Genomic DNA, 144,179 nt, shown 5'->3' with positions numbered 1-144,179 from the left:
TCAGACTGGGGTGTGTGTAGGAGAGTGAGTGAGTGGGAGGAGAGAGAGAAAAGGAGAGATGGGAAAAGCGAGAGAGAAAAAGAGAGACGGGAAAAGCGAGAGAGAAAAAGAGATGGGAAAGCGAGAGAGAGAAAAAAGATTGGAAAAGAGAGGGAGGAGAGAGAGATTAGTACAAAAGGCACTAATGACAGAATGGACAATGCATCCATCAATAGGGTTGATTAATCAACAAATGCGTAGTTAGGCTGGTGGTCAATAACCAGCTTTCCAATTATTTCCAAGTTAAGGATAGGATTACTTCAACTGCCTAGTATGGAGTGGCACAACATCAGTGCGTTCTAATATGGCAGAAGTGGATGTGAGCTGTGCCAAGGGGAGACCATTGTCTAGCCATGCCAGGTAAGGCGGGAGGGCCAGGCAGAGCTGTTTACCTGAGTAGATTTGTGACAGGATGAGGAGGAGTGGAGCAGAACAGACTTCAGAGAGCTGGAGGAGGGCTCGACGGGAGCTGCTGAGCCTGTGGACGACGGACTGCCTTGCTGCACCTAATGAGATAGAAGGGGGGGGGGGGGGGGATATTTCAGACTGTTCCCATCGATCTACACTGAGAGTCATGTTAGTCGTTAAGTGAGGGAGCATAAAGAGGGCTGGTGCTCACCGCCACTGGGGGGTTAGAGTGTGAGTGTTGACAGGAGGAGCGCACCAGGGGAGGGATGCCCCGCGCCAGACTGGTGGCAGGGCAACTACCACCAGCAAACTGAGTCAAAGCATTGTGCGCGCGAGAGAAACAGAGAAATGATTGAACCATTGAAGGATGAAAGTACAAGCACAGACAAAGAGTCTGAAGAAATGCTGTATTTCAAATCAAGCGTGTTAAAGTGCTTCACATGAAGGTAATGAGATAAAGACAGCCATGTGTTAGCAAGAAAGCTACGCAGTTCAGGAATTTCTCACTCACCTCAAAATAGTCGCTAATTTTGTGACTTCTGGCGCCTCCCTTATCGTACTGCTCTCCTTTCCTCTTCCTGGTTCTCTGGTCACTGGGCTTCTTCTCTGGTGTCTAAGCAACGGGGGGGGTCACACAGTACACACCATTGGAGGAAAGACAACTACAGAATAACTTGTGTCCATCTTTTCTGGGTTACCTAATGTCCATTGATCGTGTGTGTGTGTGTGTAACTATACTTGTGGGGCCAAGAATAGTAAACAATAAAAAATTACCAACTGGGGACATTTTGTTAGTCCCCACTGTTAAGTTCATGTTTTAAGTATCCCTATATATCTGTTATTAGGGGGCTCACTCAGTCAAGAGTGGCCTGCGCAGGGAGTCTTGTTGTCGATGGACCTAGCCTTGAGTGTAATGGCTACCTTGTAGTGTGTTCATATAGTATAGTAAACTTTTTAAAACTGGAACCTTGTCGTTGTGTCATTTCGAGTTAACCATCCTCTGCTACCAATGTTAATAACTACAATGTGCCACCTCGCTTAGACGAGAAGAGGTCGTACGAAAGTTGGAAAAATAAACTTGGAATCTGGACACGGGTTACTAATCTGGACGCGAAAAAGCAAGCACTTGCGGTGGTATTATCGCTCGAGGGAAGAGCAAGAGATACAGCACTGGAAATATCCGTTGAGGATTTGAACAAGGATGACGGTATGGTGAATTTGATCAGAGCACTGGATTCTGTGTTTCTTAAAGAAGAGAAAGACCGTGCCTACGAGGCATATTCAAACTTTGACAGTGTTACGAGAGATATTTCGGTTGCAATGACGGACTAGATCATTGATTTCGAACAGAGGTACAATAGGATGCGCAAGTACGACATGGTTCTCCCGGATGCACTGTTATCTTTCAAGTTGCTAGATACTGCCGAGAAACAGTTGGCTTTGACTGCTTGTACTGTGCTGACTTTTGCATCAATGAAGTCCGCACTAAAAATAATTTTTGGTGAAAAGACGTCTGTCGCGCCAATAACAGGTGTAATGCAAGTGAGTGACGCAGCATATTACACTGAGCAGCAAAGAAAAGGCGCCAACAAGTCACGTTCTCAAGACAACCAGAAGATGGCGCCATTTCCCGGCACAAATCCATTGGACAAATATGGAAGGAGATCAAAATGTGCTATTTGTCAGAGCACTTACCATTGGGTTAAAGACTGTCCTCATAAAAATGTAAACACAGAGATAGAGCAGTGTAACATTACACTGTTTTCAAATGAATCTTCTTCTGATACTGAGATTTTTATAGTTGAATCCTTAGGCTCTGCTGTGATTGATACTGCATGTACACGGACAGTGTGTGGCGCAAAATGGCTTGATAGCTATGTCAGTGAACTAAGTATGAAAGAAGTACAAAATATGATTGACACACCAAGCAATAGAGCTTTCAAATTTGGAGATGGGAGAATGGTCCATTCTATCAAGAGAGTTAAGATACCAGCAAAAATTGGTCAGACAAAGTGTCACATTGAAACAGAGGTGGTCCCTACAGATATCCCCTTACTATTAAGCAAAGCTTCCCTCAAGAAGGCAGGTGGCTGTACTAGACATAAAAAATGACAAGGCAGTGATGTTTAAACAACCAGTGACTCTTGAACTTACTACCTCAGGCTACTATTGTGTAAACATTTTAGACAAAGCAATCGCAGAGTCCATGCAAAAATGAGATTCTGACAGTCACAGAGAACATGAACACAAAAGAAAAACAAAGTACTGAAAAACACAAAGTACTGTTAAAGCTTCAAACAGTTTGGACATGCTACAGTTGACAGACTTCAGAAGTTACTCAGCAGTTCAGGGAATAATGATGATGACAAGTACGAAACTGGAAACAAAGTGTACTACAAACAAGTTGACTGTCAAGAGTGGAAAGGACCGGGAGTAGTCATTGGTCAAGATGGTGTGGTGATATTTGTGAGGCACGGAGGCATCATTGTCAGGGTGCATCACTCAAGATTGCGGAAAGTAAATGATCCACAAGATAGAGGGGCTGTTGCTGAGAATCGGTCTCCTAATGAAAATGACAAAAAGGACACAGTAAGACACAAACCTACCAGATGTCGCATCCAATGATATGGACACTGAAACTTGACACAGGAAATGGAGCAGAGACATTCAACCATGCCACAGGTAATACTGTTGAGCGTTCAAATGAGGAAAACATTCAACAACAGCGACATGTGTTAAGAGAACATGGTTGTTCCAATCTGAAAACTGGACAAACAGTTAATTACAAGGACAGAGAAAGTGGTATTCCACATACAGCAACCATCATTGGACGAGCAGAGAAAGCAAAAGGAAAACACCAGAACTGGTACAACTTGCAGTACACTGAACCAGCTACACTTTCTGGTACAACAGGGTCAGCTGACCTGTCACTTGTAGATAATATCAGAATTGAACCAATGGAAAATCGAGAAAAACAGAATGACATTCAAAATGATTATGTACTTGAAACAAAGGACGTGTCATTTGACTCAGCTAAGCTAGATGAGCTCAGTAATTGGAGAAAAAAATTGAGTGTTTGAGGAAGTCAAAGACATTGGCCAAAAATGCGTCTCAACAAGGTGGGTGTGTACCCTTAAAGAATCCTTAACTGGAATAGTGCCTAAAGCACGTCTAGTGGCTAGAGGTTTTGAAGAGCTGGCTGCTAAAGAACTCCCAAAAGACTCACCGACATGCGCCTCAGTCACTCAGATTACTGATGACATCAAATCTGCATTATTGCAGGGAACAGAGCTGTCAAGGGACATTTACATCCGACCTCCACCTGAAGCTAAAAGCGAAGGAACACTGTGGAAACTAAAAAAGTGTGTGTATGGACTGGCAGATGCATCACTCTACTGGTACAACAAAGTCAAGGCAACAATACTGAATACAGGTGGAAAAATGTCACAGGTGGATCCTGCAGTCTTCTATTGGCTTGATCAAGACTGCAATGTGACTGGAGTACTTGCCTGCCATGTTGATGACTTTATCTGGGGTGGCTCACAGACCTTTGCTTCAACTGTGATTCCACACCTCAAAGCTGTTTTCTAGGTTGGCCGTGAGGAGCATGATCATTTTTTGTTATGTTGGCATAGAGTTTATTACAGTTGATGAAAAAATACTGATGAAACAGGAGAGCTATATCAAGAATCTTCAACCCATTCACCTGGATTCTTCAAGAGCCGTACAAAGGAATTCCCCTCTGTGGAATTGAAGCTGATCAATTGAGTTCAAAGATTGGACAAATTTTATGGGTTGCTAGACAGAGTAGACCTGATGTAATGTTTGATGGTTGCAACTTGGCATCTAACACAAAACTGTCACACAACCCATTTGTAATGGGGATCTTTAATAATACTTGGACATTTAATTATGTTGTTGATGTTTTATTTGTCTTTAAAGAAAAGGGGGAGATTGTTAAGTTCATGTTTTAAGTATCCCTATATTTCTGTTATTACGGGGCTATCAGTCAGTCAAGAGTGCGCCTGCGCAGGGAGTCTTGTTGTCGATGGACCTAGCCTTGAGTGTAATGGCTACCTTGTAGTGTGTTCATATAGTATAGTAAACTTTGTTAAACTGGAACCTTGTCGTTGTGTCATTTTGAGTTAACACCCACAAGGTCATATGCTATTTCTAGGGGGTTTAGGGTTAAGGTTAGAATTAGGTTAAGGAAAATAGTATTTTGAATGGGACTGAATTGTGTCCCCCCACAAGGTTAGTTATGCAAGACTGACTGTGTGTGTGTGTGTGTGTGTGTGTGTGTGTGTGTACGCACACACACACACAGGCCAGTGGCAGCTCCTAAGAGGAGGAAGGGGAGGACCATCCTGAGTGAATTTATATATATATTTTTTTAAAGTTACAAATTAAATAAAAAGTTTTCCTTCTTAGATTAAACTAATAAATATATTCACGTTTGCAAATAATTGAATAAAACACACTGTTCTGCAATGAAGTTCTACAGTAGCCTCAACAGCACTCTGGAGGGTAGCACCATAGTGTAGCCGGGGAACAGCTAGTTTTCGTCCCCTTCTGAGTACATTGACTTCCTTGCAACTGTTGGAATAATGATTACACCCTAGATCAGCTAGATGCAGGGAAGAGTGTGCAAGGTGGTTTTGAATGTGTCGCTGCCTGGATTACTCAAATGTTTCTCTACCTGTTGTAGCGACCTCTTGATGGGTATAGGGAACATTTGAGTATCATGTAGTAGCCTAAACTTATCGACGTTACATTGAGCTGGGCGAATGGAACATGAATGACAGTCAGCCAATATGCTGTACTAGAAATAAGGCCGCCCCTGGCACACGCATGTAGTCATACTGACCTCCAGCTCCTTGTCGCTCAGAGAGCCCACGCTGCACAGGCTCTGGTTGGACGACTCGTTTATTCCCGAACCCTGGAGGAAACAACAATACATTGGACAACAAGAAAATGAATGCTAAATGCCTCTGTCCTGCAATAGCTTCAGAAAGTATTCAGACCCCTTTACTTTTTCCACATTTTGTTGTGTTAGACTGAATTTTAAGTTTACTTATTTTAAACCCTTTTTGTCCTGAATACAAAGCATTATGTTTGGGGCAAATCCAAAACAACACTTCATTGAGTACCACTGGTCATATTTTCAAGCATGGTGTTGGCTGCATAATGTTATGGGTATGCTTGTCATCTGCAAGGAATATCGTTTTTTAGAATGAAAATAACAGAACACAGCTATAAGCACAGGCAAAATCCTACATGAAAACCTGGTTCAGTCAGCTTTCCACAAGACACTGGGAAATGAATTCACCTTTCAGCAGCACAATAACCTAAAACACAAGACCAAATCTATACTGGAGTTGCTTTACAAGAAAACAGTAAATGTTCCTGAATAGTCTAGTTACAGGTTAAACTCAAATCTACTTAAAACTATCGCAAGACCTGAAAATGGTCTTCCAGCAAAGATCAACAACCAATATGACAGCGCTTGAAGAATTTTTAGGAGAATAAATGGGCAAATATTGTATAATCCGCACAGCTCTTAGAGATTTACCTAAAAAGACAACTGTAACTGTTGCCAGGTGCTTCTACAATGTATTGACTCAGGGGTGTGAATACTTATGTAATTGAGATATTTATGAATTTCACTTTCAATACATTTGCTAAAATTTCTAAAAACACATTTTTTTACTTTCTCAATATGGGATAGTGTGTGTAAAAGGCTGAGATGTTTTTTAATTTTTTTTATATATTTCATCCATTTTGAATTCAGGCTGTAACAACAAAATGTGTTACAGGTCAAGGGATATAAATACTTTCTGAAGGCACTGTATGTAAGACAGGTTAATTCAATGAGTATCACACAATAAAGTATTTAAACCACACACACATTTACATACAGTTGAAGTTGGAAGTTTACATAGACCTTAGCCAAATACATTTAAATTCAGTTTCACAATTCCTGACATTTAATCCTAGTAAAAATTCCCTGTTTTATCTCAGTTAGGATCACCACTTTATTTTAAGAATGTGAAATGTCAGAATAATAGTAGAGAATGATTTCAGATTTTTTTCAGCTTTCATCACATTCTCAAATGGGTCAGAAGTTTACATACACTCAATTAGTATTTGGTAGCATTGCCTTTAAATTGTTTAACTTGGGTCAAACATTTCGGGTAGCCTTCCACAAGCTTCCCACAATAAGTTGGGTGAATTTTGGACCATTCTTCCTGACAGAGCTGGTGTAATCGAATCAGGTGTGTAGGCCTCCTTGCTCGCACATGCTTTTTCAGGTCTGCCCACAAATGTTCTATAGGATTGAGGTCAGGGCTTTGTGATGGCCACTCCAATACCTTGACTTCATTGTCCTTATCATTGTCCTTAAGCCATTTTGCCACAACTATAGAAGTATGCTTGGGGTCATTGTCCATTTGGAAGACCCATTTGCAACCAAGCTTTCACTTCCTGACTGATGTCTCGAGATGTTGCTTCAATATATCCACAGCATTTTCCCTCATGATGCCAACCACTTTGTGAAGTGCACCAGTCCCTCCTGCAGCAAAGCACCCCCACAACATGATGCTGCCACCCCCGTGCTTCACGGTTGGGATGGTGTTCTTCAGCTTGCAAGCATCCCCATTTTTCCTTCAAACATAACAATGGGCATTATGGCCAAACAGTTATATTCTTATTTCATCAGACCAGAGGACATTTCTCCAAAAAGTACGATCTTTGTCCCCATGTGCAGTTGCAAACCGTAGTCTGGCTTTTTTATGATTTTGGAGCAGTGGCTTCTTCCTTGCTGAGCAGCCTTTCAGGTTATGTCGATATAGGACTCGTTTTACTGTGGATATAGATACTTTTGTACCTGTTTCCTCCAGCATCTTCACAAGGTCTGTGCTGTTGTTCTGGGATTGATTTGCACTTTTCGCACCAAAGTACGTTCATCTCTAGGATACAGAACGCGTCTCCTTCCTGAGCAGTATGACGGCTGCGTGGTCCCATGGTGTTTATACTTGCGTACTATTGTTTGTACAGATGAACGTGGTACCTTCAGGCATTTGGAAATTGCTCCCAAGGATGAACCAGACTTGTGGAGGTCTACAATCTTTTTTCTGAGGTCTTGGCTGATTTCTTTAGATTTTCCCATGATGTCAAGGAAAGAGGCACTGAGTTCAAAGGTTGGCCTTGAAATACATCCAATTCACTCAAATGTTGTCAATTAGTCTATCAGAAGCTTCTAAAGTCATTACATAATTTTCTGGAATTTCCAAGCTGGTTAAAAGCACAGTCAACTTAGTGAATGTAAACGTCTGACCCACTGGAATTGTGATACAGTGAATTATAAGTGAAATAATCTGTCTGTAAACAATTGTTGGAAAAATTACTTCTGTCATGCATAAAGTAGTTGTCCTAACCGACTTACCAAAACTAAAGTTTGTGAACATGACATTTTGTGGAGTGGTTGAAAAACGAATTTTAATGACTCCAACCTAAGTGTATGTAAACTTACGATTTCAACTGTACATACATATACATTACCAGCCAAAAGTTTGGACACCTACTCATTCCAAGACTTTTCTTTATTTTTACTATTTTATACACATCAAAACTATGAAATAACACATATGGAATAATGTAGTAACCAAAAAGTGTTGAACAATTCAAAATATAATTTAGATTTGAGATTCTTCAAAGTAGCCACCCTTTGCCTTGACAGTTTTTTCCCCCCACTCTTGACATTCTCTCAAACAGCTTCATAAGGTAGTCACCTGGAATTAATTTCAATTTCAACACATCTCAACATCAACTGTTCAGAGGAGACTGCGTGAATCAGGCCTCCAAAGTCAAATTGCTGCAAAGAAACCAATACTAAAGAACACCAATAAGAAGAGGCTTGCTTGGGCCAAGAAACACGAGCAATTGACATTAAACCGGTGGAAATCTGTCCTTTGGTCGGATGAGTCCAAATTTGAGATTTGTGGTTCCAACCGCCGTGTCTTTGTGAGACGCAGAGTAGGTGAACGGATGATCTCTGCATGTGTGGCTCCCACTGTGAAGCATGGTGGTGGTGTGTTGGTGCTTTGTTGGTGACACTGTCAGTGATTTATTTAGAATTCAAGGCACACTTAACCAGCATGGTTACCACAGCATTATGCCATCCCATCTGGTTTGTGCCTAGTGGGACTATCATTTGTTTTTCAACAGAACAATGACCCAACACACCTCCAGGCTGTGTAAAGACTATTTGACCAAGAAGGAGAGTGATGGTGCTGCATCAGATGACCTCGTCTCCACAATCACCCAACCTCAACCCAATTCAGATGGTTTGGGATTAGTTGGACCGCAGAGTGAAGGAAAAGCAGGCAACAAGTGCTCAGCATATGTGGTTACATCTTTTCCACGACTGTTGGAAAAGCATTCCAGGTGAAGCTGGTTGAGAGAATGCCAAGAGTGTGCAAAGCTGTCAAGGCAAAGGGTGGCTACTTTAAAGAATCTCAAATACATTTAGGATTTGTTTAAGACTTTATTGGTTACTACATGATTCCTTGTGTTATTTCATAGTGTGGATGTCTTCAGTATTATTCTACAATGTAGAAAATAGTAAAAAACAAAAATAAATTAAAACACTGAATGAGTAGGTGTGACTTAATATGGTGCAAGTCTGTCTTCCCTATTAATTTGGGGTTGGAGTGGACTTTAATTAGCAACACTGGCCCTTGGTAACATCAAGCAGTGTGGGCACCTTGTCTTGCTGATTATTCCATTGGTGGGTGGGTGTGCATGTGTGTGGTGTGTGCCCGGTGGTGTGCCTTGCCACGGAGTGCTGCTGAGACAGATGATGACTGATAAACTGCAAACTGGATGCCAGAGCAGCACTGTCACACACACAGAATGGATGCAGACACAATTTAATGGAGACAGACCTTGGCCACTCCGACTCCTGTGAAGCGAGCCTCAAGCAGCTCCTGCCGCCGAGGGTCCAGGCTGTGCAGTTCTTCCATCATGTCTACAGAGAAGAGAGAGAGAGAATGTGTTAATTAAAGAGTTCAATCTTGGTTTCATCCGACCAGAGAATCTTGTTTTTCTCATGGTCAGAGTCCTTCAGGTGCCTTTTGGCAAACTCTAAGCGGGCTGTCATGTGCCTTTTACTGAGGAGTGGCTTTCGTCTAGCAACTACACGGTTGTCAAAACATCAAGCTAGGGAAAGCGTTCAGGAAACAGACCTTGTTGGAAATACTAAACTCCCCTATAGAAAAAATGTATTGTGAAAAAACAATTGGAACCATTTCCAAGTTTGACCGCTAGGTTTTATGTGTATATGACGAAAATACTGTGGTATCAAAGACTGTACAGTATGAAGATAGGCAGAAACTGCTTCTCCAATATAAATCCCTGATCACACTTGTAGGTGATGTCTAGGAGACATTGGCTTGCTAAGCTCATGCGCAGAAACATGTCTTCGGGTCTAATGGTCGTCTCGCACCGAACTACGCATGTGCAGGCCATCAATTTAATTGCACTCGTTTGATATGGCCTGGTGCCCCGGGTAGCGGAGTTTGTTCATTTTAGAACATTCCATTGGTCCTTAAGTGAAATCTCCAACCTCCCGGGGCACCAGGCCATGTAAAATGAACTCCACCGTCAGGGTTGCTATGTTAGCGGTTTTCCCGCAAAATTGGGCTACTTTGAAAAATGTATTGGGTTACGGGTTTTTGGGCTACTTATAAAAGTTTCACAGCGCCCACCATGGCATTTAAAGATTTTTTTTTATTAATAAATATATATATTTCACTGTGACATGCTGCTGCTGACTATCAGGCAGTGAGGCTGTTGCTGAGTGAATGGTGAGGAGGGCTACCATTTGAAACAATAAAAATGTTGACATGACGAGTCCTAGCAAATCAATTTGTGCTACTTGTGTAGCCTACCTGGAGCTAGCAAACGGATTTAATAAATAGCCTATAACTTGAGTAATATTGTTTTAGCCTTATGTTATTATGCAATTATTAACAACCATGTTTAGTTAATTAAATTAGAAGTTATCAAAGCTCTATCTGCAATTGTTAGAATGCATTAGATTGACTTAACAGTCCAAATAGGCTACAGGTAAAAAAAATTATCTAAATACTGGCTATTGTTGACAAGCATATTCAGATCAAACATATAATTAATATTTAATTCAGTGATTGAAATTACGACCCCATCCACAGCCTATTCCAGCAGGCTAGTGGGAAACAAGCATTTCTTACCTCGAAATCACCAAACTATTAATGTTGAATAAATGAGTCTTAATTTGGACTAAGCAGGCTGATAGATCATTCAGTTGACATCTTGCCTAGGTTACTGTAGACTGATGCAGGTAGCCTACAGCCCTTGATAGGCCTACATCTAAGCAAACCATGGCAAAGCTGAATTACAATCATGCACCCAGATTTTTGTCCGTAGCCTATGCCTATTGAAATGACAAGTCAATCTCGCAAAATAGGACATTTATAACTGTTTGCAGTCTCAACATCTGGCACAATTGCCAGAAAATAGCCTAACATTCTTTCTTTAAAAAAATAAGTTAATCCAGGTGTTTCTTGCTCAGAGGATTGAGATCCTCTGTACAACTTTCATCACTCAAACTCCCCTGTCAGATGTATCTAGTCATGCACATGCGCAAAAGGGATTTATTTAAGCAATAAGGCCTAGGGGGGTGTGGTATATGGCCAATATACCACGGCTAAGGGCTGTTCTTAACGCAGAGTGCCTGGATACAGGCCTTAGCCGTGGTATATTTTCCATATATCACAAAACCCTGAGGTGCCTATTATCAACTGGTTAACAACGTAATTACAGCAGTAAAAATAAGTGTTTAGGTAACCAGTTTAAAACAGGGAAAGGGGAATACCAACTGACTAGTTGTACAACTGAATGCCTTCAACTGAAATGTGTCTTCCGCATTTAACCCAACCCCTCAGATTGGTGCGGGGGACTGCCACAATTGACATCCACGTGTCACCTGCCTTGCTCAGGTGACCTTGTCAGCTCGGGGATCCGATCCGGCAACCTTTCGGTTACTGGCCCAACGCTCTAACCACTAGGCTACCTGCCACCCTGGGAGTTTGTGGTACTTGGCTAATATACCACAGCTAACGGCTGTATCCAAGCACACCACACTGCATCATTCTTAAGAACAGCCCATAGTCGTCGTATATTGGCCACATATCATACGCCCTCATGCCTTATTGCTTAATCATAGCAGTGAAACGAGTTAAACCAACAACCATTGATGGAAAATGACCTGGTGAGTTTAAACGGGGTGAATGATCTTTTCTCTTGCGATATACTCAAATTAGTATATTATGTCTTGTCAGTTCACAAGAATTATAACTTTGATGAAAACCTAATTTTGCATCTAAAGTAGGTACAAGTTACATTGGTATTCCTTAATTGGCTCAATAACGTAATGGGAAAACAATTATTGTATAAATGTGGCAATTTAGCTCGTTTTCAGCCCTTTTGGGCAGGTTTTGAATGGTCATTGGATTAGATGTGTTAGCTACAACTGGCAACCCTGTTCACCTTTGAGATTTAAACAAACATTTCTTGTGGCCCTGGTGCCCAAGATAATTTCGAGGACAAATTTCTTATGACTAATGTTTTATTGGCTAAACACTGTCTAATCTGTTATGATCCACCTGGCTAAAAATGTATCCAAGACAAATAATCCTAAAACATACAGTACCAGTCAAAAGCTGACACAATCATTCCAAGGTTTTTCTTATTTCGTAGTTTTGATATCTTCACTATTATTCTACAATGTAGAAAAAAGTAAAAAATAAAGAAAAACCCTCGAATGAGTAGGTGTCCAAACTTTTGACTGGTACTGTAGGTAGCTAGAAAACCCCTCGCCCTCTCTTTGCATCAAACATGCATACAAGTTAGGTAGTTAGTTTGATAACTATATAGTTACCTAGATGGTACTCTCAAACCCAGAACTAAAATATCGTGTTATTGCGTCAGATGCGCGATTGTGTTAGCTAAATGCTGTCCACGAGAGATTATGGTAAACTAGTCATAAGATTGACAAAGCAATGTATGACATTATCGCTACTACATTTTGTCTTCTGAGGATGCTCTGTCTGGTGTGGCACTCACATAGACTACAAAAAAAGGTAGCACTGTGGTGGTCTGCTGTGTATAACATTTGCCATGTTCTTAGTCTAATTAACTAGATCTGAGATTTCAGTTTCCAATGCACGGCTAACCTAACGAACCTCAGCCAGGTCCGTAATTTGTGGGTAAATTAATTACGTTAGCTAACAAAGTCAGTGCTAACGTTAAGTATTATAGCTAACGTTAGTACAGCCACATATTGATTGTCGGAATGGGGAAAAAAGTATTACTACTTAAACTTGGCTACTAGTAGTTATAATTACGTTACTCTGTCTAAAGCACTGCTTTAATAGCTAGCTAACTATAGTTAGTTATTGAGGAGGCTGGCTAACGTATGTAGTCAGTCGAAACAACTTTGTTTACCTGTAGCGCTGTCGTTTGCAAGGTCCGTGTGGGGGTCTTTCAGTCCCTCGAGGTCAGGCGATAGCTAAGTTAACTAGCTGCTGCTGATGTCCCGTTGTCTCTCAAAAAGACCCTACACTTAAACCCCCCAAAAAACGCTCACATCAGCATTGTCCATCTGTTGACTTCTCTTTCCCTCTGAACACCAGGAGGCCGAGAATCCTCGGGGTTTCCAAGCCCGCCTTGCAGGCTGTAGCCCATGCACATGCAACTCCGAGCTCGAGGGTTGTTGTTGTAGTTTCTTTGGAAAGGGCCTTTCTTCTTTGGTAAAAAAAAACAAAAAAAGTTTTATTATGTATTTTGTTTTGGCGAATGAATGTCGAAATCCTTCACCTGCCGCTGAAAGAATAAAACTTTAACTTGTTTCTCTTGCGATAAATTGGTTAACATTAGATTGAATTAGCTAGCATTCGCGAGTCATCGATAAAAGACCAGAGATGGGTGGATTCAATCCATCTGCGTGCTCGACAGACAGGGTGTGCTAGCTACCTCGCATCGACAGTCTGCTGCGGACATAACCCCGAACTCCCACTAAATTCAGTCAGATCAATTAGATTTTGAGACTGTTTATGCAATGTAAGCAACAAGTGTGCTACAATTTGTTCGGTCTGAATACAACAGGGGAGGGGGAGGGGGAGCCACTGACTGCGTTTACAGAGGCAGCCTATTCTGATCTTTTTTTTCACTAATTGGTATTTTGACCAATCAGATCAGCTCTGGGAAAAATCCGATTTAAACGTGTCTAATGTCGTTGCTCAAAAGACCAGTGGAAGATTAGTGGAAATTAAATAAAAATTGGGCTGTCTGTGTAAACGATGCCTAAGAGAGCGCACAACCCAAAACCATAGTAGAGTGGTTGCAGTTTGCGTTCAGAAAAATGAAGTTGTAGTGGGCCGTACATGGGCTATAGGGTGATTTAATATGCCTGAGCTCTGTCAAAGTGTTCCTGGATTACATAACCATGTCAAGAATGATGTTGCTCAATGCTCGCCTGTCCAGACAGAATGGATTATTCCCCTATTCCCACTACTGAGCGGCAACCCAGTACTAATAGCACAAACTCATGGCGCATCGAACTCCAATCAATGACACACCCCTTATGAATTCCTTAACTCGATGCTCTCTTGAGTTTGTGCTATTAGTTCAAATAAACATAACTGTGAATGTGGACGTAACTAGCTATTTTACAGTGAAAGCGAGGTAAATTATCGGATAAGAAATGACCAATTATCTAGTATTTTCTGTAATTCTAGACTTTTATTTTAATCAGTTATGTGTATTGCTTTATCATCTTATACACTGGAAGTTATCTTTATTCACTCTGGAAAACGTTGTTGTATGTAACGTTAACTTGTTGGTTCCTTGAAGCGTGTAGGTGTTTAAACTACAGTAACTGTTTAAAAATATACTCGCTGTTGATATTATTTAGGCAAAAAGACAGTTAATAATAGCAAACGTGTAAGCACATGGAAATACTTTTTAGCGAATTATTCATTTCAGATCAATGACTGGATTGGCGGGTTTTGAGTGACGGACTGTGAAACTCAAACTTCCATTTTTCCTTAGTACTGGTGTTGTGCCTATAAGCCCCCCCCCCCCCCCCCCCCCCCCCCCCCCCCCCTTCGCGTGAAAGCGCACGCACTCATTTCTTCATTGCTGCCACTTGCTTGCTAGTTGAGATTTCTGATCACGTTCGGCTGCGTTTCATTTTATTTTTGTCGGTTTGATCGTGGGGGAGGCACTAGTAATGTCTGGAGTTTTCGGTTTGGCTATTTGTTTCAAGTGTATTAGTCTATAAATAAATCTCTTAGCCAAAATTAGTTGTATCTCCCATGTCTTATTCGACTAGTAATTGTTCTGAAATGTTTATTGCTTGTGTAACAGTATAGCTTCTGTCCTTTTCCTCGCCCTAACCTGGGCTCGAACCAGGGACCCTGTGCACACATCAACCACAGTCACTCACGAAGCATCGTTACCCATCGCGCCACAAAAGCCGCGGCCCTTGCAGTAAAAGGGTAACAACTTCTAGGTCTCAGAGCGAGTGACGTCACCGATTGAAACACTATTAGAGCGCACCACCGCTATCTAGCTAGCCATTTCACATCGGCCACACTTGCCTACATTTTACTCCCTCCTCTATGTTTAATATAACACACATACATTAATTATTATTTTCGGTTGCCTATCCTGACGTGAAGTTTGTTCTATAGAAAGTATTTGACTCTGATGTGTGCCACAGAAAGTATTTGACTCTAGCCTCAAAATGAAGGAAAATTAGAAGGGGAGGAGGATTTCGGCAAGGCCTTTAGAAGTGAACAAGCAATTACCCTGTTAGTGTCTTCCTAATTATTGTCCACCTCCCCACAGAAATGGCACAGTTGGCTCAGGTCATCTAGCAAAACATAATGTCAAGTAGTCTATACATCTTTACATGTATTTTTCTGAGCAAATGGGGAACAGGGAACAAGGGAATAGTATAGGTTTCTTGTAACACAATTATTTAAATACATGTGTTTTAGTGGCCATCTAGTCAGAAGTTGGATCAAAGATAACCTTGAAAGATCCATATAAATGTTTTTTTTTAATTATCTAGAATTATATTAAATTAGAAATGTAACATACCAGTGTTTTGGAGGAGAGTGACTGCTACTACTACAATCGACTACTCCTTCAGAACAGATTCAGCAAACTGGGGAAAACATTTGATGGGCATTTCAGTTTTCCCCAACAAAACGATGTTACACTTAAGGTTCTAATTTGCAAGTATACAACGACACAGCTATAATATAATATATGACAGTTCTGTTTGGCCTTTTAGTCAGTATACTTTCAGTAGGTTAATTGTACATTACTTATACTCTCATACTTACGTTCAAGGCAGACCCCACAAGAAGTAACATCTTGTTGGCATGGGTGAGGAAGGGTACCACACGCCCATCTGGAGATATTACACCCCTTCTCTCTCAGGAATGATCTGAACATATATGTTAATACAAGTACAGCATTTTGAAACACTTTATTGATTACAATATAGAGATTAATAACAGAGGGGAATCTGAGAATGCAGGGATTCCAGCAGAGTGTGAGTTGAAGTAATACAAATCTGGAGCTGACAAGGGCTGGAATGTAAATGACATGTGATCATCTGGGATTATCTAACATCTGAGAATGGGCAGGCATTCCCTCGGATGAAGAGCATCTCCGTCTTGCTGATTATGTGCTGTCATCCAGGTGGAAATGGCACCTTCATATCTGATGTAGGAAAAGAGATAAGAGATAAGTTGAGTGTCCTGTGAATATGTTTATGTATATGTACGTGTGTGGTATACACATTTTTAAATGTAGTTTCTATTTATTATTATCATTATTGTGTTTTGTGGTTGAGGGGTGGGAAGAGGTTGATGGGGATGGTGGAGGTGCTGGGGGTGTCCTATTGGGGGTGAAGTGTCACGGATCCCTCTGGAACTTTCATTGCGCACACCTGGCCCCTAAGTTGCTAGCTAGCATTAAACGTATCTTTATAATAAACAATCAATCTTAAAATATTCACTAGTTAACTACACATGGTTGAGGATATTACTAGTTTAACTAGCTTGTCCTGCATTGCATATAATTAATGTGGTGCCTGAAATTGTGTCACTTCTCTTGCGTTCAGTGTAAGCAGAGTCAGGGTATATGCAGCAGTTTGGGTCGCCTAGCTTGTTGCGAACTGTGTGAAGACCATTTCTTCCTAATGTTGGATTCGACATGTTGAACATTGAGATATTAAATATATGATAGGAGAGAGGCATAGAATCAAAGGAGAAAGAGACTGGGCCTCTGTAGAACGACAGATAGCTGTGGAATGTGTTGGAAAGTGTTTGGGGACGGGAGCAGAGCACCATGTTGATACAGGGGAGACAGATGGACATCTGTGGATTACATGAAGGAGGGGTTGAGGTCAGGAGGTGAGGACAGATTCCCTTAAGGGAGTAATAAGGGTTTGGTATCCTGTTAACCTCTTTCTGTTGAACCATAAGATCTAAGGATTGGAGAGAAGGCGTGTCTTAAGCAGGATGTATATAACTGTGATGGCGAGACATGTTTTGGTGTCTGAATGCAGCTGTACAGAACCTTTGGGAAGAATTCAACTTGGTTAAAGCTTCTCTAGTGTCCATGAGTTATTTACTCTGAAAAATAAGAACCTAACAGATGGTGAGCTTGCCAGGAGTTCAACACGATTTGTAGTCAAACCAAAGAGTCCAGATCAGTGGAGCAGAGCTGGCAACAAACAAGGTAGGCTAGTTCCTATATCTGTTTCCACTCATTTTGACATCTTGGGGAGATGAGAATCGTTGGCTGAACTAATTATGGGATACGGACCTGGAGAGCCAAAGTTAATTCTATAGGCCCATTGTGTAACGACCGGTCGTAGCTTGTATAGTATATGGTAAATCCCGGGAAGGTAAACTCATACAGGCTGGTACCTGTAGGGTAAGTCCTAGGGGTAACTCCCTAGTAGGTTGGTTCCTGCTAGTACTATAAAGTCAATAGTAAATCCCAGTGGGTTAATACCTGTGATTACTATTAATATAGGGTGAGTCCTGGAAGGTAAGCCTGCGCAGGTTGGAACCTGCGAAGGGTAAGTCCTAGGGGTTAAATACCTGCGGGGTTGGTTCCCTGCATAAACTATAATAGGGTGACAGCCTAGTTGTAGTAGCCATATAAGTATATAGTAAGTCCCGAGCAGAATAGATCTGTGGAGGGTAAGTCTCATAAATCCCGAGCAGGATAGTTCCTGTGGAGGGTAGAATCTCTTGGATAAAGTCCCGAACATAAAGCCTGTGGAGTGTAAAATCTAATAGAGAGAGGGGAAGTCCTGAACAGGGTAATCCCGTGGAGGGTAAAACAATAGTGTAACGGTATATAGACCCGTAAGAAGGGCAAAAGGCCCAGTAACAGTGGCCGTGAGAGCGCAGGGTGTGAGTGTGTGTGTGTGAAAGATGTTGGTTTATGCCCTATGGGGAGAGTGCGCGATGAGAGATGATGTGGGTTATCAATAATAGTGATATTTGAGGAAGTACTGGAATAGGACATAAAGTCCTGTCCGTATTCTGCAGTAATCGATTCGCAGACGCTATGGTATCGGTTATAATACAAGGTGCCCTGACCAATTAATTATTATCCGGGAAGTGTATAGTGCTATCTTGGAAAATAGTGAACAGAAGGTGTGTATTATAGACGGGAGTGAAGAAATCTAAAATACCCTGAACACCGTCAGGAGTGTTCAGGGAATAATAACTATTGATATGGCGGCAAACGGACTCGTTGCTCCCTGTAATATAGAGATATCGGAATTGAATAAAGCCATGGAGGCGCTAAAAGAAGCGCACAAGCATTCTACCAATTCGGCTGGAAAATGGGAAAAATTTAGCAAATTAGATCAAATTGGACAACATTTTCCTGCTAACGGTGAATTCAAATCAAATAAAGAATTCAGGGAGGCAAGTATGACTTGGCACAAGGACATAAAACCAGAATCAAAAGCTCAATATACCAGCGTTTTGATGTCAGCATTCTATCAACAGAAATGCATAACGATAAACCCAGAAAGTGTAACACACCAGTATACTAATACAGAAGGACTGGGAACGGGAGTGTATTGATAGAATTTGCGCTTCTGCTTTGATGACGCGGTTGAACCCTGTGATCAAAACGATAATTGCGGGGGTAGTAGATTTAATTCAAGACGATGTTTTGAGAGTGGAATATGACTCCGCTCAATAGGGCCATAGAGAAAAACACTAACTATAGTTTCAAAGGCAGAGATAAGACTAAGAAACGTAGTGAAAAAACATCAAAGCGTAAGGAGACAGCTCCGTGTTTTAGATGTGGGACTATCGGACATTGGAAGAATGGGTGTAAGGTGATACTGGAACCTACTGCATTAGCAGGATATGCCGCTATACAATACTTTGCATCTCTTTCAAAAGAGCAACAAGTAATCGTTTTGAGGTTAGCGAGAATGGAACTTTCACCTAGCGGTGTATAGTTTCTGTTCGATCGATATGTGGTTCATAGAGATTACAGTTTCTATGTGATGGAAGACGTTTTAGATCACGTTTTACCCAACTTTTAGCAGAGTACCGATGGGATTTACAAATAGTCCCACTTGGTATCATTTTGCATTGAAACAATCGGTAAAAGGGTGTCTTGTAGGTTCTATGTTGGTACAATACGTGGATGATCTGTTATTAGCGTCGAAAGACAAAGACATTTATATGCGAGACCTCACCACATTGGTAGACTATTTGGCAGAACAGGGTCATATAGCATCGTATGTGAAAGCACATCTAGCAAAGCTAGAGGTAACATGTTTGGGGTTTTCGATTTTTAAGGGCAAGATTCACATTACCCAGGATCGGGTAGAAACCATGCGTCCTTTGGCACGGCCAAACACTCCTCGCACGGTCAGGAAAACTTGAGGAGTTTTCAATTTTGTTAGACATTTTATTTCGTCATTCTCTGAAATTGCTGAGCCACTTACAGAGTTGACGAAAAAGGGGAAGGGTCCCCAGGAGAGGATAGAGTGGAATCAAGAGTGTGAGGAAACGTTTGTCGAGTTAAAGAAGCAATTGGGTCAAGCGCCAGCATTGGGATTGCCAAATTTAAAATTAATTTTTGTTCATGAACAAGAGGGACATAGTAGCGTGGTGGTTACGCAAAATCATGGGGGTAGAGAGAGACCAGTAATGTACTGGAGTAAATCGCTAGACTCTGCGTTAGGGCGGTACATGCGACTGAAATGGTGTTGCATAACACGGCTTCCATTACGATGGGTAAACAAGTAGATGTGTATGTTTCACACGCAGTAGCAACCATAGTGAACAGCATGAAAGCACATGTTACTAGTGCAAGATGGACAAAATGGGAGTTAACGTTAAATAGGGGAAATCTACAATTTCATAAGATTGGTGCTGCGTCTTCACCATAGCAGCACCCACCTGTAGCACGCGCTCCAGCAGGTATATCTCTCTGGTCATCCCCAAAACCAATTCTTCCTTTGGCCGCCTCTCCTTCCAGTTCTCTGCTGCCAATGACTGGAATGAACTACAAAAATCTTTGAAGCTGGAAACACTTATCTCCCTCACTAGCTTTAAGCACCAGCTGTCAGAGCAGCTCACAGATTACTGCACCTGTACATAGCCCATCTATAATTTAGCCCAAACAACTACCTCTCCCCCTACTGTATTTATTTATTTTGCTCTTTTGCATCCCATTATTTCTATATTTACTTTGCACATTCTTCCACTGCAAATCTACCATTCCAGTGTTTTACTTGCTATATTGTATTTACTTCGCCACCATGGCCTTTTTTTGGCCTTTACCTCCCTTATCTCACCTCATTTGCTCACATTGTATATACTTATTTTTTCTACTGTATTATTGACTGTATGTTTGTTTATTCCATGTGTAACTATGTGTTGTTGTATGTGTCGAACTGCTTTGCTTTATCTTGGCCAGGTCGCAATTGTAAATGAGAACTTGTTCTCAACTTGCCTACCTGGTTAAATAAAGGTGAAATAAATAAAAAATGCCGTTGCATGGGGAGGGTGAATCGCGTACATGTGACCCAGATCAGAGTACTCCAAAACCTAGGCCTGATTTGCAAGAGACAGCATTGGAATCGTGAAAATTATTGTATACAGACGGCTCTAGTTACATGAACACAGAAGGGAATAGAGTAATGGGGTACGCTGTCTGGAGGTAGAGGTATTATTAGCAGCATGTCAATTACCCAGTACGCATTGGTGAAATGTGAAGCTTATATTAGTAATACAGATAAAATCACCGTAGGTAATCGTAAAGCAGGCGGAATGGCTAAGGCGGCTGCCTTGGGGAGAGAAAGTGTTAGAAAACGACATGTATATATTGTGGATATATTGGCTACATTTGCCACAGGAAAAAGTATTTTGGGTTGAAGATTCGAGGCGAAATGCCAGGGGAAGGGATTCTAAAGGTAACACATTTAAATGATATTGCCAAACACTCCTTGCAATTTTTTTTTAGCAGTAACATTATGTTATGCTTTTTGACATTTGTCTTAGAGATGTTATTAAGAAAAGGTTAATGTCATAATTTGTCATAAAGTTAATGTTTGTCTGGTTTCCTGAAACAGAAATGTAATGAACTTAACTGTTGTTATGATCTGTGTTTTTCTTCAGGTTATCATGGAAGGTGACGTCAGATCGTGTCTTAATGCATGGTAGAAATAATTTGACCATAAACCGTGTGTGTAAACCTCAAAACCCTCCCTAACCGGCTGAAGAAAGAGCGACGAAGGCGTGCAATGAGAGACAGTGACTTACCACTCCTATCTGAGTCCGAGCCATAAAACAGGGCCGGGGTGGTGAGAGCGCGTGTGGAGAGAGACAACAAGCTCAGGTGAGAGACTCGTGTACGTGGGAGAAACGGAAGTATCTACTTGGATATTACAATTGGGACATTATCAAGGGCCATGAAATGTGACAGGCAAAAGTTACATGTGACGTTGGGAAAATGAGCTGTAAACGATATCTGAAGAAGACACGCTAGAATGATAAGTGCCGGGTGAAGGAAACGGGGGGTGGTGGTATACGCCCTGCTAACTATTTAAACTAAGAATGCATTGAGATACTGATCTTATTTTACCAGGCCACTCATGACAGGGAAACAGGGATAAAAGGGGGCTGTAATTAGAAGAGTTATGTTGTTAAAGTTGTTTATAAATGTATGCTCTAACAGGGATGATGTGTGCGAAATTGATCAACTGGAATTTGAGCCTTAGTCACAGAGTAAGCACTGAGGTCAGTCATTCTAAATTGGGGTTGGATAATTTATCAAATGTTTTAGTTGTGATTGGGATACAGTGAGAGAGAATTGCTAAAGCACGATGAGGGGTGGGCGCGCTGCTAACATTTGTGTGGCCGAGAGAGTCTCCAGACACTTATCTCTAAGTGTCATCCTGAGGGGAGGTGGTTTGTTTGGAGGAGCACTGGGTGATAGCTTGGGACAACCATGATTTTTTTTTTGTTTTACCCTGTATTCAGAATTGTTATGTTACAGCGCATCAATGAGTGGTGCTAAGTTATTAAAAATGTACTTTGTTTCTCTTTTCTTTTCACGTCAATATGTTTTTAGGTTTCGTAGAACATGAGGGTGTTCATTGTTCCAGAGGAGGGAATGATGTATATTGACTAACTGATTTGAGAATGTGTTAGTATGTTTATAACTGTAGAAAATTCATTAGGAGTATAGTGTGTTATGGGTTAGATGTAATGATAGAGGAGTATCATTCCCTAGAGACTGTATATTGTTACAGGAGATAGCTCAGAAGAGGGAGAGCAGCTACCTGTACACAATATGGGGATTTAATTGAACATTACACATACCTAGATCATGGTGAGAGTAGAAGAGATAGTGGTGGCATTTCAGACACTATGGTAAACTTTCAGGACACCTGCGACTCATAGTTTTGTTAGGTTGGATATTATTCCCAACTCGTTTTGTTTTTCTCCAATTTCTAACAGCCGGCGAACATTTGACCAGTATGTCTTGTCTGCACAACCATTAAAATGATCAAAGAGAAGAAAAAAAAATAGAAAATCCTTTGTGCCGTAGTAGTTGCTCAGTGAAACATTGTTGACAGTATATTGAGATGTTATTCACACTACACTCAGAAAAAAAGAGTGCTTTGAGGCACCACTTGTACCTGTAGGGGAACCCTCTTTAAAAAAAACACACACATTTAAGATCAGATAAAACTCTATTTTTGAGAGTGTAGATTATTCATTGTCCCACAGCTCACTGACTAACTGTCACGATCGTTAAAATGGAAGGACCAAGGCGCAGCGTGATTTGAGTTCCACATCTTTTATTTAGTGAAACTTTAAAAAAACAATAAACAAACAATGACCTTGAAGTGAAGTAACGTAGTGCTACACCACACTAACAAAACAATATCCCACAAATGCAGGTGGGAACAGGGATACCTTAAGTATGATCCCCAATTAGAGACAACGATAATCAGCTGCCTTTAATTGGGAACCATACTCAATCCCAAACGTAGAAATAAATAGACTAGAACACCCCCTAGTCATGCCCTGACCTACAACACCAAAGAGAACCAAGGGCTCTCTATGGTCAGGGTGTGACAGTACCCGCCCCCAAAGGTGCATACTCCTTGCTACCACCTCTCTCCGGTATCTTTCATTGAATTCCTCCACCGACTCCCAAACAGGCTCTGGCACTCCCCGCTGCTCAGTCGACCACCCCATGTGCCCCCCCCCCCCCCTCAAAATCTTGGGGTTTCTGTGGCCACGGCCCCCGCCGTCGTCGCTGTCCTTCCTGATCTTTCTGCGATTCTCTCCAAGGAAGGGGTCTCGCATCCTCCCCGGATTTCCTCCCAGGTCCAACTCACTTTATCCTCCCGAGCACGCTGCTTGGTCCTTGATTGGTGGGATATTCTGTCACGATCGTTAAAATGGACGGACCAAGGCGCAGCGTGATTTGAGTTCCACATCTTTTATTTAGTGAAACTTAAACAAAACAATAAACAAACAATGACCGTGAAGTAACGTAGTGCTACACCACACTAACACAAAACAATATCCAACAAATGCAGGTGGGAACAGGAGCACCTTAAGTATGATCCCCAATTAGAGACAACGATAATCAGCTGCCTCTAATTGGGAACCATACTCAATCCCAAACGTAGAAATAAATAGACTAGAACACCCCCTAGTCATGCCCTGACCTACAACACCATAGAGAACCAAGGGCTCTCTATGGTCAGGGCGTGACACTAACCCAGTCTAAGTAGGCTACCCCTCAAGTACGGTCATATAAAAATATTTTAAAAACTGTTGCATTAGGTATAATGGACCTCCTAAATATTTCTGTTGAGCACTTTGGCATTTACAAGCCAGTTGCTAGAAGTCATTGGAAGTAGTATACAGATACTGTATCCAGTTTCTGTCTGGTTCTCTACTCAGTTATGACCTCCAGAGAGTCTGGAGTCAGGCCAATAACTAACTCCAATTACTGAATCAGCCTTCTTAATCAGTTTATTGATTTTGTTCCTGATGTGGAAAATGTAATATCCAAAATAACCCTTACTACCTCAGTCTGGAAATATGATTCACATAATATGACGGTATGAGTATGATATTAAACAATTAGCCTAGGCTTTTGTGTTCATATTGACATATTATAAAGATGCACATTATGTACAATTTCAGAAATGGCGCGATCAACAAAAAGAAACGTGTCCAAACTGTGCCCAAACCCTTGGGGTGAGGGCAAAAAAAGTAAGTTCTGTGGGGCCCCACAGCTTGAGGTTTGAAAAAATATGGGGAAAAATCAAACCAGAGGTCCAGGACTGACACTAAATTCGTCAGACTGATGATAATGCATACCTCCATGTGAGTGAAAATATTGTCGTCACAAGCATATTAGTTGATATTTTCTTTGTTGAGGCAGACTGCAAAAACTTTTTACATCCACACAAGCAAGGAGACTTGTGACTTTCCTTTGAAATTGTACAGAAATAAGGACCATTACATACTTTGTGGTTTCAGCTAGTTAGTCTAAAGGCAGCAGGGTACGTCCCCATCCTGCTTCTCGGAAAAAGAAGAAGACGGGGGCCAGGGGGGGGTTTAAAGCCCAGGTTCTCACCCCCTCTAGGAACCTGTCAGAGGAGGAGACGGTGGATCACACTGCCTTTAGATTTGTGTTTGAAAAGTTACTCTACTGTATGCATACTTGATATACGCTGAATGTACAAAACATTATGAACACCTGCTCTTTCCTTGTCATAGACTGACCAGGTGAAAGCTATGATCCCTTATTGATGTATTTGTATTTATTATGGAACCCCATTAGTTCCTTCCAAGGCAGCAGCTACTCTTCCTGGTGTCCACCAAAAATGAAGGCAGTAATGAACAATATAACAAAAAAATTGTAACATTAAAATACATTTTACAACAAACTGCACAATACATTAACTGTCAGCCCTCCAGCCACTACTCTACTACAGCACAATCCAGGTGTACGTGTGTGTATAGTGTGTTTGTATGTCACATAATAAATAAGAAGGATTATTAAACCTTGAGACAATTGAGACATGGATTGTGTATGTATGTGTGCCATTAAGGGTGAATGGGCAAGACAGAATATTTAAGTGCCTTTGAATGGGATATGGTAGTGGGTGACAGGAGCACCGGTTTGAGTGTGTCAAGAACTGCAACGCTGCTGGGTTTTTCACACTCAACAGTTTCCCATGTGTATCAAGAATGATCCACCACCCAAACGACATCCAGCCAACTTGACACAACTGTGGGAAGCATTGGCGACAACATGGGCCAGCATCCCAGTGGAACTCTTTCGACACCTTGTAGAATCCAAGTCCCGACAAATGGAGGCTGATTTGAGGGCAAAGGAGGGAGGGGTGGGGTGCTAGTGCAAGTGCAACTCAATATTAGTAAGGCGTTCTCAATGTTTTATGTGCAACTTAGTGTCATATTGCAATGAGAACATAGCATTTTACAAACATCATCATATGACTCTAAGGGAGTCAAATAAAGTCCCACAAGGGATGGATGCAGATTGACACAAATATTATTTACTTCATTTGTAACCAATGATGCTACTCTCGCCGAATAAGCAGCGCATGAGTGAAGTATTTTTATCAAGAAAAAGCATGTTTTTAAGAAAGCAAGTACCATCACGCTCAAACTCAAAATGTTGGTGTTTTAAACCAATATTACAACCGAGTCCAAAAAATGAAAGGTGGTTTGCACACAAAAATATACAAAACGTCCAAACTTCCTCTTGAGGTTTTTTGCTTTTCAGTAGGCAGGGGGAAAACTTACACAAACGTTTCAGTCTCCACCATCTTCAGTGTATGTCTGTTTCTCTGGTTTCAGGCATCAGTTATCTAGAGTGAGACACAGGTGTGAATGATAGTAATCAACAGGACCACGTTTTTGGAAGAAACACACATTTCATTAGGCGAGGTGCTGGCTAGAGGAGTTGAACAGAGATTCTGGTCCTTGGCACAGGTGGGAATGATAGTAAGCAACAGTTGATTAACAGTTGACTTGCATTCTCACATGCTTTTGGAGTGGATCATGCACTCACCTATAACAACGACACTTAAAATATATCAAATCTATAGTGAGCAAATATTGGCTGAAGTTGTATATTTTTTTGCGTGTGAACAATCCTTAAATTTGTTCAATTGCTATTCAAATTAATGAACAGTCAGTGGTGGGAAAAGTACACAATTGTCATACCTGAGTAAAAGTAAAGATACCTTAATAGAAAAGGATTCAAGTAAAAGTGAAAGTCACCCAGTAAAATAATACTTGATTTGGTTTTAGATATACTTAGGTATTAAAAGTAAATGTAATTGCTAAAATATACTTCAGTATCAAAAGTCAAAGTAAACATATCAATTATTAAACATTCCTTATATGAAGCAAACCAGACGTCACCATTTTCTTGTTTTTTTATTTATGGATTTCCAGGGGCACACTCATACATCATTTACAAGTGAAGCATTTGTGTTTAGTGAGTCGGCCAGATCAGAGACAATAGAGATGACCAGGTATGTTCTCTTGATAAGTGTGTGAATTAGACCATTTTCCTGTCCTGCTAGCATTCAAAATGTAACAAGTACTTTTGGGTGTCAGGGAAAATGTATGGAGTAAAAAGTACATTATTTTCTTTAAGAATGTAGTAAAGTAAAAGCAAAAGTTGTCAAAAATATAGTCAAGTAAAGTACAGATTCCCCCAAAAACTACTTAAAGTAGTACTTTATTTTTACTTAAGTACTTTACACCACTGTGAAAAGTTGATTCTGAAATGATGTCTTTGCTGTAATACTGTAAGCACCAGGAGAGTGCTGGAATCTCCACCTGTGTTTGTCATAATAGGCTTTTTATTTTTCCCAGAATCCCACAGTGGTATCACTAGTAATTCTAATTCCCATGATGTATGTAGATTTTCTATGATGTAGACATATAGCCAGTCAATTTGAAACCACATTATTTTACTGTAACTGGTCATACACAGACTTTTGTGGTCATATGTGATTATTGAAAATTGGTAGCCTAACAAGTCTCTACTGTCACGAATATCACCGAAGGTGGCTCCCCTTCCTGTTCGGGTGGAGCTCGGCTGTCATCTTCGCCGGTCTACTAGCTGCCACCGATCTGTAAAGGTTGTCAATGTAGTTCTCCTCCTCAGACGAGGAGGAGCATGGATCGGACCAAGATGCGGAGTAGGAGGTATTCATGATTTAATGGCAAACCAACAAAACACTACAAATTAACAAAACAACAAACGTGACTAACCTGCAACAGTCCTGTGTGGCCCAAACGCTGACACAAGAACAAACACCCACAAAACACCAGTGAAACCCTGGCTGCCTTAGTATGACTCTCAATCAGAAACAAACGATACACACCTGTCTCTAATTGAGAATCATACCAGGCCGAACACAAAACCCCACATAGAAATAGAAAACATAGACTAACCCACCCAACTCACGCCCTGACCAACTAAAACAAATACATAACAAAGGAAAACAGGTCAGGAACGTGACAGAACCCCCCCCCTTAAGGTGCGAACTCCGGGCGCACCAGCACAAAGTCTAGGGGAGGGTCTGGGTGGGCGTCTGTCCACGGTGGCGGCTCTGGCGCTGGGCGAGGTCCCCACCCCACCATAGTCACTCCCCGCTTCCGTATCCCCCGCCCAATGACCACCCTCCAACTAAACCCACCTAAATGAAGGGGCAGCATCGGGATAAGGGGCAGCACCGGGATAAGGGGCAGCAGCTCCGGGATAAGGGGCAGCAGCTCCGGGATAAGGGGCAGCAGCTCCGGGATAAGGGGCAGCTCCGGACTGAGTGGCAGCTCCGGACTGAGTGGCAGCTCCGGACTGAGTGGCAGCTCATGACTGGAGGGCAACTCATGACTGGAGGGCAACTCATGACTGGAGGGCAGCTCATGACTGGAGGGCAGCTCATGACTGGAGGGCAGCTCATGACTGGAGGGCAGCTCATGACTGGAGGGCAGCTCATGACTGGAGGGCAGCTCATGACTGGAGGGCAGCTCATGACTGGCGGGCAGCTCATGACTGGCTGGCGTCTCTGGCAGCTCCTGACTGGCGGGCGTCTCTGGCAGCTCCTGACTGGCGGGCGTCTCTGGCAGCTCCTGACTGGCGGGCGTCTCTGGCAGCTCCTGACTGGCGGGCGTCTCTGGCAGCTCCTGACTGGCGGGCGTCTCTGGCAGCTCCTGACTGGCGGGCGTCTCTGGCAGCTCCTGACTGGCGGGCGTCTCTGGCACCTCCTGACTGGCGGACGTCTCTGGCAGCTCCTGACTGGCGGACGTCTCTGGCACCTCCTGACTGACGGACGGCTCTAATGGCTCGTGGCAGACGGATGACTCAGATGGCGCTGGGCAGACGGATGACTCAGATGGCGCTGGGCAGACGGATGACTCAGACGGCGCTGGGCAGACGGATGGCTCAGACGGCGCTGGGCAGACGAATGGCTCAGACGGCGCTGGGCAGACGGATGGCTCAGATGGCGCTGGGCAGACGGATGGCTCAGATGGCGCTGGGCAGACGGATGGCTCAGGCACCGCTGGGCAGACAGCAGACTCTGGCCGGCTGAGACGCACTATAGGCCTGATGCGTGGTGCCGGAACTGGAGGTACCGGGCTGAGGGCACGCACCTCAGGGCGAGTGCGGGGAGGAGGAACAGGGCTCTGGTGATGCACTGGAAGCCTGGTGCGTGGTGTAGGCACTGGTGGTACTGGGCTGGGGCGGGAAGGTGGCGCCGGATATACCGGACCGTGAAGGAGGACACGCGCTCTTGAGCACCGAGCCTCTCCAACCTTACCAGGTTGAATGGTCCCCGTAGCCCTGCCAGTGCGGCGAGGTGGAATAGCCCGCACTGGGCTATGCAGGCGAACCGGGGACACCACCTGTAAGGCTGATGCCATGTACGCCGGCCCGAGGAGACGTACTGGAGGCCAGATACGTTGGGCCGGCTTCATGACATCCGGCTCGATGCCCAACCTAGCCCTCCCAGTGCGGCAAGGTGGAATAGCCCGCACTGGGCTAAGCACGCGTACTGGGGACACCGTGCGCTTTACCGCATAACACGGTGTCTGACCAGTACGACGCCCTCTCACTCCACGTAAGCCCGGGGAGTTGACTCAGGTATCCAACCCGGCTTCGCCACACTCCCCTTTAGCCCCCCCCCCCCCAAGAAATTTTTGGGTGAGCCTCTCGGGTTTCCAGCCACTCTGCCTTGCAAGCGCCTAATAATGCCGCCTCTCCGCTTTCGCTGCCTCCAGCTCCGCTTTGGGGCGGCGACACTCCACTGGCTGTGCCCAGGGTCCTTTACCGTCTAGGATCTCCTCCCAAGTCCATTCCTCTTCTCTCCATTGCTTTGGTTCTTGCCGTCCTTCTCCAATCCGCTTGGTCCTGGTTTGGTGGGTGTTTCTGTAAAGGTTGTCAATGTAGTTCTCCTCCTCAGACGAGGAGGAGCATGGATCGGACCAAGATGCGGAGTAGGAGGTATTCATGATTTAATGGCAAACCAACAAAACACTACAAATTAACAAAACAACAAACGTGACTAACCTACAACAGTCCTGTGTGGCCCAAACGCTGACACAAGAACAAACACCCACAAAACACCAGTGAAACCCTGGCTGCCTTAGTATGACTCTCAATCAGAGACAAACGATACACACCTGTCTCTAATTGAGAATCATACCAGGCCGAACACAAAACCCCACATAGAAATAGAAAACATAGACTAACCCACCCAACTCACACCCTGACCAACTAAAACAAATACATAACAAAGGAAAACAGGTCAGGAACGTGACACGATCCCTTTTTCCTTTTCGTTTGTTTTTGTCTAATTGGTTTCACCTGTTCCTTGTTGGGTTTTTGGGGTGGGTACTATTAAGTTTGTTTAGCCTGTTTGTGTTTGTGCGCGCTTGTTGTTATTGTACGTAGGAGGTGTATTGTTGATTTTGGGTTTTCACTGTCCGGTTTATGTAACAGTGGTCTTTGGGTTGTGTTTGCGCCTGTGTTTTGGCTTCACCCATTTTTGTACCTGTTCCTGTTTACTGTGGACATTAAAGCGTTTTTTCCCATGAAACTTCTGCTCTCTGCGCCTGACTCCACACCCACCATTCTCCTAACGTTACATCTACATGTCCTCAGTCACATTTGCAACCAAATTATTTGAACCATTGCAAATACTGTTGTATATGTCATTCGTAATGTTGTTTAAAAAACAAATTTGACACTTGTTTCCACCACAAAAGTGTATTACCTAATAGTAAGCATGGTTTTCAGTAACGGCTTGTGAGCCAGCCAACCAGGTGAACGTGGTCACCATGGAAGAGGCAGTTGAAGAGGGGCCCGTGGTCACCATGGAGGAGGGAACTGATCCCAATAAGGGCAGGTAAGCCAGAAAGTTGAGTCTTAAGCAGAAATAACACGAGGGACTCAATCAACCAAGTGCTACAGCAGTAAGCATTAATTCACATAGACAGCGTAGCGTATGCCAGCGTAATTGTCAGGAAAAGCCATTCTAAAGAGTTGTATTCTCATTCCTCAAGTTTTCCAGACATGGTCTAGGCTACATGTCCATGATCTAAATAAACAGGAGTAGTTGGTGCAGCTCAAAAAACTTGACTTAGCTAGGTATGGAAAATCATAACAATTCCTCGAATTCCCTTTCTACAAAGAACCCACTCAATCTCTACACCAGATTTGATTCATTTCAACCACTTTGTTTGAACTGTACAATCAAATTGGCTGGAAGCAACAACGGTAATAAGGTCAAGAAAACGACATTGACAATGTATATATCATTCCAAAACTCAACCCAGTTGATAAATGTAGAATAATGTTGCATTCATACATTGCTACATTGTTTTTCATAAGTACTTGTCCATACTGAAAGGATCAACGCAGGAGATGAGAAGCAGGTACAGTTAGTGAAGGTTTAATAACTGACGACACTAAACAGAACAGGAACGGCGTCTGGACAGGTACACATAAAAACGATTAATACGGACACAGGGAACACCACCGAGGAACGAAGGAGTCCAGGTGAGTCCAATGAGCGCTGCTGCGCGTAATGATGTGACAGGTGCGTGTAAAGACGGGTAGCCTGGCGCCCTCGAGCGGCAGGGAGAGGGAGCGGGAGCGGGAGCAGGCATGACATATATATGATATTGGCTATTATCGGGAGCTACCGAGAACTTATCCCAGTCTGCGTGATCAAAACAATCTTGATGTATGAATTCCGATTGTTCAGACCTGTAAAGGTTTTCTTCCAGGGGTGAAGGAGAGGACCAAAGGGCAGCGCGGCTAGTGTTAAACATGTTTAATACAAGAACAAGTGAAACACTACAAACATACAAAATAACAAATGTGCAAAACCGATACAGACCTATCTGGTGCAGAACACAAACACAGAGACAGGTAACAAACACCCACAAAATCCCAACACAAAACAAGCCTCCTATATATGATTCTCAATCAGAGACAACGACTACCATCTGCCTCTGACTGAGAACCCACACTAGGCTGACATAGAAACAGACATACTAGACACACAACATAGAATTCCCACCCAGCTCACGTCCTGACCAACTAAACACATACAAAACAACAGAAAACAGGTCAGGAACGTGACAAGATCAGTGTTGAATAGTCCTCAGCATGGGTACTTCCTGTTTGAGTTTCTGCATATATGAAGGGAGGAGCAAAATGGAGTCGTGGATCAGATTTGCCAAAAGGAGGGCGGGGGAGGGCCTTGTTTGCATCCCGGAAGTTGGAATAACAATGGTCGAGTGTTTTTCCAGCGCAAGTACTACAGTCAATATGCTGATAGAATTTAGGTATCCTTTTCCTCAAATTTGCTTTGGTAAAATCCCCAGCTACAATAAAATGCAGCCTCAGGATATATTGTTTCCAGTTTGCATAAAGTCCAGTGAAGTTCCTTGAGGGTCGTGGAAAGAAATTCCACAAATTAACTTTTAACAAGGCACACCTGTTTATTGAAATGCATTCCAGGTGACTACTTCATGAAGCTGGTTGAGAGAATGCCAAGAGTGTGCAAAGCTGTCATCAAGGCAAAGGGTGGCAAATTTGAAGAATCTAAAATCTAAAATATATTTTGATTTGTTTCACACTTTTTTGGTTACTACATGATTGCATATGTGTTATTTCATAGTTTTGATGTCTTCACTGTTATTCTACAATGTAGAAAATATAAAAAATATAGAAAACCCCTTGAATGAGTAGGTGTGTCCAAACTTTTGACTGGTACTGTATATATATATTTCCTGATCTTTCTTATATCTCCTAGATATACAGACACTTAAAAAGCTTGTTCCTTATGATTTATTTTTTTACTGTCTTTTTTTTGGTGCCATTTATGAATGTGTTATTCAATGCGTTTCTATGGGCTATGGTAGTATAAGGCCAAATTAATATTTTATCAAATTATTTTATTTTATTTTTGGGGAGGATACCTAAAGGGGTCCAAAAATTCAAAATCAAATAGCTAAATGATCCATATATTGACCATCTTAAAACAATTCAATATGTCAGCTTTAAACTGGGAACAGGAGTAGAGAAACAACATGTATTTCTTTCATCATGCTTGAGAAAATACGAATGCAGGTGTAATGTGTTATATTTGAAACTGTTATGCAAGCAGAAACTATTTCACCCACATAAAGTATGCACCCAAGATGAACCGAAGTCTTATCAGAAACGTGTTTCATCGTTTTCTCTGCTTTTAATTTCCTTAAACCTGGTCAAGCTGATGACATTTGGACATTTTGCACAGGGCCAATCTTTCCACTTTTTTTTGGAGTCATTCTCCACAGTCCCTAAACGAAACGGACAACTTTACCGGTGTAAATTAGATTAGACCTACTAAAGCATTAATTCTATCAATGTAAGACATTATTCTGGTGAGCACTACTTTATTTAGTCTTCTGGGGCAACAAGTTATGACAGAAGGGAAGCCGCATGTATCTAACTTTAGTTAAAAAACAATTGTCCTACCAAATATCATCACACAACACCCATGATATGCGAAACTGATTCTGCGCAGACCGCGAAAAACAAAAGAAAACGGGATAAGATGTTTACATGCCACAGTATCCCGTAGAAAATCTGCATATCTCAGGCATTTTGTCCCGGTTCCTGATAACCGGGATACACGCCTTTTATTGTAAACGGGGTGTTATGTTTATGTGTAAACTCAAAAACAGAATACTTGAGTAGGCCTATCCCGAATAATAATGGGATATTGTTGTGCATGTAAATGTGGTCACTAACTAATTACATCGATTCCAGGGGTTGGGACTGAGTACATCACTAATTCCAGGGTTTGGGGTGGTCATCCGTCATTGCAATTAACTGTCATGCACGACGTGTCTACCAAAAGGCCTGCAATTTGCATTCAGGCCAGAAGAGGGAAGCATTGTTCAACACAATATGAATAATATGCTAAACAAACTGGCCCTTGGCCTCCTCACTTTGGCCCCTGAAACAGAAGCCCAAAGAGGAGGAAAGGTTCTTTGACAAGCCCCTCTCACAAGTAAAAAATATTGAGGGGTTTATTTAACCAAAACTGCTAACCCACTTTCAGGGGTGAACAAGACAACAGTCTTCACACACTGCAAGAAACCATAGTCAACCTAATATACTACTTCTAATATATTAATTTAGTTTTACTCTGTAAACACTATTTTGTTGAGTATTCCAATCATGCACTCTCCATAGCGCAATATGAAAGTTGTTATTAACTTTAAAACCCAGTAGCCAATCATTTTGCATGCAGTGTTCTGCTATATTTATATTTATCTTTATGTAATACATGTGTCACTAGCCACTTTAAACTATGCCACTTTATGTTTACATACCCTACATTACTCATCTCATATGTATATACTGTACTCTATACCATCTACTGCATCTTGCCTATGCCGTTCTGTACCATCACTCATTCATATATCTTTATGTACATATTCTTTATCCCTTTACACTTGTGTGTATAAGGTAGTAGTTGTGGAATTGTTAGGTTAGATTACTTGTTGGTTATTACTGCATTGTCGGAACTAGAAGCACAAGCATTTCGCTACATTCACATTAACATCTGCTAACCATGTGTATGTGAGAAATAAAATTTGATTTGATTTATATTTAACTTTACAACAATTACATACTTAAGCAATAATGACCGAGGGGATGTGGTATATGGCCAATATACCACAGCTAAGGGCGGTTCTTCCGCATGATGCAACACTGGCTACAGCCCGTAGCCATATACCACAAACCCCCGAGGTGCCTTATTGCTATCATAAACTAGTTATAAATGTAATTAGAACAGTAAAAATAAATGTTTTGTCACACTCGTGGTATATGGTCTAATATTTTACCTTTATTTATCTAGGCAAGTCAGTTAAGAACAAATTCTTATTTTCAATGACGGCCTAGGAACAGTGGGTTAACTGCCTTGTGCAGGGGCAGAACGACAGATCTGCCCCAGCTGTACCTTTTCAGCTCGGGGATTTGATCTTGCAACCTTGTGGTTACTAGTCCAACACTCTAACCACTAGGCTACAATGCCGCCCCACCTTTCAGCCAATCAGCATTCGAGGGCTCGGACTACCCAGTGCATAATAAGAAATAGATATCAGACAAATTCAGTATCCATTATTTATTCATTTAAATGCTTCCCTTGCAAAAGTGGATATGAAAAACAATGTAAAATAATTACTTTTTTTTATTATTTTTTTTACAACGCAGACCCTGTGAATTTGATATGTAATGATGTCATCATAGTAAGAGTAAGAGCGTACTCTGTGCTTCCTTCCTTTTCTGGTAATGGGGATGTTTTGAGCAAATAAAAACAGTCAGGGAAATCTTGGCTGGAGGTCCAGTTAAAGTTAAGTCTTACAGATGATTGACAGCTTAACTGACCCATAATCAACAAGGGCAGTTGATTAAAGTAAACAAGTGCAACAATATATACAGTGAACAAATATCTTAATAACACGTCACATTTATGAATACAAGACACTGATTATGATGCTTCCACCAAAGGAGTAAATGTTTTCATGTGATTGATAGATGATTTGTGGTGTTGTGTCTGAAGAATGGTATAGCTGAACATTATATTGACAATAACTGGGAATGTAAGAAGCCAGTGCTGGTTTCACATACAAACAAAGACTCCACACCTCTTTACCAATAGGTAATTTCAGAGTTGGAGTCCTGATCTAGGATCAGATTCCCCATATCCATGTAATCTTATTCATTATGATCTGATCCTAGATCAGCAGTCCTACTCTAATACGCTATGGATATCGGGCAATGTGCGGTACATAGAATCATAATATACACCAAAGCTGCCGTAAAAACATTTAAGCATTATTTTTTGGCATATCTGAGAGATATGTTGCAAGTCAATGTCAACAGCTGAAGGAAACTGTTGATCTGTGAAATGAGAATGCGAGAGAACCCAAAGGCGTTTTTCCGTTTTAGCAAAGTGACAGATCGCTAAACCACACGTCTCAGAAATGTTATTTGGACAATGTGCTTATCATGCCAGACTCTTACAAACAGGAAATTACAACAAGCTGACGAGTAAGCGATGTCATGCGTATGCTATGAGTATCATTATCAGTCAATCAATCAAATGCATTTATAAAGCCCTTCTTACATCAGCCGTTGTCACAAAGTGCTATACAGAAACTCAGCCTAAAACCCCAAACAGCAAGCAATGCAGATGTAGAAGCACAGTGGCTAGGAAAAGCTCCTTAGAAAGGCAGGAACCTAGGAAGAAACCAAGAGAGGAACCAGGCTCTGAGGGGTGGCCAGTCCTCTTCTATTCTATTTGTCCTTCGCTTCTCCTCTGTCACTAAAGAAAGTAATGTGCCTTACTTGAGTCAAGTCTACTGTCGTACATTTATCTCTCAATGTAGCCTACTCTACTTTCATTAATGGACAGCCTAAGTTATATTTATGGATTTTGATAGAACTTGATGGTAGTTAATGTTGAAATGCCTCCGAAAAACATATTTGCTATCGTTTAAATACATATGTACAACAAACCACTACACAAATATTACATCTTCGTCTTGTGACAGTAGAGTCAGCACATGAAATTGTAACATTCCAGAGGAAAGTGAAAGAATCCAATGGGACAGTTATTTTAATGATCCTTCAAATGATGCAGTCATTTCAGTGATCCTTCAAATGATGCAGTCATTTCAGTGCTCCTGGTTTCCATCAATCCTTGTTGCCTCTGTATGTGATGTTTGTGAAGGTTGAGGTGGCTCCTTTGTACAGGGGGTTATGGCCCTACAATTCAAAACAGAGAGTTTCAGAATTAATGTTATGGGGTCAACTACAATTCAGCTCAAGTCAATTCAGTTGATGAACTGAAATTCATTTCAGGAATTTATTAACGTGCATTAGAGTTCAAGATCCACCCATTCCTGAATTGACTTGAACGTGGGTCGTAAGTTGAACGTGGGCCTCAATTCAGGAGCTCTATGACGAGTTCTGAACAGTAGCCTTACTTCAGACACATGGTACACCTACCACTCCTGTGGCTCACATGCTGCCCGGCACTCGAGTTACAACAAATTGAGCACATTTAAGCAAGGAGGATTATGGGAGATCTGGCATCCCATGCGCAGGATTAGGGACTCCAGATGAGGTCAGGACGGGACGTCTGATGGGAAGAGTGTGTGTGTGTGAGGCAGCCCCTGCCACTGCCTGTAAAAGCTAAGTAGCGTTAGCTAATTTCAGTGCCAACCAAGCCACCCCTGGGGAGTGGAGGCTGCCTTTCATTTCTGTATAGGGAGGAACATTGCAGCAAAAAAAATCATAAAAAGCATAATGAGAGAGAGAGAGTAGGAGAGAGAGAGTGAGAGAGAGACCCGACCTATGCTTCCAACCAAACAATAGAAGTTTCAACAACCCAAATGAACAAATATGTATGATATTCTTGCCTTCTTTAATACATTGCCTTGTATGGTAGGGGAGCAGTAGACACCATGGTATACCTGGTAGTTCATAGCCTTGCACTGTGACACCTTCAAATTCAAAATTAAGTATAGAAAGCTGGCTGATTAATTGAATCTCACATCCGATGAATCTACTTGTGTTCTAAATGGAAGATTGTGCCCAGTTGAATGGTTGCAGCTCCCCAGGACTGGCGTTGTTGGCCACCCATGGGCTATGGGTTGGTTTCAGCCTAGCAAGCCAAGAGTGTGTGTGTGCACAATATTGTGTAAGCATGTGCCCTCTTTTTTTTCTTTCTTTTAATTTAACCTTTATTTAACTAAGCAAGTCAGTTAAGTACAAATTCTTATTTACAATGACGGCCTACTCCGGCCAAACCCGGACGACGCTGGGCCAATTGTGCGCCGCCCTATGGGACTTATATGGGATGTGAAGCAGCCTCTTACCGTATCCCACTTGGCGCGAGCACGCTCCTCCTCGAACTTGGCGAACTCACGGCGGTCATGAATGGTGACCAGCAGCTTCCAGATGAGCAGGCCGACCAGACCCAGAACCAAGATGGCCCCGGCTACGGACAGCAGCACCACCAGGATGTCTGGACCCTTAGGGCAGTCTGGGGGAAGAGGGGCAACCAAGGGATGTACGTTTTATTTATCCTTTATTCAAGTGAAATCCACCCCACACTTTGCTATGAGACTCGAAATTGAGTTCAGGTGCATCCTGTTTCCATTGATCATCCTTGAGATGTTTCTACAACTTGATTGGAGTCAACCTGTGGTAAATTCAATTGATTGGACATGATTTGGAAAGGCATACACCTGTCTATGTAACAGTATAAATTTAGTCCGTCCCCTCGCACCGACCCGGGCGCGAACCAGGGACTCTCTGCACATATCAACAACAGTTACCCACGAAGCATCGTTACCCATCACTCCACAAAAGCCGCGGCCCTTGCAGAGCAAGGGGAACCACTACTTCAAGGTCTCAAAGCAAGTGACATCCCCGATTGAAAGGCTATTAGCGCGCACTACTGCTAACTAGATAGCCATTTCACATCCGTTACACTCACCCCCCTTCAACCTTCTCCTTTTCCGCAGAAACCAGTGATCCGGGTCAACAGCATCAATGTAACAGTATAACTTTAGTCCGTCCCCTCACGCGAACCAGGGACCCTCTGCACACATCAACAACAGTCACCCAGGAAGCATCATTACCCATCGCTCCACAAAAGCCGCGGCCCTTGCAGTGCAAGGGGAACCACTACTTCAAGGTCTCAGAGCAAGTGACGTCACCGATTGAAAGGCTATTAGCGCGCACCACCGCTAACTAGATAGCCATTTCACATCTGTTACATCTATATAAAGGTCCAACAGTTGACAGTGCACGTTAGAGCAAAAAGCAAGCCATGAGGTCGAAGGAATTGTCCGTAGAACTCTGAGACATTGTGTCGAGGCACTGATATGGGGAAGGGTACCCAAAAAATTCCTGCAAATTTAATGTCCCCAAGAACACAGTGGCCTCCATCATTCTTAAATGGAAGAAGTTTGGAACCACCAAGACTCTTCCTAGAGCTGGCCGCCCGGCCAAACTGAGCCAACGGGGGAGAAGGGCCTTGGTCAGGGAGGTTACCAAGAACCCGATGGTCACTCTGACAGAGCTCCAGAGTTCCTTTGTGGAGATGGGAGAACCTTCCAGAAGGACAACCATCTGTGCAGCACTCCACCAATCAGGCCGTTATGGTAGAGTGGCCAAAAGGAAGCCATTCTTCAGTAAAAGGCACATGACAGCCCACTTAGTTTGCCAAAAGTCACCTAGAGGAAACAAGATTCTCTGGTCTGATGAAACCAAAATTGAACTCTTTGGCCTGAATTCCAAGTATCATGCCTGGAGGAAACCTGCCACCATCCCTATGGTGAAGCATGTTGGTGCCAGCATCATGCTGTGGGAATGTTTTTCAGCAGCAGGGACTGAGAGACTAGTGAGGATCGAGGGAAAGATGAATGGAGCAAAGTACAGAAAGATCCTTTGTAAAAACCTGCTCCAGAGCACTCAGGACCTCAGACTCGGGTGAAAGTTCATCTTCCAACAGGACAACAACCCTAAGCACACAGCTAAGACAATGCAGGAGTGGCTTTGTGACAAGTCTCTGAATGTCCATGAGTGGCCCAGCCAGAGCCCGGACTTGAACCCGATCGAACATCTCCAGAGAGACCTGAAAATAGCTGCGACGCTCCCCATCCAACCTGACAGAGCTTGAGAGGATCTGCAGAGTTGAATGGGAGAAACCCCCCAAATACAAGTGTGCCAAGTTTATAGCGTCATACCCAAGAAGACCTGAGGCTGTATTCGCTGCTAAAGGTTCTTTAACATAGTAAATATTTCTATAAATGTGATATTTCCATTTTTTTTTCTTTATAAATGTGCAAACATTTCTAAAAACCTGTTTTTGCCTTATCATTATTGGGTATTGTGTGTAGATTGATGAAAAAAAACTATTTAATCAATTTTAGAATAAGGCTGTAACTTAACAAAATGTGGAAAAAGTCAAGGGATCTGAATACTTTCCGAATGCACCGTATATCATTCAAACACCAGCTTCTTAGGCATTATCACTTAAATAATGCACGGTCTAATTCAATGGCTGTGAAGTTCATTCTTTTGTTTGGCTACTTTTGAAAGCCAAAGTTGAATCGAAAACATTATGGGCATTGTTGAATTATATTTTCATAACAGTAAACTAGGATTTATGGTTTGGTTAGCTAAACTAGCAAGTCTGTTTGTTTGGTTACCAAGGCAACTACTGTATCAATCTAGTAAACTTGCAAGTTAGCTACTTCAGTGGATGTTGAACACATTTCTACCGGCAACTGAACACATTTCAAGCAGCAAATGTGTCAAATTATACCCGGGGATAATCAACTCGTGGCTCTATGCGTTCTCTGGAAAATAATGCAACTCCGTGGAAGGTTAGTGCCACTACGCTAGCGCCTCGTGGAACACACCTTCCACATCGTGCATGATTTTCCATAGAACGCATAGCCCCTCCTTGATTATCCCTTACATAGCGAAACGGCTGGTGATGAACATGAGGAAGGGATGACCTATACCAGATGAGTTATACCTACTCTCCCTCATTCTGGTCTCTCGTTTGGGTCCATCCGTGTTTGTATCTGTGCGTTTGTTTGTGGGTGTGTGTGTGTGTGTGTGTGTGTGTGCGCGCGCGTTTGTTGCGCAACATTCCCGAGGAAGCAGGCATGGGTGTACTTTTACAGCTACATCAAAGCAACTTCTTTGCTCCCACCTTTCCGATTTCCCTCCCCTCTATGCATCATTCTTCTCATTCTATACCTCCCTCGCTCTAACTTAATTTCCTGTCGCTCTACCTCTCCTACTCACTTCTCTTATCTCACTGCTCTATCCATCATCCCATCTTCATGGTCTAATAAGATGAGCCTGGACATTGTTAGCATATGATTATAGGATATGATTTTAAATATTGGACATAGTTACACTGGTTAAAAGTTATTTTTTTGTTGTGCCACGTCACGACTTAAAGAAGTAAGTCTTACCCCATTCTAGCATTTCAAGTGTCTTTGTATGGCTTTGAATGGGTGATATGATCCCCGACTCCTCATCAGAATACATTTTGATTCCACAAGTTGGTTTTATTTAGCCTGGTCTCAGATCTGTCTGTGCTGCCTAGTCAACTCCTACACTATTGACATAGGCGTTGCTACACAGCACAAGCAGATCTGGGACCAGGCTCGGGTTTCATTTGTGTCTGTTTATAAAACGTATGAGTCTGTACCGATTGTGTAAGTGTAACGGATGTGAAATGGCTAGCTAGTTAGCGGGTACGCGCTAGTAGCATTTCAACCAGTTACGTCACTTGCTCTGAGACTTAAGTAGTGTTGCCCCTTGCCCTGCAAGGGCCGCGGCTTTTGTGGAGCGATGGGTAACGACGCTTCGTGGTTGACTGTTGTTGATGTGTGCAGAGGGTCCCTGGTTCGCGCCCGTGTCGGGGCGAGGGGACGACGTAAAGTTACAACTGTTACATTGATGCTGTTGACCCGGATCACTGGTTGCTGCGGAAAGGGGGGTGAGTGTAACGGATGTGAAATGGCTAGCTAGTAGCATTTCAACCAGTTACGTCACTTGCTCTGAGACTTAAGTAGTGTTGCCCCTTGCCCTGCAAGGGCCGCGGCTTTTGTGGAGCGATGGGTAACGACGCTTCATGGGTGACTGTTGATGTGTGCAGAGGGTCCCTGGTTCGCGCCCGTGTCGGGGCGAGGGGATGGTTTAAAGTTATACTGTTACATATGGGATGATGTTTCAGATTGTAAACACGCCTTGTTTATGGCAATATATACCGTATGAGTATACAATCTTAGAAAAAAAGGGTTCCAAAAGGGTTCTTCTGCTGTCCCCATAGGAGAACCCTTTATGGTTACAGGTCAAACTGTTTTGGCTTCCATGTAGAACCCTCTGGGGAAATGGTTCTACATGGAACCCAATAGGGTTCTATCTGGAACCAAAAGGGTTCTACCGGTAACCAAAAAGGGTTCTTCAAAGGGTTCTCCTATGGGGACAGCTATAGAACCCTTTTAGGTTCTACATAGCACCTTTTTGAGTGTACACATAGAAAGTGAAGGATTTAGAAATTTTGTGCTAACCAAAGGTTTGTTTATTCTACCTCTGCTTATGTGAGTTGGACTTCAGGAATTCCAGTTCTGGCAGGCCCTACACATCAACTAAACCTAAAACAACCCAAAATACTTTTGATGACTATTTGAGGCAGGTTCAACATGGCTGTTTCTGTTTAGTATTTTGCTCTCTCTCTCTCTCTCTCTCTCTCTCTCTCTCTCTCTCCTACCACTACCCCCCACCTCTCTCTCTCTCTCTCTCTCTCTCTCTCTCTCTCTCTCTCTCTCTCTTTGTCTCTCTCTCCCCCTCCCTCCCTTCCTCTCCCCCACCACTACCCCCCCACCCCACTTCTCTCTCCCTTATCCCTCCTTCCTCCCCAGAGGATTGTGAAGCGTCAGCGAGTTCCTCGGGAGCCGGGTGCTTGTTTACGAGCGCCTTTTTACAAGGTAGGGTCCACACGTGGGTCCACTAAAAGCAGGCCCAGGGACAGGCTTTCTCTGCGGGCTCTGGCTGTTAACAGCTTTTTGCAACCGACGACTCTTTCAACATGGCCGCTTAACAAGCAGATGGATGGATGGGGATGGATGGCGATGGATGGGGGTAGGTGGGATCAAAAGGGAGCACTGATTCAACACGAGGCTCCAAAGAGAGTGGGCCTGGATGTGTTGGTTTGTGGTTGTAGTGTCTTGTGGTGACTTTTACATTTGGTAAACTAAATAATACATAAAAAACATTTGTTTTTTAGTTCAAACACACTTCTACTAAAATCTGAAGTTTAGCATTTTGGAAAAAAACATTTAGCATTTTGTGAGCACAAAAGATGTCCTCAAATATGTGTGTGTGCATGTGTGTGTGTATGATTCTTACCAGGCTCTTTGACCACAAATAGGATGGACTTGCCACTGGCGTCCTCATAATACTGGAAGCGCTCCACGCAGTCATCCTCATCCTTATAGGTGCAGTTCACAGCATTCTTATCATGGAACTCTGGGAGACAGAGAGAAGGAGTAGGGAATCATCTTGATACAATGTCAGCCATCTTGACTGTAAATAGTGTCATGCTAGTGACAATCTCAAGACAGCGTCATGATGTTCATTTGGGTATTCGTGTTGGATATTCAACAGAGGTGGTTTGAAGCGTGTTTTTCAGTCAATGATTTGGTGTCTTATTTGCCTAAATGGACAACCATTTGTCTTTGTTGGTCACATATGCTGTGAACTGTGTGGACTAGCCGGTCATTTGTACTCCAAACTTCGACCTGGCACAGTCAGAGGAGGATGGGCCCCACCTCTGAGTCTGGTTCCACTCATGGTTTCTTCCTTCTAGGGAGTTTTGCCTTACTACTGTGCTGCTGTTTGCTTTGGGGGTCAAGGTTGGGTTACTGTAAAGTACTTTGTGAATGTAGGGATATTTAAATCAAATTGGATTTGTCTTACCAAGGTCGTCCACTAGCTGAATCTCGTCTCTGCAGATGCGGGTGCAGGTGTTGTCATCAAACAGCTTCCCTCGCTTGAAATGTTTACATTCCACACACTCTCTGTACCAGTCCACACACGCACACACACACACACACACACACACACACACACACACACACACACACACACACACACACACACACACACACACACACACACACACACACGCACACACACACGCACACACACACGCGCGTCAGCATCTATTACTCACGTTCTTCTCAACACGACGCAATTACATTATTACAATTATTCAATGACTCAACTGTCTGTGAGTCAGTTTAGTCTGAGTTGAACTGTACAGTACTTTTTCTTAGGTACAACACTGTAGACCTTTTCTTTGTGTGTGTGGATACCACACTCACTTCTTCATGGTGCAGGCATCGGGGCAGGTGGGGCACTTGTCGCACGTGGCCCCGTAGGCCCCCGGCTGGGTGCACTCGCAGGCCCCGCACACACACTGGCCCCGGCCACTACACAGCAGGCCAAGGCTGGACATACAGGTGTCAGTACGGCGGGAGCAGTTACAGTTCTCCCCCTGCCAGTCCGAGTCACACTGGCAGAACCCACAGTCACAGGTGCCGTGGCCTGGGGAGGAGAGAGCGAGAGGGAAGGAAAGAAGGAAGTAAGGAAGAGGGGAGGAGGATAGAGAGGATGCAGAAATATGGGTGATGGGGGTGAGGGAAGAATAGAGGGCAGAGAAGAAGAAGAGGGTATAGCAAAGACAGGAAGGTGAGAGAGGAGAGTGGAGAAAGGTGAGTAGGGTTGAGGGAGAAGGAAGGGTGGAAAGTTGAGAGGGGCGGAGAAAGTCAAAACATGGGTAATCGTTCAGGTGACTATAGTCTCAAATGTGTTCTTCCTATAATATATTTACAGAAGTGTATAATATTTCTGTGCACTTTTTGATGAATCCCAGTGGATGTGACATTAGAGATTGGTACGAATGAACACTATTTCTGAACCATGTTGAATACAGTAATTTCATCAACAATCTATTTGCATTTCCAATCTCTTGACAACATATTTGATAAATCATTGATTACATAAGGAGATTTGCCATACATTCCACACACATTGTCTATTTTCCAAATGGCACCCTATTCCCTATATAGTGCACTACTTTTCATCAGAGCCCTATGGGCCCCGGTCAAAAGTAGTGCACTCAATAGGGAATAGGGTACCATTTTGGACGAAGTGTATTGAACCCTATAAAGCATACTTGGGTGTTATCAAAAATCGCTCATCCACCCTAAATCCGTCAGGGGAAAAAAGGGATTGGAATGGTGAGGAATTCCAGGAATTTTAAGTCAAATACTGGGAAGTAGCAAGTCCTGTTTCTGTAATAGTTGGAGCGCTGGAAGTGGAACTAATTCCATTGTTGTTTCTCTAGAACATAAAATATGGTGTGTCAGCGGTGTCTGGGTGCTTTTTTAGCCTGTGTGTGCATGCGTGTGTGTGCATGTATATGTGTGTGTTTTTTTGGACCCAGTGCCAGTAAGACAGTTATAGTGCAGAATATACATCTGATGTTGTTGGTTTATCACCACAAACCAGACTCCAGATAAACAATAGGACAGGAAAACAATGGGAGCAAGTGAGTGAACCGCCTGGATAACAAAATGACTGACATTTAAAATGTCAAAAACAAACATTAAGGAAACCACAAGCCTTCCAACCACCACTCTCCTGTCATTATGCCATTCTTTAACTGCTTCTCTCTAAAATTATGTTATGTGGGCATTGTTTCCCACTCTGAACAATACATAACACACACACACACACACACACACATCAACTGCATTTCCAGCTCGTTACCTCAGGCCCCTTTTACCAGACCAGGTTTATCTTTAGCTCTATGACAGCATCAGCCAATGACAAAGCAGAGAGGTATTTTCTCAATCATCATTGCACTTTGGGGAATAGAGCAAATAAGGTTGTGAGAATTGGATTGGAGAGGGTGAATGTACAACTAAGCAGGCAGGGTACATGTCTTGCAGTGATGATGTTGGTTATGAGGGGATACAGGAATATGGGATACAAGCTAGTGACATAGTGCTTGTGAGTGGATTTCAGTGAATGTAACGCTTTGAATTAAGAGTTATCGGAGCACTAAGTGAATAGATTTACAGTACCCAAAATCCAGCATTACAGAAGGCCTTAGTCCACTATTTGACAGGGGCACAGATAATGTAGGCTTTACATGTGTTCCCTGTGTTCAGCAGCCTTGTTGCCTTACCTCACAAGGCACCCACTCTGGCATCGCTTACAGTTAATGACCTCTAGCATTAGAGCGAAACTCTAAGGATGGTCATACACTAGAAATTTGCTTTCGTTGAACCACCCAAAATTGAGCTCAAATTCACACCACACTAACTACTTACTGTAAGAACTACTGTTAACGCATTATTTAAAGCTTACTTAAACTTGTGGTGCAGTTATAATGTATACATAAGCATGTAAGACCCCCTGATTAGCCTTATTAGCCTAAACTCAACCCACACTAACTACTTTCACACAAACAATAAACCTTTAACTACTTGTTCTTTCTCCGTGACATATGCAAAGTCGGAGCTTGGCAGGCACTTGTTCTATCATTACCTCAGTAGCTCAGCTCAAACACAAACACACCAGTCGAACGCATGTCTTAGCCCACACAGCCGCAGCTCACAGCACAGAGCCACATGTTTGTTGTGAATGGAGCTAGCCCTTAGCCCTGGGCAGAACAGGGGCAGACAGAGAGAGAGAGTGAGAGAGAGTCTGGCTGGCTGTTATTGTTGGTAATTCCTCCCATATGAGGTCTTCAGTAAGGTGAGGATTGAGGATGGCTAGTACTGGCCTGGAAAAAGCTCACAGATTTTCCCCCAGAAACTCTGACAGAAACAACTGAATTTGTTTTGAGAAGTTAATCTTGGGGGGTGGAATGTGTTACAGAAGTTGTCTAAAGGTAATTATTAAAGGTCAGATTGTGATGAAAGATTGTAGGCCACAAACACTGAAATACATATACATTTATAGAACTTGCCAGAAATTAATTTCCCAGCTAACTGAAATGTAAACACGTGGCCAGACCACACCAGCAACAAGTCTGGGCTGTAGTTATAGGCACTAAGCACTTTGAAAACCCTCCCTCCCTCCCTCTCCTCTCACCTGAGCACAGCTCGCCCTTGTAACGCAGGCAGTTGAAGTCATCGCACTCGCACAACTTGCCCCACACCTTGCCAAAGTCGCTGCTGTGGCACACGCATTGCCCGCACACGCAGTCGCCCCTCCCAGTGCACACCGCTGCCCCAGGACCCCCTGCACCCCCAATGCCCACGGTGGAGGGGACACTACACCGGTCCTGTTCCGTGGTGCTATAGTCACCCTCGGCACACTCGCACCGCGGCCCCAGTCGCCCCGGGTCACACAGGCAGATGCCACACTCGTAGGTGCCGTTGCCATTGTTACAGACAGGGCTGAGTGGCTCGGCGTGGGCCTGGCACTTGCACTCGCACTCGAAGGTGACAGTGACGGTCAGAGAGTCCTTGAAGCCCACAGGCTTGATGACGAACGTCTTGCGCTTGTCCTTGGGGCAGCCGCGTGCCCGCGCCTCCACGCTGAAGGAGACCTGGGAGGAGGAGTAGAAGGGTGGAGGTGTGGAGGTAGAAGAGGTTAGTGCAGTCAGTAGATGGGTAGCACACAGGAGGAATGTGTAATGTGAATATGTGGTTCTAGAGAAGGGGATGTAGGTCAGTAAAGTGTGTGTCTTGGGCAGGGTTTTGGTAGGTTACTTTCTAAATGTAATCAGTTACTAGTTACCTGTCCAAAATTGTAATCAGTAACATAACTTTTGGATTACCCAAACGCAGTAACGTAATCTGATTACATTCAGTTACTTTTAGATTACTTTCCCCTTAAGAGGCATTAGAAGAAGTAAAAAATGTATGTTATCAATTGAACCACATCTATTGCAGGATAAATCAATTTTTAAGTTTACATAGCTGGCCATATATGGATGCTAAATTTGGAAATATGGAAGTATAGATTAGCCAAATTGTTTTACCTGAGCATAACCCCAAAACTAAGGATTTGTGTATTCAGCCAGCCTCTGTTGTTTATGATTTTGTTGTCATGGAGGACAGATTAGGCTCATTGATTCGAGTTGAAAAATAAATGCTGTGTTAATGGAATGGCATGCTTTGAGCACAACTGAAAGTGCTATTTACATGTGAAAAATGAATGCCATATGCTACATTTGCAATAGGCCTGTTGTTAACCTTTTTGTTGGTGACACTTTGATATCTTGATAATATGCAGCTGTTTAAAGGGCAAATCCACAGATGAAACGATAACAAAACGGACACCCTGCCTCTGTTTTGATGAATGCTGAGGGATGGGCCTGGAGAAATGTAACCGCTCAGATTAATAGATAGAGCTATGGATGCAAGGACTGACCATCTATGATATTAAAATGATTGTTTTAACCATGTTATGAGGCTATACAGAGTTTGTTTACATTTACAATGTTTACAAACATTGGAGAAAAACAAGCTTACATTTTGGGTTCTTATGGAGTGTGACAGTTGAACTAAAATCATGAGGCATTTCTAAGTTATATTCTTCAAGAATCAATGGAGATATATATATATATATATATATATATATATATATATATATATATATATATATATATATATATATAGTTGAAGTCGGAAGTTTACATACACTTTGGTTGGAGTCATTAAAACTAGTATTTCAACCACTCCACAAATGTCTTGTTAACAAACTATAGTTTGGCAAGTCGGTTAGGACATCTACTTTGTGCATGACACAAGTCATTTTTCCAACAATTGTTTACAGACAGATTATTTCACTTATAATTCACTTTATCACAATTCCAGTGGGTCAGAAGTTTACATACACTAAGTTGACTGTGCCTTTAAACAGCTTGGAAAATTCCAGAAAATTATGTCATGACTTTAGAAGCTTCTGATAAGCTAATTGACATAATTTGAGGCAATTGGAAGTGTACCTGTGGATGAATTTCAAGGCCTACCTTCAAACTCAGTGACTCTTTGCTTGACATCATGGGAAAATCAAAAGATATCAGCCAATTCATCAGAAAATAAATTGTAGACCTCCACAAGTCTAGTTCATCCTTGGGAGCAATTTCCAAATGCCTGAAGGTACCAAGTTCATCTGTACAAACAATAGTACAATAGTACAAGTATAAACACTATGGGACCACGCAGCCATCATACAGTATAAACACTATGGGACCACGCAGCCATCATACCGCTCAGGAAGGAGACGCGTTCAGTCTCCTAGAGATGAACGTACTTTGGTGCGAAAAGTGCAAATCAATCCCAGAACAACAGCAAAGGACCTTGTGAAGATGCTGGAGGAAACATTTACAAAAGTATCTATATCCACAGTAAAGCGAGTCCTATATCAACATAACCTGAAAGGCCGCTCAGCAAGGAAGAAGCCACTGTTCCAAAACCGGCATAAAAAATCCAGACTACGGTGTGCACCTGCACATGGGGACAAAGATCGTACTTTTTGGAGAAATGTCCTCTGGTCTGATGAAACAAAAATAGAACTGTTTGGCCATAATGACCATCGTTATGTTTGGAGGAAAAAGGGGGAGGCTTGCAAGCTGCAGAACACCATCCCAACCGTGAAGCACGGGGGTGGCAGCATCATGTTGTGGGGGTGCTTTGCTGCAAGAGGGACTGGTGCACTTCACAAAATAGATGGCATCATGAGGTAGGAAAATAATGTGGATATATTTAAGCAACATCTCAAGACATCAGTCAGGAAGTTAAAGCTTGGTCGCAAATGGGTCTTCCAAATGGACAATGACCCCAAGCATACTTCCAAAGTTGTGGCAAAATGGCTTAAGGACAACAAAGTCAAGGTATTGGAGTGGCCATCACAAAACCCTGACCTCAATCCTATAGAACATTTGTGGGCAGAACTGAAAAAGCATGTGCGAGCAAGGAGGCCTACAAACCTGACTGAGTTACATCAGCTCTGTCAGGAGGAATGAGCCAAAATTCACCCAACTTATTGTGGGAAGCTTGTGGAAGGTTACCCGAAATGTTTGACGCAAGTTAAACGATTTAAAGGCAATGCTACCAAATACTAATTGAGTGTATGTAAACTTCTGACCCACTGGGAATGTGATGAAAGAAATAAAAGCTGAAATAAATAATTCTCTCTACTATTATTCTAACATTTCTTAAAATAAAGTGGTGATGCTAACTGACCTAAAACAGGGAATTTTTACTAGGATTAAATGTCAGTAATTGTGAAAAACTGAGTTTAAATGTATTTGGCTAAGGTGTATGTAAACTTCCGACTTCAACTGTATGTACAAAAATGGATGTCACAACTACAGATTGCCCCTTTAAGTGTGCGAGTTTGAGCATGTGTCCGTTAGGCCTATGGATGTCATTTGTTTGTCAGCATGAATTAGATTGAGCAATAAAAGCCACAATTTTATTCCATAGGCTGGGTTCCGCACTGTGCATCTGTTGCAAGAGTGTATTTTTCACTGGCTGTCCACTGGTTTCAAAAACAATGATTGATAGGCAGCTTAAACTTCTTGAATTCAACCATTATTGGGTTCAAATACACATTTAGATTTGTGAACAGCCATCCACAACAACCACAATCCGTAAGGGGCAAATAGCTAAATGAGAGAGCAGCAGTGAGATTCACACCAATTTGCAATGTAGATATCAATAATAAGTGATATCCGTATCGCCGTAGACTGCACCACTGCTGTCATCCTTACCTCCAAGCGTTTATTCAAGTTGGAAAATCTTTGGAAGCCGTCAGCAATCGTACCATTGGAAGACATAGCTTGGACTGTAGCCTACAAAAGCCTATTCCTGCTCTTTGCCCGCGATTGATCAAACCCATTTGGTGTGTCACTATAGTGGTCTCTGACTTGTTTGAGGAAAACAGAGAAGTGTCAAACCTCCTTTCTGAATTTAAAAGTAATCCTCAAAGTAATCATCTAGTTTTTCAAAAGTATCTGTAATCTGTTTACAATATTTTTGCTGGTAACATAACGGATTACAGTTACCGTTTTTTTTGTAATCCCTTGCATGTTACGGATTACATGTAATTCGTTACTCCCCAACCCTGGTCTTGGGTGTGGGACTGAGGGTGTCTATGAGTATATGAGCAGTGTCTGGGTGCTCCCGTGCGTGTCTCTGCAGAGCGTATATGGCACAGCAAGGACTGCAGGTGGTGCCAAATGGGAGTACTTGCCATTCATAGATGGTGGGCTCTGCGTCTCGTTCCATATCTCGCCATATGAACCGGAGCAGTGTGGTGTCGGAATGCAGGAGACGAATCTGATGAAACATGGCTTTGATGTCTCCACTGATGGCTGTAGAGTGCTGCCGGAACCGGAGAAGGACACCGAGCAAGGAAGGACCTAAGGTTGGTCCCGGGAGTAGACAGTCATTCAGGCTTTGACCAGCAGCTTGAAATGAACAGTTGAAGACAAGTCTGTACTTCCCACCGTGTTGCTGGATAACATGGTGAGGGAGATACCAGGATTCGCTGAGTGGGTTTCCCTCTTCATGAGCGGTCACTTTTGTGACATAGCCTGCCTTCACAAGGTTCTGAATCTCCCGGTTATGAACTTCAGCAAGCTCAGGATTCTTCAACAGGCGTCTCTCCGTTCCACGCAGTAGTGGGAGTACAGCCCGGGTTGTGGTTGCCAGAAGAGGATGGTTGGGCACCCGTAGCAGTGGGGTTGCGTACCTCTGAACGCCATCCAGTTCAGTGGTAGTGGTGCGCTTCTCCAGGAGGTCTAATGCATAGGAGTCATGTTTCGAGCGGGTGACCTCCTGTAGCTTCCGGTTGGAGAAGGTGTCAATCTTCCAGAGCAGCTCTACATTCCGAAGGAGGTCAGTGGCCGCACAGGGGGATGGAGCTGGATTGCTTCTGGTGAAGAGGACTTGCTGTGACTGTACAGCTTGGGTGGAGAGAAGTAGATGGACTGGACCTTGCACAGCCCAACCCAAGGCTGTATGGACAGCAATGGGACCTCCTTCTGGTCCAGCTCGTATAGGCTCAGTCGGGGTGACGAGATGTGGGTGGTCTGACCCAATCAGGATAAGTGGCGCTACTCTGGCCAAGTTAGGAAGAGGTAATCCTCGTAGATGAGGATATTGTCTCTGGAGAACACTTACCGGGCAGGAGTGCTCCGCAAGATTCAAGCCATCTGCCGTGAAGGCATTGGTGATATTATAGGCCACGTCCCGGTTTCCTGAAGGTGAAATGCTAAAGGTCACAGCAGAGCCTTTCATTTGGATAACATCATGTCGCACCGTTCTGAGGTTAAGGGTCTCGGGAGTCCCCTCCAGGTTTAGCTGACGGGTGGCCGCCGTGAGAATGATCGTTCTTTCTGACCCATCATCTAGAACGGCGAATGTATCAATGCTTCTCCCTTCACTTTGCAGAGTGACCTTGACCACTTTCAACATGACCCTTGGAGACCGGTTCTGCTGGTCGAGGTACAGCTCCTTTGCAGCTCCTACCATGAGCATACTCTGCTCCTTCTGTGCTTGGGGAATTACATCATGCAACACTGTGAGATGGATTTCCTTACAGCGATTGCAGGGTTTCCTCAATGTGCAGGTCTCCGCCTTATGGCTACGGGCACACTTGTAGCATCGCTCGCCTGAAGTGATCCAGGCCTTCAATTGAGTTTGGGTGAGCTTTTTTACCCTGGGGCATGAGCCAAGGAAGTGTCCCTTACTATTGCAATATGGGCAGTAAGGCTGGAATTTGATGTTCTTGCTCCTGAGAGGGGTCTTCCCGGGTTCCTCCCCAGCTTCACTATTTAAGTACATGGTAGTGGGATTTGGTCTTTTCTGTCCCCCCTGGCGTTCAAACTCCTTCCTTCCCCCGGTGGCTATGGCTGAGATTGTGGCCTGGTGAGCGATACTCTTCGCCTTGGCCTTCACCTCCAACCATGCGGCCAGGTCTCTGAGTGCATAGGTGCTTCTCGAGCCCTCTTTCAGGATGCCCCTGTTCAAACAATGTTCAATGAAACTGTCTCTGAGGTACACTGGAAGCTTGCTAAGAAGCCTGTCCACGTGGGAGCCACATTTCAGCTCGTTCCCATCTTCTCCTTCAACGGATTGGAGCATTGAGGTCAGGGATTGGACAGCCAGGGAGAACTCTTGGAAGGCAGCATGGTCTCCCATTTTAATTGGAGACGTGTTCAGGATGTTGCTTAGTTCATTCTGGACCAACTGGCGTGGCTCACCATATCTCGCCTTCAGGGCCTGGAGAGCTGCAGTGTATGGTGTTGCGGAGTGCATAAAAGATTGGGCCAGCCTGTATGCACTAGGAAACCGCAAATGATCCATTAGTACTTGGTATTTGTAGCGTTCTGAGAGATGACTGTGAATACCCAGTAGGCTCTCCAATGCCATTTCCAAAAGGACAAATTCACTCTCCTTTCCGCCATTTCACCTGTCTTTGGTTCAGTCATCATCCGTCTCGAAGGACCATTGAAAGATTAGTGGAATCTATGTGGGTAGCTGGACAGGTAGGATGACTGACAGTGAAGGTGAACAGGTGGTCACGTGTCAGGTGACAGAAGAATGGATGAGACTGAGGCAGGAATTCCTTTAACCATAAAGTGGTATATTTACTGAGTAGTGTGGATTCATGGACGCACAGAACTTCTGGAGCAGACGGAGTTAAGGAAGAGAAAGCAGCGAGATCAGGCGATGCCGTTTTCCTCCTTTTATGTGGATGAGATCTGTCGGTCATTTCCACCTGACCTAATTAAAGCGCTCTGGCCCAGCTGAGTAAGTAGCCATGAATTAAAGGATTATTCCACCAACTCCATGGGCCTTTTCTACAAGCAGTGTGTACACACACATTTCTTTTTTCAGATGTTTTCTGTGTGCATATGACTGACCCCCTCCACATGCGAGTGTGCGTGTGTGACTGTTCCAAGCTAGACAGTTGGACATGGATCATGAGGCTGGCACGAGTGAGTCAGAGCACTGGGGAAATGTACAGGAAACGGGCTGGTGTCGGGCCCAGACACACACATACAGACACACAGACACACACACCAGTTAGTAACACACCCATCAAAAGAAAAGGCGAAAGAGAGCAACGTACCCCCTCCCTCATAATAGGAATAAACAAATAAAACAAGTAGAGAGAATAGAAGTGGGAAGGAAGCAAGCTCCCTGGAGGTCATGCAGATCCAAAATGACCTCTCAAGAAACTGAAATAATAAGAAGGATGGAGTGATACAAGAGAGTATAGAGGTCCTTGACCCTGTTTGAATACTTCAAAAATACACCCTTCCTTCGTCACTTCCTTGAAGTAATCGTTGATCTGACATGACTAGATAGGTGAAAGTGTTTTAATGTACCCTTCCTAATCTATCAATTTGTGTTAGATCAGTGAATACTTCAAGGAAGGGAGGAAGGAAATGTGTATTTTTTTAAGTATTCAAACAGGGTAGCCATGGGCAGGAGAGCGAGAAAGAGGAAGAGAGAGAGGGAGAGACTGGCTGTTTTTGCTGGTCATTTCTCCCAAATAAGGTCGTCAGTAAAGTGGGGATTGAGGATGGCTTAAAAAAACAACATCATTTGTTAAGGGCCCCGTTGAGTACCATGTCTCCTATTTGAAGTCGAGAGCAGGAGTGTATAGGCTAGGGATGACCTCTCAGGAAAATGAGAAAAAAATAAGGAAAGATGAAGTGATCGGAGAAAAAGCCCTCTTACCGTGTCTCCTATTTTGAGTCCAGAGCAGGACTTTATGCCAGGGATGACCTCTCCATTGAGACAGGTGGCGTTGAAGGAGAGAGACAGCTCCTCAGGAACCCCCTGTGTCTCCATGTCAATCACTGAGCGGATTTTCTGTCCACAGAGTTACACACAGATGAAACAAGCCATAAAACACACACATGAAAGATAAAACACTAATATATCTTCATTGGATAAGAATTCAACCCACTGAGTCAATACATGTTAGAATCACCTTTGCAGCTATTACAGCTGTGAGTCTTTCTGGTTAAGACTCTAAGAGCTTTCCACACCCGGATTGTGCAACATTTGCCCATTATTCTTTTCAAAATTCTTCAAGCTCTGTCAAATTGGTTGTCGATCATTGCTAGACAACCATTGTCATGTCTTGCCATAGATTTTCAAGCAGATTTAAGTCAACACTGTAACTTGGCCAGCCAGGAAGATTCACTGTCTTCTTGGTAAGCGACTCCAGTGTAGATTTGACCTTGCGTTTTAGGTTATTGTCCTGCTGAAAGGTGAATTAATCTCCCAGTGTCTGATGGAAAGCAGACTGAACCAGGTTTTCTTCTAGGATGTTGCCTCTGCTTAGCTCCTTTCCATTTAATTTTTCTCCTGAAAAACTCTCCAGTCCTTAACGATTATACCAACACCACTTGGGTCGCTAAAGGGTCTTGTGCCACTAGGGTCACTAGGGTCGCCCATAGAAACGCGTACAAGGCCCTCCCTCATCCTCCCTTCGGCAAATCTGACCATGACTCCATTCTCCTGCATACTGTTTACAAACAAAAGCTCAAACAGGAAGTACCACTGATTCGCGGACAAAGCAGACTCGAGTCTACCATTTTTTTTTTGCTAGTACAGACTGGGATATGTTCCAGGATTCATCTGATCATTTGTTCTTAACTGACTTGCCTAGTTAAATAAAGGTTAAATAAAAAAACATTGAAAAAATAACATTGAGGAGTTTACCACAACAGTCACGGGTTTCATCAATAACTGCATAGACGATGTCATCCCCACAGTGACTATAAGAACATGTTCCAACCAAAAACAATGGACTACAGGCAACACCCACTTTGGGCTAAAGGCTATCCACTTACACGAAACAGGACAATGACATGGACGCATACAAGAAATCCAACAACGATCTCCGACGTGACATCAAACATGCAAAAGGACAATATAGGAGGAAGGTGGAAACCTATTACACCAGCAACGATGCTCACCGCATGTGGCAGGACTTGCAGACGATAAAGGATTAGGAAGGGAAACCCAGCCATGAGCTGACCAGCGATGCAGAACTCCCAAACCTGCCATCCAGGACCTCTATATCAGGCGGTGTCAGAGGAAGGCCCGACAAAAGACTTAAGCCACCCAAGCCATAAACTGTTCACTCTGCTACTGTCCGGTAAACAGTACCGGAGCATCAGTGCTCGGAACAACAGGCTCCAAGACAGCGTCTACCCCCAAGCCATAAGACCGCTAAATAGCCAGACTGCTAAATAGTCAACAGTCAATGAATGGTACCCAAACTATCTGCACTGACCCTACACACACTCACTAGGCATTATATACATACCATATATACATAGACACTCACTCACACACACACAACACTGTCACTCCCACACAAATCCCTCACACATTCCAACACGACATACACATGCACGCACGCACGCACACACACACACATACCGACACAACACAAACAAACATGCACACACACTCATAATTTGCGGCTGCTACTCTGTTCTTTATTTTATTATCTATCCAGATGCACAACCACTTTACCCTGCCTTTATGTACATATCTACCTCAGGTACCTCTGCATATTGATCTGGTACTGGTATATAGCTGGTACTATATATAGCTCCATTCTTGTGTATTCTATTTTATTCCTCTTGTGTTGATTACTATTTTAAAATGTTGTTATTCTTTTTTAAACTCTGCATCATTGGGAAAGATTCGTAAGCAAGCATTTCACTGTAAAGTCTATACCAGTTGTATTCAGCGCATGTGATAAATAACATTTGATTTGATTCTGATTTGATAGCATGATGCAGCCAACACTATGCTTGAAAATATGGAGAGTGGTACTCAGTAATGTGTTGTATTAGATTTTCCCCAAAACATAAAAGGTTGTATTCAGGACAAAAAGTTAATTGCTTTGCCACATTTTTTTGCAGTATTACTTTAGTGCCTTGCTGGAAACAGAATGCATGTTTTGGAATATTTGTTTTCTGTACAGGCTTCCTTCTTTTCACTCTGTCAATTAGGTTAGTATTGGTAACTACAAGGTTGCTGATCCATTCTCAGTTTTCTCCTATCACAGCCATTAAACTCTAGAACTGTGTTAAAGTCACCATTGGCCTCATGGTGAAATCCCTGAGCGGTTTCCTTAATCTCCAGCAACTGAGTTAGGAAGGACGCCTGTATCTGTGATTTGGTGTATTGATACACCATCCAAAGTGTAATTAATAACTTCACCATGCTCAAAGGGATATTCAATGCCTGCTTTTTTTAACCATCTACCAATAGGTGCCCTTCTTTGTGAGGCATTGGAAAACCTCCCTGGTCTTTGTGATTGAATCTGTGTTTGAAATTCACTGCTTGACTGAGGGACCTTACAGATAATTGTATGTGTGGGGTACAGAGATGAGGCAGTCATTACAAAATCATGTTAAACACTATTATTGCGCACAGAGTGAGGCCATGCAACTTATGATGTGACTCGTTAAGCACATTTTTTACTGAAATGATTTAGGCTGGCCATAACAAAGGAGTTGAATCCTTATTGACTCAAGACATTCCCGCTTTTTATTTTTTATTAATTTGTAAAAATGTTTAAAAACATAATTCCATTTCACATTATGGGGTATTGTGTGTAGGCCATTGACATTTTTTTTCTTCTTCAGGCTGTAACCCAACAAAATGTGGAAAAAGTCAAGGGGTGTGAATACTTTCTGAAGGCGCTATAGATATAAACACACACGGACTCATGCACGCACCTACCCACATGCAGACACAAACAGACACACACACACACAGACAGACACACACACACACACACACACACACACAGGTCCACTCACCGCATAGGCATTTAATATGAGCTGGATGACATTGCCTGAGTCATTGGACAGGGTGCCCACAGTGGTCCCAGGAATCAGCTCACTGTAGTTCTGTCAAACAAAGAAATCATTCAATACATTTGAATTCCATTGTAAGTCAAAACATGTGAACGTGAAAATTGGTGCAAGCTTTCCAAAGACACTGTAAATCAAATGTAATTGGTTGATTGATTGGTTGGTTGGGTGGCTCAATTAATTGTTACTGACCTGGTAGAGGGGCACCACGAGACTGGTGACGGCAAAGATGAGGTTGATGTTGTTCTCTGACATCTTCTCTGTGATCAGAGCCAGTGACGGGTAGTCCTGGAAGAGGAAGAGCAGAGTGAAGAGTTTCAAACACATGAGCACACACACACACGCACGCACGCACGCACACGCGCACGCACGCACGGCGCACGCACGCACGACGCACGCACGCACACACACACACACACACACATATGAACACATACACACGAACACATACACACAAGCGACACATGATCCGCCCACCCGACTGACCATGATAGTAGACATGCTGTACATATTCTCTGAGTTGAGGTGGCACTTCCCGTCATTGGGCTGCACGATACCCGCCAGGCGCCCATCAAGCGCCACGTGGGTCTTGGCATCGGTGGTGAAGATCAGGAGGTGAGAGGCACCCTGACGCCAACCGATCTTCTCCTGAGGTTGACCAACAGAGGATGGGTGAGTGAACAAAAATGGTAGAAAGATAAAGAGTAAGACACTGTGTGTGTGGGTGTGTGTGTGTGTGTGTGTGTGTGTGTGTGTGTGTGTGTGTGTGTGTGTGTGTGTGTGTGTGTGTGTGTGTGTGTGTGTGTGTGTGTGTGTGTGTGTGTGTGTGTGTGTGTGTGTGTGTGTGTGTGACGTGACACTGGCCTCACATTACACACGGCAGCCTGTATAATGGCGTCAAAGCCTCCCTCGGGGGCATCTCTGTTCCTGGACACGATTTGTTTCTTCACCTCCTCAGTGAAGCGGCCCACCTCCTCAGTCAGAGACAGCACATGCTTGTAGCCAAACTGGGGCAGGCAGGTGGTGTTGATCCTGCAAATCAATGAATTCATTAAATAATCCATCAGTGAATCAATTAATGAATCAATCCATCCATACATCCATTCACCCCACTGTTCTATTTATACAAAGAGGGAAAAATGGTTTACATTTACATCCGTGGAGGCTCCTCAGAGGATGAAAGGGAGGACCATCCTCAGTGAATGTCATACATTTTTTTAAGTGAAATATTAAAAAGTTATCCTTTTTAGATAAAACTATATTAAGTATATTTATGTCACTAAATAATTGAGTAAAACACACTGTTTTGCAATGAAGGTCTACAGCAGCCTCAACAGAACTCTGTAGGGTAGTACCATGGTGTAGACGGTGGACAGCTAGCTTCCGTCCTCCTCTGGGTACAAAACCTAGGAGGTTCATGGTTCTCACCCCCTTCCATACACTTACACAGTAATTATGACAACCTCCGGAGGACGTCCTCCAACCTATCAAAGCTCTTGCATCATGAACTGACATGTTGTCCACCCAATCAAAGAATCAGAGAATGAATTTAGTACTGAAAGCATAAGCTACAGCTAGCTAGTTGTAACGATGTGCAGTGAGAGTAGGAAGCAAGTTTAGGGAGTGAGTGTTTTAATAAATAAACACAACATAATACAAAATAAGAAACACGAACAACGCACAGACATGACACAGGAACAGAAACAATAACGCCTGGGGAAGGAACCAAAGGGAGTGGCATATATAGGGAAGATAATCAGGGATGTGAGGGAGTCCAGGTGAGTCTGATGAAGTGTAGGTGCGCATAATGATGGTGACCCGGTGTGCGCCATAACAAGCAGCCTAATGACATAGAGGCCTGAGAGGGAGCACAGGTGACAGTACCCCCTCACCGACGCGCGGCTGCTGCCGCAGGACGCCGACCAAAATGACGATCCCGGGGATCAGGAGCGGACCGGTCACCTCTTCTGAGGCGCGGGAAACCTGTCAGTCTGGCTGAGACGCGGGAGCATGGCGACCTAGAGCGCCGGAGAGAGAGCATACGTGACGGTACCCCCTCCCCGGCGCGTTCGGCTCCAGCTGCAGGACGCCAACCAAATGGACGATCCCGGAGATCAGGAGCAGACCAGTCACCCCTACTGATAAGCGGGAACCTGTCGCTGGCTGGAGTGCGGGAACCTGACAGACCGGCTGTGGCAGGAGAGCCTGGCGATCCGGCTGAGGCATGAGAGCCTGACGAGCCGGTGGAAGCAGGGGAGCCTGGCGATCCAGTGAAGGTATGAAAGCCCGACGAGCCAGCTGAGGCAGCGGATTCTGGCAATCCAGCTGAGGCATGAGAGTCGGACGAGCCGGCGGAGGCAGGGGAGCCTGGCGATCTGTCTGAGGCATGAGAGCCTGTAGCAGCTGCCAAACACGACGTCATTCCCACCGAAAAAACTCCCTGATGCTTCCCTTAGGTGAGGCGTTATTCTGTAATGATGTGCGCTGAGAGTCGGGAAGCAAGTTCAGGGAGCGAGTGTTTTAATAAATAAACACAACATAATACAAAATAAGAAAGACAAACAATGCACAGACATGACACAGGAACAGAAAGAATCTTTTATTTTTTATTTTATTTCACCTTTATTTAACCAGGTAGGCCAGTTGAGAACAAGTTCTCATTTACAACTGCGACCTGGCCAAGATAAAGCAAAGCAGTGCGACAAAAACAAACGTGCAGTCAATAACACAACAGAAAATCTGTATACAGTGTGTGCAAATGAAGTAAGGAGGTAAGGCAATAAATAGGCCATAGTGGCAAAGTAATTACAATTTAGCAATTAACACTGGAGTGATAGGATGTGTAAGTAGAAATACTGGTTTGCAAAAGAGCAGAGAAAAACAAAAAACAAATATGGGGATGATGTAGGTAGGTGGTTGGATGGGCTTTTTACAGATGGGCTGTGTACAGCTGCAGCGATCGGTAAGCTGCTCTGACAGCCGATGCTTGAAGTTAGTGAGGGAGATATAAGTCTCCAACTTCAGTGATTTTTGCAATTCGTTCCAGTCATTAGCAGCAGAGAACTGGAAAGAAAGGCGGCCAAAGGAAGTGTTGGCTTTGGGGATGACCAGTGAAATATACCTGCTGGAGCGTGTGCTACTGGTGGGTGTTGCTATGGTGACCAGTGAGCTGAGATAAGGCGGAAGGAGAGTTTACCTAGAAAAGACTTATAGATGACCTGGAGCCAGTGGGTTTGGCGACTAATATGTGGCGAGGACCAGCCAATGAGAGCATACAGGTCGCAATGATGGGTAGTTTATGGGGCTTTGGTGACAAAACGGATGGCACTGTGATAGACTGCATCCAATTTGCTGAGTAGAGTGTTGGAGGCTATTTTGTAAATGACATCGCTGAAGTCAAGGACTGGCAGGATAGTCAGTTTTACGAGGGTACGTTTGGCAGCATGAGTGAAGGAGGCTTTGTTGCAAAATAGGAAGCCGATTATCGATTTAACTTTGGATTGGAGATGCTTAATGTGAGTCTGAAAGGAGAGTTTACAGTCTAGCCAGACATCTAGGTATTTGTAGTTGTCCACATATTCTAAGTCAGAACCGTCCAGAATAGTGATGCTAGGCGGGCGGGCGAGTGCTGGCAGTGATCAGTTGAAGAGCATATATTTAGTTTTACTGGCAATTAAGAGCAGTTGGAGGCCACGGAAGGAGTGTTGTATGGCATTGAAGCTCGTTTGGAGGTTTGTTAACACAGTGTCCAAAGAAGGGCCAGATGTATACAGAATGGTGTCGTCTGTGTAGAGGTGGATCAACGAATCACCAGCAGAATCACCAGCAGCAAGAGCGACATCATTGATATATACAGAGAAAAGAGTCTGCCCAGAGATTGAACCCAGTGGCACCCCCATAGAGACTGCCAGAGGTCCGGACAACAGGCCCTCCAATTTGACACACTGAACTCTATCTGAGAAGTAGTTAGTGAACCAGGCGAGGCAGTTATTAGAGACACCAAGGCTGTTGAGTCTCCCGGTAAGAATATGGTGATTGACAGAGTCAAAAGCCTTGGCCATGTCGATGAAGACGGCTGCACAGTACTGTTTTTTTATCAATGGTGGTTATGATATCGTTTAGGACCTTGAGCGTGGCTGAGATGCACCCGTGACCAGCTCGGAAATCGGATTGCATAGCGGAGAAGGTACGGTGGGATTCGAGATGGCCGGTGATCTGTTTGTTCACTTGGCTTTTGAAGACTTTAGAAGGGCAGGGCAGGATGGATATAGGTCTGTAACAGTTTGGGTCTAGAGTGTCTCCCCCTTTGAAGAGGGGAATGACCGCGGCCACTTTCCAATCTTTAGGAATCTCAGACGATACGAAAGAGAAGTTGAACAGACTAGTAATAGGGGTTGCGACAATGGCGGCAGATAATTTTAGGATGAGAGGGTCCAGATTGTCTTGCCCAGCTGATTTGTAGGGATCCAGATTCTGCAGCTCTTTCAGGACATCAGCCGTCTGGATTTGGGTGAAGGAGAAGCGGGGGTTGCTGCCGGGGGTGCAGAGCGTGTTGCCCGGGGTTAGGGTAGCCAGGTGGAAAGCATGGCCAGCTGTAGAGAAATGCTTACTGAAATTCTCGATTATCGTGGATTTATCGGTGGTGACAGTGTTTCCTAGCCTCAGTGCAGTGCGGTGCAGTGCAGTGCGCCACATGATGTTTTTGTGCTGGTCAAGGGCAGTCAAGTTTGGAGTGTACCAAGGGCTATATCTGTCCTTAGTTCTACATTTTTTGAAAGGGGCATGCTTATTTAAGATGGTGAGTAAGGCACTTTTGAAGAACAACCAGGCATCCTCTACCGACGGGATGAGGTCAATATCCTTCCACGATACCCAAACCAGGTCGATTAGAAAGGCCTGCTCGCAGAAGTGTTTAGGGAGCGTTTGACAGTGATGAGGGGTGGTCGTTTGACCGCAGACCCCATAGCGGATGCAGGCATTGAGGCAGTGATCGCTGAGATCCTGGTTGAAAACAGCAGAGGTGTATTTAGAGGGCAAGTTGGTCAGGATGATACCTATGAGGGTGCCCATGTTTACGGATTTGGGGTTGTATATAGTAGGTTCCTTGATAATTTGTGTGAGATTGAGGGCATCTAGCTTAGATTGTAGGACAGCCGGGGTGTTAAGCATATCCCAGTTTAGTTCACCTAACAGTACGAACTCTGACGATAGATGGGGGGCATTCAATTCACATATGGTGTCCAGGGCACAGCTGGGAGCTGAGGGGGGTCTATAAATAGCGGCAACAGTGAGAGACTTTTTTCTGGAGAGATGGATTTTTAAAAGTAGTAGCTCGAACTGTTTGGGCATAGACCTGGATAGTAGGACAGAACTCTGCATGCTATCTCTACTGTAGATTGCAACTCTGCCCCCTTTAGAAGTTCTATCTTGTCGGTAAATGTTGTAATTGGGGATGGAAATTTCAGAACTTTTGGTGGCCTTCCTAAACCAGGATTCAGACACGGCTAGGACATCAGGGTTGGCGGAGTGTGCTAAAGCAGTGAATAAAGCAAACTTATGGAGGAGGCTTCTGATGTTAACATGCATGAACCCAAGGCTTTTCCGGTTACAGAAGTTAACAAATGAGAGCACCTGCGGACACATGGCATGGGTTAACCTCAACATCACCAGAGGAACAGAGGAGGAGTAGGATAAGAGTACGGCTAAAGGCTATAAGAACTGGTAGTCTAATGCGTTCGAAACAGAGAGTAAAAGGAGCAGACTTCTGGGCATGGTAGGATACATTCAGGGCATAATTCACAGACAAGGGCATGGTAGGGTGCGAGTACAGTGGAGGTAAACCTAGGCATTGAGTGACGATGAGAGAGGCAATAACGCCTGGGGAAGGAACCAAAGGGAGTGACATGTACAGTTGAAGTCGGAAGTTTACATACACTTAGGTTGGAGTCATTAAAACTAGTTTTTCAACCATTCCACAAATTTCTTGTTAACAAACTATAGTTTTGGCAAGTTGATTAGGACGTCTACTTTGTGCATGACACAAGTACATTTTCCAACAATTGCTTAGAGACAGATTATTTCACTTATAATTCACTATAATCACAATTCCAGTGGGTCAGAAGTTGACTGTGCCTTTAAACAGCTTGGAAAATTCCATGAAATGATGTCATGACTTTAGAAGCTTTTGATAGGCTAATTGACATAATTTGAGTGAATTGGAGGTGTACCTGTGGATGTATTTCAAGGCCTACCTTCAAACTCAGTGCCTCTTTGCTTGACATCATGGGAAAATAAAAATAAATCAGCCAATACCTCAGAAAAACAATGGTAGACCTCCACAAGTCTGGTTCATCCCTACGAGCAATTTCCAAATGCCTGAAGGTACCACGTCCATCTGTACAAACAATAGTACGCAAGTATAAACACCATGGGACCACACAGCCGTCATACCGCTCAGGAAGGAGACACTTTCTGTGTCCTAGAGATGAACGTACTTTGGTGCGAAAAGTGCAAATCAATCCCAGAACAACAGCAAAGGACCATGTGAAGATGCTGGAGGAAACAGATACAAAAGTATCTATATCCATAGTAAAACGAGCCCTATATCGACATAACCTGAAAGGCCGCTCAGCAAGGAAGAAGCCACTGCTCCAAAACTGACATAAAAAAGCCAGACTACGGTTTACAACTGCACATGGGGACAAAGATCGTACTTTTTGGAGAAATGTCCTCTGGTCTGATTAAACAAAAATAGAACTGTTTGGCCATAATGACCATCGTTATGTTTGGAGGAAAAAGGGGGAGGCTTGCAATCCGAAGAACACCATCCAAACCGTGATGCATGGGGGCGGCAGCATCATGTTGTGGGGGTGCTTTGCTGCAGGAGGGACTGGTGCACTTCAAAATAGATGGCATCATGAGGTCGGAAAATAATGTGGATATATTGACGCAACATCTCAAGACATCAACCAGGAAGTTAAAGCTTGGTCACAAATGGGTCTTCCAAATGAACAATGACCCCAAGCATACTTCCAAAGTTGTGGCAAAATGGCTTAAGGACAACAAAGTCAAGGTATTGGAGTGGCCATCACAAAGCCCTATAGAACATTTGAGGGTAGAACTGAAAAAGCGTGTGCGAGCAAGGAGGCCTACAAACCTGACTCAGTTACACCAGCTCTGTCAGGAGGAATGGGCCAAAATTCACCCAACTTATTGTGGGAAGCTTGTGGAAGGCTACCCGAAATGTTTGACCCAAGTTAAACAATTTAAAGGCAATGCTACCAAATACTAATTGAGTGTATGTAAACTTCTGAGCCACTGGGAATGTGATGAAAGAAATAAAAGCTGAAATAAATCATTCTCTCTACCATGATTCTGACATTTCACATTCTTAAAATAAAGTTGTGATCCTAACTGACCTAAGACAGGGAAATATTACTAGGATTAAATGTCAGGAATTGTGAAAAACTGAGTTTAAATGTATTTGGCTAAGGTGTATGTAAACTTCCGACTTCAACTGTACAGGGAAGGTAATCAGGGAAGTGATGGAGTCCAAGTGAGTCTGATGAAGCGCAGGTGCGCATAACGATGGTGACAGGTGTGCGCCATAACTAGCAGCCTGGTGTCCTAGAGGCCTGAGAGGAAGCACACGTGACACTAGCCCTGCAGTGCAAATGTGGTGAGTAGTTAACTCAAAGAGAAAGACAATATTTAAACAGTTTTGAACAAATACATTTCTATAAAAATGAAGGAGAAGCAAGAAAGAGAGAGAGACCGAGCTAGCTATATTTTGTTGTATTTTTTTCACTTTCACTTTGCTAGTAAATCCAGCTAGCTAGTTAAGCCTACTCAAACACCAGGCTCAAACAGAGAGGGATGCTATGTTAGTTAGCTGGCTATGGCTTTCCAATACTGGAACTCTTCAAGTCAAGGTTAGCTAAACTACTTGCTGACTACACACTGTACTACATCATTGTAGCGGGTTTCCTAGCTAGCAGCTACAGTGCCTTGCAAATGTATTCATCCCCCATTGCGTTTTTCTTATTTTGTTGCATTACAACCTGTAATTTAAATGAAATTTTATTTGGATTTCATGTAATTTTGCCAGCAGCATACCACCCTGTATACCACTGCTGGCTTGCTTCTGAAGCTAAGCAGGGTTGGTCCTGGTCAGTCCCTGGATGGGAGACCAGGTCCTGCTGGAAGTGGTGTTGGAGGGCCAGTAGGAGGCATTCTTTTCTCTGGTGTAAAAAATATCCCAATACCCCACGGTAGTGATTGGGGACACTGCCCTGTGTAGGGTGCTGTCTTTTGGATGGGATGTTAAACAGGTGTCCTGACTCTCTGAGGTCATTAAAGATCCCATGGCACTTGTCGTAACAGTAGGGGTGTTAACCCCGGTGTCCTGGCTAAATTCCCAATCTGGCCCTCAAACCATCATGGTCACCTAATAATCCCCAGTTTATAATTGGCTCATTCATCCCCCTCCTCTCCCCTGTAACTATTCCCCAGGTCGTTGCTGTAAATGAGAATGTGTTCTCAGTCAACTTATCTGGTAAAATAACGGATAAAAAAAATGGACATACACAAAATAGTCCAAATTGGTGAAGTGAAATGAAAAAAATAACTTGTTTCAAAAAGTTCTAATAAATAAATATCGTAAAAGTGGTGCGTGCTTATGTATTCCCCCCCCTTTGCTATGAAGCCCCTAAATAAGATCTGGTGCAACCCATTACCTTCAGAAGTCACATAATTAGTTAAATAAAGTCCACTTGTGTGCAATCTAAGTGTCACATGATCTCAGTATATATACACCTGTTCTGAAAGGCCCCAGAGTCTGCAACACCACTAAGAAAGCGGTACCACCAAGCAAGTGGCACCATGAGGACCAAGGATCTCTCCAAACAGGTCAGCAACAAAGTTGTGGAGAAGTACAGATCAGTGTTGGGTTATAAAAAAAATATCCCAAACTTTGAACATCCCACAGAGCAGCATTAAATCCATTATTAAAACATGGAAAGAATAAGGCACCACAACAAACCTGCCAAGAGAGGGCCGCCCACCAAAACTCACGGACCAGGCAAGGAGGGCATTAATCAGAGGGGCAACAAAGAGACCAAAGATAACCCTGAGGGAGCTGCAAAGCTCCACAGTGGCGATTGGAGTATCTGTCCATAGGACCACTTTAAGCCGTACACTCCACAGAGCTGGGCTTTACGGAAGAGTGGCCAGAAAAAAAACATTGCTTAAAGAAAGAAATAAGCAAACACATTTGGTGTTCGCCATAAGGCATGTGGGAGACTCCCCAAACATATGGAAGAAGGTACTCTGGTCAGATGAGACAAATTTAGCTTTTTGGCCATTAAGGTAAACGCTATGTCTGGCACAAACCCAACACCTCTCATCACCCCAAGAACACCATCCCCACAGTGAAGCATGCTGGTGGCAGCATCATGCTGTGGGGATGTTTTCATTGGCAGGGACTGGGAAATTGGTCAGAATTGAAGGAATGATGGATGGCGCTAAATACAGGGAAATTCTTGAGGGAAACCTGTTTCAGTCTTCCAGAGATTTGAGACTGGGACAGATGTTCACCTTCCAGCAGGGCAATGACCCCAAGCATACTGCTAAAGCAACACTCGAGTGGTTTAAGGGGAAACATTTAAATGTCTTGGAATGGCCTAGTCAAAGCCCAGACCTCAATCCAATTGATAATCTGTGGTATGATTTAAAGATTGCTGTACACCAGCGGAACCAATCCAACTTGAAGGAGCTGGAGCAGTTTTGCCTTGAAGAATGGGCAAAAATCCCAGTGGCTAGATGTGCCAAGCTTATATAGACATACCCCAAGAGACTTGCAGTTGTAATTGCTGCAAAAGGTGGCTCTACAAAGTATTGACTTTGGGGGGGGTGAATAGTTATGCACGCTCAAGTTTTCTGTTTTTCTGTCTTATTTCTTGTTTGTTTCACAATAAAACATATTTTGCATCTTCAAAGTGGTAGGCATGTTGTGTAAATCAAATTATACAAACCCCCCCAAAAATCTATTTTAATTCCAGGTTGTAAGGCAACAAAATAGGAAAAATGCCAAGGGGATGAATACTTTCGCAAGCCACTGTATGTTGACTATGACGTTATTAGCTAATATGGTGACAACGATGTAGGCTATGCGTAGCAGTTAGCAGTTATGATATGAAGGTTTGTCTTGAAAGTTATTTTTTTGTCTGGTCACGGACAGCTGATTTGTTGTGTACTGAAGTCCACAAGCAAAGGGAGAAGGCAAGAGGAGGAGTGTGTAGATGCAAGAAGGAATTATGCAACGAGCAAAATGTTCATGCTGTAAGTATGTGGCTGCTATGAAAGTGAACTGTGTTTCCGTGTGATCAGAGGTGTATTCATTCCACCAATTCTGTTGATGCAGGCAAGAGTGTGCAAAGCGGTATTAAACATGTCACTCTGTCACCTTAATTACTCAAATTGTTTCTCACGACCTGTGCACCTATGTTGTAAACGTTCATTGATATGCTAGGTTGTAACGACCTCATGATGGGTATAGGGAAAATTTGAGTATCATAAACCTATCAATGTGAATGGAATATGAATGACAGTCATCCAATATGCTACAATAGAAATAAGGCCATGCTCATTAATAAAATGGCGTCCTCTATCATCTCATTGATTTACAGTGCATTCGAAAAGTATTCAGACCCCTTGACTTTTTCCACATTTTGTTATGCTACAGCCTTGTTCAGAAATGGATTGAATCGTTTTTCCCCCTCATCCAACCAACACAGAATAGTCCATAATGACAAAGCAAAAACAGGTTTTTAGGCATTTTAGCAAATGTATTAAACATACAAAACTGAAATATCACATTTCCATAAGTATTCAGACCCTTTACTCAGTACTTTGTTGAAGCACCTTTTGTAAGTGATTGCAGCCTTGAGTCTTCTTGGGTATGGTGCTACAAGCGTGGGAGACCTGTATTTGGGGAGTTTCTCCTATTCTTCTCTGCAGATCCTCTCAAACTCTGCCAGGTTGGAAGAGCAGTGTTGCTGCACAGCTATTTTCAGGTCTCTCCAGAGATGTTCGATTGGGTTCAGGTCCGTGCTCTGGCTGGGCCACTCAAGGACATTCAGAGACTTGTCCCGATGTAACTTCTGCGTTTTCTTGACTGTGTGCTTAGTGTCATTGTCCTTCAATGGTGCAGAAATGTTTTGGTATCCTTCCCCAGATCTCTGCCTCCACACAATCCTGTCTCAGAGCTCTACGGACAATCCTTTCGACCTCATGGCTTGGTTTTTGCTCTGACACGCACTGTCAACTGTGTGACCTTATGTCCAATCAATTTAATTTACCACAGGTGGACTCCAATCAAGTTGTAGAAACATCTCCAGGATGATCAATGGATACAGGATGCACCCGAGCTCAATTTCGAGTCTCATAGCAAAGGGTCTTGTGTTTTTTATTTTGAATACATTTGCAAAACATTCTAAAAACCTGTTTTTGCTTTGTCATTATGAGGTATTGTGTGTAGATTGATGACGGAAAAAAATATTGTATCCATTTTAGAATAAGGCTGTAGCGTAACAAAATGTGTAAAAAGCACTGTACAAATGCACTGTATACAGTACTGTTCTAGTAGAGAGAGAGCGAGATGACGTGTGTGAGAGAGGGAGAGAAAAATAGATGACGTGTGTGAGAGAGGGAGAGAAAGAGAGATGATGTGTGTGAGTGAGGGAGAGAGAGATGACGTGAGGGAGAGAGAGAGAGATGATGTATGTGAGTGAGAGAGAGAGAAAGAGAGAGAGAGATGACGTGAGGGAGAGAGAGATGACGTGTGTGAGTGAGGGAGAGTGAGAGAGAGAGAGAGAGAGATGACGTGTGTGAGTGAGGGAGAGCGAGAGAGAGAGAGATGACGTGAGGGAGGGAGAGAGAGAGAGAGAGAGAGAGTGTGAGGGAGAGAAATAGATAACAGGAGTGTAAGGAAGCAAAACCTCAAACCAGTGAAAAGTTCAGCTAAACCAGGGTGGAGACAGCCAATCTTGTAAGCGCTCCTTAAACCCCCGTCGAGATCTCTGGATTACTTGTGTCTGACTCCTACACGCTGACTAAGCATCATCACCCACAGAGTCTCAGAATGACTCAACACCAACAGCTAGCTTTTATACATGACAGTTTAAAGGCACAACCTACAATTTCAATAGCCTGACCTTGCCACTGTTTGGTGAGAAGAAGGACGGGGCTGGGGAAACATAACCACTCTCAAGTTTAAAGAGGAAGTCATACAAGGACTGATAGTGTTTGGTGTTTTGTTGAGAGAAGGGTGCAAATGGGTGTCAGAGCTTTCCTTTTCCTTATTGTAAGATATATATTCCCCATTTTAATGTCATGAACCCGTTTAAATTAAGGATAAACTAAAACAAAGTTATCCCTAGTTTAATAACCCTGGCTTACCCGTGACAGGGGTTGAGCAGGGCCTCCTTGGGGGAGATGTACATGTAAGGCGACAGTGGCTTGTCCACGAAGGCTCCGAAGCCCATGCGCAGGTTGCTGGTGGTGCGTCCCATTTCCTCGGCCAGGCCTTTCCCCAGGGTGCGGAGGCGGAACAGGTCATCGTTCATGGAGAAGGACAGGTCCATGAGGTAATACAGGTCCACCGGGTAGTCCTCCACCTGGCGCACCTTCACTGTGAACCGCTTGGAGTCATCTGACAGGGGGAGAGGTGGCATTTGGGATGAGCTGGTCTGAATGTAATAACCTCATCGGGTCTCATGTAATAATATCACCTGGTCTGAGGGTGATGTGGTATCAATCTAATAATCTCACCTGGTCTGAGGGTGACATGAAGTCTCACCTGGTCTGAATGTGTAATAATCTCACCTGTTTTGAGTGCAATAATTCCACCTGTTGTCAGTGTAATAATCTCACCTGGTCTGAGGGTATAATACTATCACCTGGTCTGAGTGTAATAATCCCACCTGGTTTCATTGTGTTAATCCCACTTGGCCAAAATGTAATAGGCATAATCTCTTTTGATCTGAATGTAATAATCTCACCTGGTGTTGGTCTAATAATCTCACCTGGTCTGAGGGTGATGTGGAGTCTCTGAGGTTGGATCTGCGTGGCGTCGGCCGTGTCTCCGGCTGCCTTGTTGCTGAGGGGCCGGTCCTCCTTCACCTGCAGCTTGCTGGTGGGGAACTCAAGGGAGGCCGGGGGAGCACAGCCCGCCACCAATAGGTTACGCTTCAGGTCACAACGAGACAAGCCTGCCACCCCCTGTCCAAAGTCCTGATGGAACAATCCAAGAAGTTAGTGAGAGAAGCAGGAAGTTTTAATAATCTCTACCCTTCCCTTCAAAAAAGCTAGAAGTAGCAGTTATAACACAGCCTATGTGTTGTTTGTGGTAGGCCATCTTGTTTTTAGCCAGGCCATGGAGGTGAAAGGGCAAGTCCTGACATGCCCCATGCCATAGAAGGGTCGTTTCACTTTGATATTTGGATTAGAAATGGTGGAGAAAAAAAAAGGGGGGGAAAAGCCTCTTATAGTAAATCACTTGCTACTTAATTTAGACCACATAGAGAATTCCAGAAATCATATTTTTTATATGAATAAATGCTTGCTAAAGTGCCAAAATTCTTCATTTTGACATGTCCCTACGTCAACCTGTATCACTTCTAGGAAGATTTTAACCCACTAAATCCCAAAGTATCTCAACATTTCACATCATTGTAAGGCCCTAGTCATTTTGTTGCTTTGACAAAGTCATTTCTGAAGATTACTATTTATTTCATGTGATTAGTGAATCCATTTAAGTGTGTCCCTCATTTTAAGGTCAACCCTGTTACATGAACTGAACTCTCGTTTTAAAGGGATACTTCGGGATTTTGACAATGAAGTCCTTTATCTAGTTCCCCAGAGCCAGAAACTCATGAATACATTTTTTATGTTTCTGCATCTGGTATGAAGGAAGTTAGAGGTAGTTTTGTGAGTAAAAACTAACTAGCATGCTAGCAGTTACCATGGACTTCCAGTCATTGTGCTCACGCTAGTTATCAATTGTGCTAATGCTATTTAGCAACTTCCTTCAAACAGAGAAATAAAAAATGTTATCCATGAGTTCATCTGACTCTGGGGAAGTAGATAAAGGGCTTCATTGCCAAAATCCTGTAGTATCTCTTTAATACGGTGAAACGATTCCTTTTTAAAAAAATTTTTTCAAGAGAAACACTGAACATCTAATAATCAAACCATAGAGTAAAAGGTGAGCTATTTTTGGCAATTTCTGATGGTTTGTGGTGTAAAACTGAGTGGGCCGAGCATAGCACGTCAACCCTGTTACCCATAAATAGACAGGCTAAAACTGTTTTAACAATTTCACATTATTTATTTTTTTAGCTTGCATTCAATTGCCACTACCTGCTGCACACAACAAGCTTAAATTCCCCCTGTCACAAGTGGATTCATGGCTGATTTAAGAAGAAATAGTTAACCCTGTTACGGTCAACCCTGTTACTTTATTTGGCACTTAATAGGCACTTACTATAGTATTTTTTTATTTAACATCTTGAGATGTGAAAATGTGTTTTTTATGAGGTTGAACATGTTCTCTTTCTGACACGAAGTAAAAATTTGGTCAATTCAAGTATTTTTGACCCTGTTACACTTCTCAAAAAACACATAATTGGTGGAGCAACCCAGAAATATAATCATAGGGATGAATACATGGAGAAAATTAATAAACATTTCAGGGAGGAAGGGAGTAACCCATGCCAGGGAATTGCCAAAGTGCAGTCCCCATCCATTGCCATTGCCCTTAACTACAGTTACAACACTATTCTGTGGCCCAATTTCCTTGATGTCAATCAGATTGATTACAACATGTCCAAACAGGAGTCATATGCGTGCCACAAGACTGTGTTAGCCTTCTGAGCTAAGCATTAGCTCAGGGGAGCTAGCGCCCATCTTTAGGTCATAGGCAAACCCCCTCTGTTACACAGATCAGTGATCCCTTGGGAAAGGATAATTGAAGGAGATATCAGGGAGAATTTAGACCCACCTCTTGGGAACACCACGCACAAGTAGGATGTACAGCCAGACACTGCTTACATGTGCTGGCCCCTCGGGATGTACAGATGTTGGAACCTGAAATGACAGTAGAGTCACTCACCAAACTCTACGTAAACATAGCATGTAGACACACATGCACCCACATATGCATAGTATACATACAGCAATCGTACATATATAAATGTGCAAAGGCACACACGAACAAAAAGTCCTACAGGAATCATGCAGGAATTCTACCCTTTGTGAAGGTGTCCCGCAGGAATCCTGTAGGATTGACAAAATCCCCGATGCTCCTGCAGGACTCCTGCAAGAGTATGACGTCCTGCTGAAATGTTGAAATTCTTGCAGGACCATGACAATTCCTGCAAGAATAAGTAATCTGTGGATCATCTGTGGATCTGTTGGGACAGTATGCAAATTGGAGTGTGTCTAGGGTTTCTGGGATAATGGTGTTGATGTGAGCCATGACCAGCCTTTCAAAGCACTTCATGGCTACATACGTGAGTGCTACGGGTCAGTAGTCATTTAGGCAGGTTACCTTAGTGTTTTTGGGCACAGTCACTATGGTGGTCTGCATAAAATATGTTGGTATTACAGACTCGGACAGGGAGAGGTTGAAAATGTCAGTGAAGACATTTGCCAGTTGGTCAGCGCATGCTTGCAGTACACGTCCTGGTAATCCGTCTGGACCTGCGGCCTTGTGAATGTTGACCTGTTTAAAGGTCTTACTCACATCGGCTGCAGAGCAAGTGATCACACAGTCTTCCGGAACAGCTGGTGCTCTCATGCATGTTTCAGTGTTATTTGCCTCGAAGCAAGCATAGAAGTAGTTTAGCTCGTCTGGTAGGCTTTTTTTCACTGGGCAGCTCTCGGCTGTGCTTCCCTTTGTAGTCTGTAATGGTTTGCAAGCCCTGCCACATCCGACGAGCATCAGAACCGGTGTAGTACTATTCGATCTTAGTTCTGTATTGACACTTTGCCTGTTTGATGGTTCACCGGAGGGCAAAGCGAGATTTCTTATAAGCTTCCGGGTTAGAGTCCTGCTCCTTGAAAGCGGCAGCTCAAGTCTTAAGCTCAGTGCGGATGTTGCCTGTAATCCATGGCTTCTGGTTGGGGTATGTATGTACGGTCACTCTGGGGACGACGTCATTGATGCACTTATTGATTAAGCCAATGACTGACTCACTCTTTTACCTATGCTTCTACCATATTTATTCAGAATCTCATATTTTCTTTCTCCTAGGAATCCTATTTTATGCAGTGCTGGTGAAATGGACAATCAAACACACCCGCTGTTCCTGCATTGAATAATAAAACTCCTATGCAATCAGATATCTTATGCTTTATGTCCATTATTTTAAAGGATGAGGAAGGGATCCCACAGGTTGTTCTACAGGAAAATGGCCCTGAAAATATTTCAGAATTACCTTCAGGAATCTTATCTACAGGATATCCAAAAGGATTTTGGGGCCATTTTGCTGTAGAACAATTCCTTCTGGTAGCCCTTCAGGAAAAGTGTTCTTGAAGGACTTCCTGCATGATTCCTACAGGAAACTGGCCCGAAAATCCTACAGGAATCCTGCAGAATATTTATCCTGCAGGATTCCTGTAGGATTTTTCATGCAGGATTCCAGTAAGACTTTTTTGTAAGGGTGTAGATAGCCTACAGTAATTCGATGTGTGTACATGTGTGTGTATGACTTAAGACACCTTTTTAATAAATAGTGATTGTTCTGGGCGATCAATCACATCACTTTTGGCATGCTTATTGAACCTCAAGTAATGGACACACCTGCACACAGACTCGCATGTACACACACTATTAACATGATACAGCAACTTATGACTTATGGTCCTCTTACTAGCAGAATGCTAAGCGCATAATTCCCCTTTGTCATCTCATCAGGTGGTAAGGGATCATAAGGGGAAAGATGGAAACTAGAGGCCAGTCTCAAACAGTCTGGGGAGAGCACGGAGAGCTACGTGGACACATTTAGACAGATTACAACAAAACGAGTTTGGAGTTAATTAACAATTTTTATCCATTTATCCAGTTATGATTAATTTACTTTAATAAAAAAGATCATGATTTTCTATAATAAAAGCCTAAATGATGCTACTGCATCTATTAAATGTCCTTATTTGTAACGATATTACCATTTCATGCGACCATTTAGAAACTACAGTGTCTAACTTGTATTTTTAGCTGTAGTCTGTTTCCCTGTCTGAACTGCGTTTTGCGCCCTCTCTCAACAATTATCAATTATTACACCGCTGTTCAAGATGCAGCAACTGCACACCGCTAGAAGTAGCACATTTACATCACATAGTTCAAACTTACCCGAAACATCAGTAACTGCAAATAAAACGAAATAACCTATCCAAAGTTTAGTCCTTTGCGTTATGTGAGTAGGCCTACCCATCTTGGCGTGGGTACTTTGTCAGGACGCACGGCGCAGGCGTTTGGCAAGGCATTTATTTGTGACTAGTTTAAATACCCCCCCTCCCTTCCGCCTTCGCTCAGCCTGCGATCCGATACAACTCCAAATAGAGTAAACTCAAAAGCACTGTTTTCCTCTGTCTGGAAAGTCATAGCCTACTGTACAACGAGGTGTGGCGTTTATAAGGGGTGGGGGGGGGGGGGGGGTCTTTAGAGCAAATATAAAGTTGTTCAGCACATTTTAGAACACTATGTTTTCATGTTTAAGCTTTTTAAAAAGTTTTTGTATTGAATATGTTGAATATTTGTATTATGCCTATATCATAGCTATAATAAAATAATAGCTATTATTATGTCTTGTTATTTTAAATAAAGTTGTTAAATACGATTACAATACATATATGAAACATATGGAGCAACTTGATACTAAGTTAGCTAGGTTTTAAATGGTTGGCTTTGAAGTGGGAGTTGGTATGAGTCACTGACTGTATGACTCTAAAATGTGATTTTTCTTCGGTTTACTCAAGTCAACTAATATTGGAAAGTTACTACCGACAGTGTTGCTACAAATCATCCTAGTATAACAGAGCGCTACTTAGTTAAAAAAGTTTACAGTCAGAACAATATCCCATAGTGAACACAGTCATGAGTTAATTCTGATGACATGGTCACATTGAGTCAGTATGATAAGGCGTTGATTATGAAGTTACTTTATATGGCCCATCCAGTTTGGAGCCTGTGGGAAAGGTTGAGACTGAGTAAAATAGGCCCCATCCTCCCTCCAGAATCCCAGTACTGCACAAGAAGGCCATCTGCAATGGGAAGAGTCAAGGACTGCATGCAGCTCCAACATCTCAGCAGTCAGGGAAGGCTACTGTTCCTCCCATCCGGAAGCCACTGCAACCCATCCGTACCAAGAGGGATCAAACCTGCGTGGTGAAAGACATCTACCTCCATAGTGCCAAGCCATTGAAGGCAGTCCATGGAGACAAAATGGTCGCCAAGATGCCTCTGCCTCCCATTAGAGCCAGAGTCACTGTGCCAAACAATGATGCCAAGAAGAAGCCATTCCAGCCAGTCAGACCAGAGGGCAGCCCTCGTCCTGCTGCTTCAAAGTACAGAAGGCAGGTTGTGAAGAAACACGTTCATTTCAAGACTCAGACCCTAACTGTACAAGATCTATCGCCATGCCGTGATAAGAGGGTATGGGTTGTCTTCAACTTGGAGGCTGAGCAGGTGATGGCATATCTGAAGGCCAAGCTGATCAGTGTCACCCAGGAATTAAACCTGATCAAAGGTGGGGCCAAGATTGATGCTCAGGCTTTGGAGGAGAGGAAAGCAAAGGAGCAGTTCAAGGTCAAGGTGGAGAAGTTCATCCAGGAGATCTGCCTGATGAAGGTGGATTCTGACCCATGGGAGATGATCAGAGATAACGAAGAGGAGGAAGAGAGGAAGAAAGAGGTGATGGAAAACGGAGGGGAAGAGGGCAGCAAGTGAGCAAGGACAGGGTCCAAGTTGAGAAAAGTGTGAAAGTGGAGAATGAGAAAATGAAGGACGGAGAGGTAAATTAGTGTACTGCTGAACTAGTTCATTGTTGTGATCATGTTTTAGGCTTATTTGTATTACATACTGTATATTGTATGTATTTTTCCAATTTAATTGTATGTAAAGTGCCTTTAGAGTGCCCAATATACCATCTGGCATGAGCTGTGCAATCATGTGTCCATCTGATAACGAGGAGTACCACAACGGAAATGTCTTTTGACTTTGTGTTTTTTATCCTTGTGAATTTTAATGTGAGTAGTATTTTATTCACAATGGCTGAAGCAGCTCAATGTAGCCTATTTTAAATTTGTCACATAAATAAACAAATTAATTCCTTCATTCAGGTGGTGTTGAAACGTCGATTTGGGATGAGTGCAGCCAACTCCAAGCTGAAGCAGTGTGAGCACTGCGGCCGGTGCTTTGATCCTAGTTGCCTGGAGAAACACAGCGAGATCTGTGCCAAGCTCTCCTCCAAGAGCTCTAGACGGGGGGTCTATGACTCCACCAAGCACCGGCTCAAAGGCACTGTACTGGCTGGCTACGTGACGCGATCCGTGGTGTGATGCACCAAGGGACCTGGGTCTGTCTGTAAATTACCACTCTTTTTGATTGAGCAGACAGACAGGACAGACAGACAGGAGGAGCTGGACAGAGCGGATGAGCGGTGGGGCTGGGATTCGAGAACACGCCAAAACAGACATAGATGGGCTGTGGGCATCGGCGGTGACTGCTGTAGACCAGTGTCAGACCGACCGCTAGACCGCCTGTTGTTCAAAAGATGACCTCTGCCTTGGAATCGGCGACAGTTCCAATAAGAGGAAGTACTACTAGGAGGCAGTATTGTATCCGGAAACGTCTAAACCAACAGTGTTCAGCAGTTCCTCAAATCCACAGAAACACCTGTAGTTCTCCAATATAATAAGGAATCCCAACAACTCTTTTTAAATGTTTCAGTCAGATTTGTTCCAGGAAGGTCAAGGATATTCCTTTAACAACTCACGCTCTCCATACCTGTGCATTTTCACTTCCTTGTCACTTGTGTGCCTTTATGTGACCAGTGACCCATGAGCCAACATATAGCGCTCTCTAGTGCAGCGTTTCCCAAACTGTTTTGCTTCGTGACCCACCAGTTAAGGGGTCTATGGAGTCGTGACCCACCGTAAGGGTTGAGCGGTGAAAGCACAAACTAACACCCCAAAAAATCATACTAATAATGAACCCTCTTATTCAAAACATCCAACTGAATGTAGATTTGAGGGTTTTGAGCACCTTATTTGTAACAACCCACAACACAATTCATCCTCTGTATCTACCTGGACCGCTGCTGCTACCCACGTGTGGCCCCGACCCCACAGTTTTGGAACCACTGCTCTAGTGTATAAATTAAGTGGAATATACAAGTTCTTTGTAGTAGTTGAGAATGGACTGGAATGAAATGGGACAGTCAAAAACGGGTAACAGTTAACGTTTTTATTTCACTTCAGGCAAAGTCAGTGAAGCCACAAGCCAAGTTAACATTGACCAACAAGCCAAAAGTAGCCAGAGAAAATAACACATAACACAATAAGAGACGACAATAAAAAATAAATTTTAAACATACAAAAGGATTGGTTAATGGGTTTGAGAGCATAGAATTTTGATGTAAAAAAAAAAAAACTCAATTGAGACTAAAAGCCTATTAAGTCCTTTCTGTGACAAACTAACACATTTTTTTTTAACAGCCAACAACATGGCCAATTGCTGACTAACCCTAAAAGACTAACCATAATCCTCATAGAAAATAACTTCTCTGTTAGATTTACATGACTTCTCAGGTCGAAGTTCAAGTATGAAAACATACTTGGGTCTTCCACCAAGCTAGTCCAATTCAGGCTCTATGAAGTAATTGCCTTTGAATGTGTTGGGAGCACACCCAAATACTCAATGGCTGCATTTACACAGGAAGTCCAATTCTTTTGACCAATAAGATCAGCTCTTTTGCGAATAATTGGGCAAAAGATCAGAATTGGACTGCCTATGTAAATGCAACCAGTGGGATGAAGACTAAGATCATGACGCGTCAGTGACTTCATTTCAACAGCAGGGGGCAGAAGTAGACCTTTTATTCTTTAAGTCAAATGTCAGTGAATGGCCATAAATGTTAACTGGATTTCTATTGTGGAAATTGTTAGCAATCTTCCTCTCCCACTCTTTCTCCCTTTCACTTCTCCCATTAAAAATACTATTTTCTTTATGTGTTTTTAATCTAATTTTATTGTTTACTTCCTCACTGTTCTGATCCAATCTTTCCCCTCTCTCCTTCTCTTTTTAAATACAGTTTGCCTTCTCACTATTTCAACAACCTCTACCTCTTCCTCTCTTTTTGAATTCCGTATCTTCCTCATCATCTATTGTTTACTTTCTGACCTCATCTCTTTTCGACTTTTACTCATCCTAGTCTCTTCCAACCTCTCACATCCTCATCCTCCTTCTACTTCCACTACTCTCCCTCCCCTCCCACCTCTACCCACCTTCCTCCTCTCCTTTCCTCCTCTCCTTTCCTCCTCCTTCTCCTCTATGGCTTCCTGGCCTTCACAAAGAACACGCCCGTCACGTCGTCCACCCCCACCATCATGCCCTGGGGCAGCGTGTACACCTCCAGCCTCACCAACGTGTACCCACTGGCCCTCACGCTGGCACACACCTGGGCCTCATCCAGGGGCACCACAGGGATGCGCACACCGGGCCCCCCCATGTAGTAGCTCTCACCCAGGGCCCCGATGAGGAGCAGGTGGCCCCCGGGCCGGAGAAGGCCCCTGATGTGGCCCAGGGCCCTGTTGAAGGCGGCCAGGTCAGGGCTGACGCTTTCCAGGCAGAAGCAGGACACCAGGCAGTCGGCGCCGGCAGTGGGGAGCTGGGAGTCAGGGTGCAGGGGGCGGGGGAGGTGCACGTCTATGGGGAGAATGTCGGAAACAACAGAACGCAGGCGCGCGGCTTTCTCGGTCCACGCTGAAGGGCTGATCAGGACAATAAAACAACAAACAATACAAACAATTAACAGCAATAAACATACATTATTTAATGTCTGTCCTCAAAAGCCAGCACTTACTTGACCAATCAATATATGCTAGGAAGTCAGTCCCCGCACCTGGTTTCCCAGGTCTAAATCTGTCAGAGAGTTTATAGGCAAGAGTGAAAACCAGCAGACTCTGTTAATGCGCCCCTCAAGGAGTTGAGTTTAACTCCTCAAGTCATATTCATTAGGCACCAAATGGAAGAAAACTGACTCAAACAGCAAGGGACAACCTGTTCAACCTGTTTAACTTGTCCAATATGAAACGCTTGTCTTTGTTTTCCGTTGCAAAACGTTTTGCGACGATGCGCACTAATGAGTTTGACCCTGGTCTACCACTAACATCAGCACCCACCGTCGGCCCTCCAGCTTGCAGACATGCTGCAGGTAGGGGGTCCAGTCCAGGCTGCTGTAGCCCTCGCCCTGCAGCCAACGCCTCAGCTCCTGCCTGTTCACCTCCAGGAAGTCTGTGAGAAACACAGTGTCGAACACCTCACAGCCGCTCAACACCTGGTATAGAGTGGGCCCTGAACCCACGTCCACCAACACGTCACCTCCCACGTCACCTGACAGAGAGGGCGGGGAAGTGAGGGGGAAGAGGAAAAGAGATTGGGGATTGGGGGAAGGGGGGGGGGGGGTAGAGAGAAGGAGGGGGAGAAAGGGAGGTAGAGGAGGGGGAGATCGAAAGAAAGGGTAGAGAAAGGGAGGGAGAGGCAGAGAAGGGGGGTAGAGGAGGGTAGAGATAAGAGGGTGGGAGAGAGAGGGAGAGGACAGGGAAGTAATGGTGGGAGAGAGGGAGATGACCGAAGGAGTCGACAGACAGAGGTGTAGAGAGAGAAGTGATACAACATTAAACATACTCACCCTTCCCATTTACAAGTCTACTGTGCATACACAAAAACACAGATATTGTACATATTTCAAAAATCACACCCTCAGTGAAAAATGTTATTCATACAGCCGCTCATAGACAGACAGACAGATGCACACAAACGCAAGCACACGCACGCACGCACGCACACACACACACACACACACACACACACACACACACACACACACACACACACACACACACACACACACACACACACACACACACACACACACACACACACACACACACACACGAGTTGAGTTTAACACCTCAAATTGTTTCCATTCGGCACCAAATGGAAGAAAACTGACTGAAACCGTTTTCTTCCACACACACAATGACGCAAACAAGCACGCACACACGCACGTGTAACGCAGTTAAGAACGTACCGTCAGGTCTTTCCACAGCAAGCTTAAAATGTCGAGGAGCTATCGAATTAGATCTTTTTTTTTCTATAGCTCAAACCGTTGCAACGTTGTCCAGGAGAGCGGTCACGCGTGTTTGTGAAGCAGAGGATCACTGGTTTGAGCCCAGTATGGGGCAGTCGGAACATGTAGGAAGCTGTTAGCAACATGCTGACCCCTGTTACAGACAGTGGTACCGTGGCCCGGCTTGGCAGTTGGGCTCAACTCAACGGCTGGAGTAGCTCACTGTGTGGCGAGTTAAGGGGTGAGTGTAACGGAGTTAAGAACGAACCGGAAGCTCCCTCCACATCAAGCCTGAAATGTCGCGGATGGAGCTATCCAGATAGATTATTTTTCTGTAGCTCAAACCGTTGGAACGTTGTCAAGGAGGGTGGTCACTTGTGTTTGTGAAGACGAGGATCACTGATTCGAGCCCAGCATGGGGCAGTCGGACAATAGAGTAAGCTAAGCTTACCCACTGCCTCCAGGTCATCTACAAGTCTCTGCTAGGTAAAGCCCCGCCTGGTCACCATAGCAGCACCCACCCGTAGCACGCGCTCCAGCAGGTATATCTCACTGGTCACCCCCAAAGCCAACACTTCCTTTGGCCGCCTTTCCTTCCAGTTCTCTGCTGCCAATGACTGGAAAGAACTGCAAAAATCACTGAAGCTGGAGACTCATATCTCCCTCACTAGCTTTAAGCACCAGCTGTCAGAGCAGCTCACAGATCACTGCACCTGTACATAGCCCATCTGTAAATAGCCCATCCAACTACCTCATCCCCATACTGTATTTATTTATTTATCTTGCTCCTTTGCACCCCAGTATCTCTACTTGCACATTCATCATCTGCACATCTACCATTCCAGTGTTTAATTGCTATATTGTAAATACTTTGCCATCATGGCCTATTTATTGCCTTACCTCCCTTATCCTACCTCATTTGCACACACTGTATATAGACTATTTCTACTGTATTTTTGACTGTATGTTTGTTTATTCCATGTGTAACTCTGTGTTGTTGTATGTGTCGAACTGCTTTGCTTTATCTTGGCCAGGTCACAGTTGTAAAGGAGAACTTGTTCTCAACTAGCCTACCTGGTTAAATAAAGGTGAAATAAATAAAACAAAAAAGCTGTTAGCAGCACACTGATCCCGTTAGACACACACACTCTCACTCACCCTCGGTAAAAGCTCTGTGCAGACATCCTAGTTTCCAGGGTACGATGCTGTCTTGCCGGTCAAAGTCCGCCCGCGGTGGCATGTAGTTATACTGTAGATAGGCTGCTGGATCAAAGCCTTGGTAACAAGCTACCATCGCCGCCACACCCTTCTCTCTCTCTCTATCGTTCTCTTCTTTTTCATTTTTCGCCTCCCTGTCCATGCCTTTTTCTCTCTATCAGAACCCCTCTTTCCCACTCGTTCCACTCCTTTCCTGTTCTCCCTTTTCTGCCTTTCTATCAGTGGGTCAGCAGGTGAGTGGAAAACAGTCTCTGTCTCCGCCAGTATTAATACATGTGTGTGTTGTGTTGTGTTGTGTTGTGTTGTGTGTGTGTGTGTGTGTGTGTGTGTGTGTGTGTGTGTGTGTGTGTGTGTGTGTGTGTGTGTGTGTGTGTGTGTGTGTGTGTGTGTGTGTGTGTGTGTGTGTGTGTGTGTGTGTTCAGTCTGTGCGTGTGCTTTGTCTATGTCTGTCTGTGTTCCTAAGCTTTGGGGTAGTCTCTCTCTCTCTCTCTCTCTCTCTCTCTCTCTCTCTCTCTCTCTCTCTCTCTCTCTCTCTCTCTCTCTCTCTCTCTCTCTCTCTCTCTCTCTTTCTTATCAGACGAGATAGCGATCCCCTCTGCCTCTTTCTCGGACGGTGTGACCACCTGATACCTTTGGGCCATCCACTATTCCACTTCTCCTAGCACGAGGTACTGATACCATCATACAGAGGGCTTTCTCCCGAAGGAAATCCACTAATGGCTGCCCACACAAGCACTTCAAGGCCCTCAATCCCTGCTCTTATAGACTCTCTTATCTCCCCCATCGCAAAAAAGAGCTCTCAGGCAAAAACAAACATAGAGGTTTAATCACTGTGAATTATCAGTCAGATGGCCATTTAGTTTTGTTGTACAGGGGGAGACCGAGAGGAAAGTTGGGCTGTTTGGAGAGATATTGAAGTGGAAAGCAAGGATTGTTGTATGGATGAGGTAAGAAATGTCACTTAAGACTTCTGTACTAACAAAGACAGCTACAACTCAAATGAAAAATGTCTAGAGAAATGTTGTGTCCATTTAACCCTCATCCTACCAACATATTTTACATACATGGATTACTAACTGGGGTCATTTTGACCCGAAGAAGAAACTATTAGAAAAAGCAACAATCATAGCAAAATATTAAGACCAGGTTAGCTGGTTTCTGTACTACAAAGTATTCATACCACTGACACATTTATATGAGCTGTTTTGACTGCAACAAAGCATATGTAAGGCAATTTGAATTTTGTACAGGTTAGGCTCATCATTTTTTATTTATTTTTTACCAGTTATAACCATAACCATACCATAAGGTGCTCCATCTCTGCAGGTGATCTGTCTATGTGGTCAAAATCACAGATACAGATCCCTCTTCACCCTCTGGTGGTATGTATAACTTTTAACATTATGTCTCCAGAGAAATATGGATTCAAATAAATACTTATATTTTTATTTTCCCTAGAATAACTACTTTTCGGAAAATACACACAAATACAGCGTTCTATGTACACTGCCGTAAAAAAAAAGAATTTGCCCCCTTTCTGATTTTCTCTAATTTTGCATATTTTTGATAGTGAACGTTATCAGATCTTCCATCAAAGCCTAATATTAAATAAACGGTACGTAAGTTTACAAATAGCAACAGCAACAAAAATACTTATTTTATTTATTTAATTAACAAAGTAATGCAACACCCAATTCCACTGTGTGAAAAAGTAATTGCCCCCTTACACTCAGTAACTGGTTGTGCCACCCTTAGCTGCAATGACTGCAACCAAATGCTTCCTGTAGTTGTTGATCAGTCTCGCACATCGCTGTGAAGGAATTTTGGCCCACTCTTGCACGCAGAACTGCTTTAACGAAGCAACAGTTGTGGGTTTTCAAGCATGAACTGCTCGTTTCAAGTCTGTCCATTACATCTCAATTGGGACTTGCCTAGTTAAATAAAGGTTAAAAATAAATAAAAATAAATAATAAATTGAGGTCTGGACTTTGACAAGGCCATTCCAAAACTTCAAATTTGTTGCTTTTTAACCATTTTCATGTAGACTGATTGTTTGTTTTGGATCATTGTCTTGCTACATGACCCAGTTGTGCTTCAGATTCAGCTCACAGACGGGTGTCCTGACATTCTCCCTAGAATTCTATGATACAGAGCAGAATTCATGATTCCTTCTACTAAGGCAAGTCGTCCAGGTTCTGAGGCAGCAAAGCATCACTCAGGTTCCCTTTGTCTAATATTAGGTTTTGGTTGAAGATCTGATAATATTCCGTTTCAAAAATATTTAAACAAAAGAGAACATCTGAAAAAAATGGCAAATACTTTTTCACAGCACTGTAGATTTGGAGTGTATCTGAGTTCTGTATTGCAGTTCTATCAAGTAATTATACAATTTACAGAGTTTGTATACCATAAGCAAATTTTTATATGCCAAAAAATTATGTAATTTTGGTTTTGCACACTGTCATGTGATATGTGCTATAGAAAAAGTACAATCTTAGGCGAGTACATGGGGAGCTATATCGCTATTTATATATTTTTTGCAACTGTTACTTTTACTCCACTACAGTTCTAAAAAGAAAACATGTTATTTATACACCATACATATTCCCTGACATCCAAAAGTACTTGTTATATTTTGAATGCTTAGCTGGACAGGAAAATGGTCCAATTCACTCACTTATCAAGAGAACATCCTTGATCATTCCTACTGCTTCTGATCTGGCGGACTCACTCAACACACATGCTTCGTTGGTAAATTATTGTCTAAGTGTTGGAGTGTGCTGCTGGTTATCCGTAAAAAATAAAATAACAAGAAAATTGTGCCGTCTGGTTTACTTATATAAGGATTTTAAATGATTTATACTTTTACTTTTGATACTTAAGTATATTTTAAACCAAATACTATTTGACTTTTACTCAAGAAGTATTTAACTGGGTGACTTTCCTTTTTACTTGATTCCTTTTCTTTTAAGTTATCTTTACTTTAACTCAAGTATGATATTGAGTCATTTTTCTACCACTTGTTATATCTCTGCAGATTATCTGTCTGTCTGGTCTTGGAAGGAATAGAGAACTGCACCTTTCTATCAAATCATTATGGGCGCAATTAGGTGTTGGGCGTAATTAAGTGTTAGGCGCAAAATTACCCCAAAAGTGACTGGTTGCATCACTGCCTGTTATGGCAACTGCTCGGCCTCTGACCGCAAGGCACTACAAAGGGTAATGCCTATGGCCCAGTACATCACTGGGGCCAAACTTCCTGCCATCCAGGACCTCTATACCAAGCGGTGTCAGAGGAAGGCCCTAAAAATTGTCAAAGACTCCAGCCACCCTAGTCATAGACTGTTCTCTCTGTTACCGCATGGCAAGCGGTACCGGAGCACCAAGTCTAGGTCCAAAAGACTTCTCAACAGCTTCTACCCCCAAGCCATAGGACTCCTGAACCGCTAATCAAATGGCTACCCAGACTATTTGCATTGCCCCCCACCCCCCTCTTTTACTCTGCTGCTAAAATACATACATATCTGATATGGGCAGAAAGCTTAAATTCTTGTTAATCTAACTGTACTGTCCAACTTACAGTAGCTATTACAGTGAAAGAATACCATGCTATTGTTTGAGGAGAGTGCACAATTATGAACTTGAAAATGTATTAATAAACCAATTAGGCACATTTGGGCAGTCTTGATACAACATTTTGAACAGATATGCAATGGTTCTTTGGATCAGTCTAAAACTTTGCACATACACTGCTGCCATCTAGTGGCCAAAATCTAAATTGCGCCTGGGCTGGAATAATACATTATGTTTTTTCTCTTGCATTTCAAAGATCCAGATCTAATGTGTTATATTCTCCTACATTAATTTCACATTTCCACAAACTTCAAAGTGTATCCTTTCAAATGGTATCAAGAATATGCATATCCTTGCTTCAGGTCCTGAGGTACAGGCAGTTAGACTTGGGTATGTCATTTTAGGGTAAAATTGGGAAAAAAAAGGGTTGGATCCTTAATTAAGAGGTTTTAACTCGACCTACATGTACACATTACCTCAATTACCTTAACTAACCGGTGCCCCGGCACATTGACTCTGTACCGGTACCCCCTGTATATAGCCTCGCTATTGTTATTTCACTGCTGCTCTTTAATTATTTGTTGCTTTTATTTCTTATTTTTTACTTATCTATTTTTTACTTTAACATATATTTTTCTGAAAACTACATTGTTTGTTACAGCATGTGCTTGTAAGTAAGCATTTCACTGTAAGGTATTGTATTCGGTGTTCGGGTATTCTGTTGTATTCGGTGCATTTGACAAATACATTTTGATTTGATTTGATTTAATTAAGAACAAGTCGATTGAAAATTTATGAAAAAATGTAAGGTTTGAATAAACACACTACCTCTGGAGGCATGAGGGTTAAATACATAATAGAAATGGGTTTTCCTCTGAATCAGAGAGGTGCGGGGGGCTGCCATAATCGACATTCACGTCTTCGGCGCCCGAGGAACAGTGGGTTAACTGCCTTGCTCAGGGGCAAAACAACAGTTGTGTCCTGTCAGCTCGGCGATTCAATCCAGCAAACTTTCGGTTACTGGCAAAATGATCTAACCACCAGTCTTTGTGTGTTTATAAGTCTTTCGAAAGGGTTGGGATAAAGAAGAACTGTAAGGAAAATACAGTAGATGAATAAAGTGTTTTTCAAAAATTTTAAAAAGCAGTAGTATTTATTTTACAATCTACCATTACAGCTTCATTGACATTTTTTTTGCTAATTTTGTTTATAGTTTTTGAAATATCAATAGTGAAAAATCTACATTGAAGTAATCTATGTCAAATATGGTGGTGTCCTTGGTAATAAAATGATGTGGTGCATTTGGTATTTGGTGATAGCAAGGATACGGTAAAGTGTTCCATTTATTCTACATACTGTAGAGCTTTGTCAGTCATTATGAGAGAGGTGATTGTAAGGTTAAAAGATGATTCTGAGATAATTGTTTTTAAAGTTCCAAACCCTCATAACACAATCCCAGTCCCATCCAATAACTACATCATAATAAAGCTACGGTCTGGGTTTTGGGAAGCTGTTCAATCATCCTTGATATTTACCCATTTATATTTTAAAGGATGTAACTCAACTCAACTCATGAGCTTAGTTTAACCATCTATCTTTATCATAAACCAAAATATAAGGTTTTATTCATTGTTTACAAAGAAGAGGACTGTAAACATACAATATATAGCCTCAAAATATGGTTAAAACTATAATTACTGTGATCTCATAGAAGCGCAGCACAGGCTAGCCCACACCAAGCCCACACCAAGCCCACACCAGCCCAAAATGGGCTAGCTCATCACAGACTAGCCCACACCAAGCCCACACCAGCCAAACACGGGCTAGCTCATCACAGGCTAGCCCACACCAAGCCCACACCAAGCCCACACCAGCCCAAAATGGGCTAGCTCATCACAGGCTAGCCCACACCAAGCCCACACCAGCCAAACATGGGCTAGCGCATCACAGGCTAGCCCACACCAGCCCGACACGGGCTAGCTCATCACAGGCTAGCCCACACCAAGCCCACACCAAGCCCACACCAGCCCAACACGGGCTAGCTCATCACAGGCTAGCCCACACCAAGCCCACACCAAGCCCACACCAGCCCAACACGGGCTAGCTCATCACAGGCTAGCCCACACCAGCCCAACACGGGCTAGCTCATCACAGATTAGCCCACACCAAGCCCACACCAGCCCAACACAGGCTAGCTCATCACAGGCTAGCCCACACCAAGCCCACACCAGCCCAACACAGGCTAGCTCATCACAGGCTAGCCCACACCAAGCCAAACACGGGCTAGTCCATGCTGGTTCAACGGTTATGGGGCCCTCATTGGATCATGCGTGCTGGGTAGAATAGCATCGTCCCAATGGGGGAAAGTGTTTTATGCTGTTGCACTCACTTGTAGCGGTCGGGGTTAATTCAAATTATGCACCAGTCACTAAGAGTGTTCCAGTTTAAGTTTTCTGTTGTATGATGCCAGTAAATGTTGAATGCTTGTACACTGCCATTCTAAAGCTTTTTTTAAATAGCTAATATGAACGCATGTGACATAACAAACGTACGTTGCTAGGTAGTGAAATTCAAAGGCTCGTAGATGTTGCAATTTATGAATTACTGTTACAGTATTTGAATAAACTTGCAATAAATGCATTTAAAGCAATGAATAACACCTGCTTCCCTCTCCAATCTCATCGGCACTGAGACTGTCTAAGATCTCTTTGTCTCACACACACGCCAAACACACACACACACACACACACACACACACACACACACACACACACACACACACACACACACACACACACACACACACACACACACACACACACACACACACACACACACACACACACACACACACACACACGGACTCTATTGACAGTCATTTAGCAACGCTATGAAAGACAACAGTGCGAGTGTAACGGATGTGAAATGGCTAGCTAGTTAGCGGGTACGCGCTACTAGCATTTCAATCAGTTACGTCACTTGCTCTGAAACCTAGAAGTAGTGTTGCCCCTTGCTCTGCAAGGGCCGTGGCTTTTGTGGAGCGATGGGTAACGACGCTTCGTGGGTGTCAGTTGTTGATGTGTGCAGAGGGTCCCTGGTTCGCGCCCGGGGCGAGGGGACGGACGTAAAGTTATACTGTTACACAAGGCATCAAAGCACGACAGGAAAAATGTGCACAGCTCATTCAATTTGCACCACAGTCAACGAGGGTACTGTCTCCACATTTTCCCGTTACTCCGAAAATCCCGTCAGTCAGATGCCACAGAGATCCAATTTAAAGGGCTTATTCTGTGCTTCAATGGTATGAGGTCAGATCATAGAGAGGTCAGTGCATGTGCATAATTTTTGTATAGATTGAGTGTCCTGTCAAAACATGAAACTTACATAGATCCGGGTATGAAACTAGCCATAAACATACTGTAGACAAGGGGCAGAGTGAAAGGAGTACTCATACACGTATGCACAGGTACACAAGCACATTTACATCTGTTTGATATGAAGGTTTTCACAGCCTGAACAGTGGAAAACACAGATAGACGATTGAATCCAGCCCAAAGTACACAACAGTTGAGAGTCATTAGGCATAAATGCAGGCTTTCTCCAAAATCTGTTTCATATATCAAAGAAGAGGTCCAGGGTCGTATTCATTAGGCACCAAACGGAAGAAAACATATTGAAAGAAGGAAGGACTACCTGACCAACTGTCGTATCCCATCACAACCCAAAATATAATCTTGATCTACTCTAATGTTAGTTCACAATGTAAACACACACTGTATAGCCTGAAAACATGGTTAAAACTCTAAATTTGATAGCATGGATGGTCAGTGCTTGCATCCATAGCTTTGTCAATGAAATTGAGAGTGGTTACATTTCTCCAGCCCCATCCCTTGGCTTTTCACCAAAACTGTGGTGGGGTGCCCGCTTTGCTATTGTTTCAAGTGCAGATTGCCCCTTTAAGAAACGCTTGTTTTCATTTTGCGTATATTTTTTCTTCTTCTATGTTTCGCTACGTTGTGCACTAATAAATATGACCCTGGTTAGTTCCTCTAGCTCAGGGATGGCAAAATTAGTAGAATTGCATGAAATTAGTTATAATTGCGCCCCATGAACATTTTTGTAGAACTGCAGCAAACTTGCTTTAAAATATCATTTTTTTTTCTCGTCGCTCTCAAGAGGGGAGCCGCTAAAATGTTTTGCTCGCAAGGTGGGGTGAACTGCAACAACATTTTGATTAGGGCCCCCAAAAGGCTAGGGCCGTCTCTGACTGCATGTGTGGGTATGGATGCAGACCCACAAACCACAGCGGCTCCTCATGAGTTTTTGTGGCCCCCACCCCCTTCAGAACTTCCCATCCCCGATCTAGCTCCTATACTGTGTCCATTCTAGGAGCATACCGCAGCATACCGTTTATAGAATGGTAGTTGAATTGGCAATTTATATTAAACCAGTCTCAGCAAAGTAGTTCTAACACCTCTCTCATCCTTAGTGTCTGACTCAGAATCTGTGCTGGGATAAGCTATATGGGATAAGCTTCTATCAAACACACCATTGAATGTTTCAATGAACACGTCCAAATGTGCCACAGCCAGCGTCCAATCAGGGCATGCCATTTTGGGCGTGTCGGGTGGAGTTCGGAACATGATGCTAGATGATATTAGGATACTTAGTGTAGGATCACAATACTATTTGAATGGGAGAGGTACGGTTTTAATGAGAGCTGTATTATACATTTTGCTTTTGAATCCATATTTACACAGCCACCAATTCAGGGCCGGCCCTAGCCTTTTGGGGGCCCTAAGTGAGATTTGGTTGCCCCCCCCCCCCCCCCCCCCCACCTGGTGGGCTAAACCTTTTAATGGCCCCCCTTCATTTCCTGCAATTCCACACATTTAGCTATGGATGTACAGAAAATGTTTGTTTTAAAGCAAGCTTTTTACAATTCTACCCATTTTGCCATGGGGATGGATAGATATTTTTGCAGTTTTAAAATGATTTTCCTGCAATTCTACACATTTTGCCAAGACTTACACCATGTTGAGCGACTGCCCCTAAAAAGCAACTTCTTGTTTTCAAATGACCTACGTGGCATCGATATGAGTCAGAAACATTTATTCTAATGTCAAAAATTGACTACAAAATGTAAAAAGTATAATTTTGGTCATAAAGTCAGTCTGTCACGTAATGAAGGGCACCGTAACAGTTTTCCTTGGGTTGGGTTTGTTTCAACCTGCTCACATGACCACAGCTGGCAGTGGCAGCACCCAAGTAATCATCAATTCGGAGCACAGCTGCACGCAAACCGAATGTAATGCCCATGGTCAATTTGGTTAGGAATTCAATATCCCTATGGGGCAAGTTAGGGACCATCAGTTAATTACACAATGTACAGTGTGTGGTCTCCATATAGGAAGCAGCAGTTCTGCACACACACACATGCACACACACACACACTAACAGAGCCAGGTACGAGTTGGGTTACCCTTAGGACAGAGGGAGATGGAGAGATAGACAGCGAGCGGTAGGGAGGTAGAGAAAGGAGGAAGATAAGAAACAGGCAGACAATGAGAATAGAGCAGAAATGGACAGATGAAAAAGAGAGGGCAGATAAAGACATAATGGACGTTAATTAGACTCCATGACCTGAAAGCAGACGTCAAATTCATTTCTGAAAGGGATTGTGCAGCTCAATGACTTTGAAATTACTTTGAGATGATTTGGGTATGTGTTATGGGATTTTTGTGTTTAATGACTAAAATATGTATACATTTGACTTAGAATTATAACTCATAAATGTTGAATGTTATGTGTTCCTTGTTAGAAAGAATGGGTTTATCTTCAGACAGGCTAGAATGATGTCTCTACCCAGAGAGGGGAAAGACCTTGGGTTGGTTGTAGATAGTTTAACAGGTGGCAGACAGTAATGAGAACTCGAACTTTATTGCCATTGTATCCGAGAGGAGGTTGGACATTAAAACCCATGACATCATCTTTATTATATAACCTGATGTAAATTGTACTATGATTCAGTACTCTCGAGAATAAACGCTATTGATTGATTGATTTTAAGACTGGTTTCTGTCCATTTAATGCTGATAATTATCTTACAAATTCTCATTTATGGGCAGAGTGTTTTAATTGAATTGGTTGATAAACAGGAATAAAAATTCCTTTAACAGTATGAAATGTAACCCATGCTAACCAGTGGTGTAAAGTTTAAGTAAAAAAGTACAACTTCAGTAGTTTTTTTGGGTATCTGTACTTTACTATTTATATTTTTGACTACTTTTACATTCTACATTACTAAAGAAAACAATGTACTTTTTACTCCATACATTTTCCCTGACACCCAGAAGTACTCGTTACATTTAGAATGCTTAGCAGGACAGGAAAATGGTCCAATTCGCGCACTTATCAAGAGAACATCCCTGGTCATTCCTACTGCCTCAGATCTGGAGGACGCAAACAAAATGTTTCGTTTGTAAATTATGTCTGAGTGTTGGAGTGTGCCCCTGGCTATCCGTAAAGTTAAAAAACCAAGAAAATCGTGCTGTCTGGTTTGTTTAATATAAGGAATGTGAAATTATTTATAATTGTACTTTTACTTTTGATACTTAAGTATATTTTAGCAATTACATTTACTTTTGATACTTAAGAATATTTTAAACCAAATACTTTTACTTAAGTAGTATTTTACTGGGTGACTTCCACTTTTTCTTGAGTCATTTTTGTTAAGGTATCTTCACTTTCACTCAAGTATGACATTGAGTCATTTTTCCACCACTGGCTATATCTCTGCAGATTATCTCTGCAGAGTTTCAGTCCCCGGAGTGAACATAATTGTACACTCGTAAAACCGACTAAAAACGAGGGCTAAGGGGCTTACGTTGCAAACTTCCCTTGCTTGGCTAATCAGTTAGACCACCCTCCGAGATGGCGACGGGGATTCCCCCAAGGGCATAAGGCAAGGGTAAGTGGACGAGGGTGTCTTTTAAGTGTTTGGACCGCAGCCCTTGTGTCCAAAGTCTGAATCCATCCCTGATTAGAGAGAACAATGGCCGTGGTGAAATTTCCCCTAGGTACAGATCTAGGATCAGCTTCCCCTCCACCTATCCTAACCTTAAACATTAGTGCGGTGAAAGAACCCAAGATCAGTGTCTAGGGGTAACTTCACCCTGCACCGAAAATCATCTGCACTGATTTGAGAAGAGGGGGGAGTATGGTGTCAATCATTTGTCCTGCTACTGTCCTAGACTGACATCTAGTGGCCAACAGTGATATCGCACATACTTTGTACTGTGAATGTAACACATGCACACAAACACACGCACGCACACACACATATAAGTATCATAGTAATTGTACTATTAACAAACATGGGAGTATCCATATCCTTAAAACATGCAGGCAATGCACATGGTTAAACAAAAAAACAAACTTTTACTTTTCTTTAGTACCATGCGCAACACGCTACATGCTAACTGTTTCACCAACGTTACAATAAATAGTACTTCCACACATCAAAGCAGACGAAACTAGCGCTCAATGTAGTGGTCACGTTCCAGGCTGTGTTTATTGCATGCACCGTGCAGAATATCAGACCTTTTCCAAGTGAAGACAAGCTTTATTGCGGGAAACAGTCCTACAGCAAACCATTCTTGAAAAGTGCTTAATCAGTACTAATGTACAATCCTACATGTTTATAGCAATCACCGCAATAAAACGTCACCTTGTTTATTTATTTTACAATGGCAGACGAAAGTTGCTATCAAAAGGTTATCACAGTAATACAAAATAAGAGGCTATAACAGCTCAAATCAGCTTTTACCTGCCAATGTTGTACATCATAAAAATAAGCTAAACCTTACTATATTAAAGGCTGATTGTGTATTGCAAGTAACTGATACCCAATCTTACAGTAAACCAACATACACTCTTCAAACAGATGCAGGCTTAAACCCTTGAACTAAGTGGTTGGCAAGGTACAACTGCATATCTGCCATTTTTAGCATGGCTGATAAGGCTCTAAAGCTCCATCTGCAAAAACATTGCACTTGCATAACATGGGACAGCTGTGCTAGCAGTATATTGCCTTTGCTCATGGCAACTGTAAATACAATAAACAAACAGTAGGCTTTTTTTAATCACCAACCCACATTGAGTGTAATGATACGTTCTGCTACATACATGATACTGTACCTTCTAACATCAAAAAAAGTCATATATAAGTATAAAAATGTGTGTAACATCGACCTTTTATCTCTCTCCCTCTCTCTCTCTCTCTTTTCTCACTACCTCTGCCTTTGTCTCTTTTTTATCCATCATCCTTCCACTATCCTCTCTCTACCTCATTCACCCTCTCTGGGTCTCTCGGGACACAACCCGACCCAGGGCCCTGGGGAGTTTGGTGAAGCCCACCACGGTGGACCATACTGGGGTTGGATTTCTCCTGACCCCCACCCCCACTGTGGCTCTTTTCAGCCCACTGATGAAGCACACCACCTCCTGGGGATGCAGGGGCCCTGGTTGTGTGCTGCCCCTCAGGCAGATCTGTGGGGGCCTGAGTTGCATTGTGACCTCCTGTTGCATGGTGCCTGAGAAGCAGTTCTGCCTGAGGGGCATCGTTGACTCCTGTTGCATGGTGCCTGAGAAGCAGCGCTGGAGCAGTCTGCGGGCCTCCCACTGTCTGGAGAGGGACTGGCGAAGGGAGAGATCCATCTCGCTCACAGTTTGTCTGCAGGGGGGAGGGTATATGGAACAGTACAAACCTGGGTCTATAGTGAAAATGTATTTGTATTTTTTGTATTTATTAAGGATCCCCATTAGCTGCACCCAAGGCAGCAGCTACTCCTCCTGGGGTCCAGCAACATTAAGGCAGTTATATACAATTTAGAATATTACATGACATGTCATAACACTGTGGGGTTCAATGCACATTTCTGTTGGCCACTTAAATGCTTAGACACAGCATAGAGAAGATTCACTGTCTTCTATCAAAGACTACCCCCCCCCCCCCTTCTCCCACAGTGGTGTAGCCAGAAATGTGTTAGTTGGGTGGGCCTGCAGAAATGTGTGTGGCTTTTATAGCTAATCTCATGCTATTCTACACATTTTGCCATGAGGCTTAAATAAAATGTTGCCATTTTAAAGCAAAATTCCTGCAATTTTATACATTTTGCCATGGGGCAGAGTGGAAAATGTGCAGTTTTATAGCTCATCTCCTGCTATTCTACACAATTTGCCATGAGGCTGAGAGAACATTTAGCATTTATAAAGCTAATTAAAGCTAAAATATAGAGTAGGTGTATTGACTGTGATACAGGCACTGGATTATGAGCTGTCTTGTTGTCTAAATGAACAAATGAAGTAGTCAGTGGAATGGTGCATATAGCCATAGAAGCACAGTGACATATGCCTCAATACGGTTATATTTGTGGCTTATTGGGGGTGTGGATTTCAGTTAGTTATTTTTGGCAACCCATCCGGTGAGAGTGAAAGTCATTCCAGGTCATCTGTTCGGTTATATTTCATCAAGTCTGACTAACCCAGTGCACTGCTTGCTATGAATTCTATCTGATGGTGTTTGAATGTTTAGGTAAAAATACAAATAATGTCCTATTTGGAAAACTGACAAGTAAAGAGCATAACATTTATATATAAAAACATGAGTGGGTGGGCCTGCAGATACCTAGTCAGTTGTCAAACTGAATGTATTCAACTGAAATGTGTCTTCCGCATTTAACCCAACCCCTCTGAATCAGAGAGGTGCGGGGGGCTGCCTTCATCGACATCCACGGCACCCGGGGAACAGTGGGTTATGCACCTTGCTCAGGGGAAGAACGACAGATTCTTACCTTTTCAGCTCGGGATTTGATCCAGCAACCGGAACCAATGCTCGAACCACTAGGCTAGTGTGTGTGCATGGAAGCTGCCACTTACCTGTCCTGTGAGTGCGAGATGAGGCCGAGGCTGTGCCAATGAACGCTGTAGCTCCGACCTCTCTCCCAGTCCTCCTCCTGAACACTGCAGTCCAGCTCGGTCACCCTCACACCGCCCCCTGCCTTACCCATCAGCATGTTGACGTTCTGCATCCTTCCACTCCGTCAATCTGTCTGTCTCTGTCTGCTGGTCTGTCCGTCGGTCTCCGTCTGTCTGTCACAATGTCTGTCTGTCGCTCAGTCTGTTCGTCTGTCCTTCCGTACGTCCGTCTGTCTCTTTGTCTCTGTCTGTCAGTCTTTCCCTAGTTCTTGCTGGCCGGTTGGCTATATACCAATTTTGCAGCAAGTGCAATGTTCACTTGTGCTCTCTCTGTCTTCCTGTCTAGCCGTCTTGCTTTCTTTTGGCTCATCTGATTATCTTCTCCTTTCCTCGTTTCTCTTCGTCTATCTGTTGGGAAGCAGCTTCCCTCTCTCTTGGTCCAGGTGGATATAAATGTGTGGATGGAGAACTTTGTCAGCTGTGTGTGTGTGTGCTAGCTATGAGTACTGAGAGGCTTATATATACACCCCTCTGTTGCTATTTTAGAGGGGCACAATGCACACCCTGGGAGTGGTGACACTGTACACCAATTTAAAAAGTTGGAACTCACACACCAGAGATAATAAGAGAGATGTCGGGGAAAGGGGAAACCAGCAAAGACGGAGAACTCGCTGTCATACGCACGCACACACACACGCAAACACACACACAAGAGATGACAATGGGGGAGACCAAGTCCTTCCAAAATACCCTCCGGCCACAGTACATTACAACCCTGCATTAGTGCCCTGTGGTATACGGTCTGATATACCAGAGCTGTCAGCCAATAAGCCAACCAACTACCCAGTTTATAACAGACCGTATACCACAGGTATGACAAAACATGTAATTTTACTGCTCTAATTACGTTGGTAACCATTCTATGAAGCAATGAGGCACCTTGGGAGTTTGTGGTTTATGGCCACAAGGGCTGTATCCAGGCACTCCGGGTTGCATTGTGCATAAGAACAGCCTTTAGCCATGGTATATTGGCCATATACCACACCCCCTCGGGCCTTATTGCTTAAATATCCTATATATTTAAAAAATGGTTGGGCTCCCTAGTGGTTAGGGGCACTACACACAGCGCTTAGTCTGCCTATAGGAAGAGGAGGCCCTGTGCACACACACGCACACACACACACAGAGAGCCAGGTACGAGTTGGGTTACCCTTAGGACAGAGGGAGATGGAGAGATAGACAGCGAGCGGTAGGGAGGTAGAGAAAAGAGGAAGATAAGAAACAAGCAGACAATGAGAATAGAGCAGAAATGGACAGATGAAAAAGAGAGGGCAGATAAAGAAATAATGGACGTTAAATTAGACTCCATGACCTGAAAGCAGACCGAAATGTGTTGTGCAGCTCAACAACTTTGAAGTTACTTTGAGATGATTTGGGTATGAAACGTAACACATGCTCACAGGTGGGACATTGACTTAGTGTTTTATGATTAGAACATCCTAAATATTAGCAGTTGCTGGCGGTTACTTGTTTTGCAAAACCAATTGCAGTCTCTCCCTGACTATAGGTAAGGAAACAAATGTGTAAATGTGTAATTTGGCTGAATTATTCCTTTAATATCACCGATTGGCCAGATTCCAATCACATAGGCAGCTTTATACAGGTGCAAGTTCAAGGCAAGGTTTTATACTGTATGAGAGGCAGGCAGCCCAATTATTATATTTTCCCCCACTAACTGGTATTTTGACAAATCACATCAGATCTTTTTCAGAGCTGATCTGATTGGTCAAAAGACCGATTTGTGAAAAAACATGTCAGAATTGGGCTGCCTGCGTGAATGCAGCCCTGGTGTCCCAGGTCTGAATCAGTCCCTGATTAGAGAGAATAATGTCCCAGGGTGAAGTTTCCCCCAGGCACATATCTAGGATTAGCTTCCCCTCCGCTAATCCTAACCTTAACCATTAGTGAAGTAAATGCAAAACTGACCCAAGATCAGTGTATAGGGGCAACTTCACCCTACACCGAAAATCAGATGCACTGACTTGAGAAGAGGGGGAGTATAGTGTCAATCATTTGTCCTGCTACTGACGTAGACTGACATCTAGTGGCCAACAGTAATATAATACAGACTGTGCTGGGAATGTAAAGCACCCACACACATTATAGTAACATAGAAATTGTATTATTAACAGACATTGGAGTATCCATATACTTTAAATATGCAGACATGGTTAAACAAAACATTACTTTCACTTTTCTTCAGTACCATGCACAACACGCTAGGCTACATGCTAACTGTGCACAGAGCATGCACTGTGAGTTCAGTACCCCTTTCATCAAAGTTACAAAAAAAATACAACTTCTACATATCAAAGCAGATGAAACTAGCCCTCAATGCAATGGTCGCTGATCCAGGCAGTGTTTATTGCATATGCACTGTGCAGAATATCAGACCTCACAAAGCCTGGAGAAGGGTCTTTCTTGAATTGCGTCAGGCATTTGTATCCCTCGCGTTTGCAACCACGAAAAACACTTTAAAATGTCAAATAGTTACACATCATACATGTTTTTTTTGTTTATCTTGAACTGTTTATCAATTATAAACATATACTACATTCGGAAAGTATTCAGACCCCTTGACTTTTTCCACAGTGTTATGTTACAGGCTTATGATTAAATAAAAACAATTCCTCTTCAAACTACACACAATACCCCATAATGACACTGCGAAAACAGGTTTTTGAATTTTTTGCAAATGTATAATAAAAAACAAAAACAGAAATACCTTATTTAAATAAGTATTCGGACCCTTTGCTATGAGATTCGACATTGAGCTCAAGTGCATCATGTTTCCATTGATCAACCTTGAGATGCTCCTACAACTTGAATGGAGTCAACCTGTGGTAAATTCAATTGATTGGACATGATTTGGAAAGGCACACACTTGTCCATATAAGGTCCCACATTTGATAGTGCATGTCAGAGCAAAAACCAAGCCATGTGGTCGAAGGAATTGTCCGTAGAGCTCCCAGACAGGATTGTGTCGAGGTACAGATCTGGGGAAGGGTACCAAAAAATGTCTGCAGTATAGAAGGTCACCAAGAACACATTGGCCTCCATCATTCTTAAATGAAAGAAGTTTGGAACCACCACGACTCTTCCTAGAGCTGGCTGCTTGGCCAAACTGAGTAATCGGGGGAGAAAGGCCTTGGTCAGGGAGGTGGCCAAGAACCCGGTGGTCACTCTGACAGAGCTCCAGAGTTCCTCCGTGGAGATGGGAGAACCTTCCAAACGGACAACCATCTCTACAGCACTCCAGCAATCAGGCCTTTATGGTAGTGGCCAGACGGAAGCCACTCTTCAGTAAAAGGCCGATGACAGCCCGCTTGGAGTTGCCAAAAGGCACCTAAAGGACTCTCAGACCATGAGCAGCAAGATTCTCTGGTCTGATGAAACAAGATTGAACTCTTTGGTCTGAATGCCAAGCGTCATGTCTGGAGGAAACCTGGCACCATCCGTACGATGAAGCATGGTGGTGGTGGCAGCATCATGCTGTGGGGATGTTTTTCAGCGGCAGGGACTGGGAGACTAGTCAGGATCGAGGGAAAGATAAACGGAGCAAGGTACAGAGAGAGATCCTTGATGAAAACCTGCTCCAGAGCACTCAGAACCTCAGACTTTGGCAAAGGTTATCCTTCCAACAGGACAACGACCCTAAGCACACAGCCAAGACAATGCAGGAGTGGCTTCTGGACAAGTCTCTGAATGTTCTTGAGTGGCTCAGCCAGAGCCCGGACTTGAACCCGATCGAACATCTCTGGAGAGACCTGAAAATAGCTGTGCTTTGACGCCCCCCATCCAACCTGACAGAGCTTGAGAGGTTCTGCAGAGAATAATGGGAGAAACTCCACAAATACAGTTGTGCCAAGCTTGTACCCAAGCCGACTCGAGGCTGTAATCACTGCCAATGGTGCTTCAAAAAAGTACTGAGTAAAGGGTTCGAATACTTATGTAAATGTGATATTTCAGTTTTTTATTTATAATACACTTGCAAAAATTTCTATAAAACAGTTTTTGCTTTGTCATTATGGGGTATTGTGTGTAGATTGGTGAGGGAAAAAAACTATTTAATCCATTTTAGAATAAGGCTGTAATGTAACAAAATGTGGAAAAAGTCAAGGGGTCTGAATGCTTTCCGAATGCCCTGTATGCATTGCTTAGTTAGGGCAAGCAAATTATCTTGTCCCAGTAGCAATGAGTAGAGTAGTAGTGACATGTTTTGGGGATTTAGAGATATCTATCAATTATTTTAAATGCTAGAAAGTAAACAAAATTATTTCATATATTGTATAGATCAATAAAAACAAAGAATATTTAATTGGTGTTACCGCCTTGAAAATCACTCATTACAAAGATATACAAGAACCTTGAGCATTCCCTCCAGTGGCAAACTGTTATTGGGGGCGGGGTCTATATTAAAGAAAATTATTAGCTAATCACACCCTTTTAGTATGTCATACATTTGAGGATTTGGTGTGTCTAAATACCAAGTGTCATTGGTGTTAGTAAAAGTAAATAAAAACATTGAATTGTGAGCAAAACGATTCATCTTACCACTTTAGCAAACAAGAGTGATCTCCAGTGTTCTGGAACAGAACCCATGCTTTCATCTCTTGAGAACCGGTTATTAGTTTTTGTTCCAAATAGAGTATATTCCTAATGTCTAGTGTAGAATTCGTAAGTCAGTGAAGTGATGATGCCTGTAATAGACTAAACACACTCCAATTCACGTCATGACATGGTGTTCAGTGCTTCAAGCAATACCCCCTCCAGGTCCACCCTTTTCTCCCGCTCCCTCTCCCCACCCATGAAATATTAGTCGCTTCTCATGCCTGCACTTATCTTAACAATCAAACATGTAAACAACTAGTTTACCTGTTCCATAGCAAGCAGCTCAATTCCGTGCTTATTGGTGGAGTAAATGAATGAGTGGGGAAAAAAATGGAAAAAAAACACCACACATCCCTCTTCTGGCACAAATGCAATGAATTCTGGGTGTAACCCCGCCCGGGAATCAAACCCATGTTCAGCGACTGTCAAGCCAACACCTTAACGGTTAAATTGTTGGCTTAACAATTGCTGGACCCAGGTTTGAGTCCCGGACTGGGCCACCCCTCAAATTGGCTACAATTTACTTCCATGGTTGGTTAAATTGACTAGTTCCCTTAACTGATCAATTTTTAGCTACAACTTCCGAGTCCATTTGACAGAATCACCTTAAGCAAAGTGAGGTGTAGAATTACTGATCTACAAATAGTATTCCCTGACAAATAATAGGTTTTGTGTGATTGAGATTCGCAGAGCCACGCCTCCCCTGGCTCAGGCGATCCCCTGCCAAACACACATGCACAACCAGACATTGATTGGTTGATTGATTGGAGACAGCTTGTGTCAATTACAGAACATTTCCTAGGATTTTCTACCTGCAACAACTAGTGGATAATGCTGGGAATACTGGTCAAATCACAATGCCTTCATTTCCACAACAAAAAGCATGGACCTAAGGCGCAGTGCGCCTGCAAAAAACTACAATCTGGAACGCGCTCAATGATAAGCATCGTCTTCCCTCCGTGGCGGCTGCACAGCCACCAAGACTGTTCCTCAGACAGTGACGTCTGCAATCTGGAATTCATAAGGAAGTACTGTCTGGAACACTACCATTCAGCTTAAACACTTTAGAACTCTCTCTCTTTTTCTCTCTGTCTCTCGTTTTATTTCTCTCACTGTGTCTCTCTCTTTCTCACATGCATACAAACACACACACAAAGATACGCATACGTACACACACACACCAGTGGCGGTCAGTGCCGTTTAAGATGAGGGAGGACGATTTATTTATATCACAGCAAATTGGATGACTCTCGTTCATATTCCATTCACCTAGTTCAATGTAACAGCGATAGGTTTAGGCCACTACGTGATACTAGAATACTTTTCCCTACACACATCGTGAGGTTGCTACAACCTAGCCTATGAATGAAAGTTTATAACGTAGCTGCACACAGGTTGAGAGACAAATTTCAGGCAACAGACAGTGACATCAATACCACCTTGCACACTCTTGACTGCATCCAGCTGATATAGAGTGTAATCATTAGTCCAACAGTTGCAAACGAGAGTTTCTATTGGACAAATTCAGGTATGTCTATCCCCGTTTTGTTCCGTTTGCTTCCGTTTAATAAACATTTTTCACCAGAATCGGCAGAATGAATTACACACGTAAACACAGTTGACTTTCATAGGAGCCACGTTGTAGTCCGCGCTCTCCTCCTCTCACCTTGTCCCTTCGCCTGTGGACTTCAATGCACAACAGTATGTGACCAGGCGAAAAAACCTTTCCAAGCCGAACCGCTACACACAGCCTACATCGTTGTCACCATATTAGCTAAAGTAGTGTCATAGTCAGCATAGTTAATAGAACCAACCCATTAGTAAACCCGCTACAATCACACAGTAATGTTAGTGTACAGGGCCCTGGTGGCAATAAATTAGTAACACTAAAAGCTTACCTTGCCTTGGAAGAGTTCCAGTGTTGTATTGGATAGTCGTAGCCAGCTAGCTAACATAGCATCCCTCTGTTTGAACAGTGTGTTTCAGTAGGCTAAATTAGCTAGCTGCATTTGCTAACTAAGTGAAATTGAAAGTGAACAAAAAATGACAAAATCTCTCTCTATTTCTCTCTTGCTTCTCCTTCATTTTGGAAGAAATACATGTTTTCATACCTGTTCAACTATTGTCTTTCTCTCTCTTTGAGTCAACTACTTACATTTACATTTACTTACCACATTGTATACACTACAGTGCTAGCTAGCTGTAGCATATGATTTCAGTATTAGATTAATTATCTGATTCTTTGATTGTGTGGACAACATGTCAGTTCATGTTGCAAGAAATCTGATAGGCTGGAGGATGTCCTCCGGAGGTTGTCATAATTACTGTGTAAGTCTATGGACGGGTTGAGAACCTCGTGCCTCCTGGGTTTTGTATTGAAGTCAATGTACCTAGAGGAGGACTGAAGCTAGCTGTCCTCCGGCTACACCATGGTGCTACCCTACAGAGTGCTGTTGAGGCTACTGGAGACCTTCTTTGCAGAATAGTGTGTTTTAATCAATTGTTCGGTGAAGTGATTGTATTTAGTATAGTTTTATCTAAAAATACTAACTTTTTAAATGTTTTACAATTTAAATTTTTATGAAATTCACTGAGGAGGATGGTCCTCCCCTTCCTCCTCTGAGGAGCCTCCACTGACAAACACACACACATGAATGCAAGCAAGCACACACACAACTGCACAAACGCACGCACGCACGCACGCACACACATGTATTTCGATATTTTCTCCACGCTCTTTATATAATAATTAGGAAACATCACTCTGGATCGTCAATCATCTTTTGCCACAGAATCTGAATCTCCTCTCTGTAACACACAGCGCTCTGTTATTCTCCCTTCTTCTTTGTCCTCCTTGGTCCACCTTTTTCCCTCTTCTCCTCATCATCACGCTCCTCTTCCTCCTCTCCGTGTGGGACTCTCAGGTGAAGAAAGTGGGCAATTCTTCCCTCTGAATTGACCCTTGACCCTGGGAAGAGGAAGAGGCTATTGTTAAAGGTGTACTGTCAAATGTAGTTTGTTTTGCTCTTTAGCCAAATGTTTTTGTAGTAACTAACAGATTGCACCTTCGAGAGTGAGTCAAATGAGAGAGTGAGTGAGTGAGTGAGTGAGCTAGGGCATGTATTTGTGTGTGAGTGCATGCGTGCAAGCGAGCGATAGAGTATTTCTGCTCATACTCCTTCTGCGTTCCAATTCTCTACCCTTCAGCCTTAAGTGTGCACTTGTTCACTTGCTGCATTTAGAAATAAAGCACTGGTGTGAAAGTTGTGGAAACTCCCTCTATCCCATGCTTACACCAATCCAATGCTTTGAAATGGGTGAGTGTGGGGAGGGGTGCACAAGTGCACACTGCGTGGGACTTGGGGGACATAACACCCATGTTGTGCTTCTCTCACCAGTGGTGGAGACAGGGGATATATCCAGGCTCTCCTCACAGTCCACGCTTTCCTCCCCAGAGAAGTCATCTGTCTCTTCGGGGCCACAGGTTCCCAGAGACTTCATGCGGGCTTGCGCCATCCTCTGTACGGCTGTGAAACCACACAGACAAACAGGCAGACAGACAGAACGACAGACAGACAGACACAGGCACAGAAAAAGAGGGTAATAGTTTTTAGAACCAAAACAGTTTTAAGATCGGCTATGCCAAAAATGCTAAACTGTACTTTAGTATGCAGCCACAGAAAGAAATGGACGGACAGACAGATCGGGACACGAGACTTAATGCAAGGCTTCAGGTATTGCTAATAGTAAATATACTATATTATAAGGAACGGGTCATGTGAGCGAGCGTGTGTGTGATGTTGCCTGTCTGCACTGCAGCTGTGTGCACCATCCTATAATCCTGGATGATCCAGAGCAGTGGAGACTCACAGCTGTCTCTGCCCCTAATCTCACAACACCCACACGTTCACACACACATTCACTTACACATACACGCACACACACAAACAAACCCAACACACACACCTCATGATTAAGCCATTTCCACTTAAAACCCTTTCAGTCAAGATGGATATAGACTAATCCCAGGCCAGAAAACATGTCTACAGACAGGAAGTGGTTTCCTCAACTCTCCCCAATGCTTTATGGGTCACTGATTACATAATAAGATGATGGATAGTCAACCTACCTTTGAGTGATGGAGGCTGGTACACATGCGCATTGATTTTCTTGGTGAGGACGCCATTTTCCCCAATGACCCACTATGCGGGTAAAGAGAAAAACAATGTAAAATCTACAAAGGCGCACTATTCCCTATGTAAGGCACTACTGGCCAAAAGTAGTGTGCAATATAGGGATCAGGGTGCCATTTAGGCTGCATCAGACTAACTCACTGCACATCCAACATATGGCATAAGAAAACAGTGCCTTGCCCTCAAATGAAAACCACAACAGATTGTCACATAATACAATGGTCTTCATACCTGGTTCTTGAGAGGCACAAAGTGTGCAGACTTTAGTTACAGTCCAACATTGACAAACCTGATTCAAGTAATCAGTCTTGATAAGACATGTACAGATGTAGGATCTTCATTTGATCACCCTGTTGCCAAAAGAACCTTCCTGCAATGCAGGAATATTACAACTTGTAGTGTATTTGAGGTTTAAAAAGGATTCTGACGTTTTTAATTTCCACTTTGAAATTTCAGACTTGATTTTCCCTTACGGTAAATGTATCAACCACTACAGAAATGTCCATAGAGTCGATGTGCGTGCTCACAGAAATCCAATTAGCATAATACAAAACCCCCCATCAAAATCCGTTTTAAGATGCAGAAACCTTTTTGCATGGGCTTTGCCTCAATCCACCACATCCGCCAATGCGGTGGAAGGGGGCCGAACTACAGTGGTGTTCGTCAGACCTTGAGAAATCCCCCCCCCCCCCCCAAAAAAATATATTCTCATGAAAACAAATGGTTTGGTCCTACAAAACTAATATGACCAATATGGAAAGATAAGACTCTCACGAACACGATGGTGTCCAGTTAGCCAGGTACTAGTGTAAAACATTTATGGAAGTGTATATGGAAGTAGTTTAGTGGCCACATTTTTTATTTTAATATGGGTAAAAGAATAGCAAAAAAATACTTCCTGATCTTTCTTATACCTCTCAGATATAGGAGACACTTTAAAACATGACTTATTTTTGATGTATTTTTCCACTATCTGTTTTTCCATGTATGAATCAGTTATTCAAAGTGTTTCTATGGGCTAAATGGCCCCTAAAATTCATAATCAAATAGCTAGATGATCGTAAAAAAATTCCATATGTTAATTTAGTAGAACCCCCCCCCCCCCCCCCCGCCTCCTGTTTTAGATTCAGGATTATTTTCCTGTTGTAGCAAATTAAGATCCTACTACTGTGCAAGTTTTAACAGGCGTGATAGAGCTGGGCTTGATCAAAAATCTTGCACAACTCATTGCTCTTCAGGACAAGGGTTGGGGGCACCATCGCTGACATAATGTAATTGAATGCTGTGGTTAGTACTTCAAGGACTGCATGTAGGTTTAGTGGTGTGATAGTTCTTGCAGACATTTAACCTTTTCTCAATATGGGGTGCTGTTTGCACTTTGTAATAATTTCGTTCCCAAATTAAACTGCCTCGTACTCAATTCTTGCTCGTACAATATGCATATTATTATTACTATTGGATAGAAAACACTCTCTAGTTTCTAAAACCGTTGGAATTATATCTGTGAGTAAAAAAGAACTCGAGTTGGAGCAATTTTCCTATGAGGAAGTGAGAAATCTGAAATCTGCAGGCTGTTCTGAGGTCGGTTTATTAATTTGCATGTCTTCTATTGGTGGAGATGCACTGCATACGCCTTCCCCTGGATGTCAGCGAATAGTGAGAATTGAAATGGAGTTGCTAGGCAGATCTGAGGCCTTATAAATGGGCTGGCAACGTGGGGTCCTCCCTTTCTTCTCTTCGCCATGACGCAAGACAGACCTCAGGATGGCGTTCTAGAAAGCTCCCGTTATAGCCCTTAGATATATCCGGCTCTGATTGTATTCGATATAGGTGTTAAAGACATCATGATGTTGTTATTTTAAACCGAGTTATATCAGTTTATATCAGTATATTGCGATTTTCGGGTATTTATTTGTGCTGCGTTCTAGGGAGTTGGACACGTCTGGCCCACATGGCTAATGTTTACTGCTAATTCCAACGTTGAAGGCGACAATCTACAACCGAGCAACGATTCTTTTGGAAAAAGGACAACTTGCCCAAGATTCTGATGGGAGCTCATCAAAAAGTAAGAACTATTTATGATGTTAATTCGTTGTTCTGTTGAAAAATGTAAAACTCATATTCCGCCATTAATTTTGGTGCGGTCTCGCTTTAACGCACGCTGTATGTCGTAGTAACGTTAATTTTAAAAATCGAACACAGCGATTGCATTAAGAACTAATGTATCTTTCATTTGCTGTCCAACCTGTATTTTTTAGTCAAGTTTAAATTTAGTTACTGATTAGATTAGGTGCCTCTCCCAAGATTTCTCCTGACATATTGTTGGCAGCTTGGCTACTATTCTCATTGTTTAACCTGTTTGGGCTGCAAGGGGCAGTATTGAGTAGCCAGATAAAATGTGCCCATTTCAAACGGCCTCGTACTCAATTCTTGCTCGTACAATATGCATATTATTATTACTATTGGATAGAAAACACTCTCTAGTTTCTAAAACCGTTTGAATTATTTCTCTGAGTGAAACAGAACTCATTCTGCAGCACATTTCCTGACCCGGAAGTGGAAAGTCTGAAATCGATGCTCTGTTCTTCCTGCCTATAAATGGGCACAAGACTTATTAGTATACATGCACGTCATACACCTTCCTCTGTGTGTCAAGAGGCTGTGAGAGAAGAAATGAGTTGATTATCTTGGTCTGAGATGGAACACATCATGTTGGAATGACGTGTCCACTATTTTCGGTACTCTGAAGAGCGCGAGCTGGACAGTGGAATTGCCTTTTGTTTAGCTGCCGTTATAGGCGACTACAATCTCCGGCTTTGATTTTATTTGATACATGTCACCATATCATCGTAAAGTACGTTTTTTCAATATGGTTTCATCAGATTATTGAAATTTTTTCGGGAGTTTTGCCGTGTTCCGTTCTCTTCCGTTTGTTGACATGGAGAGTGTCGTGCCACCCGGCTAGCGCGCTTGCTAAATGAAGAGGGAAAGTGTCCGTTCTGAATCCAAACAACGACTGTTCTGGACAAAGGACACCTTGTCCAACATTCTGATGAAAGATCAGCAAAAGTAAGACCCAATTAATGATGTTATTTCATATATCTGTCGTAGTAGCCGGCGCCCAAGTGTTTCTGGCTATTGTGCTAAGCTAATATAACGCTACATTTTTTTTCCGCTGTAAAACACTTAATAAATCGGAAATATTGTCTGGAATCACAAGATGCCTGTCTTTCAATTGCTGTACACTATGTATTTTTCAGAAATGTTTTATGATGAGTAATTAGGTATTTGACGTTGGTGTCTGTAAGTTTTATGGCTGCTTTCGGTGCAATTTCTGATTGTAGCTGCAATGTAAACTATGATTTATACCTGAAATATGCACATTTTTCTAACAAAACATATGCTATACAATAAATATGTTATCAGACTGTCATCTGATGAAGTTGTTTCTTTGTTAGTGGCTATTTATATCTTTATTTAGTCGAATTTGTGATAGCTACTGATGGAGTAAAAAACTGTTGGAGTAAAAAAAGTGGTGTCTTTTGCTAACGTGGTTAGCTAATAGATTTACATATTGTGTCTTCCCTGTAAAACATTTTAAAAATCGGACATGTTGGATGGATTCACAAGATGTGTACCTTTCATATGCTGTATTGGACTTGTTAATGTGTGAAAGTTAAATATAAAAAAATATATATATTTTGAATTTCGCGCCCTCCACTTGAGCTGGCTGTTGTCAAAAGTGTACCGGCGTCGGGCTGCAGCCATAAGAAGATAACCACGATTTGTGCCGCTAAATATGCACATTTTCGAACAAACTCTATATGTATTGTGTAATATGATGTTATAGGACTGTCATCTGAAGAAGTTTGAGAAGGTTAGTGAAAAAATTTATATCTTTTGCTGGTTTATTCGTTATCACTATTGTTGGCTTGAATTAATGCTGTTGTGTGGTTGGCTATTGTAGTAAGCTAATATGATGCTATATTGTGTTTTCGCTGTAAAACACTTAAAAAATCTGAAAAATTGGCTGGATTCACAAGATCGGTGTCTTTCATTTGCTGTACGCTGTGTATTTTTCCTAAATGATTTATGATGAGTATTTAGGTAATTCACGTTGGTCTCTGTAGTTATTCTAGTTGCTTTGGTGAGAGTTGTGATGGTGGCTGCAATGGTAAACTATGATTTATACCTGAAATATGCACATTTAACAAAACATATGCTATACAATAAATATGTTATCAGACTGTCATCTGATGAAGTTGTTTCTTGGTTAGTGGCTATTTATATCTTTATTTGGTCGAAATTGTGATAGCTACCTATGCAGGAAAAAAATGGTGGGGAAAAAAAGTTGTGTCTTTCGCTATCGTGGTTAGCTAATAGATTTACATATTGTGTCTTCCCTGTAAAACATTTTAAAAATCAGAAATGATGGCTGGATTCACAAGATGTGTATCTTTCATCTGGTGTCTTGGACTTGTGATTTAATGATATTTAGATGCTAGTATTTACTTGTGACGCTATGCTAGGCTATGCTAGGCAGCTTTTTTACTGATTGGGGTGCTCCCGGATCCGGGATTGTGATGAAGTAGAAGTTTTAAGGTGATGCTGTTTTACCTGGTGATTGTCGTTTTCCTCCTCAGGAGACGGTTGGTCTGTCAAACGGAATAGCGTAGCGGGTGTTGGTCTCCGCCTCCGAATCTGAACAAAAGTGAAAGCATTTGTTTGGATTCAATCTCTCAAACTGCTTACGGGTGAATCCTAACTTCCACCTCATTCCAATTTTCATTTAATTGACAATGCATGACCAAGTGAGAATTTGAGTGACCAACTATTGTTCTGTAGTAGCGAATGAGACAAGGCATGCCAGCCCGTGATATAACACTATTCAGAAATTTGGGCCCTGGATTACATCATGTTGAAAATGCACGTCCTGGTTTATGAGTCTTGCTGGGATCGAGATAGCCGGATTACAGTTCCCTCCGCTATTTTGCTTTATTTCCTTATCCTCAGCCTCTGTAATCTTATGCTTTTTCCACCACAGCCTAATCCTGGCTGTTCCTTCCCTCATCTGATGCACTTCCAGTTCTCTTCACAAATACTCTTGGACAATCTTACAGCCTCTCCCCCTGCTCTTTAGTCAGACAGGCAGACAGATAGTCAGTCAACTCTCATCCACTCATTTCAAGTCCAGTCTACATCCATTGCTGTCTCACTTGCCTGCTGCATCTCCCTCCCTCATACATGCTGTATCCACTGACTCTCCTCCTGATCTGACCCAGGGGAAGAGCTGGTGGAGGAAGGAGAGTACACATAAAGAATACTTATACTATGGTCTAAATACTCTAGTGTGATTACATTTATATACTATAGTATTCATTGTAGTGTTTTTGCAGACATGACTGTAGTATACTGTATTTACCATAGTGTTTTTGCGGACATGACTAGTATACTGTAGTATTTACTGTAGTGTTTTTGCAGACATGACTGTAGTATACTATAGTATTTACTGTAATGTTTTTGCAGACATGACTGTAGTATTTACGCAGACATGACTAGAATACTGCAGTGTTTTTGCAGACATGACTGCAGTATTTACTAAAGTGTTTTTGAGGACATGAGTAGTATACTGTAGTAACACCTGCCGACTAGGGTTAGCTAAAATGGCACAACTACCAGACTACGCCTACTGTTTAGTGAGGGAACACCTCAACCAGAATAGAAGACCGTTCGTGATAGAATGAGTATTGAGTTGGGTCAACAGTTCTGAGCAATGCAACGGACCAGACAATACATTAGCAAATATGTATATTTTTTTATTACAATTCTAAAACCTAAAAGTTACACGGGTTCTAGGCCCATTAAAGGGAAACTGTCACACCCTGATCTGTTTCCCCTGTCGTTGTGATTGTCTCCACCCCCCTCCAGGTGTCGCCCATCTTCCCCATTATCCCCAGTGCATTTACACCTGTGTTCTCTGTTTGTCTGTTGCCAGTTCGTCTTGTCTCGTCAAGCCTACCAGCGTATTTTTCCCGTGCTCCTGTTTTTCCTAGTCTTTGTTTTCTAGCCCTCCCGGTTCCGAACTTTTCTGTCTGCGCTGACACTGAGCCCGCCTGCCTGACCATTCAGCCTGCCCTGACCTTGAGCCTGCCTGCCGCCCTGTACCTTTCGGACTCCGACCTGGTTAATGAACTTCTGCCTGTCCTCGACCAACCATCTGCCTCCTGTGTCTGCATCTGGGTCTTGCCCTGTGTCGTTATAGAAACAGCACAGAAGCAGATAAAGAATAAGCAGAGTTTATTAAAGTTTAGAGGATTAGGTTTGTGTGTTAGAAAGATAACACACATTAACAAGCGTACACCAAAATTACTTCTTAGATCAGCTACTTCTACTAGATAGCTTTCTGAAAGTGATTTCACAGAAATTCAGTTGACCAAGCTCACAAGATGACCAAAAACTATGACAAATACTGTACTTCCGATGGTGGAAAAGAAAGAACAGTTAACCACCACATTTTTTTACACTGCCGCTACTCGCAGTTTATTATCTATGCATAGTCATGTACATATGCATGTACATATTACCTCAACTAACCTGTACTCCCATACATTGACTCGGTACCGGCGGTACCCCCTGTATATCATACTACACTGGCTCTGACACTCGTCGGATGTGGCAGGGCTTGCAAACCATTACACACTACAAAGGGAAGCACAGTCCAGAGCTGCCCAGTGACACGAGCCTACCAGACGAGCTAAACTCTTTCTATGTTCGCCTCGAGGCAAATAACACTGAAACATGCATGAGAGCACCAGCTGTTCCGGAAGACTGTGTGCCCAGGAACACGAAGGTAACCTGCCTAAATGACTACTGACCCGTAGCACTCACGTCTGTAGCCATGAAGTGTGTTGAAAGGCTGGTCATGGCTCACATCAACACCATCATCCCAGAAACCCTAGACCCACTCCAATTTGTATACAGCCCCAACAGAGCTACAGATGATGCAATCTATATTGCACTCCACACTGCCCTTTCCCACCTGGACAAAAGGAACACCTATGTGAGAATGCTATTCATTGACTACAGCTCAGCGTTCAACACCATAGTGCCCTCAAAGCTCATCAATAATCTAAGGACCCTGGGACTAAACACCTCCCTCTGCAACTGGATCCTGGACTTCCTGACAGGCCACCCCCAGGTGGTGAGGGTAGGTAACAACACATCTGTCATGCTGATCCTCAACACAGGGGCCCCTCATGGGTGCGTGCTCAGTCCCCTCCTGTACTCCCTGTTCACACATGACTGCACGGCCAGGCACGACTCCAACACCATCATAAAGTTTGCCGATGACACAACAGTGGTAGGCCTGATCACCGACAACGACAAGACAGCCTATAGGGAGGAGGTCAGAGACCTGGCCGTGCCGGGACAACAACCTCTCCCTCAGTGTGATCAAGACAGAGGAGATGATTGTGGACTACAGGAAAAAGGAGGACCAAGCACGCCTCCATTCTCATCGACAGGGCTGTAGTGGAGCAGGTTGAGAGCTTCAAGTTCCTTGGTCATCACCAACAAAGGAACACGGTCCAAGCACAATAATACAGTCGTGAAGAGGGCACGACAAACCGATTCCCCCTCAGGAGACTGAAAAGATGTGGCATGGGTCCTCAGATCCTCAAAAGGTTTTACAGCTGCACCATCGAGAGCATCCTGACTGGTTGCATCACTGCCTGGTATGGCAACTGCTCGGCCTCCGACCACAAGGCAATACAGAGGGTAATGCGAACGACCCAGTACATCACTGGGGCCAAGCTTCCTGCCATCCCGGACCTCTATACCAGCCAGTGTCAGAGGAAGGCCCTAAAAATTGTCAAAGACTCCAGCCACCCTAGTCATAGACTGTTCTCTCTGCTACCGCACAGCAAGCGGTACCAGAGCGCCAAGTCTAGGTCCAAGAGGCTTCTAAACATCTTCTACCCCCAAGCCATATGACTCCTGAACATCTAGTCAAATGGCTACCCAGACTATTTGCAGTGCCCCCCCTCTCACGCCCTCTTTACACCACTGCTACTCTTGTTGTCATCTATGCATAGTCACTTTAACCTGTTGGGGATGGGGGCGCTGTTTAGACTATTTATGCTAATGTGGCTAATTTTTTAAACGGCTTCCCACAAAATCCTTGATCGTACAATATGCATATTATTATTATTATTGGATAGAAAACAGTCTATAGTTTCTATAGGAGTTGAAATTTTGTCTCTAAGTGGAACAGAGCCCATTCTACAGCAATTTCCCTGACATGGAGTCAGATTTGAGAAACGTTGGCCACTTTTCTGAAGTCATTTAAACGGGCACTGTCGTTGCTATGACTATACGGACACTTCTTACGTCTTCCCCTGGATGCCTTTACGTGATGACGATTCCAACGGGCTCGATTGCTCGTTCACAGGCCCTACAAATGAAAAAAACCTTTAGCTAGCAAGTCTTTTCTTGCTGCGTAACGCGCGTGGAAGACACCGACCCTCTCCTGTTCCAAGCATTAGTTTAGCCTGTTATATTTCTCCGGTCATCTTTTCACTCGTTATAGGAGTTACAAACATCACAAAGTAGTTAATTTAAAGCGTTTTATAGCAATTTATATCCGTTTAGTGCGATTTTGGGACATTTATTTTTGCAACGATGTGAAAAGTTGGTCACGCTTTTCAGTTCATCCCGAACGTAGTTGACATTTCCACATGGCAAGAGGACAGCTTTCCACCAAAAGACGATTTCTCCCAAGAAAGGATCCTTTGCCCAAGATACTGATGGAAGAACAGCTCAAGGTAGGACATTTTTATTATGATAAATCGTGTTTCTGTCGAAACATTTTAGTGGCTTAGGACGCCATGTTTTTTGACGTAGCTTCGCTTGGCGCAAACTGTATTGAAAAGTAAGGATAAATTAAAAAATGTAATAACGCAATTGTATTAAGAATTAAATTGTCTATCAATCCCTGTCCACCCTATATTTTTTAGTCACGTTTATGAGTATTTATGTATAAGAGTAGATCACTGTCTAAGTGGCGCAAGGACGTTTTCTTTACCAGCTTGTCTACATTTCACATTGTCTAACCATGATTTTGGTGGCTAAATATAAACATTTTCGATCAAACTGTATATGCATGTTGTAATGTGATGTTACAGGAGTGTCATCGGAAGAATTCTGAGAAGGTTAGTGAAAAAATTAATATCTTTTGGCGATGTTGACTTTTATCGCTCACTTTGGCTAGAATCAATGCTGGGCTGCTAATTGCTATGTGCTAAGCTAATATAACGATTTATTGTGTTTTCGCTGTAAGACACTTAGAAAATCTGAAATATTGTCTGTATTCACAGGATCTGTGTCTTTCGATTCGTGTATGCTGTGTATTTTTACGAAATGTTTGATGATTAGTAGTTAGGTAAACACGTTGCTCATTGTAATTATTCTAGTCCATTTGTGATGGTGGGTGCAATTGTAAACTATGCCATCTACCTGAAATATGCACTTTTTTCTAACAAAACCTATCCCATACCATAAATATGTTATCAGACTGTCATCTAATGAGTTTTTTTGTTGGTTAGGGGCTATAAATATCTTAGTTTAGCCGAATTGGTGATGGCTACTGGTGTTGGTGGACAAATAAAAGATGGTGGAATATGCTAATGTGTTTTTAGGTAATAGATGTACATCTTTACATATTGTGTCTTCCCTGTAAAACATTTTAAAAATCGGAAATGTTGACTGGATTCATAAGATCTGTGTCTTTCATTAGCTGTATTGGACTTTAATGTGTGAAAGTTAAATATTTTAAAAAAATATTTTTTTTGAATTTCGCGGCACTGGTTTTTCAGTGGGGGGGGGGGGGGAGTGCCGCTAGCGGCACGCTGATCCTAGACAGGTTAATAACTTTACTTCAAGTACATACCTCAACTAACTGGTGCCCCCACACATTGACTCTGTATCGGTACCCCCCTGTATATAGTCTCGCTATTGTTATTTTACTGCTGCTCTTTAATTACTTTTATCTCTTACTCTTACCTGTAGTTTTTTGAAATTGCATTGTTGGTTAGGGGCTCATAAGTAAGCATTTCACTGTAGTCTACACCTGTTGTATTTGGCATGTGACTAATAAAATGTGATTTGATATACGCTCGTTATTGTTGTTTTATTGTGTTAATTTTTCTACTTTAGTTTATTTATTTAGTAAACATTTTTTTTAAACTGCATTTTTGGTTAAGGGATTGAAAGTAAACATTTCACACACACACGCGCACACACACACACACACACACACACACACACACACACACACACACACACACACACACACACACACACACACACACACACACACACACACACACACACACACACACACACACACACACACACACACACACACACACACACACACACACGGCCTTCCATGTACAAAGCCCTCACTTGAACATGACAAACGGGTGCTTTTATACACTTCCTGCATGTCCTCCCCTAATAAGGGTGCCCAGGGAAACACCGACCAAAAGTTTGTTTCCTAGCCTGTCACACAATATTTTTCAATGACAAGATTGTAACTGATTGATGTTTAGGTTGTGGTGATGCCCATCTACTGTGGGAATCCAGTTAAAGTGCAGGCGGAGTCTTTATAGAGTCAGGTAATGGAGATGATACATAGCAGGGAATGATTGACAGTTGACATGAAACTTGTCTTGAATTGAAACTTGATTGGCTTTGTATGGAGTATGGTTTATCTAAAAGGAGACACAGAAAGGTGACGATAACAGTCAAACACAGCAATGAATATATTTAATGGAAATAATCTATGTCAAAATGCAAATTAAATAAGCATATAAATGGGTAAAGCTATATAGCAGGTGTTACTACAATACACTAGTCATGTCCACAAAAAACGTACAGTTTACTACAGTCATGTCCGGAAAAATACTACAATGAATACTACCGTATACTAGACATGCCCGCAAAAACAATGAATGAGTATATAGTATGTTAGACATGTCCGCAAAAACACTACAGTGAATACTACAATAAAGTCAGCAGAAACACTACAATGATTACTAGTAGTATATACATTTACTTTGTCCATAGTTGTCACGTTCCTGACCTGTTTTCTGTTGTTTTGTATGTGTGTGATGGTCAGGGCGTGAGTTTTGGGTGGGCAGTCTATGTTTTCTGTTTCTATGTTGGTTTTGGGTTGCCTGGTATGGCTCTTAATTAGAGGCAGGTGTTTTGCGTTTTCCTCTAATTGAGAGTCATATTAAGGTAGGTTGTTCTCGCTGTTTGTTTGTGGGTGATTGTCGCTGTGTCTGTGTATTTTGCACCACACGGTACTGTCTCGTTCGGTCGTTCCTGTCTGTTCATGTGTTTCCTCGTTTCATGTAAGTTCATAGTTTAGGTCTGTCTAGTTCGTTTTGTTATTTTGTTTATCATTCAAGTGTATTTCGTTTCGTGTTTTTCCGTCTTGTCAAATAAACATTATGTATTCATCACCCGCTGCGCCTTGGTCTACTCACTCACCGAAAGAGAGCAGTTACAGAAACACCCACCAAACCAGGACCAAGCGGATTGGAGAAGGACGGCAAGAACAAAAGCAATGGAGAGAAGAGGAATGGACATGGGAGCAAATATTCAATGGAGAAGGACCCTGGGCTAAGGTGGGAGAGAATCGCCGCTCTCGGGAGGAGAAGGAGGCAGCCACAGCCCAGGAGCGCTGGTATGAGGAGGCAGCACGTAAGAGAGGCTGGAAGCCCGAGAGGCTCACCCAAAAATTTCTTGGGGGGGGGGGGCTAAAGGGGAGTGTGGCGAAGCCGGGTTGGTTACCTGAGCCAACTCCCCGGGCTTACCGTGGAGTGAGAGGGCGTAGTACTGGTCAGACACTGTGTTATGCGGTAAAGCGCACGGTGTCCCCAGTACGCGTGCTTAGCCCAGTGCGGGCTATTCCACCTTGCCGCACTGGGAGGGCTAGGTTGGGCATCGAGCCGGATGTCATGAAGCCGGCCCATGGCACCAAGCCGGCGTACATGGCACCAGCCTTACAGGTGGTGTCCCCGGTTCGCCTGCATAGCCCAGTGCGGGCTATTCCACCTCGCCGCACTGGCAGGGCTACGGGGACCATTCAACCTGGTAGGGTTGGGAAGGCTCGGTGCTCAAGAGCACGTGTCCTCCTTCACGGTCCGGTATATCCGGCGCCACCTTCCCGCCCCAGCCCAGTACCACCAGTGCCTACACCACGCACCAGGCTTCCAGTGCATCACCAGAGCCCTGTTCCTCCTCCCCGCACTCGCCCTGAGGTGCGTGCCCTCAGCCCGGTACCTCCAGTTCCGGCACCACGCATCAGGCCTATGCCGGCCAGAGTCTGCCGTCTGCCCAGCGGCGCCTGAAATGCCCGTCTGCCCAGCGCCGTCTGAGCCATCCGTCTGCCCAGCGCCGTCTGAGCCATCCGTCTGCCCAGCGCCGTCTGAGCCATCCGTCTGCCCAGCGCCGTCTGAGCCATCCGTCTGCCCAGCGCCGTCTGAGCCATCCATCTGCCCAGCGCCGTCTGAGCCATCCGTCTGCCCAGCGCCGTCTGAGCCATCCGTCTGCCCAGCGCCGTCTGAGCCATCTGTCTGCCCAGCTCCGTCTGAGTCATCCGTCTGCCACGAGCCATTAGAGCCGCCCGTCTGTCCCGAGCCAGTAGAGCCGTCCGTCAGTCAGGAGCCGCTAGAGCTGTCCTACAGTCATGAGCTGCCTTACAGTCATGAGCTGCCTTACAGTCATGAGCTGCCCTACAGTCATGAGCTGCCCTACAGTCATGAGCTGCCCTACAGTCATGAGCTGCCCTACAGTCATGAGCTGCCTTACAGTCATGAGCTGCCCTACAGTCATGAGCTGCCTTACAGTCATGAGCTGCCCTACAGTCATGAGCTGCCCTACAGTCATGAGCTGCCCTACAGTCATGAGCTGCCCTACAGTCATGAGCTGCCCTACAGTCCGGAGCTGCCACTCAGCCCGGACCTGCCAGAGTCCCTCAGCCCGGACCTGCCAGAGTCCCTCAGCCCGGACCTGCCAGAGTCCCTCAGCCCGGACCTGCCAGAGTCCCTCAGCCCGGACCTGCCAGAGTCCCTCAGCCAGGACCTGCCAGAGTCCCTCAGCCAGGACCTGCCAGAGTCCCTCAGCCAGGACCTGCCAGAGTCCCTCAGCCAGGACCTGCCAGAGTCCCTCAGCCAGGACCTGCCAGAGTCCCTCAGCCAGGACCTGCCCCTTATCCCGGTGCTGCCCCTTATCCCGGTGCTGCCCCTTATCCCGGTGCTGGTCCTTATCCCGGTGCTGCCCCTTCATTTAGGTGGTTTTAGTTGGAGGGTGGTCATTGGGAGGGGGATACAGAAGCGGGGAGTGACTATGGTGGTGTGGGGACAGCGTCCGGAGCCTGAGCCACCACCGTGGTCAGATGCCCACCCAGACCCTCCCCTGGACTTTGTGCTGGTGCGCCCGGCGTTCGCACCTTGAGGGGGGGGGTTCTGTCACGTTCCTGACCTGTTTTCTGTTGTTTTGTATGTGTGTGATGGTCAGGGCGTGAGTTTTGGGTGGGCAGTCTATGTTTTCTGTTTCTATGTTGGTTTTGGGTTGCCTGGTATGGCTCTTAATTAGAGGCAGGTGTTTTGCGTTTTCCTCTAATTGAGAGTCATATTAAGGTAGGTTGTTCTCGCTGTTTGTTTGTGGGTGATTGTCGCTGTGTCTGTGTATTTTGCACCACACGGTACTGTCTCGTTCGGTCGTTCCTGTCTGTTCATGTGTTTCCTCGTTTCATGTAAGTTCATAGTTTAGGTCTGTCTAGTTCGTTTTGTTATTTTGTTTATCATTCAAGTGTATTTCGTTTCGTGTTTTTCCGTCTTGTCAAATAAACATTATGTATTCATCACCCGCTGCGCCTTGGTCTACTCACTCACCGAAAGAGAGCCGTTACAATAGTATACATTTGTATTTCTTCATGTGGGTTAGCTGTAAACGTGTAACATGTTTAAACTAGGACCACAACGGTAATTATTCTCAACAAATGTCTAAATGCATTGTATCCACATTTGCGGTTGTACTGTGTTTTTAAATAGTCAAATAAAACAAATCAAGGGATACTACAGTGTGGAGTATACTATACAATTATATAGTAAGCACTTCATGATCGAAGGGGAACCTCAGGAAATCCTTGGCAGGAGCTCCCCGAGGACAGTACATTCAAATCAAAACAGCATTGACCAAGCTAGCTAGCAGTCCAATCGATCAAAAAAATCTAAAGTAAGCATTACAGTGTGAAGTATAGTATTCTACACAGTATACTTTCTAAAGTAGGCACTACATGATCAAGGGATATTACAGTGTAGTATAGTATTCTACAGGATGAATGTGACCGGGGCGTGAGAGCCCGACGAACCTGACCGGGGCGTGAGAGCCCGACGAACCTGGCCGGGGCGTGAGAGCCCGACGAACCTGGCCTGGGGCGTGAGAGCCCGACGAACCTGGCCTGGGGCGTGAGAGCCCGACGAACCTGGCCTGGGGCGTGAGAGCCCGACGAACCTGGCCTGGGGCGTGAGAGCCCGACGAGCCGGCTGAGGCCTCCCTGGTAGCTCTGGTACTGACACCTGGACCCGACATACATTCCGACACAAAAAAAACACTCCCTGATGCTTCCCTTAGATGAGGTGTTATTCTGTAACGATGTACGCTGAGAGTTGGGAAGCAAGTTCAGGGAGTGAGTGTTTAATAAATAAACGGTACATAAAAACAAGAAACACAAACAACGCACTGACATGAAAACAGAGTCAATAACACCCGAGGAAAGAACCAAGGGGAGCGACAGATGTAGGGAAGGTAATCAAGGAGGTGTTGGAGTCCAGGTGAGTGTCCTGAGGTGCTGGTGTGCGTGACGATGGTGACAGGTGTGCGCAATAATCAGCAGCCTGGTCACCTAGGCCGGAGAGGGAGCACACGTGACAATAGTATTTTACATTATACTACAAAATTCTAAAGTTAGTACTCCACATGATCAAGGGATAGTACAGTATGGTATTCTGCAGTATACTACAAAAGTCTATAGTAAGCACTACACTATAGCGGGATACTACAGTGTGGAGTATATGATTCTACAGTTTACTACATAATTCTATATAATTCTATAGTAAGTACTATAGTATTCTATGGCAAACTGTAGTATTCTTTTTATGTGGGTAGGAGGCCAGAACTGAAGGGCATCACTTTAATTTCCCCTCCTTCTCCTCACAACTAGTCTGCAGACTACAGTCATGGTAGCCTCGAGAGCCCAGGTTTCAGAAGGCCACGCAAGACAACTGTCAAGATGATGTGCAATTCCACCAGTATTGCCACGTCGATATGTGTTAAGTATTAGTAATATAATGTACTGCAGCGGGCTCATTGAAGCAAATTGGAGTTACTTTGAAGTTACGAAAAGGATACAGATGTTATTCAGTTATTGGATTGACTATACAATTCCTATTGGTTAATTGACAGAGCATGTGACTTTATTTTTGCGTATTTAAACCCCCTGTTTTTGTGTCCCAGGTGGCCAACCACAGGAAGTGAATGCAGTCCGGTGGCATGGTGGTGCCTTGTGTGAGAGAGCGTGTAGCGATATGTTTGGTGAGAGCACATGGTTAATGGAGTTGTGCTGTAGTGAATACAGTCTGAGAAAAGAAAATGGATACCTGCCTGCTGGACTATGTTGCTTTCTGTACCCCTTTGTTTGGTTGGTATATTTGTTCTGTGATTTTATTTAAGTAGCATGGTTTTAAGAGTAAAATCATCAATAAATTGATATGGGGATGGTAACTGAATTGTGGAACTGAATTGAGAAATGGCTGAAACGAAATGTGCTGATGCGATGATGTAAACCATGCCTTACAAAATAAATGTTAAACGGTCTTTTGTGTTCTCCCTCTGCTTCACGCTGCCTGCTCAATCACAAACCTAGAACCACCTTGTGACACTTACATTCAGCAACATTTCCAAGGCAACATATTCACTACCCACGTGTCAATTGAAACGTTGGCCTACTATACTAACATCTATTTTTAGAACACTATCTCTCACTTCAATCACTCAACTTAATTAAATTATGATATACAGTTGAGCTGTTGAACTCACTAATATCCAGTGCTGAAAATTATTCGAAATAACGATAGAATGGGTATCCACTATTCATGTCTATAAATGTCCATTTTAGTTTATTTTTGTAGGTTTTATTTATTCACCTAAAGAAAGTGAAATACTAAACAGTACATAATAAAAAATAAAAATAAAAATAATAATAATATAAAAAGCATTGCAAAAAAAAAAGCATTGCAGGTGAGTTGGAAACCCAAAAGGGATTATATGAAAACCACACCACAAAAAAACAATATACAAATCTAAGTTTTAAAGTGTTCAAACAGTAAATGTACCTCACCTACTCAGTATACATAAAAAAACATATTATGTTATAGATTATGTGTGTGAGAGTTAGACTACATGGAGGAGACTACTGGGTAGTTTGGTTTATCAGGATTACCCCTAGTCTACGCTTGAAGTTGAGGGATGTTGTTTTGGCAATGTGAAGATAGGAATTCCAGAGTATGGACCTCATATCTGATAGAGTATTGAATATGTAAGGGGTGTAAGTGGGGAGGGTGAAGTTTATCACATTGTCTTAATAGTGCCGGAAGAGATGGCTGCCGTTTTACGGGCTCCTAACCAATCCTATTGTGTGTGTTTTTTTGTGTTATTTGTAACTTATTTTGTACATAATGTTTCTGCCACCGTCTGTCTTAGGACCGAAAAGAGCTTCTGGATATCAGGATAGCGATTACTCACTACGTACTGGACGAAGATTTTTTGTCTAACGAGGCAGACCCAAAGGATTTACTTCAGACACCCGACAAGGCCCAAATCCCTGTCATTCGCATAAAGAAGAGACGGAGATATCGGGGATGTAGGTCAAGGGTGCCTTGTAAGGATTCGACTGCGAGTGAGTAATCCCCCTCTACCATCAGTCCTATTAGCCAACGTGGAATCATTGGATAACAAAATGGATGAGCTCCGTTCACGACTATCCTACCAACGGGACATTAAAAACGGTAATATCTTATGTTTCACTGAGTCGGGGCTAAACGACGACATGGGTAACATACAGCTGGCGGGGTTTCGGTCCATTGTCAAGATAGAACATCTGCCTCCAGGTGGCGGTGGCAGTCTGTGTCTATTTGTAAATAAGAGCTGGTGCACGAAATCTAATACTAAGGAAGTCTCTAGGTTTTGCTCGCCTGAGGTAGAGTATCTCATGATAAGCTGTAGACCACACTATTTACCAAGAGAGTTTTCATCTATATTTTTCATAGCTGTCTATTTACCACCACAAACCGATGCTGGCACTAAGACGGCACTCAACAAGCTGTATAGGGCCATCAGCAAACAAGAAAATGCTCACCCAGAGGCGGCACTCCTACAGGCCGGGGCCTTTAATGCAGGGAAACTGATTTCTATCAGCATGTTAAATGTGCAACCAGAGGAAAAAAAACTCTAGACCACCTTTACTCCACACACAGAGACGTGTACAAAGCTCTCCCTCGCCCTCCATTTGGCAAATCGGACCATAACTCTATCCTCCTGATTCCTGCTTACAAGCAAAAACTAAAGCAGGAAGTACCAGTGACTCGCTTAATAAGGAAGTGGTCAGATGACATAGATGCTAAGCTACAAGACTGTTTTGCTAGCACAGCATATGTTGCAGGATTCTTCCAATGGCATTGAGGAGTACATCACATCAGTCACTGGCTTCATCAATAAGTGCAATGATGACATTGTCCCCACAGTGACCGTACGTACATATCCCAACCAGAAGCCATGGATTACCAGCAACATCCGCGCTGAGCTAAAGGTTAGAGCTGCCGCTTTCAAGGAGCTGGACGCTAACCTATTAACTTATTAGAAATCCTGCTATGCCCTTCGACGAACCATCCAACAGGCAAAGCGTCAATACAGGACTAAAATTGAATCGTACTACACAGGCTCCGACGCTCGTCGGATGTGGCAGGGCTTGCAAACTATTACGGACTACAAAGGGAAGCACAGCCGCGAGCTGCCCAGTGACACAAGCCTACCAGATGAGCTAAATAACTTCTATGCTCGCCTCGAGGCAAGACTAAACACTTCCCTCTGCAACTGGTTCCTGGACTTCCTGACGGGCTGCCCCCAGGTGGTAAGGGTAGGTAACAACACATCTGCAACGCTGATCCTCAACACAGGGGCCCCTCATGGGTGCGTGCTCAGTCCCCTCCTGTTCTCCCTGTTCACCCATGACTGCATGGCCAGGTACAACTCCAACACCATCATTAAGTTTGCTGACGACACAACAGTGGTAGGCCTGATCACCGACAACGATAAGACAGCCTATAGGGAGGAGGTCAGAGACCTGACTGTGTGCTGCTAGGACAACAACCTCTCCCTCAACATGATCAAGACAGAGGAGATGATTGTGGGCTACAGAAAAAGGAGGACAAAGCACACCTCCATTCTCATCACCAACAAACTATCACGGTCCAAACACACCAAGACAGTTGTGAAGAGGGCATGACAACACCTATTCCCCCTCAGGAGACTGAAAAGATTTGGCATGGGTCCTCAGATCCTCAAAAGGTTTTACAGCTGCACCCTCGAGAGCATCCTAACTGGTTGCATCACAGCCTGGTATGGCAACTGCTCGGCCTCCGACTGCAAGGTACTACAGAGGGTAGTGCGTAGTGGGCTAAGCTTCCTGCCATCCAGGACCTCTATATCAGGCGGTGTCAGAGGAAGGCCCAAGAAATTGCCAAAGACTCCAGCCACCCTAGTCATAGACTGATCTCTCTGCTATCGCACGTCAAGCAGTACTGGAGCGCCAAGTCTAGGTCCAAAAGGCTTCTTAACAGCTTCTAGCCCCAATCCATAAGACTCCTGAACAGCTAATCAAATGGCTACCTAGACTGTTTGCATTGTCCCCACCCCACCCCCGATTTTTATGCTGCTGCTACTCTCCGTTTATTATTCATGCATATTCATACCTCGATTAACTGGTGCCCCCGGACATTGACTCGGTACCGGTACCCCCTGTATATAGCCTCACTACTGTTATTCTATTGTTGCGCCTTAATTATTATTACTTTTACTTCAGTTTATTTTAGTAAATACTTTCTTAACACTTTTTCTAAAAACTGCATTGCTGGTTAAGGGCTTGTAAGTAAGCATTTCACTGTAAGGTCTACACCTGTTGTGTTCGGCGCATGTGAGAAATACAATTTGATTTGATTTGATTTTGTCTTGTGTTGTATGCATGGATTTGAGAATTAACCTGCAGGAATCCATTGAAGGGTTTAGGTGGGCTATCTGGGATGTATTGTATGTATATTTGTAGACAGTATTTTGAGTTTCTTAAACAGAGGGGAAGATGGAGCCAAGTAGTTAGAGGAGGTGTAGCCACCTCTCATTTATTCTGTGTGATGAGTCATTTGTGTAGGTAGGAAGCATACTGTATGTACTGTCCCAGAAAATATTGCAGTAAATGAGATATGGCTAAATTAAGCTGTAGTATAATGTTAGGAACCAAACCAATAATCTTTCTGATGATACCAATGGACTTCATCACTTTGCTGCAGACAAAGTGAACATGATATTTCCAGGACAACTTTTCATCAACTAGAACACCTAGGTATCTGGTGGATGAAACCTGGTCCATTTCACTCCCAGACAGAATTGAGACAGAGGGAAAGATTTGAGATTCTGGCTGTTTTTTTCCCTTCTTATTCTTACCACTTACCTTTCATCTTCTGCACATTCTACCATTCCAGTGTTTAAGTGCTATACAGTAATTACTTCGCCACCACAGCCTATTTATTGCCTTACCTCTCTTATCCTACCTCATTTGCACATGCTGTATATAGATTTTTCTACTGTATTATTGATTGTATGTTTGTTTATTCCATGTGTAACTCTGTGTTGTTGTATGTGTCGAACTGCTTTGCTTTCTCTTGGCCAGGTCGCAGTTGCAAATGAGAACTTGTTCTCAACTAGCCTACCTGGTTAAATAAAGGTTAAATAAATCAAATAAATAAAACCAGCAGGGTAAGTTGGCTAGCTCATTTACAGATATCGACACAAGCGCATCAGCCATCACCAGTGGGAAGCCTATTCTTCATCTTCATCATTGAGTGAGTCTGTGTCACTGGAACGTTTATTTTGTAGCCTACTGTAGTCAATACTATACACTGAGTGTGTACAAAACATTAGGAACACCTTCTGAAAATGTAGTTGCGCCACCCTTTCGCCTTCAGAAAGCCTCAATTTGTCGGGGCGTGGACTCTACAAGGTGTCGAAAGTGTTCCACAGTGGCGCTGCATGTTGACTCCAATGCTTCCCACGGTTGTGTCGAGTTGGCTGGATGTCCTTTGGGTGGTGGACCATTGTTGATGCACACGGGAAACTGTTGAGCATGAAAAACCCAGCAGCGTTGCAGTTCTTGACACATTCAAACCGGTGCGCCTGGCACCTACTACCGTATCCTGAATGGCACACATACACAATTCATGTCTCAATTGTCTCAAGGCTTGAAAATCCTTCTTTATCCTGTCTCCTCTCCTTCATCTACACTGATTAAAGAGGATTTAACAAGTGACATCAATAAGGGATCATAGCTTTCACCTGGATTCACCTGGCTAGTCTATGTCATGGAAAGAGCAGGTGATCCTAATGTCTTGTACACTCAGTGTATACTATATAACAGGGTTTCCGTTCTGAAAATTTGGCACCGGACAAGTGACTGGGAAGATTTACATTTATCGGACATTTGAGAAATGCACCAGTCATCCATATGTATTGGGTGGGCAACTCATTGTGGCAGCCATGCAGCCAGCACCATGCAGCACCCATGCAGCCAGCACCATCAATAAACAAGGGATATTGGCCAAATGAGCCACATTCACATGTCCTTAAAAGCAGCCTACAAGTGACAAAAACACTATTCCTTGTTTTTCAATGTGTAGCACGTGCAAAACTTCATAGCGTATTTTTTTTATATTTTTTTATATTTTTTTACAGCTGTCAGAGATTTGAGCACTAAATGCATCCGCGCATTGCATGCATGGGCCTATAGGCTTAGGGTCCACTGTCTGATATTAATATTTTTTAAAATACACATAAAGGAAGAGAAGCTTAGGCCTAGAGAGAGACAGAGAGACAGAGAGAGAGAGAGAGAGAGAGAGAGAGATGTCGGTGGCATGCTATTACACCAACAAGCATTTCTTTATTCCTATCAGATAGGCTACTGAGTCTGCTATACAGCAGTGGCGGTCGGTGCCATTTAAGATGAGGGAGGACAATCATTTATTTTATTGCCTTCTATTACTGCATTTTGGATGACGGTCATTCATATTCCATTCTCCCAGCTCAATGTAACATTGATAAGTTTAGGCTACTACATGATACTCAAATTTTCCCTACACCCATCATGAGGTTGCTACAACCTGGCCTTTGAATGAAAGTTTACAACGTAGATGCACAGGTCGAGAGAAATTTGAGTGATCAGCCTGACAGACATTGACACATTCAATACCACCTTGCACAATCTTGCACAATCTTGCCTGCATCTAGCTGATCTAGAGTGTAATCATTAGTCCAACAGTTGCAAACGAGAGTTTCTATTGGACAAATTCAGTTTGGTTTATCCCCGTTTCGTTCCGTTTGCTTCCGTTTAAGAAACGTTTTTCAACAGAATCGGCGGAATGAGTAGACCTCTGCTCACAGGCAACACAGTTCACTTTCATAGCAGGTCCCTTAGAAACAGCACGATCCCCATGACCATTTGATAATTCCTCCTCTCACCTTTTCCCTTTGCTTGTGGACTTTAGTGCACAACACATCAGCTGTCTGTGACCTACCAAAAAAAACTTTTCAAGCCAAACCTTCATATTATAACTGCTAACCGCTACATACAGCCTTCATCATTGTCACCATATTAGCTAACATCAAGTCAACAAAGCTACTAGAACTAACGCATCAGTAAACCCGCTACAATCATGCAGTACAGTGTACAGTTAGCAAGCAGTTTTGCAGTTACATCGGCGGGCCCAGGTCAGGTGGCAATAAACTCATAAAACAAAAAGCACACCTTGACTTGGAAGAGTTCCAGTGTTGGGTAGCGATAGCCTGCTAGGTAACACAGCATCCCTCTCTGTTTAAGGCGTGTGCTTGAGTAGGCTAAATTAGCTAGCTGCATTGGCTAGCTAAGTAGGTGAAAGTGAAAACAATACAAAATATAGCTTTCTCTCTCTTGCTTCTCCCTAATTTTTGAAGAAATTAAATTGTTCAAAACTGTTCAACTTGTTTTTCTCTCTCTTTGAGTCAACTACTTACCACATTTTATGCACTGCAGTGCTAGCTAGCTGTAGCTTATGCTTCAGTGCTAGAGTCATTCTCTGATCCATTGATTGGGTGGAAAACATGTCAGTTCATGCTGCAAGAGCTCTGATAGGTTGGAGGTAGTCCTCTGGAAGTCTATGGAAGGGGGTGAGAACCTCGAGCCTCCTGGGTTTGTATTGAAGTCAAAGTACCCAGAGGAGGACGGAAACTAGCTGTCCTCTGGCTCCACCGTGTTGCTACCCTATAGAGTACTGTTGCAGCTGAGGCTGCTGTAGATCTTCATTGCATTTTTCTATCAGAATCTTTTTAAATAAAGATAAGCATCATAATGTTAGATTATAAGAGTAACTCCGGTAGGCCTAAAACATTCTTCCTCAACTCAAGTTCAACTGCAAGAGTCAGCTGGAGCACTGGTGCACACTGCCTTCATAACATAGGCCTGCAGTATAAAAGGCTAACAGCGACACCACACCAAGCCTTCACAAAAGTTTCAAAACTTTATTAGGGTAATATCAAAAGTATCAAGCCATTGTTGATAGGGAAAATACAAGCAGGATATTATGTCGCAGCAAACACAACATTATAGTTGGAATTTAATTTGGCCAAATATTTTTTTTTATAAATAATGTTTCTACCTGAATAGCTAGTTACACTTTGTGTGGTATTAAACATATTCTGCTAATGTCTTCTATCATGTAAATGACGTAGCATTGCATGAAATCTGTATATAAAAGGCCCATTTTCCCCCATGATCCTGCTAAAAAAATATCCCCTTGTGTGGAAATCCTAAAAACGTGTCTGCTCAACTGTATGCTGCTTCACAAATGCGATTATGGATGCATGCAATTCTTAATTATAAAGGGGACCCCCCCCCCCGACTTAAAACGTCTTACCAGTGAATACAATTAAGTTGGATTTTAACATTTAAGATAATTTGTTTATCTGGAACCATTCAGAAAACTTGGCCATGCCTGAGTTCGAGTCATTGATTAGTGAATCAAAATTATTGTGTGATAAAATCAAGTTGGTATCATCAGCAAAAAGAATGGGAAGTATGGTAGAAGACACAGCAGCAACGTCATTGAAATACTGTAGATCAGGAATAACAAAGGTCCAAGGATCGAACCCTGTGGTATGCCACAGGATATCTTGGCCCTGGTAGATGCACAACCATTTGCATATACAAATTGTTCTCTATCATAAACATAACTTTATAAGCATTTATATGTATCATCATGAAAACCATAATAATGCAATTTAGCAAGTAATATTTCATCATCAACCACGTTGAACGCTTTGCATAAATCTAGAAAGATGCCAAGAGCGTTGATTGATGACTTTATTTTGTTTGAGGATTCTTGGAATTTGTTAGTAAAATATACAGTATACTTTTTGATATCCGAAGTAGATGGGCAAATTTGTTTGTACTGTATACAGTGATACAACAGCCATAAAAACATAAATATTCCATCTCAAAACACATCAGAATAGCTCCAAATAAAATGTCAGCCTGAATGAAGGGTAATATTAAAGCCAGAAATACAGCTGACAACTCTGTGGAATAGCATAACAGGTTCAATGTTGACACTCTATGATACACCCATAGAGGCCTCGAGAGATCAAAAGGCCATAGTAGCATAGGCAGCGCTATTAATTGGCTTCCACCATTTTAATGTAGTCAACTGGGTGGGACATCCAACTTCATTGGTTGATCCCTCCTGGTGACCTTGTCAGAGTCATGTCCAACCGGGTCATCAGGAGGGATCAACCAATCATGAAGAAGAAAATGTACTACTTCAAAATGGAGATGCCTCAATGGCGCTGCCCATGCTATCAAATGCACTATAATGGCACAGATACAAAGATGAGTCCTTTATCTACATTACATGACCTAATCTATGTGTATGTGACCTAATCATCAAACATCTCATTCCAAAATCATGAGCATTAATATGGAATTGGTCCCCCCTTTGCTGCTATAACAGCCTCCACTCTTCTGGGAAGGCTTTCCACTAGACGTTGGAACATTGCTGCTAGGACTTGCTTCCATTCAGCCACAAAAGTATTAGTGAGGTCGGGCATGAATGTTGGGTGATTAGGCCTGGCTCGCAGTCGGCATTCCAATTCATCCCAAAGGTGTTTGATGGGGTTGAGGTCAGGGCTCTGTGCAGGCCAATCAAGTTCTTCCACACTGATCTCAGCAAATCATTTCTGTATGGGCTTCGCTTTGTGCATGCGGGCATTGTCATGCTGAAACAGGAAAGTTCCTTCCCCAAACTTTTGCCTCAAAGTTGAATGCACATAATCGTCTACAAGGTCATTGTATGCTGTAGCGTTAAGATTTCACTTCACAGGAACTAAGGGGCCTAGCCCGAACCATGAAAAACAGCCCAGACCATTATTCCTCCTCTACCAAACTTTACAGTTAGCAATATACATTCGGGCAGATTCTTCTCCTGTCATCCACCAAACCCATATTGGTCCGTCGGACTGCCAGACGGTGAAGCGTGATACATCACTCCAGAGAATGTTTCCACTGCTCCAGAGTTCAATGGAGGCAAGCTTTACATCACTCCAGCAGACGCTTGGCATTGCTCATGGTGATCTTAGGCTTGTGTGCGACTGCTCGGCTATAAAAACCCATTTCATGAAGTTTCCGATTAACAGTTCTTGTGCTGACGTCGCTTCCATAGGCAGTTTGGAACTCGGTAGTGAGTGTTGCAACCAAGGATAGGCAATTTTTATGTGCTTCAGCACTCGCGGTCACATTCTGTGAGCTTGTGTGGCCTACCACTTTGCGGCTGAGCCGTTGATGCTCCTAGATGTTTCCACTTCACAATAACATCACTTACATTTGAGAAGGGCAGCTCTAGCAGGGCAGAAATCTTACAAAATGACTTGTTGGAAAGGTGGCATCCTATCACAGTGCCACGCTGAATATCACTGAGCTCTTCAGTAAGGCCAATGTATTGCCAATGTTTGTCTATGGAGATTGCATGGCTGTGTGCACAATTTTATACACCTATCAGCAACAGGTGTGGCTGAAATATCAAAATCCACTAATTTGAATGTGTGTCCACATACTTTTGTATATATAGTGTATCTCTATGGATATACCTGAGGCACTCTCTGAGTTTGCAAGGTCCCCAAAAAGTGATGGAGACAAGACAGACAAGACATGATCATTGATCTTAATGACCCATATACAGGATTACCCTATAAAACAAGGGTTGAGTTCATTAGGGCACACAACGGAAAACCTTTTCAAACATTCTGCAACAGAAAATGGAAATGAGTGTTTCTAGCTGAACAAAGTCCAAGGTAGTCCCTCCCTGTTTCAGCACATTTGAACACGGTTCGTTTGGTGCCCAATGAACACGGCCCTGCATTTAACACCTTCTTGAAAGATTTTGTATGGATTACTTGTACATCATACAGAGGACAATATACACGTGTAAGTGATGAAAAACGGGTACGACGTCGATGTTGTGTAGCCCTCCCTTTCTTGAGGCGGCGGTGGCTTGCTGTAGTCACCAATCAGCCAGAGTGGCCAGGGAGCCATTACATGAGGATGATTGATTGGGTAGATGGAATCTGGAGGGCCAGATTAGGTAACCCATGCGTCACGATGGAGGGATCGGAGACGGGGTATAAGAGATGTAAGAACAGATTCAACTTTAATTCAAGCGACCAAGATTGTCATGAGAGGTCATGCCAGGTCGGAGACCACCGACTGAGTCCATAGTCCAAAACAAACAGTGAACATCTGTAGCCTGGTGCCAGATCTGTTTGTGCTCTATAATGAACTCCTATGGTTGTTGCCAAGACTGCAAAAAGATATCTGGCAGGGAATTGATTGGGATTAAAAGGGGATGGACAACCAGCCAGGAAATAACTAAGAAAACTATAAATAAAGTGTTCAAAAAAAGAGGAAATAACTAACAAATTACCACTTTTTTTCTCATTGTCCTAACTTTTGAAATCTGGATGGGTTGCTGTGGAGTTCATTTGTTTACATAAAAGTCTTATAATAACTTGTACTTATCCTACTATTGAACTCCAGAAATATAGAACTTCAAAGTAATCATCGGGCTTTGATCATAAATAGTACAGTAGGTAGCATTTCTTAAAATGCCAAAGATAATTTAATTAGGACCGGATGCTATTTGTTTCGCTTTTGCTGATTACATTTCCCCAAAAGGGTAAAGTATAGACTCAACCCTGTACTAAAAAGGAATTCTTTGGACTGCCATTTACAGTTATCATACCTCACATCGGCTGAACTGATTCAATCAAGATGTGAATGTAGATGTCAGAAAATGACAGTGTGTAGTAGCAAATGAAACCGGGTGGCTTTTGTTGAAACACAGTATAGTATTGTGTGTACATGTTTACTCCATTTAGATTTTATTTATTTATATCATAACTTCTGCCCCTCACAGTGTTGAGAAGGACCCGCACCCTCTCTCATACACTACACACTACAATCACCCCTTTCACACAACAGGGCTAACCTGAACCGTACTGCATTTGATATAGGCTTTTCAAATAGTATTTTTCAGCACAGTTCCACAAACTATGTTGAATTCTCCCAGTACAGCTTGGCTTGGCTCAGCTCTGTAGTGTAAAAAGGGGATCTGAGTCAGACTATCCTTCTGCCTCAGACAAGAATCCTGTTAATTTAATTAAACCTTTATTTAACAAGTCATGGCAGTTAAGAACAAATTCTTATTTGTAATGTCGGCCTACCGGGGAACAGTGGTTTAACTGCCTTGTTCAGGGGCAGAATAACATATTTTTACCTTGTCAGCGCTGGGATTCAATCCGGCAACCTTTCGGTTACAGGCCCAACGCTCTAACCACAAGGCTACCTGCCGCCCCAATAATATCTCCACCCACTTGTTCACGAGTAACAACAGGTTGGCGAGCAACATGTTGAATGTATACATAATAATTACACCGGTCTGTTTCCTTTCCCCCCATGTTTCTATCGTATGCTTGCGAGGCCTGTGTGAGAGAGAGAGGTGCTTGCCAATCCAATCACGCACAGAACTGTAGGCGTGCGATGTGGGTGGCGTTTACGCTAGAGGAGCTCTTATCTGTTCAGGAACACACTGTGGATGGCATCTTAAGACATATACTCAAATGACAGTCATTCATACATTGTCTATCTGAATGTGTGATGAGTGAGGCGCGCAAATTGAGGATGAATTCGGTATTCTCTGGCTGCAATTAATGGAGTATCTCAGCAATGGTATTGTTGTAGTCGCATGACTAAATGATCATAAAGCCAGAAGGTTTATTGACAACCAGACTGTGGTAATCGTTACAATGACCACACGATGACCCCTTCACTTGTTAAATATGTGTGTTGTCATTAATTTAAGGGTCCATACATTGTATACCACATATAATACCAACGTGAGCATGACATAACCCTCGACAGCGGCTTTTTCCCTCATAATCCCCTTACACAGTATATACATAGAAAATCTTTAGGTCTGAAGCTAAATCTATTGTCTGTAGTTTAGGGTAGGGGTCAATTCCATGTCAATCTAGAAGATTAATATCAATCCAATTCATGAATGAGAAATTTGCCAGTTGTTTTCAAATGTGATTTTGTGTCAATTGTAGACTGCGTTGTATCCACACTTGAGTGATGAATATCCTTGCCTGCAGACCAGAAGACTTGCGTTAGCTCCCTAAGGTGATGCCTAGGCTTTATCTCAGAGGACTAACACTAGCTTGGATCTGGCACAGACCTCACTATTCTATCATCATTTCATACACTCAAAACAAATCTACTTTTGATTTAATCTGTCCTTTTCCTCATTTGTTTTCTCCTCATTTGTTTGTCAGTCCCCAATAACCTCTCTTCTCTCTTTTATAATTTCCCACCGCCACACTATAAAGGTCATGCTTCTCTCTCTACCGCCATCCCTCTCTACTTCCCCTCTCTCCCTGACCTCCCTCCAAAATAGCGGACCACATCTCTATGCTACTGAGGTGTGGCCGTGTTTTTTTCCGAACAGTTGTACACAGGCCTTGGATGCTCCTCATGTGCACATTTTATACATGTAGCTTTCAGATGAGTGTTCTGTGGTTTGGGGTGTTCCCATTGAAATTCATGCAGGGACTCTTCCCAAATGTTATGGTCCATTACAGTGCCACTACACATCAGGGTTTAACCATCGTGCGTCATCCTAAAAGAGGTGACCATCGCCTTTTGACATCCTTCGCGGAGGTCCACAGAACACCCCATTCATATGCTAATGGGTATTCTCCACACTGGACATTGCCTCGACAACAGACTACATGCTAGACTCCAGATAAACAGCTCTCAAACATTTCTGATGGCCTATGGATAAGGGCTAATAATGTCAGGGTGGTGGGAGGGTGGGGGGGGGGGGGGGGCAGAGATGCCAACAGGCAGCTAGTTGTTTTGTAAAGCCTCGGGCGATCTGTAAACCGTAAACAGCAGATGTGTACACATTTTTATTGTTCCGGGTGTTAGCTTAGCATTTGAGAAAATGGGAATTTCAGTCCCTGACATCATACCTAGTTAGTCATGCATGTCTACTCAGTGGATTCCCCCACACAGCATAGACCAAATGGACATCTCTCACTGAACATCTGGGTGTAAATTAGTTCCGAAGATGACCCTTCGCTCAGATGAGCGAGAGGGTATCCAAGGAGAGGAGGAGAAGATGGGAGGAATATGTCTTCTCCCTCGACTCCCGTTATGTCAAAGGTAGAACAGGCGTTTATTTATTCCCGTAATACTCCTAGCTGATGGTGAGAACTGGATCCTGAACGCTCTCTTAACTCTCTCTTGTCTCCAACCATTTACTCGTAACGCCATGAGTCGTCCTACATTACGATGGTGTCATCTTTTGCATTTTTCCTTTCTCTTTCTCTCCCTCCCTCTCTTTCTCTTTTGTCTCTTCAACATTTTTCGGGGACATAGTTGCCTCGTCAGTTTCTGGGCACTGAACCTGCAGCTGTCAGCTAAAGTAGCAGCAGCACCTCAGTACCCCTCTGCCCAGCTGAAAAATATGCACACAATGAAAACAAAACGTCATGCTCGCTCAGTTATATAACTGTCTGTCAACACACTGATATTATGATGTGGTGTCTAGTAGCTAGACTGCAGATACGAGGGGAAGAGGCACAGTGAAATGTGTGTATTGAGGAAGGCATTGGGTGAGTATTGGGCTCTTTGTGTAAGGTACCCTGTTGTAGGTAAACAAACGAAGACGAATATGACTTGCTTTGAATAACTCTTTTGAACTTGAGCAGCGCTCTCTCCCACTCACTAGTCTAGCACATTTCATAAAGTGGAAAATCCCCCTCTAGTGAAAGACACAACACTTGTACAACACTTGTGAATTCATTTTTGCACAAGCACATGCACACACACAGTGTTGTAAAGTACTGAAGTAAAATACTTTAAATACAAATTAAGTCATTTTTTGGGGGGGGCAGTGCCTTCAGAAAGTATTCACACCCCTTGACTTTTTCCACATTTTGTTGTGTTACAGCCTGAATTTAAAGTGTATTAAATTGAGATTTTTGGTTACTGGCCTACCCCATACCCCATCTAGTCAAAGTGGAATTATGTTTTTCTAAATGTTTACACATTAATAAAAAATGTCTTGAGTCAATAAGTATTCAAGCCATTGTTACGGCAAGCTGAAATAAGTTCAGGAGTAAAAATGTGCTTGCATAATAAGTTGCATGGACTCACTGTGTGCAATAATAGTGTTTAACATGATTTTTGATTGATTACCTCATCTCTCTACCCCACACATACAGTGCATTCGGGAAGTACTCAGACCCCTTAACTTTTCCCACATTTTGTTACGTTACAGCCTTATTCTAAAATGGATTACTTTTGAAATGGATTAAATCGTTTTTTCCCAGCATTAATCTACACGCAATACTACCTAATGGCAAAGAAAAAAATGTTCTTCTGAAAATTTTGCACATTTATTCAAAATAAAAAGTGGAAATATTACATTTACATAAGTATTTAGACCCTTTTACTCAGTACGTTGTTGAAGCACCTTTGGCAGCAATTACAGCCTCAAGTCTTCTTGGGTATGACGCTACAAACTTGGCACACCTGTATTTGGGGATTTTCTCCCATTCTTTTCTGCAGATCCTCTCAAGCTCTGTCAGGTTGGATGGGGAGCATTGCTGCACAGATATCTTCAAGTTTCTCCAGAGATGTTTGATTGGGTTCAAGTCTGGGCTCCTCCTGCATTGTCTTGGCTGTTTGCTTAGGGGAGTTGTCCTGTTGGAAGGTGAACCTTCTCCCCGAGCGCTCTGGAGCAGGTTTTCATCAAGCATCTCTCTGTAATTTGCTCCGTTCATCTTTCCTTCAATCCTGACTAGTCTTCCAGTCCCTGCCACTGAAAAACATCTCCACAGCATGATGCTGCCACCATCATGATCACCGTAGGGATGGTGACAGATTTCCTCCAGATGTGACGCTTGGCATTCAGGTCAAAGAGTTCACTCTTGGTTTCATCAGACCAGAGAATCTTGTTTTTCATGGTCTGAGAGTCCTTTAGGTGCCTTTTGGCAAACCCCAAGTGGGCTGTCATCGGCCTTTTACTGAGGAGTGGCTTCCATCTGGCCACTCTACTATAAAGGCCTGATTGGTGGAGTGCTGCAGAGATGGTTGTCCTTCTGGAAGGATCTCCCATCTCCACAGAGGAACTCTGGAGCTCTGTCAGAGTGACCATCGGGTTCTTGGTAACCTCCCTGAACAAGGCCCTTCTCCCCCAATTGCTCAGTTTGGCCAGGCGGCCAGCCCTAGGAAGAGTCTTGGTGGTTCCAAACTTCTCCCATTTAAGAATGATGGAGGCCACTGTGTTCTTGGGGACCTTCAATAATGCAGACATTTTTTGGTACCCTTCCCCAGATCTGTGCCTCGACACAATCCTGTCTCGGAGCTCTACGGACAATTCCTTCTACCTAATGGCTTGGTTTTTGCTCTGACATGCACTGTCAACTGTGGGACCTTATATAGACAGGTGTGTACCTTTCCAAAACGTATGTGTTATGGCTTTACACCCCCTGCTATATTGTGGATAAAGAGTTGCCTGTCTAACAGAACACAGAGGATGTTCTTTAATGGAAGCCTCTCCAACATAATCCAGGTAGAATCAGGAATTCCCCAGGGCAGCTGTCTAGGGCCCTTGCTTTTTTCAATCTTTACTAACGACATGACACTTGCTTTGAGTAAAGCCAGTGTGTATGTATGCGGATGACTCAACCCTATACACGTCAGCTACTACAGTGACTGAAATGACTGCAACACTTAACAAAGAGCTGCAGATAGTTTCAGAGTGTGTCAGAAGTCGGTCCCTCTCCTTGTTCGGGCGGTGTTCGGCGGTTGACGTCACCGACCTAGCCATCACTGATCCATTTTTCATTTTCCATTGGTTTTGTCTTGTCTTCCTTCACACCTGGTTCCAATCCCATTAATTACATATTGTGTATTTAAACCCTCTGTTTCCCCTCATGTCCTTGTCGGAGATTGTATGTTTGTGTATTATGTGTTGGTGCGCGACGGGTTTTGTACCCACTTTTTATTATTTTGTCATTTTGGTTTTGGAGTTTTGTGAAGCACTGATTAAACGACTTTATTTATACCAAGTTCGATTCTCCTGCGCCTGACTTCCCTGCCACCAACACACACCAATTACAGAGTGGGTGGCAAGGAATAAGTTAGTCCTAAATATTTCTTCAACTAAAAGCATTGTATTTAAGACAAATCATTCACTAAACACTAAACCTCAACTAAATCTTGTAATAAATCATGCGGAAATTGAGCACGTTGAGGTGACTAAACTGCTTGGAGAAACCCTGGATTGTAAATTGTCATCCATAATAAATACAAATACAAACGTCCAATTAATTCAATTTCCCACAGGTAGACTCCAATCAAATTGTAGAAACATCTCAAGGATGATCAATGGAAACAGGATGCACCTGAGCTCAATTTTGAGTCTCATAGCAAAGGGTCTGAATACTTATGTAAAGAAGGTATTTATTGTTTTAATACATTTGCAAACATTTCTAGAAACCTGTTTTCGATTTGTCATTGTGGGGTATTGTGTATAAATTGATGAGGAACATTTTTTATTTAATAAATTTTAGAATAAGGCTGTAACGTAACAACATGTGGAAAAAGGGTATACTTAATTCTTTCTGAACGCACTGTACAATTTTCTTTAAGGTCCCTCAGTCAAGCAGCGAATTTCAAACACAGATTCAACCAGGAAGTTTTTCCAATGTCTCACAAAGAAGGCATAGGAAAATGTGGGTACACATTTAAAAAACAGACATTGAATATACCTTTAAGCATGGTGAAGCTATTAATGAATATTGATAAATACAACCAGTCACTACAAATATATGGGTGTCCTTCCTAACTCAGTTGCCGGAGAGGAATGAAACCGCTCAGGGATTTCACCATGAGGCCAATGGTGACTTTAAAACAGTTACAGAGTTTAATGGCTGTGACAGGAGAAAACTGAGGATTGATCAACAACATTGCAGTTACTCCACAATACTAACCTAATTGACAGTGAAAAGAACGAAGCTTGTACAGAATAAAAATCTTCCAAAACATGCATCCTGTTTGCAACAAGGCACTAAAGTAATACTGCACATAATGTAGCAAAGCAATTCATTTTTGGTCCTGAATACAAAGTATTATGTTTGGGGCAAAACCAATACAACACATTACTGAGTACCACTCTCCATATTTTCAAGCATAGTGGTGGCTGCATCATGGTATGGGTATGCTTGTAATCGTGAAGAACTGTTGATTTTTTCAGGATAAAAAAGTAACGGAATGGAGCTGAGCACAGGCAAAATCCTAGAGGAAAACCTGGTTCAGTCTGCTTTCCACCAGACACTGGGAGATGAATTCACCTTTCAGCAGGACAATAACCTAAAACACAAGGCCAAATATACACTGGAGTTGCTTAAAAAGACGACATTGAATCTTCCTGAGTGGCTTAGATTCTAACATGTATTGACTCAGGGGTGTGAATACTTACGTAAATGACATATTCCTGTATTTCATTTTTAATAAATTTGCTAAAATTTCGAAAACATGTTTTCACTTTGCCATTATGGGGTATTGTGTGTAGATGGGTGAGAATAAAATATATTTAATAAATGTTCAATTCAGGCTGTAACACAACAAAATGTGGAGTAAGTCAAGGGGTATGAATACCTACTCAAGGCACTGTATCTTTACTTTACTATTTTAGAAAATGTTTACTTATACTTCACTACATTCCTAAAGAAAATAATGTACTTTTTACTGCATACATTTTCACAGACATCCAAAAGTACTCGTTACAGGAAAATGGTCCAATTCACACACTTATCGAGAGGACATCTCTTGTCATTCCTACCGCCTCCGATCTTACGGACTCACTAAACACAAATAATTAATTTTTAAATTATGCTGAGTGTTGGAGTGTGCCCCTGGGTATCCGTAAAAAAAAAAAAAAAACATGTCAATTGTGCCATCTGGTTTGCTTAATCTAAGGAATGTGAAATTACATTTACTTCTGGTGCTTAAGTATATTTCAGTCATTACATTTACTTTTGATGCTCAAGTAGGCCATATTAAAAACCAAATACTTTTAGACTTTTAATCAAGTTGCATTTCACTGGGTGACTTTCACTTTTACTTCTATTACGGTATCTTTAATTGAATTAAGTATGACAATTGGCTACTTTCCCCCCTCACACACACATACACACACACACACACACACACACACACACACACTCACCATCTCCACTTGTCGCGGGTCCAGCTGAAGGGGCACAGCGGACGGGACTGAGAACTGGATCTTGGTTTTCCTCTCCTTGTCCTTGGCATCTGCGTCCATCTCTGCAGGCAGCACCGGGTCTATAGCAGCTCTGACAGTCCGACCGTTCGACAAGGAGCCAAGCCACAGATGGCAAAGGTAGAACAACTTGGATGGCTGCTCGCTTGTTCACTCCACTGGCAATTCACTGAAGCCTGATGCTATCCCTTGAGATAACAAACGCAGGACTGCAAGTTAAATTGATCTCATTGACCATGCACTGGGCTTTGACTTGGAATTTCCCCTCCTCTCCTCTGCAATCGTTTTTCTCTTTTATTTGGGTGTGTGGTCTTTGGTGCTCCTTCTTTCGCACTCTTCCTGACTCGTGCTCACACGCTCTCACTATTTGTCTGCCTGTGTTGAGGCTGTCAACTAGGTCTGCCTCTCTGTGAGTGGTTGGAGAGAGAGAGAGAGAGGGGAGAGGGAGAGAGGGAGCGAGTAAGAGAGAGAGAGAGAGAGAGAGAGAGGGGAGAGGGAGAGAGGGAGCGAGTAAGAGAGAGAGAGAGAGAGAGAGAGAGAGAGAGAGAGAGAGAGAGAGGAGGGGGATTGAGTGTGTGAGTGCGCAATGTTAAACTGAAGATGATTGGAGCTCAGTATAAAACATAATCTCGCCATGTGCTGCTGTAGTGTTTCGTGTCCTTGACCCTTGCTATTCCGTCTGTGTGTGTGCGTGTGCGTGTGCGCGTGCGTATGCGTGTGTGTGTGTGTGTGTGTGTGTGTATAATGGAAAAGATGCATGTACTGTAGTGACATAGGGAAAAAACAAGCTTCCACGTCATATCAGATGAGGAACCTTATCTAGAGGATAAGATGAGGAACCTTAAGTAATACTAAAGTCAAAACACCACTTCAGTAATGTATCAAAAGTCCAACTTGAAAACTCTTCAGGAAACAAAACGTACATTGAGCCTGTCACTAAATGACTAAGTTAAAATCCTGATACTGTTCAACAATGCTACAGAATAACAGAGCGTTGCCACTGGCTGATACAACATTGATGGAATTAGATTTAGTCTAATGGTTTGAAATGTTCCCATTGCATGCATGTTGTGTTCATGAAAATGTGAGCAAGGCACCTCAAACAAACCCTAGTCAATACATAAACCAATCATTTTATTCAGTTTTAAATTTTCATTGTTTTTTTTCAACCTTCATCATTGCACTTCAAGAAATGCTAGACAAAATCCCTTACACACACAGCATAGTAATAAAAAAATGGAATTGCAATGGAAAAACCTATTGCCATGGCAACTATTACTGTACACATGGTATTGTGTATTAGTGTTACAGCGGCCAGTCCTAGTGCCCAGAGGGAGGGATGGAGGGAGGAAGGGAGATGGGGGGGGGGGGGGGGGGGGGGGGTATGGAGAGAGGGAGGAAGGGAGAGAGGGCGGGGGAGGGGGAGGCAGAGGGGGAGGAAAGGGGAGAGGGAGGGAATGGGGAAAACAGGGAGGGATGTATAGGAGACAGGGCGAAAGGATTGGAGGGCAGGTTGTGAGAGGGAGAACGGAAGGAGGAGGAGAGGAATCACAGCTCACATGTAAACACAAACAGCTGTGTGCAGTTGGAGTGGCCTCGCCCTGTCTGTCTGTCTGTCTGTCTGTCTGTCTGTCTGTCTGTCTGTCTGTCTGTCTGAGCCTAGTGCCAGTCGGAGCTGGACAGGGCAGGGGGTCAGCAGGGCACTGGGCTGCTTACTGACGCGTAGCACTAGCTACACAAAGTGAGCGAGGGAGTGGGAGGGAGGGACAGAGAGGTAGATGGAGGGAGGGAGGTGGAGAGAGGGAGAGAGAAGCAGAAGGAGGGAGGAAAGAAAGGGAGGGATGGACGCAAAAAGGGAAAGAGAGGCGAAGAAAGAAATGAGGGGGAGAGAGAAAGGGTGAGTGGGTGAGAGAGAAATAGTAATTACATGGGGGAGGGGGGAATAAATTGTTAATACACTTGTAATTGAATGCAAATTAAAGCAGAATCTAGTGTTTTGACCTGCAGCTGTGAAAGCAATCCCCTCCACTACATGTGTAACAGTCCTGACCTGTTTTATGTTGTTTTTTATGTGTTTTTGGTCAGGGCATGTGTTTTGGGTGGGCAGTCTATGTTATCTGTTTCTATGTTGGTTTCGGTTTGCCTGGTATGGCTCTTGATTAGAGGCAGGTGGTTTGCATTTTCCTCTAATCAAGAGTCATATTTAGGTAGGGCATTTTCACTGTTTGTTTGTGGGTGATTGTCTCCTGTCTCCTGTGATGTCTTCGTGTCGTTATCGATGTATATTCACAAACGGGACTGTTTGGCTGTTCGTTTTGTTTCGATGTCGTCTGTTGCCTGTTCGTGAGTTTACGTTTCAGTTATGTAAGTTTATGTTCAGGTTTTCGTTCTACGTCGTTTTGTTATTTTGTAGTTTGAAAGTGTTTTGTTTAGTTTTCGTGTTGCCATTTGCATCGTTGTAATTTATAATAAAGATGGCATATTTCCCAGACTCCGCATTTTGGTCAGAAGATCCTTCTCTCCTCACCTCATCCGAGGATGAGGAGAGCGACAGCTATTACAACATGCTGATAAATCACACAGGTAAAGATGCAGATGTGAACAGTTGTTTACTGGTGGAGGCTCCACCTGGGAAAACAGCCAGTGGACTTAACTGGGGCACCAGAGACTCCAAGAATGTACAATACTGTATGATTCCATCTGCAGTTTTCGGCTTCATCCGCTATAGGCTCTGGTCAAAAGTAATGCACTATGTAGGGGATAGGGCTTCATTTGGGACACAGCCATCTTCTGCATCTCTACCAATGGCAGGTGATGGTAGCTGGGAGCAGCTAACAGTACTATTGCCAGGCCCGGGATTCAAACCACTCACGTACACGTTCCCATGGAATTGAGCTGCACTGTGATTATTGCAGTTGCAACACATTTCAAGGTGTCTTCATTTCTACAGTAAATGTGGAACGGACTGCCATGGGAAAAGATGAAGAACTTGAGAGGATCGTGAAGCTATGCTACTGTAATATAGATGGCGCCCTCTACCTTTCAAGAGTAGCGGATTGCCATTTTTGTAACTAAGATTGGCACAACACACATGCCAGGGCTAGGGGAGGGGAAAAGGTGTGCACATCCAAACAATATGTAATAAGCATTCACACACACACAACCCCCTCCCCCCTCCCTCCAAATAGCCCCTCCCCCCACCCCTCCTCCCTTAACCCACACCCAGGATATGACATAAGCTGATAAGAGCAGGCACCGAGGGCAACGTGGGGGCACGATGAGCAGGTCTCTCTCATCACTCTAAACTAAGGTTAAATACAGAGATTACCCCACTGCTGCCACTGCTCCTCCTCCTCTGTCAGTCCTGTGATTATGATGGGATGCGTCCAAAATGGCACCCTATTCCCCATGAAGTGTTCTACTTCTGACCAGGTCCCATAGGCTAAAGTCAAATTCAGTGCACTACATAGGGAGCCATTTGGGACACGGGCATGGTGATCTCCACAGATTCACAGACTCTGCTGAATGAGGACAGGAGAGGAGAGAGGCCACAAATTGATGGGATTAATCCACAGAGAGAAAGGGGGGGGGGAGATAGGGAGAGATGGAGAGAGATGGAAAGGGGGTGAAAGATAACGGAAGAGAGAGAGAGGGGGAGAGGGAGAGAGAGGGGGGGAGAGGGAGAGAGAGAGAGGAAAAGAGAGAGAGGAGAGAGAGGAGAGAGAGGAGAGAGAGGAGAGAGAGGAGAGAGAGGAGAGAGAGAGGAGAGAGAGAGGAGAGAGAGGAGAGAGAGAGGAGAGAGAGAGGAGAGAGAGAGGAGAGAGAGAGGAGAGAGAGGAGAGAGAGAGAGAGAGAGAGAGAGAGAGAGAACAATGTTTAAAAATCATGTGTTCGGTTTGTGTTTATGAACATTTAGGCCTATACAATTCACCATGGAGAAAAATTGAATCGTTGTTGGTCATGGTCATGGTCATGGTTGGGTACAATTCCTTTTCAATTCAGTCAATTCATGTAATAAACCCGAAATTCCAATTCCAATTATCCGCAATGTTTCTGTATGAGAAAAATGTGGAAATGGAATTTCAGTTAACCCCAAACCTGGTGGTGGCATCAACCAGTCTTGTTGCCAATGTAAAAAGGGCTTCACAATGATGGATGTGTAAGTATACTACTAAAGTACCTGTATACAACCACTAGATGTCACCCATGCATCATATACAGAGTCAGTGCTCAAAGGTGCTGATTTATACACTGAGTGTACAAAACATTAAGAACACCTGCTCTTTCCACGACATGGAATGAACAGGTAAATCCAGGTGAAAGCTATCATCCCTTATTGATGTCACTTGTTAAATCCACTTCAATCAGTGTAAATGAAGGGGAGGAGACAGGTTAAAGAAGTATTTTTAAGCCTTGAGACAATTGAGACGTGGATTGTGTATGTGTGCCATTCAGAGGGTGAATGGGCAAGACAAAACATTTAAGTGCCTTTGAACGGGGTATGGTAGTAGGTGCCAGCACACCGGTTTGTGTCAAGAACTGCAACACTGCTGGGTTTTTCACACTCTACAGTTTCCAGGTGTGTATCAAGAATGGTTCACCACCCAACGGACATCCAGCCAACTTTATATAACTGTGGAAAGCATTGGAGTCAACATGGGCCAGCATCCCTGTGGAACGGTTTTGACACCTTGTAGACCCCATGCCTTGACGAATTGTGACTGTTCTCAGGGCAAAAGGGGAGGGGCTCTGCAACTCAATATTAGGAAGGTGTTCTTAATGTTTGGTGTACTCAGTGAACACCAACTGGCAAATTACACTTTAATGCATTTAACCAACTTCAACCCCTTCAGGGGGAACAAAAACAGAGTCATAGGCTATTAGGGCCGTATACAGTTGAAGTCAGAAGTTTACATACACTTAGGTTGGAGTCATTAAAACTCGTTTTTCAACCACTCCACAAATGTCTTGTTAACAAACTATAGTTTTGGCAAGTTGGTTAGGACATCTATTTTGTGCATGACACAAGTCATTTTTCCAACAATTGTTTACAGACAGATTACTTACAATTCACTGCATCACAATTCCAGTGGGTCAGAAGTTTGCATACACTAAGTTGACTGTGCCTTTAAACAGCTTGGAAAATTCCAGAAAATTATGTCATGGCTTTAGAAGCTTCTGATAGGCTAATTGACATAATTTGAGTCAATTGGAGGTGTACCTGTGGATGTATTTCAAGGCCTACCTTCAAACTCAGTGCCTCTTTGCCTGACATCATGGGAAAATCAAAAGAAATCAGCCAATACCCCAGAAAAAAATTTGTAGACATCGACAAGTCTGGTTCATCCTTGGGAGCAATTTCCAAATGCTGGAAGGTACCACTCTCATCTGTACAAACAATAGTACACAAGTATAAACACCATGGGACCACGCAGCTGTCATACCGCTCAGGAAGGAAACGCGTTCTGTCTCCTAGAGATGAACGTACTTTGGTGCGAAAAGTGCAAATCAATCCCAGAACAACAGCACAGACCTTGTGAAGATGCTGGAGGAAACAGGTACAAAGGTATCTATATTCACAGTAAAACGAGTCCTATATTGA

General features: G+C 43.2%; 4 protein-coding genes across 6 annotated transcripts in view; all 4 read right to left on the bottom strand.

Moving 5' to 3' along the window:
- Positions 1 to 13,691, bottom strand: part of LOC129820412 (serine/threonine-protein kinase tousled-like 2) — a 29,214-nt gene extending 15,523 nt beyond the window's left edge. Inside the window, exons 1-7 of one of the 2 annotated variants that reach the window (XM_055877481.1) lie at positions 12,994 to 13,691; positions 9,393 to 9,475; positions 5,315 to 5,386; positions 959 to 1,060; positions 659 to 757; positions 432 to 545; positions 1 to 5 (exon numbers count right to left, since the gene is read on the bottom strand). The exon at positions 1 to 5 is cut by the window's left edge and continues 88 nt beyond it. In XM_055877481.1, coding sequence (XP_055733456.1) covers positions 1 to 5; positions 432 to 545; positions 659 to 757; positions 959 to 1,060; positions 5,315 to 5,386; positions 9,393 to 9,473 — 473 coding nt within the window. In that variant the 5' untranslated portion in view covers positions 9,474 to 9,475; positions 12,994 to 13,691. The remainder of the gene's footprint in view (positions 6 to 431; positions 546 to 658; positions 758 to 958; positions 1,061 to 5,314; positions 5,387 to 9,392; positions 9,476 to 12,993) is intronic. The other variant, XM_055877492.1, reaches the window with a different exon arrangement.
- Positions 13,692 to 34,813: 21,122 nt separating this feature from the next.
- On the bottom strand, positions 34,814 to 74,807 carry LOC129820268 (integrin beta-3-like). 2 transcript variants are annotated; one of them, XM_055877354.1, is made up of 15 exons: positions 74,610 to 74,807; positions 72,258 to 72,343; positions 70,282 to 70,489; positions 69,656 to 69,908; positions 58,069 to 58,231; positions 57,686 to 57,847; positions 57,392 to 57,487; positions 57,146 to 57,235; positions 54,030 to 54,164; positions 46,414 to 46,873; positions 43,632 to 43,854; positions 43,225 to 43,325; positions 42,655 to 42,774; positions 37,590 to 37,756; positions 34,814 to 36,474 (listed from the first exon to the last, which is right to left on the bottom strand). In XM_055877354.1, the coding sequence occupies exons 1-15, from the start codon at positions 74,689 to 74,691 to the stop codon at positions 36,403 to 36,405; spliced, it is 2,418 nt and encodes an 805-aa protein (XP_055733329.1). In that variant the 5' UTR covers positions 74,692 to 74,807; the 3' UTR covers positions 34,814 to 36,402. The 2 variants fall into 2 exon arrangements, with proteins under 2 accessions (XP_055733329.1, XP_055733388.1); XM_055877413.1 differs by lacking the exons at positions 70,282 to 70,489; positions 72,258 to 72,343; positions 74,610 to 74,807 and adding an exon at positions 69,988 to 70,000.
- Positions 74,808 to 77,708: 2,901 nt separating this feature from the next.
- Positions 77,709 to 82,252, bottom strand: LOC129851199 (phenylethanolamine N-methyltransferase). Its single transcript, XM_055917614.1, has 3 exons — positions 81,769 to 82,252; positions 79,661 to 79,871; positions 77,709 to 79,249 (listed from the first exon to the last, which is right to left on the bottom strand). Exons 1-3 carry the CDS (start codon positions 81,968 to 81,970, stop codon positions 78,808 to 78,810), a joined length of 855 nt encoding a protein of 284 aa, XP_055773589.1. The 5' UTR covers positions 81,971 to 82,252; the 3' UTR covers positions 77,709 to 78,807.
- A 14,719-nt stretch (positions 82,253 to 96,971) lies between these two features.
- Positions 96,972 to 139,059, bottom strand: LOC129820199 (protein phosphatase 1 regulatory subunit 1B-like). The gene is made up of 5 exons (XM_055877235.1): positions 138,521 to 139,059; positions 108,861 to 108,944; positions 104,180 to 104,252; positions 103,446 to 103,577; positions 96,972 to 103,018 (listed from the first exon to the last, which is right to left on the bottom strand). The coding sequence occupies exons 1-5, from the start codon at positions 138,617 to 138,619 to the stop codon at positions 102,879 to 102,881; spliced, it is 528 nt and encodes a 175-aa protein (XP_055733210.1). The 5' UTR covers positions 138,620 to 139,059; the 3' UTR covers positions 96,972 to 102,878.
- Between the last annotated feature and the right edge of the window lie 5,120 nt (positions 139,060 to 144,179).

The sequence above is a fragment of the Salvelinus fontinalis genome, chromosome 1, assembly GCF_029448725.1.
Source record: "Salvelinus fontinalis isolate EN_2023a chromosome 1, ASM2944872v1, whole genome shotgun sequence".
NCBI classification, from domain to species: domain Eukaryota; kingdom Metazoa; phylum Chordata; class Actinopteri; order Salmoniformes; family Salmonidae; genus Salvelinus; species Salvelinus fontinalis.
The sequence above is the reverse complement of the archived record's forward strand: the minus strand, read 5'-3'. Positions and strand labels throughout refer to the sequence as shown.

Coding starts and splice junctions, on each gene's coding strand:
- LOC129851199 (XM_055917614.1), bottom strand. CDS start 81,970: ATGGACAGGGAGGCGAAAAATGAAAAAGAAGAGAACGATAGAGAGAGA. Junction 79,872..81,768: donor GCACAGAGCTTTTACCGAGG/GTGAGTGAGAGT, acceptor CCTCTCTGTCAG/GTGACGTGGGAGGTGACGTG. Junction 79,250..79,660: donor TGCAAGCTGGAGGGCCGACG/GTGGGTGCTGAT, acceptor TGTCCTGATCAG/CCCTTCAGCGTGGACCGAGA.
- LOC129820268 (XM_055877354.1), bottom strand. CDS start 74,691: ATGGGTAGGCCTACTCACATAACGCAAAGGACTAAACTTTGGATAGGT. Junction 54,165..57,145: donor TCATATTAAATGCCTATGCG/GTGAGTGGACCT, acceptor CTCTGTGGACAG/AAAATCCGCTCAGTGATTGA. Junction 36,475..37,589: donor CTCGCGCCAAGTGGGATACG/GTAAGAGGCTGC, acceptor TTTGAATTGTAG/GGCCATAACCCCCTGTACAA.
- LOC129820199 (XM_055877235.1), bottom strand. CDS start 138,619: ATGGACGCAGATGCCAAGGACAAGGAGAGGAAAACCAAGATCCAGTTC. Junction 108,945..138,520: donor ACCCGCGACAAGTGGAGATG/GTGAGTGTGTGT, acceptor ACTTTTGTTCAG/ATTCGGAGGCGGAGACCAAC. Junction 104,253..108,860: donor AGGAAAACGACAATCACCAG/GTAAAACAGCAT, acceptor TTACCCGCATAG/TGGGTCATTGGGGAAAATGG.